Source organism: Zonotrichia leucophrys, chromosome 3 (genome assembly GCF_028769735.1).
Source record: "Zonotrichia leucophrys gambelii isolate GWCS_2022_RI chromosome 3, RI_Zleu_2.0, whole genome shotgun sequence".
Lineage (NCBI taxonomy): Eukaryota > Metazoa > Chordata > Aves > Passeriformes > Passerellidae > Zonotrichia > Zonotrichia leucophrys.
The window spans coordinates 61,751,341-61,894,330 of NC_088172.1; the positions used below are offsets into that span (position 1 = coordinate 61,751,341).

A 142,990-nucleotide genomic window follows, 5' to 3' on the forward strand; every position below is an offset into this window, starting at 1 on the left:
CTCCACACGGCTTCTGAGGGCGCTAATGAGATGAGGGTTTATTGGGGGTCCCACCCCGGGAGCAGCGCGGTTTCTGAGGGAGAAGGGAGGGAGGGGGAGAGAGGGAGAATTAAGGCTGAGAGAGAAAGAGCCTGGTCTCCCCCGCACAGCTTAACAGGGAGATTCAAAGTGGGCGCGGAATAACACCTGGGCCAATGGGATTACAGATACATGATACTGCAGGGGAGGATCACAGGCTTGGAATAAACCTTACACTTTCGAGGGGTGAGACAGAGCATACCGTTTAAATAAAATGTAACACCACAATCTCTTCTCTGTGAAGAGATGTTTGGTAGATCCCCACTCCCAGCCCAGGCCGTTGCCTCGCTGGGCTCAGCACAAAGCCAGCAGCAGCCGTGGCACACTGAGGTGTCTGCATCTCTCCATTGCTGCTGCCTTCCCACCCTGACTGCTGCCCGGCAGGCTGGGCCTGCCCCACACCTGGGAGATGCCTCCATGGGACACTGCCCTGCGAGGCACCTGCCTGGAAGGGTGACACCATCCTCCATGGCCACAACAGCTGCTTTCCTCACGGACACCAGCCACACGCCGGCATGGCCGCTCCTGGAGATGGCACATACTCAGCTGAATCATGGAATCATTTGGGTTGGAAAAGACTTCTAAGATCATTGTGTCCAATCACTATCCCAGCACTGCCAAGCCTACTAGGAAACCGTGTCCCTAAATCCCACATCTGTGAGTCTTCTAACTGCCATCACTTCCCTTCAGTTCCAATGCCTGACCACCCTCATGGTGAAACAATGTTTCTTATATCCAATCTAAAGCAGCAAACCTCGAGGCCATTTCCTCTAGTCCTGTCTCTTGTTTCTTGGAGCAGAGGCCAACTCCCACCTGGATACCGTCTAGGACAACGTCCCCCTGAGCCTCCTTTTCTCCAGGCTAAGCACCTCCAGCTCCCTCAGCTGCTCCTCACAGGACTTGTGCACCAGACCCTTCACCAGCTCTGTAACCATTCTCTGGATTCGCTCCAGCGCCTCCTGCACTGCAGGGCACAGAGCTGGACACAGGCTCTGATCCTTTCCCTGCTCCTTCTGGCCGCGCTATTCCTGACACAGGCCAGGGTGCCACGGCCCGCAGGACACGGGGCTGCCTCGCGTCCCGCAGCTCTCGCCCTGCGGCTCCGGCCCCTTTCCGGCCGGGCCGCTCGCCGGGCGCTGCCGGGGCCAGGGGCGGGGCACAGCCGAGGCCGGGCCGGGCCCGTCCCTCGCCGCCGGGGCGGGAACTTCCCGAGCCTCGGGAGCAGCCGCTTCCGGGTGAGCGGCGCACGCAGCCCACGTGGGCCCGGCGGGAGCGGCGGGAGCCAGGTCGGTGCCGGGGACCGGGGCCGGGATCGGGACAGGGACACGGACACGGACACGTGTCACCGCCGGGCTCTGCCCCCTTCCTCCCCGCGCCACACGTGCGCGCCCGAGCGGCAGCGGGGCTGGGAGAGGCGGCTGGTTGCATGCGGCTGCTCCATCGGCGGGCCTGCTGTGGTTTTCTCCCCCCAGTTTTCTCCGGAGGTTCCTTTCCCCGAAACTCGGAGCCATGACGTCCCTGGCGGAGCAGCTGAAGCGGCTGGCGCTTCCCCAGACCGATCCCAGCCTCCTGGACCGCAGCGAGGTGGCATCGCTGCTCTTCACCTGCAAGGAAGCCGCGACCATTGACAGGGACACGTTCTTTGCCATCGGTGAGTTTGGCTGCTTAGATGGCACTGGTTTTAAAAACACTCCAAAAAACAGATGGAGGAAGATGAATAGGAGAGGCAAACCCGTATTCAAAAAAGGCCAAAAGAATAGTTGAAGAAGCTGCTGGCTGGTCAGCATCACTCCAGTCCTTGGGAAAACCAGTTCCTCTACGAGCACGTTTCTGGGCAATTGAGGGTAAGGTCATGGGGAAGAGTCAGGGATCACCAAGATGCTCAAGGACTGGCGAATTTGCCCAATAAGGGAAAGTTGATGAGAGGAATATCTCTGGTCTCAGTCAGTCTGGAGAAGAGAAGGCTTTGGATGTGTCTCATAGGAGCCTGCCATTGCCTTTGAGGATATTCCCAGAAGATGCACCAGGCATGCATGGCTGGAGGACAGGAGACAGTGGGAATAAGTTGGAAAAATAGGAGTTAAAACTGGATAGAAGGAAAAGCTTTTTCATTGTGAGGACAGTCAAGCATTTAACAGGATTGTCTGGGGAGATTGTGGTTGGGAAAAGAAAAAAAGTGACTTTTTTGAAAACTTTGACAGAATAATGCCCTGAGCTACCTAGTCCAATTTTGGAGACCCTTTTAACCCTGCTTTGAGCAGAGCCTGGGACTGGAAATCTCCCAATGTGCCTTCTGACATGAGTCCTGTGTTTCATGAAAACATGTTGATGCCTTGCTCTTGGGTAACGTTATGGTCACAAATAATGTGAAGTGGCAGTAGCCTTTGCAGTGTTGGCACACTTCAAATTCCTTATGCTCTATCTCTTTCCATATCTATATACATTTTTATCCAGGCATGTGATACTGTTGAATAAGAAAGCTGTTTTCTAAAACCAGGCAGATGGGTATCATGTTTCCATTTTAAGTAACAGGATTGTAGATATATATCGTTGATGCAGCACCATGTGTTTTTTTTGGTTTCTTAAATAGTTACTCTAGAACTGCTTGGCTGAGTTTGAGGATGGAGTTTTTATGGTCTCTTATCCAATATTGCACCTCTGATCCAGTATTTGATCATTCCACTGTTAGAAAAAAATAAAATCTATACATTGGGTTTGAGTTTCCTGCATTCCAGCTTGCATCTGTTGTTCTCCCATCCTTCCCCTGTGCATCTCTGAGAAGAGTGGCTCCATCTCCTTGATAACCCACACCATATCCTGTTAAGTAGCTGCAGACAGAGGAAGATTTCCTTTTGACTCTCTCTTCTCCAGGCTGAGCTGTTCCTCCTTTTCCTTTTATGTTGTTTTCCAGCCCCTAGACCATCTCAGCATTCCTCTGCTGAACTCACATCTAGAAATGTTTTTCTTCTACTGATGATCTCAAAATTGCACACAGGGCTCCAGCTGCAGCTCACAAATGGAAGGGGCAGTTCCCTCAGCCTGCTGGCCATGCTCTCAGGGACAGCACAATGCAGGATGCTGCTGGCCTTCACTGCTGCAGGAGCTCTCTGCTGATAGTTGCTAATGTTGCTTTTCTTGGCCAGTTGAGAAATAGTTCCAAGTATATCAAAGGTTTTGGTCTTAGGCCTCTTTGGTTTGCTTGGTAAGGATGACATGTACCAGTATAGCAAAAAAGTTGGGTGTGCCAGTGAGGAAGTAAGTGGGTAGGACTGGAGAACAAAAACTATTGTGTTAAAATTTCCTCCCATTTTTAAATTTTTTTTCCCCCCACAGGGTGCACTGGCTTAGAAGAGCTGATGGGCATTGATCCTTCATTTGAAGAGTTCCAGTCCAGTTTGTTTAGTTCCACAGCCAAAGGCCTTGAACGCAGTGTTCAGACTAAAGCAGTAAATCAGCAGCTGGATAAGAATATTTCATTGTTCCTCATTCACCTGTCCCCCTACTTCATGCTTAAGCCAGCCCAGAAGTGCCTTGAATGGCTGATTCAGAGGTAATCCACTGAATATCCTACATGTCAATAGATAAGGCTAGAGATGCAAGATTTATTTCTCCCCAGTGAGAAAAATTTTGAATAATTTTACTTCAGCTTTCTGAAAATAGGATAGAATGTTAATAATTTGCATTTAGACTTAGTCCTTATGGGGCCAGATGCTCTTCTTTGCTAATTAGATTTTTGTCTTTTGATAAATTTCTGTGATTATTTTGATCTGTCATGATATTCTGTATAAAAGCAATTTCACCAAAGTTGCCCAGCCCTAGGCATCTTACAGAGCACACAGAGAGGCACTTCTACATTGTGCATTTAGAAGCGGGCTTTGTAAAATAGCAAAGTTTCAATATTAACATGAGTCATGAACCTTAACTATTCTTATTTCAAGGTTTTGTAAGAAGGTGTGAAGAAAAAAACAATGAAGTATTTTGTGATGTTTTATTTATTTATATAAATTAATCTATCCAAATGCAGAAAGTGCAGTACTTCTTATTATGAAAGAGTGTGTGGTTTTCCTGAAACATACTTCTCTGAGTCACATTTGTTCTATGCATTTTTATTCTATGCATTTCTATGTATTTTGTTCTATGCATTTCTATGTATATTGTACTGAGAGATTCATACTAGATTTTTGTAACATCTGATTTACTATATAAGCCGGTGCTGAAGAAATTAAGATAATTTTTAGTTGTACAGGGACCTAAAATTGTTGATAGTGAGAGGAAAAAATATGCTAGCACTGTTTTTTTTCTTGTAGCACATGCAGGCCACCTTGAGTTTCTGGACTGTAGGTGGACCATAGATCTGAGTCAGTGTGAAAACCATGTCAGGTCTTGCTTAAAAACAATTAAACAAGGTATTCTGAGAAGAATGTCTATTTTCCTCTTTGCTTCCAGATATTTTTAAACTACACATGTATGTTCTTTTCCTTAGATTTCACATTCATCTCTACAATCAAGACAGTTTGATTGGTTGTGTTCTGCCATATCATGAGACTAATCTATTTGTGAGAGTTATTCAACTTTTAGATATAAAAAGCCCAACTCATAAGTGGCATTGGATGGATCCAATACGGGTAAAGTACTTAACAGATGCAAGATAGAGGGACCTTGAGGGACTTTATTTAATAATATCTTGACCCTTCTACTCTGCTTATGAATATGGTCCACCAATTTATGTGGTTAGTTGTAGAACTGTACTGAAAGGTTTAATTACAGGAATGGAGCCCTGGTTGCTGTTTCTGCTATCTTTCTTTAAAGGTGAAGTTGATATTAAAAAGCTTTGACTGTAATTACTCTTTTTTTTTTGCTAAGTTAAAACATGCTTTTGAGGTGTAAGTATTTGCTACTGCTAGGAAGATACATAAATTGCTAAAATTTAGGTTTATTTGCATGTAGGTTAAATGTAATTCTCTTCATCACCCGTCTTAATGTAGACACAAAACATTCTAACAGTGTGTGGCAATCCATTACTTATTTCAGTTTTAATGATGTTAACTGATCAGTAGGATTAATTCAGAGATTATTGTAATTTTGACTTTCTGTGCTTCACTTTACTCTGAGTGTTCTAACATTACTTTTTTCCTCTGTGTAAAGAAACCTGGAGTCCCTCTGGCAAGGGGTACTGTCATTACACACTGCTACAAAGACCTGGATTTCATGGATTTCATCTGCAGGCTGGTGGCAAGATCTGTGAAGGTTGTTCATTTATTCTAGAGCATTGTTTGTTGTCACTTTGTCTTCCCCATGTTTTTATAGTAATGTGCTATTTCTGAGTATTTTGAATTCATTCATCAGTATGAGAATTTCTTTTGTTATAATTTGTGAAGATGACAGTCTGTCAGAAGTTCTGTAGGGAAGTGACTGAGAACCAATAAGCCATGACAAAGCAATTTGGCCATACTGTATTATTTACTGTGTTGCCTCTGGGTACTTAATTGTCCTAATTTCTTCCATAAACTCATTCCTGCCATTAATCTTTAACTGTGCTCTGAATTTCCATGTCTCTTCTGGGGGTTTTCATAGGTCTTTTAAATACACATCTTCAAATATTAATGAGAATTTGAAATTGAGAATGTTAGAAGGTGGGCAATTTTTTTTTGTTTTTTCAGTAAATGTCAAGTAGAGGGCTAGTTCTGTAGTCTCAGAAGGGTAAGATGTATCACAGATCCAGTTATTTAGAGGATTGGGATGCATCTGCTGTCAAACTAAGCAAAGCAGACACAGTAACAGAGTATTCACAGGTGTAGAAGGAGGTGTTAAACATAACACAGTTGAGCTTCTTGGCTGTCCAGCTCTGAGTCTTGAGCAGTGCACCAGGATCACAGGTGATTTTGGCTGCCTTACTCTGATTAATCACACTGGCACCCATTTCCATCTGCCCTGTCTGTGAGGAGGAGCAGGAACCTCTGGTGAGGGTTGCTGCTGTGAGGGGAGATGACTTCAGTTGTGCCAGCAGGAGCTGCTGGAGCTTGCAGGCTGGAGTTCTAAGATTTTGGTGGTTTGAGGGAAGCCACATGTGCATTTCCACTTGCCCTGATGTCTGAACAGCTGATTTTTTTTTTGTGATCCAGGTCTTTTCAGAGTGTCCTGGCAACTCAGCTCAACTGAGAGTTCTCCTTGTGTTTTATGCTTCCACCATTGTGTCAGCTCTTGGAGCTGCAGAGAAGATAACAGACACTATGGTCTCTCTGCTGCTTCCTTATGTCCAAAAGGTGGGTGAAGCTCTGTATCCCTCCTGTGTGATGAAGTGCACTGTGTTCTGCAGATGCACATAACCTCACACAAATAACCTCCAAGAGGGACATCCTGTGTGATACATACTGTACCACTCAGCCTGATTTGAAACCTCAGGCAGGTGAGGGTCCATGGGAAATAATGTTTTTTCACACCTCAGATGAGCACTTTAAGAACGGTTTTCTACTCTGCATGAGGAATGGAGCTGTGAGAAATGGATACACAGATTGAAGAGTGTCTTTGCTTTGAAATTTATTACACTAAACCATGAGGGAATTGTGTCAGGGTAAATAGCCTGCTCTAATATCCTTTTTTGTCCATGGTTGTTGCTTTGTCAACAAACAAAGCAGTAGTTAATAAATATGTCTTCTTTGTCTGTGGATCCTGCACAGCTTTTTCTTCTTGGAAGTTGAGTTTATAGATACCTTAAACATTAACACGTGGAAAAGAACATAGTTGGATTCCATGGATGTTAGAATAAAAATTATTTTTATGTTAATGTACTCTTTTGTGTTATTCTGTGTTAAAAATTCGCCTTTGTCTCTTTTTCTAGGGCTTGAAATCCTCTGTACAGGATTACAGAGCTGCAACATACATGATAATCTGCCAGATGACAGTAAAAGTGACAGTGGAGACTTCCTTGGTGCATTCCTTGATGGTGCAGATAAGCAAGACACTATTTAAAATGCCCTCATTAATCAGGGACGGGCTGGCTTGCTTGAACCTACTTCTGCAAACTCAGAAAGGAGATAAACTTGGGAAAAAGTAAGTCTACGTGAATCAGATTTTCCCACTTTCTAAAATTCCAAACTGCGCTTTGATAATTTGCAATTTTTATATCCTCAGCATTAAAGAGATACCTCCCTGTCAGAAGTTTTGGTAGTTGATATTTCAGAGGGCTTGTAAGTTCCTTTGGCTTACTTTGAAAATTTGTATGCTCACTGCAGCAGAGAAGTGTCAGGGGTGTGAGCTGGTCATCTCTTGGTGCTTCTCTTAGTGAGAGACTGATGCCAGTGTGCAAAACTGAACCCTGTCAAGTAAGAGGTTTTCTGGAAAGTACAAAGAAGTTCTGCCCCTTCAATGGAAGGGCTTTGAGTTGGTGTAGTTTAACACCTGAAGGATAAGTGTTTCTCTACCACCCCTTGTTTGGTCTCACTTCAGTTGAGGTGTTCTCCTGGAGGCTTGTGTGGTGGATTCCCATCCATCTGTCTGCCCTGCTCTGGCACAGTTGGCTTCTGCTGGTAACATGCATTTGAACATAGTCCCACGTGCTACAAGGAATCTGCTTGCTGGCAGAGAGGAGTATTCTAATAGGAAAAATCTTCTGAGAGATATATAGAGTGATTACTTGCCAGATGCTTAAACACTGTCATGGGTTGTTTGTCAAAAGAGCAGGTATGGGGTTGATGTGTTATGCAGCATCCAGCCAGGTGAGTGTAAAAGGAGACAAGGTGAAGCTCTGTGTGAGCCAAAAGGGAAATGGCTTCTCCTCAGAGGATCTGTCATTGCACAATTACTTCTCATCCATTTAGCTGCTTCTGGGGAATAGATATGCTCCTTGCAGTGTGAGGATGTCTCTTCCTGTAATTCATACAAGTGGTTTTCCTTTTGCTACCAGCTTTGCAAAAAACATAGGTAGGTTCACTGTGCCATTGCAGCAGCTGTGCTCAGCATGGCTGGCAGTACCCTCTTTTCTTCTTGGATATTACATTTGCCAGTAAACATCTGGCATTAAGTGGAGCCCTTTGAATTTTTTCAGTGTTTGTTTACAATGGGGCTGTTACCTGATGCTGAAAATTGAATCCTCGTGAAATCTGTATAGTTTTGAAAGTGTTTGTAACCCAGATCAGCATACACACTTTTCTTTTTTCTCCCTTTTAATTGTGCAGGCCATTTAATTATCTGTGCAAAAGCCCAGAACTGGTAACATTTTTGCATGGCCTGTCAGCAGGCTATGATATCTCTCCTCTCCTCCACTACCTGTTGCCTCACCTTGTTCACACCATCATGAAAAGTGATACAGGTAAGTTAGCCCAGGTTCTTTGTAAAACTTGGATCAGCCTTAGGATGGATAACTGTGGTAGATGTCACAGCTGTGTAATTGCTTCTTCCATTGAAACTCTGCCAGTACCTGTGAAGACATGATTGAGCTTTTGTGTGTTTGTTGGGTTTTTTTCTATTTTCTTTTTTTTGTTGTTTTCTTCTTAGAGATGTATTGCAGTACTGTGAAATCTTGGGTAGATTGCATGTACTCCATATGTGGTTAATTAGGGACAACTGTGTTTACCCAGTGATTAAATGTGCCTGGGAACAGTCTGGGGCAGCAAGGCTGGCTGGCTTGTAGCCTGTGTCTGTGCTAGAGAGTCTGTTTGCACTGTGGCTTTGTAATGCTGAATCATGACTGGGGAAGCTGTTTTGTTCAAAAGGTCCAGATTCACACCAAGGAGTGCTCTAGGGTAGTTGCTGGCTTTGAGCAGCAGATCTGGAATATGCCAAAGCATCCTTGAGTTTATTGGCAGCAATCCAGGCTTTGGCATTTTAATGACATTGGTGTAAAGCATTGCTAATGGATCACAGAGAGTTAGTGCTGGATCACTGTGCTAGAGCACTGTGGTCTTCCAAGTTGTGTGCTTGGTTCAGCAGAGGATGATGCTGCAGAAGCTGTTTGCTTTATCAGTATGAGGAGACTGTTCTCTAACTATTGTTCATCTTCTATGATTGTTCTTAGAGGAGCAAGAAGAATCCGAGGAGACAGAAAATGACATTTATATCAAGCATCTTCAAGCTATTCTTGAGAGTATACCACTGGAAAAGGATTTAGATTCCCTGTTGGCTACGTGAGTTGACTTCAGTTCTTTTTCCTATGCAGTAGTGCAGTCACTTCTGGTTTAATAATAAATAATTCCTGACAATGGCATTAGCATTATATCAGCATTATATTATATGTTTTTATGAGTTCATAAGTTAAATCCAGATGTGGATTTTGAAATTTAAACATTCAGTAACCCAGAAGAGTCATTCATTTAGCATTTGTGGGAATAGTTGTGGGACAGAGGGAAACTTGAAGCCAGCAGCAAATCTGTACTTGCAGTAAATAGTGTATATTAATCCTAATCTGTTAAGAACTGTGCTTTATAACAGTAATGAAAAGATACTGTGCAAAACATGGTGGCTTTTCCTTTTGTTTGTAATTTTAGCAAGTTTCTTGAAGAGTTTATCTCCTGTGGCACAGAGGTTGAATCTAATCCCACCAAAATGGCTGCACTCAATCAAAAGATCCTTCCTCTCATCAGACTTCTCGAGAGAAAGTAAGTTCCATTTTTCTGTAACATACCCACAGTCTGTAGAGTGGTGATATCAGCTATGATCTTGGATTATTGGGTGTAGTAAGTACTTGTACTACTACAAGTAGTCTTGCTGAAATAGATACAAAAGGAATAACTGACTCCTAATCTCTGTCCAAATTTTGTTTTACTGATTGTCCTTACATATTTTGTTATCACTGTAATACCTGGACACAGACCTACTGGCTTTGTACAGCTCTTTACTTTGCAGCATGACCTTCTCTGCTCATTATGTCTCCTAGTGGTCTGCAAATCATTCCGTTTCCTTGGTTTTCCCTGTATTTCTCCTGTAAATACATGGTTTTTTATAATCCTCTGCAGAACATATTGATGGTTTTGCCTTTTGGCAGGTATCCTAAAGCCTTAGACTCTGTGTTGGAGAAGCACCTGGAAGATTGTGCAAATGAGGCTGACCAAAATCTTTTTCATCAATTTATTTCTCTTTCATTAAGCTGTGGCAAGTACGAGGTAGGTAGGATTATGAACCTAGCTCTTAAATGGTTATACTGTCAGAAGGCTGATTTTTAACATAGTTCTGCTCTCTGTTACTCCTTATGAACAAACTATCTACCATTCCTACAAAAAAAAAGAAAAAGACAAAACAACAACAAGAAAAAAAACCAACCCAATACCAAAGTAAAGGATCCTAACTTCATTAAATATTTAGGGGGAGGGAGCTTGGTCAAAATTGAGGTTAAACAAAAGCTATCAGGTCTTTTAAGGTTTTTTTCATAAGGACTCATAAGAGTGAGATTTTTTTCCCTGGTTAGAATTTATACATTTCCACCTGCTCCAATTGCTACCAGTAATTTTTTTCCTTAGACACGTGGCCACTACATACACTGTAGAGGTCAATAGTGACAACACAGTGGTGCCCAGCAAGGCCTCGAGGATGTTGTCAGTGGCAGAGTCTGTTTTGGGAAAGCTGAGAAACAACTTCATCACTGTTGAGAGAAGATGGCTTGGTCCTTTTCCTTGCACTGATTTTATGAATGTTTGCAGTCAGTAACAGGGAAGAACAGAGTGACCACAGAGTTCTTCCTGTGCCATTTCTGAAGAGCAATTGAAACTCAGCCTAACACAGAATAATCATTGCTACAACAGATCTGGCTAAGGAATTTATTAGAAAAGCTGGTTAGTATTATGGCTGTTGTTTGCAATGATTGAAGGACTGAAAGCAAACATGACAAACTACAGAAAGAAGCGCTTCCTGTATTTTTGTACTGATGTAACAAAGGCAGAGTAACAAGTGGATTAACAGAAACACAAGGCATGCAGAACAAAGGCATATGACTCTCTTCCAGCTTTTAAGGTTCCTGAGATAAGTGCACGCAATTGGACTAGCAGGGATGCCTTTTTAGCAGTTTCTGTCTGTGCTGTGTCACACTGACATTCACTAGAGCTTTCTCAGAATCCTTAGATAAGCGTAATGCTTTTCTAGGACATAATGGTGTCTGGCTTACTGTACTTCTCAAGCTATCTTGCAAAAACTTTTTGCAACAGTGAAGAAATTTCATAATTTAAAACAGTTATACGATATCATTGTACTGTAGTTTAACTTTCTAGTTCTTGATTTTGCCGGTTTTCTTCTGATACAAAAAATTGCCATAAGAATGTCTCCCATTATCTTTATGTATATTTAAAATATTTTTAACATGCACCGGGGTCACTGTGAAATCTATATTTCAGTTTCTGGAAGTCTGTGAAACCTCCCTTCTGCTTAGTTTGAATCATCCTCAGCCTGCTGTGCGGGTCCTGGCTCTTCAGCATTTGAAAGATGTTATTGAAACTTCAAAGGTTTGTGTCTGAACCTCTCCCTTACAGAACTGATTTAACATGGAATGTCTTCAAAAAGCTGTTTGCCAAACTTAGCAGTTGAAGCTGAGTGGTATGTGAGACTGCGCCTACGTCATCCTTTCTGCTTTTCATGGTGTTTTCAGTAGGCTTCTGTCACCATTTCCCCCTATTCTGGAGTCTGGATATAGTTCTTGTTGATTAAGCTGCTCACATTCTCCTAAAATCCAAGTTAGTTAATATTTCTGGTTTTCTTTCTTTTGTTATTGAAAGTTAGTCTACCTGTGAGGTTTAATTTAGATGATATTACCACTTCTCTTACACTAGAATTCAGATATTAAAAGCCTGTGAAGTGTTCGACAGACAAATGATTTATTTTCTTTATTGACTCTGTTTCCTTTATTTTTTCAGGAAGGCTTTGATCAGGCATTTTTACAAGAAGCAATTTTTGGACGGCTCAAGGATGACAACAGAGATGTTGTGATGGCTGCTCTCAGTTCTTTGGAGGTAAGTGTGTGTCTTTTGGCATGCGAGATTTTACCTGGTCTCCAATGTGTGTGTGTCTGGAATGTATTCTGTGTAGTTGTCCTTGTGTTCCTGTTGCATGACTTCTATCCTTTAACAGGATGAAGCAGCACAAATACAGGAGGCTTGTGTTGTTTGCCATCTCACAAATTCCCCCCAGATCTCTGCTCCCTGATCCTTACCAAGGGATAGGCAGTTAAAGTGAATTTATCTGTTTTGTTTTTCTTTTTTTAAAAATGTAGCTACTGAAGCATACTTAAATCTTTGATTATTATTTGAGGCATGCTTCCTGCTTATTCTGTATGTTTTTCTATAAAAAGGCAAGGCACACTATCTGTCTTTTGGATGGAAAGTGGTGCAGTCACAAGACTTTGCTCCAGTGAGAGGTGCTCAGCTGAGTTTTTCCATATGCGAGTCATTTGGTCAGTTGATAGTGGCAAAGTCCTGAGCTCCAGCTCAGCTTTACTGGATAGGACTCTGGTATGCATTGTACTGATTGTTTCCAGCTAGAGTAACAGTCTCTCTTCATGGCTTCTGCTAGTAGTAGTGGAGAATATTATTAGTAGTAGTGGAATTGGTCTTGTGTGTTCATTCATTCTTGATCACCAGTAAATAGGAATAGAAGCACGTGAGGGCTCCTTTAAACTTTAGTGTCTTTTGTTAACGTGCCTGACATTTTTGTGATCCAGATACAATGTAAAGTAAAAGCAATTCTTATTTAATTGTAATATAGTTTGCATGTCATTTATCAATTTTACCAAACATTTCCACATTCAATAAATTCTCCATACTTTAGCTATCAAGAGGGCATACTGGGCAGCCTTATTTCTTCTTTTCACCTGATAGTATTTTCATTTCATGAACATCAGCAGGAATGCAGTTAGTCATATTTGATCTCTGTTCCCACTTGGTATAGCAGATGCATTTTCCATTATGATGTGGTCAACTGTTTTGTATATTGTTGTATTTTCATTCATTTTTCTTGATTATCATTCAGATTTTCATAGAACAAGTCAATCCAGAAGTATTAGTATCAAGTCTTTTGAACATTTTCCAGAAAGCTGATCTTTCAAAGGATGGAAAGTGGTATGTTTGTGCTTTTTTTTTTCAGTCTACATTCTTTCTGTACAAATTAATTTTTTTAAAGAAACTATAAAGAGTACTTTAAAAACTGTGTTTCTCTGCAAATGCTTTTTGTTATGCTATGTCTATGCTCAGTTACAAGAGAGATGTCCAATTATTTTCGTACCATTTCGCATTAATTCCTTATTTGTTGTTACAGCTGTTAAGATACAGAAAATCACCGTGGAAAATAGAGAACAAATCAAAGAAATGTTGCTGATGTGCTTGAGTAATGTATTTTCAACATGTTTTGTTCTCTTTCAGGTACAAGGTTTTGGAGCAAACAGTAAAAATTTTAGTCAAAGAGGAGATTTTAAAAGAGAAGAAAGAACTGCTAGATGCAGCAGTAATGCAGTTGTTACCTTTTATGATAATCACTAATGCAAATTCAAAATCTGCAGACTGGAAAATGGCTGTTTGTTTGTCACAGTCTGGTCTCTGCTCTTTACATCCTTTCCTGAAAGGCTGGCCAGAAGGTAAAGTGTTCCTTGTAACTAATTTGATAGGAGAAAACTTGTGGCAAGTTAGGACCTCCTCCTTATTGAACCTAAACACATATTGAAGGATGCAGGCTGTCATCAGGCTATCATGCTGTAACTGAATGGATTTTGAAAAAAAACTCTTTGAAAAGAGGTAGAAATTGTTTAGTATGTTTGTGACTAATTCTAAATATTACTGAGCCACCAGTATGTTGATATGTGAATTTTATACCTAGATTATTGATTTTTTTTTTCCCCCTTGGAGTAGCTCTTGAAGAGGCAATTAAATCTACTGAGTCTGCAGAGTTGGTTGGAGTGGCCAATAAGAAAATGATTGGTCTGCTTTCTCGAAATTTGACATCAGAGGACCCTTCCTTACTATTGCAAATGGTAAGCGTACCATGTCAGCCTAACCTTAGAGAAGCTTTACTTTTCAGGTGGTGACTGATTACTTTTCAGGTAATTAAACAAATGTGATATTGAAGAACTTTGCATGGCTGCTCTAGGCACTAGTGTGCTATCATCAAGCTGCTAGGCAAATACATGTATATATAAAAATTGTATCTATTTATGTCTGTATGTATTTATATACAATTTACATATATATATATATAAAATACCAAACCATAATACTATCCATGTAAAACCAATTTCTTCCTTAACTTAAGGAACTGATTACCTTTTTTGACAAATGATTAGTGTAACTAAATTTGAGGAATTTTTACTTTAGTGAAAAAAAAATTTTTGAGAGTAAGCAGGTATACCTGTGGGTAGTTCATAGAAACTGATGTTTATGCATTGCAAGGTTTCAAAGAGTACAATTACAGCAGACAGTCACTTTTTACCTATGATAGAAACTAAACAGTATTACACCATTTTTCATTTACATGTTCAGTTTAGTCATAGGGAACTCCCACTGTTTTACTGATTTTTGTTGTCCTCCACTCTTTTTTTCTAAGGTTGATGACCTGATACTTGTTGCTGAAACGGAATCTGACAGTGTGAGACAGAAAGTAACTACTCATATAATTGGTGCAGTGCTTGTTCAGCGCTGCTGCAATGCACGGAGAAAGGAAAATTATCTTCCAGTGGCTATCAGAGTCCTCCGCTTCTTGGATAAAAAAATTAAGAATCTCAGAAGTTGTGAACCTGCAGAGGTAAGATGTAAACTGTCTGGAGAGGGCATTTTCTTTGTGCTGAAAACAGTAGTAAGAAGGTTTTAAAATTGTTTTTACTGAAGACCAAGTTCAGAAACTTGAAGTGAAAAATCTCACCTTCATTTCTTCTCAGAGCAAGAACACACACTTGGCAATAGTGCCATTAAGAATTACTCTAATATTTTATGTGTGTTTCCATTGGAGTTTTCTTGGCCTATTTTGTTGAGAAACAGCTCTAGGGTTTTTTTCTGTGTGTAAGAAACCCATGTGAGCAGGTTGTGTTTCTGTGTGTACATCCCCTCATATACACACATAGTGGCACATGGTAATTATTTATTCTGACCTCAGGTTATTCCATTAATGATTTTTTTGTATATGCAAGTATCTGAAACATGGATTGTTTTTCTGGAACAGAGCTAGATGAAAGTGTTAAACTGACTGTCAAAAATGTTGCAATTCCCAATCCCTTTGAAGAGATATTTTAGAGAGACTGTTATTTTACTCTTCTGTTACTTCATTTATGTACACTGTAATTATGGTAGAAAGAGCTAGCATAGGTTTTAAAACTGCAGATGCAAGTTTCAATGTAAAATCAGATATGTAATTCACTCCATAAGGATACCTCTTTGGAGGTTGGAAATGAAATGTTACTGAATTTTAATGCTAAATTTCTGGTTTCTTTTGCATGGAATTGTGACAGAATACATTAAAATCGATTTTCATTCGCAGGAAACTCCCCTAAGCTGGTCTGTTGAAACAGTAGAGGACACTTTGGTGCCTGAGGACTTGTTAATTGCATATATAGAAAAGCTCAAAAGTGATGAGACTGCTCATGCAGAGGAGTCAGCAATAGTTCTGTTCTTATTGAAAAACTTCATTAAAGGCCTAAAAATTCCCATGTCCTTTGTAAAAGGTAGGTGTTAAGATTTTGCCTGTTACTTACACCATTGAAAAAGGAAAGTTGTTTTTTTTTCCCCTTCAGAAGGTGTTGGAATCATGGAAATGTTGCTTCCCTAACTTTCTCCTTTGCTAGTGACATCTGTAAAGATTGCTTACTTGTGAACATGAAATCAACCAAATGTATTGTCCTCTTTTAACTAGAGATGTCTGTTTTCTCCTGGTTTCTGAGGGTGTTCCTATGCACCTGCTGTGTCTTAATTATAACCTGTATTTTTTAGAGATATACTGGTGGAATCCTGAATCTCTGAAGCAAGATAGCCGAGACTACCTGCACATCATTTTGGGGCTGTTTGACCTGCTTGTCAGTGGAGCTAGTGAGGGAAGAGATGCTCTTCAGTACAGAGCATTGATGAATCTCTTATTCAAGGTATTATTTTTGCATTTGGTGCTCTGAATGATGAGTCAGAGTCATGAAACTATTTCATGGTTGCATTACTTTTAAGGAAAACTGAGAAAAATGGTCAACAGGTCATGCAACACTGCTTGTGGCATTCAAGTACTGTGAGGAGATGGAAGTGTAAGCTTCAGGTGCGTTACTTGGCCCTAATTAAATGTAATACTGGAAAACTAAAGTTAAAAAACAAAAGATAAATGTACTATTGGAGGCAAAGATGAAAACAACACTGATTCGCAGGACAAGATCAAGTGCCTAAAGTTTGAGGAAAAGGTTTTGGTTCTAACTGGTAGCAAGACAAAGGGTTGATTTGTAAAATTTGTTAGTGTTTAAATACAGAAACTAGAAGGAAAACTTCTAGGAGAACTTTTGTGTTTCCTTATTACATCATCTCATGGTTTTTCACATGCATATGTAATTAACATCTGGCCTTGTGCAGCGTTTACTCAATAACTTTTTCTTCCCAAAAGGCACTGTTTCTCTGTTGTTCTGAGACAAAGTTCTCTTTCTGAGACAAAGTACTCCTTTGAAGTGGGTGGGATGGTTTATCAAAGGTTTTCAGTAGCAGTTTGCCAAATAAATTAAACAAGTGCTTTTTTCTTTTTTTTTTCTTTTCCCTTGTGTTAAATTTAAGGAGCATCTAGAAAATTCAAAGCTTCTCTTCAAATTCCTTTCCATTTTATGGAGTTACAATTATAACCTTTCAAATCAACTGAACTATGAAGTCAGTGCAATGCTACAGACTCAGGCTCTGTATATTGGCTATGCACTGCTTGAATCACAAGCAGACCAGAACAAGAAACGACTGCTATCACCATCATCTCCAGGTAGAGTAAAATTCTATCTGTCTGTCTGTTGGTCTGTCTGTCTCTCATCTTAGAACTCAATCACTGTACTTTTTAATTCTGTGCAATTTTACAATATTTTATACCATGAAGGGTATCTCAGGTTATTTATGTTCAGCTTCACTGGGCTGAGACAGTTCTCTTGCTGATTCACTGGTGCAGTTGTAAGTCCAAGCTTGAAGTAATTGAAGCTACTTTTTTTTGATTTTATAAGTGTTAAAGTAGCACAGGGCTGTGCTGAAGGAGTCAGTCACAGGACATTACTGTCTGTGCAGTCTCAGGGTGTGACAGTCAGTAGCAATATATGAGCTCTGAGCTTACACATGAGTATAAGGACTGTGATGAAGTTCAGAGTCATGAGTCTGTGAGACTCGTATTGGTTTTGTGCACCTTAGAGGCTTACAGTGAAAAGAGACAACTTCTTAATTCCCAAGTAATGTTGATGCCTCTTCAGGGACAGCTGCAGTAAAATTTTCACCACTCACTTTACTCTGTTCTTTTCCTCCTTCCCTCATTGTTCTTGCAGTGGTGGTATCTTTGCTAATTAACTTGGCTAGTCCTGTGAGTGAAGTTCGAAGGGCTGCTCTCAACTGCCTCCATTCCTTGGGAGGAATAAAGGAGTCTCTGTTTCATCCTGTCCTTCAGCATTTGGAGCAAAAGACAGAAGAGATTGTATCTGACCCTACATACATAGCACAGGTATTTTTTTAATTAAGGTGTATATTAATACAAGTTTTGTCTGCTGCTGTGAGCTTCTGTCTCACAGAAAAGAAATCAAATTAACCAGGAAAGTTGTTTGTCTTTGTATCCAATAGTGGGCTGACTTATAATTGTTTTAGGAACTATAAAAACATTTAGGTGATTTATTACATGCAGAGGGCTGAGAACCTAAGAGGCATTAACAGTGGTTTATTTCCAGATGAAGAACTCTGCTTATATATAGATGACAGTGTTATGAAAGCATCAAATAATTGTTCTTTAAGGCATTTTTATTGCAAGAAAATAACTTAATTTTTACTTTGCTAATGAACCAGATTATGGGAACTCTATTTGAGGATATTGAGACACAGTCAAAACAGAAACCCCAGAAAAAAGAATTGTTGGCAGCTTTGGAAAACATACTTGATTGTGTACAGAACCGTATTTTCCCATCATATATTGCAAGAAACTTAATGAAAATTCTTCATGAAGTCCATGGTGAAGTAAGTGCTGCCTTTTGAGTTTTTTATGGATTCTGCACTTGAGTGAAATGCTGAAATCACATATAATTTAGAAAAAATGCTGTTAAATAATTCCACAATGTATTAGATTATTAGGTATTAAGTTGACACCTCCAGTAATATGCAGTGAAGCTGCAAAGTATGGTTTAATGAAACATAAAATGTTTGCATGCTCCTTCTGGAATGTAATGGCTGCAGAATTTTGCATTGGAGTTTTTAAAGAAATTTCCTTGATATTACTAAAGAATACTGTTTCAGAAGAGATTGCTGCAGAAGAAATGTCTTACTTTGGTAAGTGAACATTGAGTTTTCTGTACAGAATTGCAAGGTATCAAGTAGTGACTGTGAATTTCTTTTATATATATTAACCTAGTCTTATCTAGCATATTCAGAATTCTCCAAGTGCTGGAAAATATGACTTCAAAGTTCAAAAAATGAATTAAATTTGAATTTTTACGTCCTGTTCAGTTGTATATGTCTTGAAAAGATTATGGACTGCATAGAGGGCGTTAGTTGTTTTGCTTCACATTTGGGTTTTGCGGAAAACAGCAATCATAAATGGGTGGAAAAATTACCTTGTTTCTGTACTTTGAAATTATGAAATACTGTTCTGCAAATGAAAATAGCTAAGGAGCAGATGAGCAGGTACTTGGGGTAATCTCATATTATACCTTATATTTTTCCAATTGAACAGCTGCTGCCTAAAATACTGTGTGCAGTATGGTCCAAGAGAGGGGATGCTGCAGTAAAATGAAGCTGTGCTACTGGGAGGTTGTTAAACTGAGAATGGATAAAACCTCCTGTTATGCATTTTCTCTGTTTGCAGGTGGTTCTCTCTCACCTCTTGCCTGTACTAGAGCGTCTGCTAGAGAAGGTCTCTGATAATGCTGAGGCAATGTTTAAAGATGAAGTCATTCTCCTGCATCTAATCCTTGGAAAGTTTAATGAATATTCAGCCACCCTCCTGAGCAAGAATGACGATAGTCTGGATTTATTTATCAAAAGTCTGCATGCTGCCAAGAAAATATACGAAGAAATTCCACCATTTCAGATCACAGCACTTGGGCAGGTATGGCTTTATGAAATACCTTTTATTTATTTTTATGCTTAAAGCAGCTAGCAGTGTTTGAGATTGGATTTACAAGGGCTCTTTCAGTGGAGAGGAGTCCATAGCTTTTGACCTGTCTTTTTTTTACTACAAGATTTCAGTGTCTCCATACTGCCTTTGAAACATCTAAACAGGCTGCAAAACTTGAACTCTTAAAATTATCAGAAGGAGATATTGCTGCTTGCTCTACTTTTTGCATTTTGACAAGCACAAAATAGCAATACTGTATTTGCTTGCAGATGAGTTCCTGTATCATTATAGATACTGCTGTTCCACAGGTTTTAGGCTTTTGTCAGTCAGGCAAGAGCTTTACTTAATGTTTTTCATCTGAGGAAAAATTGTCAACAAAATACAGTAGGTGAGAAATAGTTTCATTTGAAGGAAGCTACAGATTCAGGCCTGCATTGGCCAGGTGTAGGCATGTCCTTCCTAAAGGCTGGCAACAGCAAGTTTGTTCCCCACACCAATCAGTTGTGTGAAAAATTTCAGAAATCAGTTTGTCTGTTGGATATTTCATGTGCCTGTGATCTACCCCTTTTTGTATATGTCCATTCCTGGATATATACAAGTATGTAGTTAATATGCAGTTTTTTGCAGTACTCCATGATAGGATGTGTCATACAGAATCCAACATATATTAATTCAACACTTTGCAATTTTGTTACCCTCTTAAAGTAAACCTCTCTGCATCTTTTTTTTTTCCCTTTTGTAGATTACTAAGCCATTCTTTGCAGCTGTTTCAGATGGGATGGTGCAACAGAAGCTACTAAAAGTATTGTTTGACTTACTCTTAGACTGTAAGAACCCACTTTGTGCCCAGACAATCAGCAGTGTGTTTAAAGGGGTAAGTGGCAACCTCCAGAAATATGTTTAAACCCATTGCAGTGTGATTTTGTGTCACCTACATTCAGTAACACTTGTTGTTTATATCATTTATAGTGGGAAAGGAATGGGAAGCTTCTTGTCAAAGAATAGTGTTAATAGCATGAAAATTTTGTTAAGTGACTGCTTTTAAAAGGTGTTTCTTTAATAGCCACCTATCAGTCACTTACTACACTAAGTGAATGAATGCAGCAGAAGTCACTTCTTTTCTGCTGCACTGATTTTCATTTTCTGGGAATATGACAGGAATACGTGGATTATATACTTATGTGCATGAAAGAGATGTGTTTTTAAAAAAGGCAGAGCACTGATATGTTATGTGACAAATTTTCATTGGTGCTTGCATTGTTATTGTTTTGTTTCAGATTACAGTGTGTGCTGAGCAGATTGTCAAAGAACTGGAGCCTCCTGAGAAAACCAAAAATCTGGCCACTGTTCAACAGACTAGAAGGCAGAAAATGCAGCAACAGAGGTAAAGTAACTAGAAACCCACAAGTATTATCCATGCAGTCTGAAAACACCAAATGTATTTTCTTAATACTTTGTATAGTTTGCACTGAAAACACAAGCAAGCATTTCTTCTTTTCACAGTAAAATAAATCCAAGCTACTTTTGGCATGGAGAAACCAACTCGTGTCACTGTTTGAGAGCTTATGGAAATACAATCAAAATGTATTTAAAAATCCAGTATATTTAATTTTGACAGTTGCTGTTATAGAATCATGGCACAGTTGCACAAGATTGATTTTTGTTAATGGTAAGGTTAGTTTAAAATATAGATGCATGGACAAATTACATACACTTGGCTGAAACCTAACAGATGTTCATCAAAATATTCATTAGTTGACTCAAAAATAGTGGTTTGTTTCCAGTAAGGTGGTAATATAATCACTAATTTTTAAATCTTTGTCCTATTTCTTCTCTCCATTCTCATGAGGAACTGTTTTGTTCACTGTACTTACTGTCTTTAAACATTCTTTCAGCCCTATTGAAACAGGGTACTGAGTTAATTTTCCTGATTTGACCTGGAATAGCTTTTCTAATTTTCCTTCACTTAACCATTTTGAATAATTATCACCTATTAGATGGACCCATCTGTAAACTGTACCTGTCACAGTTTACAAACAGACATACTCATACATTCTCCCCCATTGCCTGCATAGTCAGTGTGTTAACCACTAGTATTTCCAGAGAAGGAAGTTTCCTGGATGGCAAGCAGATCATCATTTGGACAGTTACCTGGCAACAGATTTTTTTTTTGTTTTCCACCCCACTTCCAGAATTGTTTCCAATAAACACTTGTTTTTTCAAGTTCAGTCCGAAATTTTTTTGCTGTTTGTTTAAAATGTGTTGCTGCTTCAGTCAGAAGCCCACACACTGCCACCCCTCCAGGGAGCAGCAGTAAAGGATGTACAATACTATGTGAAAGAAGAATTGTCTTTTTTTTACTTGGGGGTGTCTGTGTGTTTCCTGAAGCACTGTAGCATTTGTTTTGACAATCCATGCTTGTTTGTCCTGTCTTTTTAGAAGGCCTCAAGGTGCAGAATTGGCACCAGCAACAAAGCACTCTAGCTGGCAGAGGGTGATGCTTATTCTGGAGTTACTGCAGCATAAGAAGAAGCTTCGGCATCCGCAGGCATTGGTGCCTGCACTTTTCAACCTTCTGAGCAGGTAAAACAGAGCCTGGACCCCTCTCTGCTGCAGCAGACACCCCAAACATGGAGATATGGGCTACTGGGTCTGTGCTTTTTGCCATGTTTTGTAGCTTAGCTTGCCTTTTTTCAACTGAACTTCTTTTAGGCCAGTCAGGAGGAGGAGGGGAATGGGAAGTTATGATTTTTTTCCCTTTTGAAACAGTAAGATTTTTACCTAATGCATAGCTTCTCTTCTGTGAAAACTGTATTGGGCAGAGGGCTTGGGATTGCCAAGAAGGATGAAACCTATGCTAAAACTGGGATAATTGGCAGGACTCTTGTCTTCAGCAGAGTTTTATAATTCTCTAAGCTTTGAAATTCCTCCCAATACATTGTGGAACAGTCTTAGTCCAGTGTAACCTAAGGAAATAATTGTTTTTCCTGCCAGCCCTATATCCAGGCACTTAGGGTAAATTTATATAGATTGGGTGTTTGTCTTTCTTTCCTTATGACTTGCTTGTACATAGACTAACAATTATAGTCCAGGCGTTACTTAAGTTTTTGGCAGTGCTTTGATATGTGTCTTTTATTAGACCAGTTGATGCATTTAAAGACAAAAAACCAGAAATTTTTGGCGAAGAAACTTTGCCAAAACTTTTGGCAAAGACTTTTTGGAAGCCTCCGTGTAGAATTTATGTGGAATTAAAATTGCAGTTTCTTATTTGTGTCTTAATGTGCAGTTTGGTTACTTATTTTTGCATCTCTTTTTTTCCGTTAATGTATAGGTGTCTGGAACGGGCGGCATCAAAAGAAGAAAATATGGAATATACAAAGCAGCTGATCCTCAGCTGCCTGCTGAACATCTGTCAGAAATTGTCATCAGATGGTAGCAAGGTCCCAGCAGGTAAAAATCACCAGACTCATCTCTTGGTAATTCTCTCACAGCTCAGCATTAAAACAATGGTCTCAACTTGGGTTTCTTCCTCAGTCTATGTTGTTTGGTTGAGGAGAGAGGGATTTCTCTGTGAGGGTAAAAAAGTTTACCTTCCTAATCGTTTTTGTAGATGCACTAGGTATGGTTTGCACACTAAAAACAATGCTTGAGTGTACTGTTTGCTCCTACATGGCTGGCCACTGATGTATTAATAAGTGAGTATTTTTACCTGCAGATATCCTGGACAAAGAAAAATTCAGTGTGGAGCTGATAGTTCAGTGCATCAGGTATTCTAAAATGCCCCAGACACACCACCATTGTCTGCTGCTCCTTAGTGCTGTTGCTGGAATATTTCCTGTAAGTAACACCTGGAATTTATGCGTTGGCTCTTGTCGTTGGTTTCCAAATATTGGGTAGAGTGAAGAACATACAGATCTGTTCTGTGGGGAAAAACTTCCTGAAAAGGAGCCAGAGGCAAAATGGACAGGGTCCCTGCTCTTTAAGGGCTTTCTATTCCATTTTAGTTAAAAACAAACATCTGTCTTGATGCTTTGGTCGCCGGCCATTTGTGGCTCGCAGTGGAGTGCAGTAGAAATGGAAGCAGTTTTCTGACACCAGCCCTGCCTGACCTTTCCACTCTGGTCAGAGTTCTCATGTCTTGTTTCTTCTTTCTCCTGCTTTTTTATATAAAAAGGGAAAATACCTGGTCTGTTAGCACATGCATTCTTACAAGTTCCTATCTTGTACAACACTGAAAAATGAAATTGTAGTTGATAATAGAACTGGGTTGTTTTGATTTTAATTGACCAAGAAACAGGCCTTTTCTTCTATGGACTGAAATTTGACTGTACACTGTTCTAAGATTCTTTTGCTTTGAAACTCTAAACCAGCAAAATGTACCCAGGTGTATCAAACTCAGCTTGCATCTTTATATTCACTTCAGTATATTCTCCACATGTTTGGAAAGGTAGCATGTTTTCCTAAAGATAAAACTGTGATATTGTTGATAAATTTTTGGGGGATTTTGTAGTTTTATTGTTTGGGGGTATTTTTTCCATCTTATTGCCATCACCTGCTAGAGAGTCAGGTATTTGTTTTACATTAATATTGGCTCTTAAAAAATTGTCAAGGTCAGAATAGAAGGAAACATTTTGTATTCATTTAATCTCACTTTTAAAATATAAAACACTTCTTCCAATCACTAAAACTAAATGAAAAATATGCCCATAATTTATTGCTCTAAGTCCTGGCAAAATGTAGGAAACTAACTTTTGAGCTAGATGACACCTCTAATTCAGCCTTTTTAAAATTGGTTAGTATGATTACAGTCTAGGCCCCAAAAAGCCAAAAATTGAAATTAGTTTGGTTAGTTTACACTGTATGATTGTGGATATTGCAGATGTTTTACAGATACAAAAAAAAGTGGGTGGGAAAATCACTGGAATCTGCCACAACCACATTTTGTGCTTCTGCAGATTTCCTCATAGCTGGTTTTACTTGTCTTCACCTGGCACTGAAGGATACAAGGTGTTTTATCACACTAAATTCTCAATTTCCACTCTCTAATTAGTTGCTTGGATGTGTGTCTTGGTTTCTAAATAATGTTTAGAAATCTACCAATCACACAGTAAGTAGCATTAAGGGACAATATGCATTTAAAACTTATTTAAGGAGATTTTGAAAGATAATAATGATTCTCTTTTGATTTTTGGGGTTTTTTTAATAGGAATCTAGTGTCATTTGTAGGAATGAGAAATGCCTCAAGGTACAATATGCACAGCAGCATGAACTAATTTCATCTCTTCTTTTCCAGGATAAAGTTCTTCACAACATCATGCCCATTTTTACATTCATGGGAGCAAATGTCCTGCGTCTGGATGATACCTACACTTTCCAAGTCATTAACAAGACAGTGCAGATGATTATTCCTGCTCTTATACAGGTACATTTGTCTTCTTAATGGAAAGATTATTAATTAAGTAACTTTATTTAGAATATTGGTGGTAGAATAAGTTGTCACCTACTCTAGGATTATTTTTATAGACATTAAATTGTATGTAATATAATGTAATTCAGACTTCTGTGTCTCTGACCAAGTTCATCAGACTGCTGCTTCTTTTCAGTCTTGAGTTTCTGCACTTTATAAATGGTTTAGCCAAAATTACCACAACTGTACGTTGAGAGGTCCTGAAACATACTTTAAGTTCAAGCTTTTTGTCATAAAAATAACAGGCAAGTTCAGTAGAGGAACCATTGGAAGGAAGAATCTGGTTATTAGTTCTATAATATGTCATGGTCATAGGAATAGTAGATGTGGTTTGAAAGAAGTGGAAGTGCTTTTATTCTTCCTGCTGGTGTTTGTGGGGCCTTTCTTGATTTTGCCTGGACCTCTTAGATAAATGGCTATCAATCAAAACAAAAACAGATCCTTGTTTTTCAAATCAACAGTTTCTTCAGTCAGATTTCTCTTGCACCAAAGAAATCTTGATTCTGGATCATAATTAGATTTAAACATGAAACATGATGTATAATGTTATGTAAAAGTGAATTGAGAAAAAAAAATGTTTTCGATAATGGGCTGAGGATTTCCCAGACTACATTTAATTGTATGTGTACACATTTTTCATCCTTATATATCCTCATCAGTTATAGTTCTCTGTTATATAAAAAGAGAGAGAAATTGATTTCTTTAATTTTTTTCTTTAAAACCTTTCCTAGCAGCCTGCACAAGTTTCTGTGACAAATTATTTGTGGCACACGATTATTACATGTGGGAAGAGACTTCTGTTACTTGAGGCCATGTAGCCCATGTATATTATTTTTCCTAGGCCCTTGAATCTAAGACCCTAACTCAAAGTTTTCTGAAGGATGTGGCTTTGCTTTCTCTTGATAATGTCTTGTTTGTTTCAGCTGATGTCAAGTAGTTTTTCTCTTTTTTGTTCTTTTTTTTCTCCCTTTTTTAAATTTTATTTGAAGCATCTTCCTTTAACACTGCAAAAGAACCGTATGATTACAAACTTTTCTTGGGAGCACTTAGATTTTCCTTGAGATTATGCATTTGGCAGTGCTGCTATCTGGCACTTAGTGCCCTCTCTTATTTTCTGAAGTTGCAAGAAAGGCCTTGTACCCTGCTGCAGTAACGTGTGTGAACTGCTGTGTTTGTGGCCAGGCTGAAGACAGTGACTTGTCGGAGTCCTCGGGAAGCGTGGAGGAGGTGGTGATCAAGGTCATTCGCGTGTTTGTGGATGCCCTGCCCCACGTGCCGGAGCACCGGCGCCTGCCCATCCTGTCCCAGCTGATCACTACGGTGGGAGGAGACAAATTCCTCTGGGTTCTCCTGGTGCTGCTCTTCGAGCAGTACGTGACCAAAACTGTGACAGCGACACCAAGCACAGACAAGGTTAGCAGGCTGAGGGGTCAGCTTTTTCCCTGAGAGCCTGATCTCTTTTCATCACAGTCTTGCCTTTAGGGAGTTCCTAATAAGCCCCAGGTCATGCTGGAAAAGGTAGTGAGCTCTGGATTTGTGCTACAGCAGAACCTGATGGTGGGGTTGGCTGTGACTTGTACTGCACATTCAATAGCGCTGTGTCCTGGGGCCTGAACAATAGATCAGATCATATTGTGTAGCAATCCTTGATCTGAAGAGCTGATAATCTAATTATGTAGTGCTTCAGTAGTAATGAAGTTGGATTTTTTCCCTTCAGTTGTGTTTGTGGAACATGATACTGGTCTTTCTCTACAGACTAAGATGAAAACCCTAATAAGTTTTTGTGTAGACAGGCCCTGAGATTAGGTGAAAGCATAGTTTATGGGGGAAACAGAAAGAATTATTAAAGGAACATTGGAGAAGATAGTCTTTGCTGCAGCAGTTTAATCTCTCTCTTTACCCTCTGGAGCTTTGTTGTCTCCAAGGGCTTGCTGCTTTTACCACTGGTGTTAATCCTGGAAGTGTCCAGCTCAGCATGGCATTTTCACAAGCTCACTGAGGCATTTTCGAGTATTTTTATTAGTATTGATAGAAATATCCTTTCTTAATCCTTGAAATATTTATTTTTTTTTTCTGAACCATTAACAGGATGCTGTTCTGGAAGCAGACACTGAATTTTGGATTTCCATCTGCTGCGAATTTAATGTATGTTCTCAGTTCCAGAGCGTGATGAAGATAATCCAGTATCTGACAGAGCTGCCAGAGAATAAAGAAGGTAACCACAAAGCAGAGACAGCAAATGCATGTAAATCGTCCTAATATAGGAGACAATGGGTAGTGGTTTTAAACTGAAAAGGGATAGCTTCAGACTAGATATAAGGAAGAAGCTTTTTACTCTGAGAGTGGTGAAGCACTGGAACAAGTGTCTCAGGGAGGTGGGGGGTGCCCCATCCTCGTCAGCGTTCAGCGCCAGGCTGGATGGGACTTTGATCAACTGTAATTTTACTTTGTTTCTGTGATCAGAAATGAAATAGCTTCAATTTTTGGATGCAAATTTGTTTTGTCAATGTCTTCAACAGATGATCCTGGGACAAAGAAGTTAACGTGTAAGACAAAGCCAAAAAATCAGGAGGGGCAGCTCTTTAATGTGGAATCTCACTCCGACAAACAACTCCGGCATTTCAAATTCTTGTCAGTCTCCTTCATGTCACAGCTTCTGTCTTCTCAGAGTTTTGTGAAAAAGGTAATAATGGCAGTTTGCTTCTAGACTGATCACAGTAAGTGATTGTGCCATATTGTAATAGCTGAGGTGTAATTTACTTTTTAGTATGACTTTATGTTCAAAGTGGGGGCACTGTACAGTGTATCGTGCTGACACCTTTATTGGCACAGTTTTGAAACCTCTCAGTAATGTTATTTTTAATAAGGCTTTTCCAGACAGTCTCCATTTATGTGACTGATGCATAGGTAACCAAGTGAAATTCTGACTCCAATGTATTCCCACTGGCTTTATGGAGCTTGGGATTTCACTCACAGCCTAACTCCAAATTCAGTGTGGGATTCATGGTGTTAATTGTAAAGACAAAATGTTGTGAATTTCAGGCTCTGACTCTAGCAGGTAGACCCAGTTTTTCAGCTGAAAATTGTCCACCAGCATGAGCTGCATTTGCTAATGTGACTGCATTGCCCAAGGTTCTCAAATTTCCTTCTAGAATGATGGCTTAAATACAGATGTAGGTACTCATAATTACCATGTTAGTGGACATTTGATTCAGAAAAACCAAATTAGTGTATTCTGGCATTTTAGTTTAATGAGGGGAGGAAAGTTTCATATTTTCATTCTTGCTTTTTAAACCAGATAGTTGAATATGAAGAACCAGAAGAGCTGCAGGAGTTGGAACAGAGGTATGCTTTAAATATGCCCTACTCCTATTTTTAGCTTTTAGTGCAACCCAGGAATATCTTTAGGTGTAGTGCCATTAGAATATCTTTTACTCTAATGATACTTTTTAAATGTCCTCTGCAACAAGCAGTATTTATTATGTGCACGTTACTTGTTTTTGTTTTATTTTTTTTCTTTTAATGGAATGTGAAACTTTTTATTTCTGAAAGATTGCTCTACCCAATGTCCACTCTTTTTTTGTATTTTTGATAGAGGTTATTTACATGCTTTGCCATAATTGTCAGGCTATTCATGTCTGAATCACCAAAGGAATTTGAGATTTTTAGCAAAATATATTGGTTCATTGGTTAAAAAAAAAAAAAGATCATTGTTCACAGGTGCCTCTGTATTGGTGTAATCAAAGGTCACACTTTGATTTTACAGCCATTGTGCTGTAAAAGGCAGTGATAGGGAGATTGAGGGTTTCTTTTGCAGAGGCCTAGCTTGTATGTTTGTTCCAAGAGAAAAAGGGTGTAAGATTTATTTAAATGCTGTGTTCCATGAATGCTCACTTTTAAATTTTTCTGTTTCATTTCCTTGTATTTTTGCTGCCTTGTAAGATTTTATGCTTTCCAGTAATAACAATAGACTTCTTTAGTCTCGTTGTAACTTGCTGAAAGTTACTTCCTTTCTGTCTAGGCTGTTGGAAGAAGTTCTTCAGTACATAAACACTGTGGCATCTTCAGTGGAAGGAAATGTGGACAAGCCAACAGCCAAATTCTGGAGGGTTCTGCTTAGCAAGTGCTATGATATGCTGGATAAAGTAAGTCTCACTAGCCCCCATGGTTAGCACTGGGACATTGCTGCTTTTGCTTGTTGATATGATTATAAACTTTGTAGGGTTTCCTGTTGCATTAGTACTATATTTCATTGGATGGTCTGCAGCCTGCTACATCAATGTTTAAACTCAGCTAACAACCTGAATAACAACAGCTAACAGCTTCTTAGGACAAGCAGAACAAAAATCAGGAATGCTTGTTTCCTTTAGTTTAATGTTCTACTGGCTATAAGCAGTCCCTTCACTATGTCTGGTGGAGAAAAATGGCTCTTGGCAGCATTTCTCACTGTTAACTCATAAAATTATTTAGCTAATGCTGTTGCATATTTCTACATGCAATTAAATCCTTACACTTTTCCTCTTACTATTTTTTCTGATTAGAAATGTATTTGTAGAATTTGAGTGGCTATCTTGTTGGAATTTTTTTTACCTGTAAAGCATATTCCAGTTTTCATGATGTACATGGAGAGGGCATTCGCAGAATTATTTTGGGTAAAGAGGGATAGAGCTCACAAGGGTGGACAAAAGGACTTGCTGAGGAAATCTCAGAGCTAGTGGATAATGGCTGCTTAGCAGCCAGTGAACACAACAAAGCTGGAACCTGCTTTGTTGTTTTGCATGCCTCAGATACAGCATTGCTGGCTTGTCCCATCTTCTTTGTTCTTGAAACCCATGAGGGAAGTTGAAGAGAGTCTTATCAGGAGGCTGCCATGTCACAGTGCATGCAAAAGCTTTTCTGGTACTGTTTTGTTTGTTGCCTTGTAGGTCAATGCCTTACTGCCAACAGAAACCTTCATCCCTGTGATTGGGGGGCTGATGATGAATCAGCTGCCGTCGGTGAGACGCAAGGCCATGGACCTCCTGAACAACAAGGTGCAGCAGCGCACCAAGTGGCACAAGAGCCAGGTGAGGCAAAGGGCTTAAACCCAGTTCCTTTAGCAGAAGTACCCAGAGAGAGATTCATGTGCAAGTGCCTGACCCCCTGTAAAGATGGCACATGCCAGTGCCAAGCCTGGCAAGGGCTCTTGAGCAGTGACACGAAGGCTACCTGCCCACAGCTAGCTTGCAGGTCCTGAGCTTCTCACTGAATGTCTGATGTGTGTGTTCTCCTGTCCTCTCAGATCCTGCAGCTCTTAGAGCTGGTTCCTGAGCTCATTGCCATTGTCAAGTGCAGAAGAAAGGAGGAAGAGGAGGAGCAGGCCATCAACAGGCAGACTGCTTTGTTCAGCCTCAAGCTGCTCTGCAAAGGTTTTGGCACAGAAAATCCAGCGCCATTTGTGCCTGTTCTGAAAACAGCCATTGATCTCATTTCTTCAGAGAAGGAAGAAAAAAATGTGATGGGAAGTGCTTTGCTGTGTATAGCTGAGGTCACCTGTACACTGAAAGCCCAAGCAATACCTCAGCTTCCAAGGTACTCTTGGGTTCTTCTTAACAGCACCAGCTGCAGCAGGAGTTAGTTACACCAAAATGCATTACTGAAGGAATGCTGATGAAAGCAGTCTGCCCCTGTGTGTGTTTTGTGCAGACAAGATTAAAAATATTTCTCGTGCTTGAAGGTGCTTTGTGGTCATAGAACTAAGAAACTAGTGGGAAAAATTGCAAGACTTTTATAATGCACAGTAGAGTTCCTTATGGAGTCTGCTGCTAGAGAGGCAACCTCTATGGCTTTAGAAAAATCAGACCATAGTTGGTATTTTTTCTGTAGAAGAAATTGCATTTAAAAACTGTTGAAAACCCTTCATGCTACATTATTTTATTCTCCCTATCCAAGAAGAATCCAAGTATCTAACTTGTTCCTTGTAAAACTGTTTCATTTCTTTACAAATACAAGTCTCTTATTGTCATTAAATCTTTAAACTAAAGACAGGGCTTTGAGTAACCTGATAGAGTGAAAAGTGTTGATCTAGATGATCTTTAAAGATTTCATCTGACCAGACCATTCTGTGACTCTAAATTTAATATCCTTCATTAGCTTCAAAATAAAATATGACAGTGAGCCTAGAATACTGAGCTTTCTTGAATACACATGTAAAAATTCTTCTGAAAATTGTCCCTGCAGGCTTAACAGATGGATTTATTGGATTGGAAACATACCTCCAAATGGTCAGTTATTTCACATTTCTCTCTTTATGTGTGGTTATTCACAGGCTGATGCCGGCACTCTTGAAGACTTTAAAAAGTAAGAAGGAGCTGGTATCCAATGAGATTTACCTGCTGAGTGCCATCACTGCTCTGCTAAAGGTTGCAGAAACACTGCCACACTTCCTTAGTCCTTACCTTTTGGAGTGCTTGTTGCAGGTGAGCTCTGTGACTCCTACAGGTTTGTAAGGGGGGGACAGGACTTGCCCAGATCCCAGAAGAATTACTTTTTTAGTATCCAGTAATCCCAGAGATTACTTTCTTATCTCTGAAACTGAAGTAGGAGTGTGTGCCAATTTTGTGAAAGCTCATAACCACTCTTCTACTCACCTTCTTTTGCAGGTAACTCAGATACAGAACCTAAAAGCATCTCCTTCTCCTCCCTCAGGTTATATTTTTCCTCTTTGTAAAGGGAGGTGAATCACAAAGAATCATTCTGTAATATTCAGTCTCCTCATATGTGTATCTGACACTCTTGTGGGAGTCATTCTAACCCTCTGCTGCTGACATGGGCATTTTTCAGTGTGTGTCCTCTGAAGACAGTGAGGCTTTGTACACAGACCTTAGCATAAGGTGTTCCAAGTGGTGCGAACAGCAAAATTCCTGTCTGACATTTGAAGCAGACAACTACTATAAAATAAAATCTTAAGTTGCTGAGTAGGCCTAACTTTTGTTGGGATTCCTCACAGGTTGTCCGCTTGGAAAAGATTGTGGCCGAGTTCGGTCCCACTTCCCAGATCAGTGTCCGTGTAGCAGCACTGAAATCCATCCTAGCGACGAGGCTGGCTCCCCGCATACTGCTGCCTGCGGTCACCAAGTGTTACAGTGAAGTGCTGCATACCCGCAAGGTAAGGGCTTTCTTCATCCCCCAGTACTGTCAGAAAGATGGAGAAGAAACAGAGCCAAAATTTGGTTCAGCTGTGTCCCCTCCTGGCACTGTGGCCACCACCATCCTCCTCGCTGTGGCTGAAGAGTGAGAAACAAAGGAAGTCTCACAAGCACTGTCCAGCAATAGCTAAAACACCGCTGTGTAATCAGCGTTGCTTTGGTCACAGATCTAAAGCACAGCACCATGTGAGCTGCTGTGAAGAGAACCAACTCCATCCCAGCCAAATCTGCCATAGTCGTTATATTATTATCTCTGGAATTTTTTGTACTGCTGCAGTGATTCAGGAAAGGTAGATCTGGAAGAGATCCACCACTTCAATGTCCTTTGCATGTTAGATGATGAATGCTTTGGAGATCATCCCATTCATAAAGGACTTCATTTATGTGCTAGGAACATGAGTGAGTGAGAAGTTTCTCCAGTATGGCAGAAGGTAGACAAAAGGCTTTTTGGGAATCATACTAACTTAAGCCCTCAAAAGTACAGGGGAAAAGCTTATTTATTTTATCAACGGTATTTCAGTGAGTAAATGCATGAAGTACGTAAATCCAATTCCCTAGTTATGTTTTTCAATTACTGTCAATATCACAGTTGCCTTTGCATTGCTCTGCTTTTGTTTTGGCAGAACTGCCTGAGTCCCCTTATGAACATTTTGAAGGAGCACATTACTGGTATGGAGAAGGAGCACCTGATCTCCCATCAGCCTGAACTGACGGCATTTTTCATGAAAGTCTTGGACTTCCGAACAGAGCATGCCGAGGTAGCTCAATTGGGAGGATGAGCAGCAGCTGCACCTCTCTACATGCCAATTGCATCACTTGCTTAAGAAAAGATTCCATTGTACACGTGCTCTGAAATTCTGGGTATCAGATATTCTGTTCCACATTGGTTTTATGGTGGAAAACCTGGTAGTTAAGTATTTAGTCTGAAATAGACAAAATTAAAATGTGCTTTGAAAGCTCAAATTCTTACATTTCAAACTTAGAATTATGTTTTCTGATTTTTCTAGGATGATTTAGAGGAAGTTGGTAAGATAGAGGCTTACATTATTGACTGTCTAATCAGTATGGTTATGAAACTTTCCGAAGCTTCTTTCAGGCCCCTCTTCTTCAAGGTAAGAAGTCTAAATGTAATTCATCTGCATCAGCATGTTTGTGTTTTCCAGTGCACAGACACAGGAAACAGCTAATCTGCCTTTCACTTTCAGCTCTTTGATTGGTCCAAAACAGAGGCTGCCCTAAGAGACAGGCTGCTGACATTCCACCGCATAGCAGACTGCATTGCAGACAAGCTCAAGGGGCTCTTCACCCTCTTTGCTGGTCACTTAGTGAAGCCGTTTGCTGAGACACTGAACCAGGTCAACATTTCTAAAACTGGTAAGTTGTCAATTACTGGCTACAGAGAGGCTTAGTCTTGATTGCTGAGAGGCTAATTTTAATTGCAGAAATTTTAGTCTTACGGGATTTATTTCACAGCACACATAATTCATTTCTCTCTTTTTTCTTCCTGTGGTAAATGAGAAATCTTTCTCTGATGGAACCAAAGGACGTTTTTCATCCATAGGCATGGGGCTGCTATTACAATGTTGTGACCAAATGAAAATTTTCTGTCAGACCCAGTGAGCTTCCCTGAGTATGAAATTGTATAGAAAGAGGGTTTCTCTTTTTCCTTTTTCATTCATTGACTTCTCTTATATGCTGCCTGGTGTATCTAGACTCCTCTGCTTTCTTGGGCAAAAATAGATGTTATTATTTTCTGTGGGAAATTTTGCCCATCCCAGTTGTGACCTGAAGAAATTCTCCATATCCACAGATATGGCCAAGCACTTCTGTAGCCAGTGGCTATTCTCTTTTATTTCCATCAGTAGCAGACTTGCTGGGGCAGTAGCTCAAAGCCAGATAATGTATCACATCCACTTGATTGTTCTGAGTGATGAGTGCATAATTGCTATGTAGTACATCCCATAGCTACATTGACAGACTAGCAATGTTTCTGTCCTGCAGTTTTGTGGGAAGTTTTGTGTTTTCATTCTGTTGGTGATATTTTTTTTCTTCTCCTTGGCTCATGTGTAGATGAAGCTTTCTTTGACTCAGACAATAACACAGAAAAGAGCTGTCTACTGTTGCAGTTCACCATGGACTGTCTGCACAAGCTCTTCCTGTTTGACACGCAGAAGTTCCTGAGTAAAGAAAGAGCAGAAACCTTGATGCAGCCTCTGGTCGATCAGGTATTGACAAATCCACAGAAACAATTCATAGCTGTTTTTTTTTTCCATAGTTAACAAAAGAAATCAGATATCAGTCCTCTCCCTTAATAAAAAAGGGCGCATTAGTTCATCATTTTTGGGCCATAGACAGAATTGATTTCTTTGCCTAAGGCTCTGAATTACTGACTTTTCGTATCCTTTTTTTAATTTCTTCATTCTGTAAGGTTTATGCATGTTTACTGAGCTCTTGCAGATCAGTGCACTCCCACTGATGAGCTCTGACTTAATTCTTGAGTACCTGAAAGCCAAAGCTAGAAGTGTTTTTGGCTGGTTTATCTGAGCCTGGATCTGTTTTATTTCCACAGCTAGAAAATGTGCTTGGAGGAGATGAGAAGTTCCAGGAAAGAGTGACAGCACACCTGATACCCTGCATAGCTCAGTTTTCAGTGGCAATGGCAGATGATTCTCTTTGGAAACCACTGAACTACCAGATCCTGCTGAAGACAAGGCACAGTTCTCCTAAGGTTGGGAGCCATCAGAATTTGAATTGGTTTTGTTTGTCGTGCTAGAAAATGGGAACAGTGCTCCCAAAATCAGAAGTCAGAATTAACCAAGTCATTGCTGAAATAGTAGCCTAAACTAAAATACTGGTGCTGTACAACAGTATTCCCAAGTTGTAGGGATGGGTGCAACATGCTCTTCTGCTCTAGCTGTAAGCAGTTAATATTCCATGTCTTTCATGCTGTGGGGTTTGGGCTTTTTTTAAGATTTGGTATCTGTTGGAATAAGAGGTATTTGTTTGTGTACAAAGATAGGGGCACTTTAGAGGAGTAACAGGAAGACATATCAGCTTTCAGACCTGTTCATAGTGTTTTGTCAAGACTCTCCTATTGACAGGTTACAGATATCAAGGGAGTGTACTTGGTTTTTCACAGTGCTGAGCTAAGCCCTGATAGAGTGGAAGTGGCATTGTGACAGGAAGTTAAAGTCCATTATATCAAATAACTTCCAACATTACCTGCTTCTTACAACCTCTTTTGTATTTGTTGTTATGTTAACCCAGATGTTAGTATTTAAATTAGCTTAAAACTAGTTCCCTTCAGTAATGAGAGATTATAACCTTACAATGAATGGAAGGAAGGTTAGGGCAGGGGAAAACAGGGAACTATACTGTAATGTTTGTTTCCTTATGTAATTGTTTTGGTTTAGGTCCGATTTGCTGCCCTGCTTGCTTTGATAGAAGTTGCACAAAAACTGAAGGAGAACTACCTGGTCCTGCTACCAGAATCTATTCCATTCTTAGCTGAGCTTATGGAAGGTAATGTTCTAAAGTGGCATTAGTGACTCATTTCAGATTCAGACAGGCTCACTGTTGTAACTGCTATAAATCTTATGAATTTGTATATGGTAGCTTATACTGTGCAAAATGCAAACCAAAATGGATTATGTTAAACATTCATGAAGTTCAGTTAAATTATGGTGGCTTCTTCAGTGTTGTAGCCTTTGCACATCTCCCCATGTGCAAGTTTGAGATCACTGTTAGTAGTAGAAAGAGTTGCCTAGTTCAGTGACAAAATATTTCTGAGTAATAATTTCATATATGGTGTTTGAGGATGGTTCTAACCTTGATGGTGAAGCCTTCCTTGGGTAGCCTTGTAATCACTGCTCTACTTAATTCCTGCTCAAATTCTTTTTCTAGATGAATGTGAAGAAGTTGAACAACAATGTCAGAAGACAATTCAACAGCTGGAAGTCATTTTGGGAGAACCACTCCAAAGCTACTTCTAATTTTATGCCCTTAATTTTCAAATGTTGTCTGAATTGTGTAAGCTTTACACATTCAGGTGTTACAGGCAAACTGTCATAACAGTTTTTATCAGAGACAAGATTTTAACTTTTTAATAAAATATTTTAAGAATCTGGCTTTATAATTTCTGGATGGACTGGGAACTTTCCTTATGACTTCCTTAACTGCTCTATACTTAACAATGGGAAACTGGTGCAGGCTATGAACAAATCCTGAATGACAACATGCGAGACTTACTGAATTCCATTGTGCTCAGGGCATACAGTTACTGTCCCAGTGGAGGGGCTGTCACGCTCCAATCATGGTCCTCACTAGACCAATGCACTGCAGTCCTGAAAATCTGGTTTTCTCTATCAGCTGTAGGGAAGTAAAACGTATACCCACTGAAGATACTGAAAAATAACTTCCAAGAAGCCATGATTCATGTGGAAACTAAATCTGTTTTACAGTCTTTAAAGACTGCTACTGATTAGCTGAAGTTCAAGAATAAATTGCTTGCTATGATAATGGATTTACCCAAAAAATTACTATTTGTTTTGCACCATGAGGTGCTGGTTCATTAGACTGGTACTAAGAAAGGCACTCAGACTCTGTAAAATAGGGTTTAAAATGTAACAGGGTAGAACTGACATCATACAGAGGATAATGTTACATCCCTTTGGGTGCTGGGAATGCGCCTCTGTCCCTGGTGCAGCATGACATGTAGGTCCCATATGGGGAAAGATTACCACATCAAGCTCTTACAGGATTTTCTTAAAACTTCATTGTGTGTGCTGTCAAAAAGGACATTCCCATGAGAACATCTGCTGAACTCTCAGCTAAAGGCAAGGACACACGAGTGGTGTTACTGCCATAGGGAGCTGCCTACCAGCTCCCCTGTTGCAGTGAGTTTATCCTGCAGCCAAGGGGTCTGTACAGCACAGCACAGAACCACACTGTCCTGAGGGCCACCCCAGCTCAGCCACAGCCCAGCCCCAGTGCCTGCTCAGGCCAACTGCTCTGCATTGCTCATTCCTTGATGTAGAAATGGTTCTCCAGTCAGGGTCACTTTGCCAACTTAGGGATACTGGTAAGACAATAACAAAACAAAACAAGATAATAGACCAAAAAGGGATCATAGCTACTTAGCTACACTTGGAGAAAAGCAGAGTTCACATATGTTTTAATTGATGCTTTTTATACATTAAATTTGCTCATTTAAAGTCTTTTAGTATACATCTTATTCTTGAAATTGCTTTGTTATTAACAGTCTTAAGACAGACAGGGACATCTTCTGGGCATGTATTGACAACCAATAGTAACTTATTTTTAAAAAGGATATAAAAGAACTGGCATTTGTATGGAAAACTGAATAGAAACAGTTTATTTCAAATAGATAGTATTTTAATACAAGACTGAAAAAGGATTCCTTCTCTGGTCCACTGCTGAGTAGTCAAGTGCCATCTCAGCTGAAACTACCTGGACTACCTGGATTCAGACATATCCTAAAAATGTAACCCACAAACATCTACTTCAGACTCCAAGGATTCTTAACCCAGTTAGGAGCCACTTCAGATCAAACAAGCTTTGCAAAGTTCATGTCGAACTGAAACCAGCTAAATCCCTTTCTGGTGTTTTACTTTGGAAAACTAAAAGCTAGAAATCTTGGGCCCTTGTAAGCAGGAGGTGACATAGCCATAGCACAGATGTCAGAGAAGGTGCTATTGCAGCAGCAGGCTAAGAGGTAAGGTCAAACTTCTTGCCTTTTGCCAGAAGTAAGGGGTCAAGTAAGGGTTTGCTTAGTCCAGCCTCACTGTAAAGGTTATTGGTCTAACATAAATTAAAACATACAAAATTATAATCCGTAGTTCTGTATTAAATAAATTATAAACATCCCTTTTGAGGTGGATAACTATCTTTGGATTCTATTTCAGTCTCATTTCTACTTCACAATATTGAATGTATGGTGTTGAGGAATGCTAAATGGTAGTAAAATGTAACATACAGAGTGCAATTGTTGGACACAGTATAATGCAGCATTTTCATATTGCTAGGTTCAGTAACGCAGGAGATTTATCTGAGCAAACACTAACAGCTTGCCAGGAAACTGAAGACTAGAGAAGGATTTAAATTTGCATTTAGCATTTCTGGTACTTGCCTAACTCAGAGAGGCAAATGCAAAGCCTAGATAGGTTAAAGGCAGGCTCAGCATGAGTCAGCACCTGTTTGTACTTGACAAGGAGGCACTGTCATCAGAAGAGGTTAAATTATTTCAGTACTGATTGAAAAAACCTAGCAGCTCTTTACATCCCACAAGTGAACATCTCCTATGACTTCCACCATGTTGATCTTTTCAAGTTGTTTAAAACGATGCTTGTACTCCAGAATGTGAACACCATTAACAGCAACTTTGAACTGGTTGGCATCACAGAAAATAATCAGCTGGAAAGCAAGAAGAGAAACAGTTCAGATTTAAGCTCAGGTAAGATGTGAAAAACAATCTGATGACCTAGCATAGACTTGGGCTAGACACGTTTCTGTTAAAAAGAATGTTTCATGCAAAAGCAACATTTAAAAACAAAAACAGGGCATCAATAAAATTCACAGAATCACGGAATAACTTAAATTGCAAAGGACTCATAAGGATCATCAAATCCAACTCAATTTGATTTAAATTTACTCTTAGCACAGGTTGAATTTTTGCAACTACTTAAAAAGAAAACTGTCACTAAATAAAGACAAATCTCTGCTCTCTATGGTCCCATTTAATTTGAAGTATTTTCAAGACATGAAAAGCAAGAATAGCAGTTTTATTTAAATCTGTATTAGTAATAGGACATTTAAGCATCAATGTTAATCCATTTGGCAGATTTTTTCAGTTTGATGCTCTTTCACTTAATCTTACCTCAAAATACATCTCTGGACTGAAAGGAAAGTTAGCAACTTCATTTTCTTCTTCTCCCCAGCTGTCATCAAGGTAGGAATTTCTTACAAAAACTTTCTTTTTCATTCGGGGATTCAGATGTAAAGCAATGTCCTTTGAGTCACTTGGTCTCAGATTGACTGCAAAGCTGTAAGATATTTTTTAAAGTTTACTGCACCAAGGGTTTACAGACATGACAACAGCAGTCAGTGTCATTTACCAAGTCCTCAACCAATATTCAGGCAGTTTGGGATCCAGGGCTGTGATTCACCTGAAGATCCAAGCAGGCAGCCAGCCAGCATGCACTCATCTCCTTTGCAGAGAAACCTTTGCTGGAGGCAGCAAATGTGGGACATGACCCTGCTAGATCACTTTATCATTCACAGCTTTCTGTACATGTCTCAGCAAGAAGCTGTTGAGCCAAGAGCAGCTCCCATACTGCACTAGGAAGCAGCATTCTCACAGGAACACACAGAGCTGCCTGCTTCCCCACCTCTCACTCAGGCAATGGAGTGTGGGAGCTTCTCTTTACCTGAAGATATCATATCCTTTCTGCCAACAAACTGGTTGGAATCTAAGGAAAAGTTTAAGGATTCTCTCCCTACATTTAAGACTGCTGGGATGCTGTGCATACAAAACATTATTTTGTAGGCAGCAAAGCTCTGCCCAGGCTGAGTGAATAATCTGCCATCTCAGACATGCCCATCAAACAGGGTTCCTAAAGGGGAGCTCTGGAGAAGGGTGATCAGAGAGAACAGCTATTCAAATACAAATGAATGCTCCAACTTGTGGCAAAAACCTTACCACATTTAAAGAAAAAAAATATTTCCTCCCCACCCAAATTAGCTCCAGCTGTCAGACTGCTGCCTTCTTTTGAGACTTATTCAGCCCAGATAGGAAATATTGCAACACTTCCAAGCTGTGAAGTTCTTTTTCACCAAGAATAAGAAACATCTAAAGCTGTGTGAACTGAGCGAAAGACACTGAATAACTTATAAACTCAGTATAAATATATAGGTTTAAAACCACAAACATAAAAAGAAAACAACCTGCATGCTTTAACAGCCAAAAGCCTCTTCATGCTTACATGCATCTGAGCACATTCAGCCCTTGAAAAGTGCTAATAAACTTTTCAAGCTAAAGAAGGGAAAGAAATGCTACTCTGTAAGTATTAATTATCCTATTCAATCTGAAATCCATCCAAACTTTGTGGATAAGGACTCCAGACCTTGGATTCCAGTATGAACTCTGAATGCTGTTCAACTGCAGGTAAGAAACATGCCCTGAGGAAGCGGGAGTGCAATACACATACAAAATGTGAAAACATGCTTCCCATCATTTTCATTTTTCATTAATTGCTTCATTTTTAGGCATGTTTTAGCAAAGCCAAAACTACCCCTCAAGGGCATGCTGAAGCACAGACACTTGCTCACCTCCATTTTGACTGTGTTATGCTCCCCTACGCCCTGAGCTTTATTTCATGTTTGGAAAACATGTTCTTTGCAACTCTTCATTCCTAGTTTGCTATCAAAATTATTGCTCATACTCCCCTATCAGCTTTCATGGAATCACAGAATGCCCTGGGTTGGGAGGGACCTTAAACCTCATCTCATTTCAACCCCCTGCCATGAGCAGGGACACTTTCACCAGACTTGGTTGCTCAGGGCTCCATTCAACCTGACCTTGAACACTGCCAGACATTGGACATCCACAATTTATCTGGAAACCCTGTTCCAATGTCTCACTATCCTCACAGTAATGAATTTCTTCCTCATTTCTAACCTAAACCTAGTCTCAGTTGGAAGCCATTCCCCCTTTTCTGTCACTACATGCTCTTCTAAAGTCTCTCTCCAGATTTCTTATAGGCACCCCTCATGTACCGGAAAGCCACAATTAGGTCTCCTTGAAGCACTTTTTTTCCCAGGCTGAACAATCCCAATTCTCTTAGCCTTTCCTTTCTGGAGAGGTGCTCCATCCTTCTTAATCACTCACTTAATCACTTTTCATCACTCAGTTGTTGTCAATTAGGCACCTTCATGCTTATCCCAAGGAGGTTTGTCAGAGAAATATTGTAACATGCACATCCAAGCAGACCTGCAACTCGCCTCACTTATGTTTCACCTATTTCTGACACATCCTTACTCTTAGATCTCTTTAGAATAAAAGCTGTCTCTGTACAGTACATCTGCTCACACTTCCTGAACAGTGGAAAGCCCTGAACAAACACACAGATTTGTGAATGACACAGATTTAGTAGGTAAGACACTCAGGTTTTACCTTCACTTTTCACAACGGAGCTGCTCATTCAAGTCCTCTCTAAAGCGGTAATCCTGCTGGTTCCTGAGGAAACTGCACTGTAGTTTCAGGTGATTCCAGATGCTAAGTTGCAAGTGAGTAAGGATATACAAAGGCAATGGAAAGGCCTACTCATTCTCAAGAGCACCTCAGTCAAATAACAGAAAAAAGCCCATCAGTAACACATACCTCTTTGGGTTTTTTTTCACTTCTCCTTTAATGGCAATTGTGCATCCTGGACGAAGTGCAGTATCAAGCTTCTCAAAATAAGGAACACCCTGGAAGTACACCCCCAGTAAAAATCTTGACTGTGACTTAATTTTTTTTAAACAAGCTGAGCTTTACTATGGCATGATGAAATTCTGGCCTACAATTGCAAATTTGCACTTACAGCTAAAGTTATTCCTACAGTATATTGTAGGATCCTAATAGTACAGTGGAAAACTTACACTGAGACAAATACATCAATGTACTGGGTTTTAATTTATACTACTACCTTGGGTTCAAAACAAACAAACTAATTAATGGTGGAAGGAGGGGAGGAAGGGGAAAGAAAAAAAAAAGAAAAAAGTAAGCATGAAACTCCCTGTAATAGTTTCAATTCGTATCACATAATTACTCAAACATACACCTGACTTCTCATCCCTGAAAGTATCAGTTTTGCTTTAAAGAAAAAGACTCATGTTAAGGTGTGTTGCTGTCCCATGGTCACATAAGTACTAGAAGGAGAGTCACTAAGTGTTCTGTCCTCCTGGCAGCAGTTCAAAATGATAGTGCAAGTATTTTATTTGTCTTTACTTTTCATTATGTTAGCAGTTATTTTCACCAGGGAAAAGAAGGGAATGGAGAAGCACTTCACTTTTATGTTTTTGCTGAAGTCCACCACTTGCAAATTACAATATTGTGTGTTACTTGGTTTAGAAAAAAAGACTGGAGAAGGCAGGATGTCAAGTGACAAAGCATCTAAAATTATGGCACTCACTGCAACTTCACTTTCTCCACAAATTCTATGTGTATATATTCCTGACTTCACCCCTTTTCAGTTTGAGTGCGGTCCTTGCTCCAGTGGGGATACAGTCCACCTGCACAGGTTTTTGCAAAAAGATGAGCCCTTGCTCCATCTATACTCCATGTTAGCTGGGTACAAGTTCCACCCCTGAGGTGCAACACTTGCATCCAGCTGCTGAAAGTGCACACAGAGATCTGTCAGCAAGAGGAAGATGTGGCAGACAGGTTCCACACACATTAACATAATATGACTGCAGAATACTTCTGCTTTGCAGGTATTCCCTAAGGCAGAGAAAACAAAGTATGCCTATTTGAAAAAAAAAGTGACTTGGTCCTTTAAAACTTCAGATACTTCACTTTTAATTTGTTTATGGTTGTGGATACTGCATTTATCTTTTGGGTTTTCTAAATGATTTAACAATAGTCTCATTTGTAGTAGCAGCAGAGGATTACCCTCTACAAAATCTCAGCGATGATCTTTCTCCAGCTGACTGTCAATTCCTTTCTTCTTGTCTTTTGTGCATGTCTTTTCATAAATAACTGAAGTATTTTTGATTTTATTCTACATTTGCCACAAATCTACAGGAAACACTTACCAATTGTGAACCACTTGGCATTTCCCCCTACAAGAGAAGAAAAGAATATTATCTAGCTTATCAGACAATGGGGAGATTCATTCAACCTTTTACAGACATACGTACATTTTCTGTGCTTATCTTTGTTACTCCTAGAGACGATGGCTGAGAGCCTTGTAAAGGCTGCAGAAAGACAGATATTTAGGTGTCACTGCTCACATCATATAACTTTAGCATAAAGTTGGTTTAGAACAATATAAGGATCATCATGCTTTGAACAGTGAACTGTTAAGATGGAAATCTAGGGCAAGGTTAATGAAAAAGATAGCCAAACCCCTACAAACTATAGAAAAGTTCTGATGATTTCTGAAGATCACCTCATTACAATTTGAATCTTTATTTAACAGTCAGAGCACTGTCTAACCCTCAGGATCACAGAGTACCCACAGACTTTTCCTCATAGTGGGGCAAGTCCATACAGCAGGGTTCTTGGGATTCTAAGCAGCCCTGTACATCACCGTCCCTTCTCACGGGAAGGACAGATGTGCAACACGGCCATGGCAGAGACAGGTCCAGCTTGGCCCTAGCAGATTGTGTCTTCAGGTTGTTTATTTCAGTACAAGCTTACAACTTCCTCCTCAGAAAAGTGTATTAGAAGCAAAGACTAAAAGGAAAGAATTGCCTTTCTCCATTCCTATCTTCCACAAAGCATACAGCATCAGCAGATTAAACTAAGTGTATGTTTTGTGCTTGGGTCAGAAACCAACCTACAGCACCTGCTTGCCCTCAAGCTCTTCTTGGAGTCATCCTCCAAGATTAGGATGCAGACAGCTTTTGCAGAAATATTATTCTGACAATGTGCCCAAAGCCAAGTGATGGGACCCATGAAGGCCTGTTTACCGTCTTTGCAAATGATCTTTAAACACAGCAGACCTATGTTTAAAGCTTAGACTTGATTATGCTCAGCTTTGCCTTCTACCAAAACAATTATTAGCCTGCTGACCTGAGTCAGACCTGGTATGTGGCAGCAAGAGTCAAAAGCTTCACTCACAATGTAGTGAAGATTGTGCTGAAGAGACCCACAGTATCTCACAGGAGTAGGCAGGCTACCTTAGTGAATGGTAGCAAAGGGAAAAGACATTCACCTCCTCAATCTCCCTGGAATTCATCACCCTCATTTTCTGTTCTAAAAATTTAACTCTTTCAGAACAAAAGTATCTTCTCCCCAGGGAAAAACTCCATGTTAGTTAACTATCAGCAGCAGAGGTGGCAGCTGAGAGGGGGCACAGCACAGCCTTCACTTCAAATTCACTGCAGTTTGGTCCACTACAAAGTCTGAGAAAGAATACTTCTTCTCATCCCCATAAATGTACACTTCTGACTTCAGTCAACAAATCAGTCAGTTAAGCAGGAAAAACAGGGTTATGTGCACAAGGAGCTCCAGCTGTGGCCAACCCTGGCATTTCAAAGCCAAGCAACAAGTTACAGCATGGCAACACTCGTCCCTCAGAAGCACTGACTGCTCAAGAGCCCATTCTGAAGCCCCTGCAATATGTGGGAAGTCTAATCCACTCGTAGACTAAGTATCCAATCAATTCTTATACCATTTGTCCTGTTAACTTTGTAAGCTGTAAACTTTTGTCACATTCTTGCCCCTAACTGCAATACTGAAACAGGAAGACACAAATCCTCATGAGAGTCACATGCTGAAATGTGGGGAAACCAAAATCTCCTTACTAACGTTGGACTGTAGCTGCTTCTCCTTCCTTTTCACCATAAATCCCACTTGGCAGCTTAGCAGGACAGAGGAAATGAATCAAACAAGTCAGCTATCTATACAACTTACCTTAAAAACAAACTGAACGGCTTTGATCTGCACTTTGCCATATATTCCAAGAGTATCTATTTTTTCAAGGCTAATTCTGTGCTTGTAGAGCAGCAAGTGCTTTTTGTTTACAGCCACCTAAAGAGATGGGAAGCCAAACAGAAAAACTATATCAAATATACATTACATCAGCCATGTATCAAACTGCATGCACACATCTCTGGTTTACACTGGTTTGGTACAGAAACAATTTGGTACAAAACACTCCTAGGAATGTCCTAGAAATATCAGATCAACTAAGTTCAATTCATCCATGATTCAGTCTCTCTTTCCATCACTATGAGGGAGATTCATTTACCTACACTAAAATTTGCACTTCACACCTTTGTTTCTAAACCTAATCATTCACCAATGTGGTATTATCAATACAATAGAATATATTATTGCAGTCTAACAGAGCAAGACAAATACACCTCACATGTCACCTCCAAGAGGACTGTCCTATACTTGCCACAGAACAGGTTTATCCCAAGATTAGCCCTCTGCACATACAGAGGGAAGGGTGGAGTAGCCATTAGATATGGCAGAGAGTTCCTTGCCTACTCATCCAATTTGGAAGGAAGCAATACAAAATTAAAGGTCTGATTTAATTAGCACCTCTTTAAAGCAAAGCTCTAAACTTTTCTGTAGTTAGACTATACCTAGGTAACAGAGACACCTAGACCTCCAATATTTATTTCAATTATACAAGATACCTCTACTTTATTGGCCAGAAAATGGCTGCAGATAAAGAATCAATCCAGACTCACCTGGAACTTATCCTTTAAAATCATGATGACAATCTCAAACGACTTTCCTTTACCAAAGGGCATCTCATAAGTGATCTCCTCCCAGCCCCACTTCTCCCTCTCCAGTGTGTTGCAAACAATGCAGCCAGACCTTTTGAAGCGGGGGTTGAAATGGAATGCCACATCAGCTCGAGGCTTTATGCTGCTGCCACACTGTAAATCCACCTGGAACCTAATCACAAAAATAAGACAAATCACATTCAGCTCAGTCTCTCAAGAACTCACCTAAAGGTTCAGTACATTGTGTTTTACTGTGGAGCCTCAGAACAGGCAGACCCAATGAATGTCATTGGATAAGAAACAATATGTGAGGTTCTCCCATGATCTACTTGCAGTGAATATAAATGTTTAAATTTATTTAATGGTCATCATTCATATCATGTAAACTCTTCATTTACTGTGTTCAACAGCTTACCTCCCATTACCTTCAACAGAACATATCAAATGAACCTTGGATAAGGTCAGGGAACAGAACTCCCTTCCTGGGCACAAGCACTAGTCCATACCTCCCCATCCCAGTTTAACTTAATTCCTACACACAACACATTTAGTCACCAATTTTGTTAGTGTCAGATTACCCTTTAAACCTGCATTCAATCTAATGTTACCAAAAGGATTTAGATCAAACCTTTGTGTGCCATCCTAAGAAGAATCCCTGGAAACATTTCACCCTTTACATTCTTGCTCACATGGTGACACTGCAAAATATGACAACATAGCCTCTACCTGTCTGCATCATCAGGAACAGTCCCATGTATCACAATCTGCTCTCCAGGAACAAGGCCACCATGTATTGTCCCAACATATGGAATGATCTAGAAGAGGGAAGAACAAAAAAAGCAGAAAAAAATATTCCAATACCGTTTTGTGATGGAGGCAAGAAACCCCAAAATAGTTTAAAAGTTAGTATTCTAATTCTTAGTTATATGATGCTCTACAGCATTAGAAGAAACACAACTAGCTTTTAATATAAAAGAATACACAACAGGAAGGGAAAACCTGGCATATTTTCCCCTATGAAAACCAAGATTTTCAGATAAAACTAAAATTTCCATCCTCCATTCTTAGCTCTCAAATGAAGAGTCATAATATTTTATTGCCTCACTATTCATGGAGCATGAAGAGGATTCACTTCAAATTATGTCATTTCCAAGGGCTGACTATTATCAGTCCCTTGCTGGTACCAGAAGGCAATTTCCACAGCTCCTCTGACCCCAGACTACAGGGCTGCCTTTTTGCTTGTTCTTGCTCCATTAGGGAAAACAATGACAGGAAGAGACTATGCCACAGAGTGTTTGCTTAGTAAAACCTACACAAACACAACAAAATACCTCATGCTAATGAGCTAAGAACTGCAAAGTGCACTAAAACAGCCCTGTCCAGGAGCCTCGGATTTTATGGTGCCTACATATGCAGTGTGGCTCAAAGCCTCACTATCTCTTCTTATCAATAGCTGGAGAAGGTAACTCATGGCTGTTACACTGAACAGAAATGGCAGCACAGTGACAGTTGTTCAGCCACAGGGAGGGATGAGGCATTTAGGATAAAAGCCCCAAACACCCCGGCACAGCTCACTGTGACATGCTCACAGAAGCCCTACCCTGCCCATCCAGCATTTCAGGAAGGGATGGGAAGCACCTTAACATTAAACTGTGGGAGTTCCCAGGTGCCTGGCCCAAGAGCAAAGCAGCAAGTCTGCATCTCATCACATGTGTGATGCACTCCAGATTGAAAAAGGAGGTAAATGGTAGAAAATGTTACATTTGCTCTGGTTAACCAAAAGAAAAATTTGCCAAGGTTGGTTTTGGTAGTTTATAAGATACTCCTGAAATGAAACATCAGTTGCAAACAAGAGTTCCAGTAATTTAACAACAAAAATAACAAACACATTGGAATTTCTACTCTTGAATGGAATATTGGACCATAAAACAATGAGTTGAGATTTTTATTTTTAAAATATCTAGATAACTGCATGAAACAGGCAGATATGATAAGGATATTTGTTTGCTGACACATATTTTTGCTAATCTGTGAGGACAAAGGAAGGACAACAGAAATTGTCTAAATCCAATGTTGATCATTTCTGCCAGTAGATACACATCCTTTTCGGCCCGTTCTTCACTTTCCTTCTCAGCTACCCACCCACTGCACAAAACCTAATTCAGAGTCATCTTCTGCATCAAGAAAAAAAAATAGGACTTGCTTCTTAAGCAAATTGGCAGGTTGTTTTAAGTCTCATCATGTCTATTTGCTTTAGCAGGTGCAGTAGAGGAGGACCAAAATGTGAAATTAAGTGTTAAAAGTGAAAGAAAAGTGACATCTCTTTGTTTACTAGTAGTGGCTTGGTTCCCTAAAATACAAGTTGCACACCAGAAGGTAACTTTTATTTAAACAATAATAATCAAAAATTAAAAGTGTATCTTGATTGTTCTCATTTTTCCACTCTGCTCCTGAGGGGCAGTAGCTCTACTGCAATAAAGTAGTAAGTTACTGGTTCATTCTCCAAAGTCAACCAAAGAAGCACACACAGGTCAGGGATACTGGTACTTGACCACTTTAGTGAAGCAAAGTTCTGTACTCCTGAAATGGAACTGTAGCAAAAGCACTTCTTTATATCCGGAAGGATCCATTTATTTAAAAGAAAAGGTGACCCATGAACTCTTCAGAAGCTCAGATGTGGGACCAACAAGACCATAACAGAACATTTTCTGGGTGCAATACTACAGACTTAATGGGACTTTGTCATCACAGAATGCGCCTGTAATTCCCTCATGTCTCCAGATGCTGTTCTACTACTTTTTCCTCATTTATTAAGAATAGTTCTTGTCACATGACATGATCCACCATCATCCTGCCTTTCTTATAGATCTCCAAAACTCTGCTCTTAAGCCAACTGGTCAATGTCAACTGAGTTTGAGAAGTCTCAAAGATTATATTCTTCCTAAAAGAAAATGCCACTTTTCATAAAACAAGAGGAGAATTATGGTCTTATAGAGGAAAGGACTGCAACAACATGTCCCAGCTGGTGGGGCAGCTATCTGATATACAGCATGCTGGATGTCAGACAGCTGCCCCACCAGATGGGACATGAAAGCATTTCTTGTCAGATGGGTGCAGTAAAGGGCATAAGGGAGCAAAGCCGACTTTCTGCATGCTTGAGAACAGTACAGTAATGAAAAAGTACATCTCAGCCTCTGAGACTCAAACCTGTAAGAAAGTTATGAAGTTTTGCTGCTAGTGGAACAATGTACTGAAACAATGGCATTTTCACAGCCTGCCCTGCTGCAGAAGGGCTGAGGTTGGAAGACACCTCTGGTCCCGCTAACAAAATGCCTTGCTCAAAGCAAGGTCAGACAGAGCAGGTTACTCATTGCCTTCTCTGGAGGCTGCCCCAAAGTCATTGGCACAATCCTTCCCAACTCTGCCTCCATATTCCAATCCCAAATACTCATTCCTTTTCTCACAATAGACTCTTGACCCCTAAGCTCTAGTTGAATTCTCCTGCTAGGTCTTTTCACCCATCATACTGGTCAGTCCCCTTGTAGCCACCCAATTTTGCTGGACTCAGTCTCTCTCTGGCACTACTCATTTGTCCTAAACATCTCCTGATCCTTCTCTTCACACCTCCTCTCCCACCAAGATCTCCATCTACCAACTTTCACCCTCCCTCTCCTTTTGCACTTCAGTCCTTCCACCTTCTAGTTCATCATAAGCTTTCCTTCCTCCATCCAGCTGGGCTCTTGTGAAGGAGGTTGAAATTACTCCCCCCTCATCCTTAACTCTATTCACTCTGCAAGCAGTGACCACACCCTGGGAATAAACAATCAGATTCACTGAGGGCTCAACAGTGTGACAAAAGCTGCAACAGACAAGGAAGTGTGCAGGTCTGTGCTACTGCACATTCCCCATAAATACTGCACACATTTTAGTGTTTTAAAGGGGTCTAGCAGAGAAGGGTAAAAATACTATTTCCTGCAGATTTAAGTGAACAACCTTTTTTAAGACACAACAGAAAACACAGCTTCAGGTCACCCCTTCAGGGTAAGCCAAAGTCAGGCTGCTGTCACAGACCATGAGAATGACAGAACTTTTCAGAGAAAGTTTTCAGACTCTGAGCAAGGCAAACAAAATTCTGTCAAATCCATTCTTTGCAACTGCTGAATCATGTCAGCTCAAGTCTTCCACAGAAAATAGGATTTATTATGAATTAAAATATGAACTGTGAAAAATTATTCCAAGTTTAGTTGTTCAGACTGGAGTTACAGGGACCACAAAAAAAACATTTCATGACAGCTGCCAAGCACCACCTGTGTTTACAAAGAATTAAGAGAGAAAACACCTTATCATACTTTCACTTTCCAGCATATTCTGCAAAAATGCCAGATATCTATGTAAACTGTACATGAAACAGGATTATCATCCAAGGCTAACAGAACATCTGTCCTCTTTTGGAAGTCCTGTCCATTTGTTTACAGCACAATTTCTAAACACCATCAGCACTTTGTGACATTCTCCCTCACAAACCTGAGAGATGCAGAGCTCTCAGCAGCATCCCTCACTGTGCACATCAGTACTGCTGAGATAAAACAGCAAAGTCCCCTCTCCCAGGGGACACATTGTTGAAATGACAGAGGAGTTACCGGGTTGCTGATTGTCTCCTGCGATGTACCCAAGGTCAGTTCACCTATTTCTTTCTGTGGTGTATCCAAGGTCAGTTTACTCATTTCCTCCTGTGGTGCACCTAAGGATGTCATCTTCCCTCCTGCAGCTGAAGTTTGTCAGTTCTGTGTGGCCACTGCTGGAGCGTACGTGAAGAACTCGCTGATCAGGCAACACCAAAGGAGTGATCCCTTGGAAAAAAAAACCAAAAACTTTAATTAAAGAGAAAAAAGGTGACACAACATGAAGTGAAACCCTCAGTACCTCCAAGGTAAAGAGCCAAGAATGATGCAAACATCTTTCCAGTAAATCTGCTGGAGTTTTGAAATATGAAATTAAAAGGCTTGCATAGAGCACTGAGATGCCCCACTGGTAAACAGTGTCAGCAGCAGTGTGCTATTCCCAGATTTCCCATGGCAGACAAGCCTTAGCAGGTGACCTTGCCTTTTCCACCTTTATCTTACATAAAGTTAAGAAATAATAGGCAAAAACAAAAGACACAGAAGGTCTTTTATATTTCTTCCTCCAACACCTACACTCCCAGAACTCCCCAAGTAATAACAGGAGTTTGTAAAATTACAATTAAATGCACAACATTAATAAGAAATAAAGTTTGTGAGTATACTCAGCTACACTGCAACTTCTTCAGCAAACCCTTTAACAAAGTGTCCAAAATTCAGGGGCCAATTGAAACTACTAAGTATTCTTTCTGCCATATTCTGGAGAAAAGTAGCATGTAAGCTATGTGGTGATGACAAGCAGACAGGAAGAAGTCAAACGTGAGGGCTCTAGCCATATTATCATGGACAACAGCAAGCAATGTTATAAAGAAGGAAAAAAACCCAAACAAACAAACAAAAAAAACCCCCAAAAAATAAAACCACAGAAAAAAATTCCAAAACAACACAAAACCAAAACTCCAAGGTCTGTGGCTTGTTCCACAGGATTAATCTTCTGGAATAATTAAACAATAGAGTGGTCCATTTTGCAACATCTGACTTAACTTGCTGGAGATTTGGACCAGATAGATATTACCTCACCCACTTAACACCAGTATCTAGAATACAGTTCAGGGAATATAAGGTACTTTAATTAAACACTGCACAACTACTTTGCCCTTTGACCTTCTCAACGGATACTACCATAAATTCACTTTTACCTGTGCAGGCCAATTTTATCAATTTCATTTTTAAAAGAAGAAAATAAAAGACCAAATCAAACAATAATTTTGCCTTTATGGATGGTTGTACGGTCCAACAGCAGACCCCACGAAAATGAAACGTACAGCCCAGCAGCCTGCTATGTGAACTTCCTGTGCCTGCAACAGCAATCCAGATCCTGCCAGGAGAGGATCCTGGCACAGGATCTTGGCAGCGCAGGTGGCACCATGACAAAGTGATGAGTTGGGGGTTTTCTTGTTTGCCTATAACTTTTTTATTGACAAGGTCGCAATAACGAAGGAAAGCAGTAATTCAGGCTCTGTTTGTCAAAAGCAGGACATGCAACTGCAAAAGCTCTCCTGTATCCTCCTGCCAGAGCAACCTCTACCAGGGTACGTGCTACACCAAAGCTGCAACGCGGCACACTGAGGCTTCCTGGCTGTCCTGCTATCTCACACATTCCGAGGGGCTGGAAAGATCTCCCACACACAAACGGGAAACCACAGAGACCAAAAAATAATAATAATAAGCAGCTATTATGCTTCTCACTGTGACACAGAGAAAATGTGTCCTGTTATCTCACACAGTCGTATCTCCCACAGACAAAAACGAAACCAGAGCCAAAAAAAAAAAGAAAAAAAAGCAGTTATTATGCTTCTCACTGTGACACGGAGAAAATGTGTCCTTCACGAGTTACCTTCACGACGGTAACTCCGGCCAGCCCTTACAATTAAAGCGAGATTTTGTAGGAGTACGAACAAGGCTGCTGCAAAGAGAATTACCGAGATGCTTTCTGGATATCTGCAAGCAATTAAAGTACAAAACACTGGCGGTGCCCCCTCGTCCCCCGCTATAAACCCAAGACTCCCGAACACTGGAAGGACACAGGACCAAGCAAATCACTTCAGCTTTACAGCGAACCGAGGCAGTCCCGGCTTCCCACAGCCCCTCTCCCCTACCCGCACAGGGGCGGGCAGGGGGAACGCCCCCGCGTTCTCCGCTCCGTCTCTTACCTCAGGACACACCGCTCCCATCAGCAGCGCCCGCTCACCCGCGGGACGCGCCCGCCCGGCGCCGCCGCCATCGCCGCCGCTCCCGGCCCCGCGCCCGCCCTGGCCCTCACCGCCGTGACGTCACCGCAGCGCGTGCCCGGCGCGGCCTGCTGGCCCCGGCGCGCGCAGGCGCCCCCCCCCGCGGGGCCGGGCTTGAACCTTGTACAGGGCATTGCACTCCCTTCCCTGCGGGCCGCGCTCTTCCCGTGTGTGCTGTGCTTCCTCTGCACCGGCCGTGCTACAGCGCAAACCCATCTCCTCACGAGGCACATCTCACACTGAGTTGTTAGGGCCTTTCCAACCCTCAGGAGACCAAGTCCCAGCCCCCTGCGAAGGCAGGGTTACCTCGAGCAGGTGACACAAGAATGCGGCCAGATGGGTTTTGAAGGTCTCCAGACAGGGAGGCTGCACGGCCTCCCCGGGCAGCCTGTTGTTCCCAGTGCTCTGCCACCCTCTCTCTACGTAAAGAAGTTCTCCCTTATATTCCTGGGGTTTAGTTTATGGCCATGGCATCCTCACCTGGATGTCACTGGGCATCACTGAAAACAGTTTGGCACCATCCTCTTGGACTAACCTTTGAGATACTTCTATGCATTAATGAGATTCCCCTCTCAGCCTTCCCTTCTCCAGTCTAAGCAGGCCCAGCTCTCACAGTCTCTCCTCATAAGAGATACTCCAGCCACCAAATCATCTTTATGGCTTCTGCTGGACCCTCTCCAGGAGCTCCTTGTCTTGTACTGGGGAGCCCAGAACTGGACACAGCACTCCAGATGTGGCCTCTGTAGGGTGGAGTAGAGGAGCAGGATCACCTCCCTCAGCCTGCTGGCCACACGCTTCCCAAGGCACCCCAGGACACCACTGGCCCTCTTGGCTGCAAGTGCACTGCTGGCTCATGGTCAGCTTTCAACCACCAACACTCCCAGGTCCTTTGTTGTAGTGTGTTCTGTTAGTTTATTTAATTACTCCCCTATTTTCTGTATCACTCCCCCATTTTCTGTAATGGTTCTGCCCTCACCAGTTCTTCCCACCATGGTATTGTCTGTCATTTGGTTACCTTGGTTACTCCCGCCACAGTTTATGTCAATCCTCTCTGTTATATAATTTCCCCTCCCCTGTGTTTCCTTATATGTGAATTTGTTCTCCTCCCTGGGCCCAGTCAATCACTCCCCACTCCTCCTAGTTTGCCAGAATCTTCTGTGCTTAGGGAGACTTGATTGGCTGTGGCTCCGGGGCCCCTCCTTTACATTGTTTCTATTGGGTTTTCTCTCATGCCCGTTATCCTAAGTCCACTCCCCTACCTTCCCCTATTGGTCCTTTGTAAACCCCTCCCTGAGATCCCTCCTCCTCTTTATAACCCTGTTGCACCCTTTGTTTGAGGTAACTCTTTGGGAGACGCATTAGATTCAACATCTGGGTGTTTGTCACTCCCTGGTTGACAATAAATCCGACAAGTCCCCAGTGAGGTCCGGACTCTTTACTCTCATCGGCCAGCAGCGATTCTGTCCGCTGTGAGCACAGCCCGAAGCCTTCTGACGCTGAGGGGTGCTCACACATTTGCAGTGGGGTGTTGGCCGCCCTTCTGCCAGCTGGACACCTGACTTTAAGGCCACACCCCGCTGCAGTCCTTCCCTGCCAAGCTGCTCTCTAGTAGGTCAGCCCTCAGCCTGTGCTGGTACTTGGGATTATTCTTCCCAGGTGCAGGACCCTGCACTGGCCCTTGTTGAACCTCATTAGGCTTCTCTGTGCTCAACTCTCCAGGCTCTCCAGTGGCCCACGATTACTGTGATCATTTCTGTGACCATCTTCATGTCACCAGACCCAAACACAGTTTCAAAGCTCGCACTGGGTCATTGGCTGCCACAGAACCTTTGGGTTTCTGAAAACCTGGAAATCTTATACCCAACCCAATCTTTAAAACCACCACCCCGAGGCTGCACTTCCATCCTCCTGTTCCCTTGCAGGCCCCACTAAGAGGGATTTTGGCAGTATTGGTAAGGTAAGCAGGAAGGCCAATGAAGTCCCTTGCAGTTTTACAGCTCCTGATGTGTAGCAACAGTCTGCTCAGAGAAGCACTACTTCAGGTTCCTCCTGTTAATATGCTGGATGGGCAAAAGATGAGCACAAAAATAAAGAGTGCAACATAAAAGGCTCACAAGCTTAAATCATCATCTCCTATTCAATTAAAGACATTCAGTATTCCTCTACCTTGCAAAAAGCAGTGTATGTGGCTATAGAGAATTTAGAATGGCATTCAGCCACTTGTCACAAAGACCACTAGAGTATCTTAGCTAGATAATATCCAGTCTTTTATTCCACAATTAACCAACACAAAAGCCCCATCTCAAATCATCCATCTACTTGCTAGAGATCTGCTGATAGCTGTAGGACTGCTGCTTTAATGGGTACCTCAGCTTAGCTATATAAAATTGGAAGGATTCATTCACAGAAAGGTATGATAACACTTCTTTTGAAAATTGCAGAAATGAGGTACTCAGATAAAAGAACAGCAGAGCAGATTGCCTGGGGAAAGGTACCTTAGAATCATGCATGGTTATGAGAGAGGACTGACAACTATTGTCTGTAGTCAGGTGCTAGCAAAAAGCCTGCTATTCAACTGTTCTACATAATTCCACAGCACTACTTAAAAAGAGAACAAATAAAAGGTCCTGAGCCCGAACTACCACTTAGTTTTTCTTTGAAGCTATTTTTCCAGGCTCTCTAGTTGAAAGAGTAAAACACTTTAATAAAACCAGACTGACATAAGTACATGAAATACACTCAATTGTCAGTATTAAACTGCAACCTCAAAGTAGGTTTGAAAGTTCAGGTCAAACAAAGAAAATATGCTGAAAGGTTGGAATAAAAAAATATGATGCTGAAAGGAAGAGCAATAGGTGGAAATGTTTCTAGAACCACAGAAAATAAAGTTTTACTACTTTACTACTTCTTGCTCAGGGCTCTTCTACTTTTGGGAAGAAACAAACCAGAGGAAATACAGTGATTTGAATTATGCACCAGTTCCTTACAGGAGCAGAACAGCTGCTTGATTCATGTGATTTTAGGCTGAGTCATAGGCAGTTTATGAAATTTGCAGGGAAGCCCCTGTTTCAGCTCCCAAACCTGATGCAGCATTGACAATGAGTCAGTTGGGTTACAGCTTCAGCAGCTCTGTGCTACAGTGCTGTTCCTTTGTTCATAGACTGTCAGTCTTCTGCTGATTTCTTGTGACTGCTATTTTTAGCACCATTTACTAATGGCAGTCCTGGCAGCAAATAACAAAATCTTCCTTATTTCCACAGTCCAAATCCTAATTGAGGCTTTTTCTTCTAAATTTGATGTGCACTCAGCCATTGCTGGGACTGTGTGTAATCCTGTCAGCAGAGATTTCTCATGTTCTGGCAGAATTTTGCTTGCTGGAAAAACAGAAATGCTTTGTCAAAACAGATGCAGCCAATTTCAGCTGAAGTAAATGCAGTAGCTATTCCTGGCCATAAGGCCTTTAACTGAGGACCCTGTTACCCCTAAGAAATTTTACCTGCCTCTTCGGTCCTTGATTCCAAGCCTGTAACCTGTGTCTCTCAGGATAGCAAGCCACGGTCCAAAGTCAAGGTGAAAACATAGATAGTCACACTTACCTACTTGGCCTGGCATTTTATGCACAGTTCCAATTATAAAATTTCCATCAATAATGGAATTCCCTAGACTTGACACAAATAAACAGTAGTCTCCATTAAGAAACCTGCCCATGGAAGTTACTCTTGACTAATTTTTTTTTATATTGTTGTATATAATAACTAATTTTCCCTAGTTTGTACAGTACTACAGGCCACAGGTGTAAAGCTTCTAGCACATTGGACTGTTCAGCAGACATTTTGTGCTTAAGGACTTCACATGATCTCAAAAGTCTGACATTGCTGTGTCTTCTGTAGTTTTAGTGGAGCTGTTTGTGCATTACAGCATTTTCTGATGGAAATTATTCCCCTAGCTTCTTTGAAAAGCTTTAGACTCAAGGAGGACATAAGTCACCACTTCTTGGCACACCAACATTAAAATTTCAGTTGACAGCCCAGCTGGCTCATTGTTTACTTATCTATGAGTTAATCAGTGGCCTTCCATAACTCTCCCTTGACATGTCACTCTTTAGCTTCAGTGGTCATTCAGATTTTCCAGCTTTCAGTTTAAAGTTGCAAATCACAGGAAACAAAAAGCAATGGTTTTTTAAATGGGCTTACAGATTCAAAAGCTTAAAATGCTACAGCTGCCTCAGGAACTACCAAGTATTCTTTTTGTTGCAGTGCCTGCTTTTTAAAGCAAAACACTGAAGAGAAGCATAAGAGCAAACAAGATACAGAATAGATATGAGGGGCAAAGGACAAAGAAGACACCAAGAAGTCACTATCACTAGACCTTTTGAAAGCCAATTATAGGCCATATAACCCTTAAAACATACTCACCCCTTCTTTCTTAAATCAGTAACATGACACTCCAGGTTTCTTGAAGTAGTCAGGATCACTCCTTTGTTTGTATTGCAATAGCTAGGAGAGCAAACCTGTGTCTGTGCCTGCCCTGTCTGCAGACCTGGCACACCCTCACCCCCAGGCACCTGCGCCACAGTCTGCACACAGTGATTCAGTCCCTGCCTACCTAGGGACATAAAAACCGGGAAATATCACACATCTGTGCCAAAGGAAAGACTGTGTGATATTCTCCAAACTGGGGACTGCAACCAAACCCAAGATCCCTAGAACTTCTCCTTCACACCATCATCATCCTCCTTGCAGTTGCTCCTGGATCTCCCTGGTGTGTCCCTGCAGTTACAGAGGAGCTCACCTGCCCTCAGCTCTGCTGCATTTTCAAGGGAGGCGTGCGAGGGCTGTAGTATCACCTCTCACCACGAGATGGTAGGTGTTTCCTGATGGTTAGAGAGGATCAGGCTTTTAAAAGACTATCTTTTTGAGATAGTGAACTTCTCTGCTTCAGAGAAAGCAGAGGCCAAAGTAAATAAGAACCAAAAAAACCACCCACTGGTTGCAGGATTGTGAATGAAGTAAGGGAAGCTCACATATATCGGGTGCAAAGACAAAAATAAATCCTCAGCTTCGACTCAAGATATTTTTACTACTGTAAGGATTTGCATGCCCCTTTCTTATCATAGCTCTTGCCATTAAAGAACTTTTTAGCTATATAATTTTTTTTTTATGTCATCAACAACATAAAACTTCGGGGTTTGGGGGTTTTTTTGAGTCAAAAAACATTCCCAAATTAAATATTGGGTAATTTTGAAACAAACTTATAATAAAAAAAGAGTAATTTCACATTCATGTGTAAAGTTGTGTATCCATTCCTTGCTGTATATAGATATACAGAACACATTTATTATGCAAGTTACTTGCGCTGATCTTTCTCATTTAAGAATCTTGGGCAACTCTCATTACCACAATAACAAATACACATTTCCTCAAATGACCTGCCTTCGAAATCAAGAATCACTGTCTTACAAAGGCAGAATACAGAGATCAAGCTAGTAAGTATGCCCAGCTGTTAATTGCCCCTCTGCCCCTAACAGAGGGTACAGCAACCCTTTCCCAAGGCTGTCTGCTTCTCTTTCCCATCAGTTTCTGCCAGATTCTTGCCTCATTGGGGTCAGTTAAGCTTGTTGTAGGACGGAGTTAGTCCCAGTCCTTGGCCAAAATACAGGCAAATACTACTGACTGCACCTCTCAAAGTAAGTTCTTTTAGTGCTGCTGATATTCAGCCTGTTCAACCAGTAGATCCATACCTTCCCTATCTGCTTAAGGATGACCGACCAGAGCCATGGAATCAGGACTAGCTGAACTCAGGGACTTTTCTGAACTCAGAAAAGCACTTTTCTGTCAGAAAAAAAAAAAAAACCAAAAAAACCAGGCAACAAGCTCACATCCTCATTTAATGGTGCTCTGCCCTTCTGTCCAAAACAGAGCCAAAACTTAAAATTTACATGATATATTGAAAGTAGTTATGAATAACTAATTGCTTTGCCTTCATGGACAGAAGAACATGATCTGCTGCAAAAACTACACAAGTAGGCTGCTCTTTAAGTTATTATAAATGCCATGCACTTTCTTTGACTTTGTTTAAACAGTTCTTCTGTCTGACAAATAATTTCCAGCTATGTCTGGCCACAAGTCAAGAGTGCTACCCTAGCTTAAAGAACCAGAAGGCAGAATTTACATTTCTTTCCTCTTGCTAACAGCTTGACCTAGAACTGTGGGAGGCCTTTTGAGACAGTGAAAAATACAGTCTGTTGCACAAAGCACTGCCCAGGCCAAGCTGCAGCTCTCCATTTTTCAGTACTGCTTCAGGAATAACCTTTGGTTTACAGTTTCTGTGCAAGTTATTTTGAAGCAAGCATCTGGGACCATGCTGACTATGCCTATCCTTTATGGTAGGTTCCAAAGAAGACTCCCAAACCCATCCTGCACTCCTCTCCATAGATCCAAGGGAAGTGCATGCAGAGAGTAAGACAACTGGACACTGCCAGTGTTTTGCTGGGAATACCCATAGATGTCCTCACAGGAAAACTAGGTTCTCCTGGAGCACAGCACCACAACTTTGTTATTGAAGAACGGTAATTAAGCTCATTTTATCTTAGATAAGCTTGCAGGAATGAAATAATACAGTGGTTTGGCCAGCTTCATAGAAACCAAAATGGGTGGCAAAGGCCACCGATCATCCTGCAGGCACAGAGACAGCAGGCAAAAAACTTGAAATCCCTGAAGGGAGAGCAGGTCTTACACAGGAACAGGAGAAGGATATAATGGAAAAAAACTGATAGCCTAGTAGAGCCTTTTTAGTGTCCAGTATCAGATTGGTTATTAATTCAGGAAAAGTTCACCCCATATAGGTTTCTTACCTCTCTTAGTAACTCAGCTTTCTAGAAGTTTCTAGATAAATATATTGTTCATCTTATCAAAATTAACTCATTTTTCATACAGAAAAGATTTTTAAAATATATCTTCCTTTCTTCAAAGCAGCATGTGTTGCAAACATAAGTGATTTAAGGCATCATGAATTTCATCGACAAGGTATTTTTTACACAGAACAACTAATTGATAGTTCAGTAATCCCAAGGTGACTGCTGAGAAGGAAAACAGCTGTTTTCCTAGCTGTAATAAAAACAAATACAATAAAGTCAAACATTGACAACTATATTTCTTCTACAAATAATACACATTATAACAGAAGACATAAGAATAAATTGAACACTCAAAACCAATATCTTGTAAACAGATATAAAACTAGAAAAAGTGTGTACATCTCAATTTATGCCATACAAGGAGGAAAAAAAAAGTATTTCAAGTATAACTATGAGTAATCCAGTGTGTGGTGAAGTTTAAGGCTAACATTTTCAACCTTCAGAGCTGAATTTATACTGAATCTACCTATGAACTCTCAGAAGCAGCTTTATTTCCATCCAACATGAACTCTTGCATCTGATATTGACTTTTGAAGAGCTTCAAGAAATCAAACTCATCTTCACAAGACAGTTTCCTCAAAATTTTACAGGTTTTACCCAGAAATCAGGAAAGTAGGTATATTTCAGTTGAACACCTTGATTCAGGAATGCTACTGCATCATTTCATATTCCCAGTCTGATTCTTAGATGAAGATTCCAGCTCCTAGCTGGTCTGGATCTACCAAGGCACAGCATATTATAATACCACACAGATATACCTGTGGTGTGTTATGGGAGGGAAAAGCTGTGTGCATACATGCCAGCACTCATCACTCAGAATAAGAACTTAACACATGTAGGAAAGACATTCTGTGCTGTCCTTGTGAGCTAGCAAGGGCCACCTGAAGATAAGGAGAAGCCCCATATCTCTCCTGAAGGAAGACCAAGGTTGTTCCCATGGAGACAAGATGAAGGAGAGAAAGTTAAGAGATATGGGCTCTGGCTGGCTCACAGAGTGATGTGGCTCCCTGATCACCTACTGGGAACTTTGTTTCTCTCTTATCACCAGTGGGCACTGAATGTGTATGTTGGATGGGTGTAAACATCTTGAAGAAGTATAAAAGCAACGTTGCTGTAATAAATCTCTCTTGCACCCTTTTGATGGAGTCGTGTATTTTTGTACTGTGTCGTGCTCTATAATAACAAACACACAGAACATATGAACTTAAATCCTGCATGCAGTCAGCCCAAGGTATGGGAATTATGTTGGACAAGCTGCATTATGAGCTATTTGCACATCAGCAGTGGATGCCTGCGCAGGACCTGAAAGCAGCAGGCAGCCCAGCCACAGCAATAGTTTCCAAAGCTGAGTCTAGAGCATCTAACTCAAGACACATTATTTGCAAAAGTTATGAGCTGGCAGACACCTGTTGGGAAACACCCACTCTTAGAAGAGAACCATTAAGCCCTTAAACTCCAGCCCCAAGAAGACAGAGCAGTAAAATTTTCTCCTTAAAATACAGTTAGAAAACTAGAGTTCTAAAGAGTAGCAGCTTTTTTTTGAGGAATGGTTAAAAAAGTTCATCACAAATTCCAGTCTTTTCTAAAAAAAATTAAAAATTCAAACCTCAAATTTGGGTCGATTTCTTTACCCTGAAACAAGACTTTCAGCTTCTTGAAGTCACTAAAATAAAGCTAATTTTATGTCAGTCCAGAACAAGTGCCTGACTTGAAAATGTTAGTCTTTACTTCTAGCTCCTCTGTAACCATATCACTCAGTGTCTATAGTAAAGTATTACTAGAGGTCCATTTTCAGACTCTTACAGTAAGAAACTCAGCATACAGCATTAGACTTCCCTCAGCTTTGCTACTAATTCTTTCTACTCAAGAAAAGTAAACAGTGTATCAACCTGCATCCCATTCTAGTTTTGCCCCACATCTTCACCAGTGCTTGGGTATATACACCTATGTACATACTACATGTCTGAGATGTCAGAAGAATTGTAGGAAAAAGGCCAATTCTGAAACATTTAAAATGTAAACAGTGTAATTCAGACAATCAGACGCCTTTAAAAAAAAAAATCAGTCTAAACCACTGTAAGTGCTTTAATAGCTATCCACCTGGGCTGTAGGTGAATTCAGCTGTTCATTTTCCATTAGAGTGGTTCTAATCAATATATAGTGCTAGTTTCACACAAGACTGCAACTGCCTTGGTGTGGGACAGAAAGTAGGCCAACCCACAGAACTGTAAAGAAAACCACAGCCTGTGAAAAGGTAAGTTAGAGTCAATACTAACAATACCCTGTGGTGCTATCATCTCACTGCAAAGTGAGAAGGATTTGATACCTGCACTCACAGTGGACACTGCCTTTAAACCTTTGGAAAGTAGTTTTAAGCACAGAGCCTTTTAATTGGGTTTTTTTGCCCCTAAAGGTTATGGGTTGAAAAGTCTCTCTGAATTGCATGATTTCTCTTAGAGTAAATATATACCCTATGATGTAGTAGCATGTAATTATTTTGTTTAACAGCTGTTATTGTTTAATGTCTACTCTTGTTCATAAGAGACTTAATTTTTTCAACTGTGATGTTGAATATTCAGTTAATTGCAACATTCAGATCCAAACTGCTAACTGGAACACTGAGGTGTTCCTGTGTCAAAAACAGTGTCACAAAGCTTAAAAAACAACTAAAAAGGAGGAAAAAACAAGATTCCACCTCATCTTCTACTAGGTAGAACATACAAAATTGTGGAAGGGCTACCAGTAAGGCCAAGAAAATTGCCTTCTAACTGTGGCTTTCCCCAAAAACAACAGCACACAACTGATATGGTTCAGAAGTGCTGCAGTAAAACAAGCAGTCTGGCTTTTTCATTTCTTTTCTATTTAGGAAGGCTGTGAAGAGCAGCAAAGAAACTGAAGGTATTAGCAGACTCAAGAACTCAACCTGGATGATTCCATCCACTTTTGGAAGGTTGTCTTTGCAACCCTGAGGGCATAAAGCTTACACAGTATACAAACCCTCAGTACAGGCTTTCTCTCTCTTGCAAGGGAAACTTCCAATGTATCAGTGGTACACGTACAGAATAACAACTTTGACCTAGAAATCATTCTGGTAAGTTCTGTTCCCTCTCTTGGGCCATTCCTCCTCCACCCATTTCAGCAGCACTTTCACAACATCAATTCTCTTATAAAATTTACAGAGATCAATCAGCTGCTCCACAGTCCGGTCACTATTCCGTAGCAAGAATTCCAAGGTGGGACTTTGGGGCTTTTGTTCAAGGAAACACAATTCATCATAAGTCATCCCCCACTTGCTTGCTAAATTTCTCCAGTTTTTCACTGTTGGATGGCAGGGATCCAGCTTTAGCCTCACTGTGTACAACAAGTCCTCATCATTGAGCATGTCACTGATGGTTGGCGCACGGAATAAGCACAAGGAGCAGGTGACATTTTCCTTGCAGGTTTTCTTGAGATCTGCAGTGAAAATAATTACATGGGAAGAAATTAGGATCTATTGCTGTGGTATCACCAGCAACAAAAAGCTAAAAGCATATAGGGTTGAGGAGTATTATATTTCTTTGAACTGCTTCTGAAAAAGTCAGAATAGCGATATGCAATGCCTCTTCTCATGAAGAGCTCATTAAATTACTTTCTAAAACTTCTCTCTTCACTACACGGTAATCAAGTGTGGCTTTAATCAAAAAGACAGTAATTTTTAAAGACAGTACATCACTTGGAAAAGTTATTTATACTTGTACAGAAAAGACACAGGATTCAATGCAGTGTATGAGCTAGGATAGTTCCCTTTTTTTGTTCTGGAACAAAGTCTCTTCCTTGAATCGACCATAATACCCACTTACATCACCAACAGGATTATGTGTGCATTCTGTGCATCTTGTGTACCTGTGTTGTGGAATGAAGGAAAAGGCTTTGCATTTCTGAGGTGCTACCTTAAAAACAACATGAAAACCAGAAGAATCTCTGCTGAAAGATCCAAATACAACTAACATCTAGTACTTTAACACAATGAAAAAGTAGATATGTTCCTTTGCTTTTTAAGGGCTCTTGCAATAAAAACAGTCCTTGTTTTGCCAACAAAACCTATTTTAAAGGAACATCAGAAAAGAAATAAAGTGCATACTCCTCCATGTGCGAGAAAAAGAAAAATACCAAGTTGGTGGAAAAAGGTGGTGATGTGTTCTAAAATCTGCATCAAATACTGAAAATTGCCATTTAGCTATCTCCTACACACCATAGTCAGCATCTCCCCCAAAACTGGGAACAATGTGGTGCTATCAGACTATAGTATACATTAATACCCTTTAAACCACATAGAAACCAGATTGAGTCATACCTCTAGTCAAACTCTAATACCAAGACCTTGAACACTGCAACACTTCAGGACATGGTCTGAGCATTTTGGCTGCAGATATGACCTTAACTCTCCCTGCTCCTTTTTGAAAGGAGGGAGAATCTGGTATCTTCAAATAGTATATAATGGACACAGCCTAGAAGCTTTTCATAAAGTTTCTGTGTTCCAACCTCAGTGCACAGCTTGAAATAGGGGAGTAGCTAGTCCTCTTTCAGATGAAACTGAAAAAGGAGCTGATAGTAATCAAAAAAATTATTAAAAACAACAGAAAACAGTGACACACAATTTACAAGTGCTGTATCAGAGGCCTGAACTGTATCTCTGGCAAAGGAAAAATCTGGTAGTTAGTGCCACCTACTCATAAGGACAACAGCATCTGTTCAGGCTGTTTGTTTGTGGGATTTTGTGGCTCTTTTTTAACATCAATTACTTATTTTCAGTAATTATTGTCAGATTGTGTGAAAATTCCAGAATGTAATGTCTGCATGCATGTTCTATTTATTTTTAAAGAAAGAACAGGCCATTGTTAGTTTGTAACACTGCTCATCAGATTGTTTTTTAGCAGGCCAAGGACAACTTCTGAAGTTTTCAACAAGTTGGGACATGCAGGAAGAACACTGCTGCAGACACAACTTCACACAAAGGCACAGATTCCCTGTTAAAGGGAAACATGTCCTGGTGACATCTTAGCTCACAGGTGTTCCACAGGCCTTGCAGCTGTTCTCTACAGGAATACGTATGTTAACTCTTCTGTTCTTCTTGTGCACCCTACACTTGCTGAAGTGAGACAAAACTTTCTTGCTTCATTCATGCCAACCTTTACTTATACAAACAAGGCAAAATGAATATAATCCAATCAAATTTCTGGCTGAGCTCACAGGGCAGGAGAGCACCCTATCTGAATTTCACCTTATTTACTCTGTCAGGGTTGCCAGGGTAAGTTTTTCCTCCAATAGAAACAGGGAAGAAGGGGTAAAGAAAACATCTCTGTAAAAGGACAGAGATATATATTACTATATACTATATAGTATATACTATTACTATATACTATATTTGTATATAGTAAACAAAACTAAACCAACCTGTTTCTTGTGCTATACCATCTGGAAGACTATCAAAAGCATCATAAAGAATCCTGCTTTTCTAAGGTGCTCCTGTGCTAGACACTGATAAGTACTACCCAACTAACTGCATGATCCTAATGCTACCTGATAGGACAAGCTACCTTACCAATAGGAAACTCTCAGTTTCTTAGTGTTAGACTAAGAGAACTGTAACTCATACACCCCCTCCCTGTGACAGTGTCACAAGGGTTGCAGGATGAAGAGAGAGATAAGAATGTTGACCTCATGTTCAGAAGGCTTGATTTATTATTTTATGATATATATTACATTATGATATACTAAAAAGGGATAGAGAGAAAGTTTTCAGAAGGCTAGCTAAGTTAAGAACAGAAAAGGAAATGAATAACAAAGGGCTGTGTCTCAGCAGAAAGCAAGAACAGCTCTGCCGCGAGTGGTCAGTAAATCTAAACATCCACAGAAGACCGATCCCAGATCTACCTGTTGCATTCCACAGCAGCAGATAACTCTTGTTTATACTTTGTTGCTGAAGCTACAGCTTCTCAGAAGGGAGAAAAATCTCCAGAAAAGATTTTTCACAAAAGATGTCTGTGACACCCTCCCCAGCAGAACTCACACAAATGATGGGATAAGCACTCACAACCCACTGCCAGCTTCTGCTCTCTCCTGACAGCTATTTACACATCGCTTCCAAAAGAAGAGGTAATAAATGTATTTGGAAAGCCCAAGTTGCATATTTTGTATGGTTGGCATTATTGATCACCATCCTCTTAGAACAAAGAGGAAGCTGTAAATGACACTGGTAAGGAAATGACCTCCATAAACACTAATTATCCAGGCAGTTATTTGTTATGACAAACAGCAGGTTTTAAAACAGCACTTTCAAATAAACCTAGGAATAAAATATGGAGAACAATAAAGTTGACATATTACCTGAAAGCGATTCATCAGTGTGGCTCTGTGTGTCTTTGTCTTCTGGCTACAAAGCAGAAAACAAATATAAAGTAAAAATAAAACAATGTAATTGAACACCAGAATAAGTATTTGACTAATTTACAACTGGCAGGAGATTACTTAGAAGAATCCCAAGCTACTTGTAAAAATCAGACAGGGAATATACATATAGTTTTGAGGAATTGCTAACAATCTGGAGTCTTTTCAGGCAGCATTTCCATGCTTTGGTTCATAAAAAACTGACCTGTGGGTTGTATGCACTGAACAACAGCATTTTTATTAATGATATGCTATAGCATTGCATCTTTTGACTAACGCTCTATTAAACACCCAAAAGTTATTTAACAATCCATATGTTTTGATTTAAAAGATCTTTAAAATGTTTTGCAATGTAAAAACCAAGAATTTTGTAACAAGCAGCAGTAAGGGATTGTTTTGTTGATCTAGGCCAAGGGGAGGATTTTTTTTTTTACAAACTTCTTCAGGTACATAGGAAGCTTTTATAGACAACAGGTAGAGGTGAATATTTTTGCAGATCACATCTAACCCTCCCCCTATTTGGTGTTAACATTCCCTCAATGATGTTTTGTCTGCTAATTAAGCATAATGAAATTACTTAGCAGCCTGAGACTGTAACACACATTGCAGCATTTAAATCCTACTAGTTAGCAACCTCTAAAAACTGGAAGGACAGCCCCTTGATTGTAGAACTGTGGGGAAACTGCAGCTGCCCTTACTTTAACTATGCAGGTGTGGAGCCAGGTGAAATAGCTTTCTTCTGTTGAGGATTTAAAGATGAAAGTAGAAGGGGATTTTCCCCTTAGATAGCTGCAATGAAGTACTGTTGATCTTTTTGTATTGTGTCATTCTTCTGAAACAGCAGGCTTCTTAATTTTGCAGGTTGTGCATACAAACAAAAGTCAATATATGGGTAACAACATAGCGTAATAAGATACTCTAGTCCAACCTGCTACACCTTCTTTACTAAGAAATCCACTAAAAATAGAATACAGGCAATTTCAGTTGCTGTGGTGAACTTGCATGCATTCATTATCTAATTATAAAGAAGGTGAACTCTCTCCAAAATATTTACTGACTTTGTTAAGAAAGGAAAAATTTGCATAGTGTTTTCAGTATTTCTTTACTCCCTGAAAACTGCAAGACCACACATGCAACATCAAAACATGTGCTGTCTGCTCAAGAGAGATCTAACACTGCACATGCCAATTGCAACTGAACAAGCCCTGCCATTATCTTCCCATAGTTTACTTTTCTACCACGACAGCTTTATCTGGACAACGCTTTTTAAACACAAAGTTGGCCTTCATGGCAACATGTGAGCACACAAACTTAAAAAAATTAAATCTGCAGTTCCTGATTATAGTAATTGTCTCCACTTCAACAAATGCCTTCAAAAGGCAGAATGTCATTACTGAGCCTCAAGGAGCAAATTCCCAGAAGAGTAACTCATTGGGGAGAATGAGGAACTTCCCAGGACAGCTCAGCATTCCTAAAGATCTACTTCAAAAGAAACAAATAAGCAAATAAAAAAAAATCCTAAATAAAACAAAAAAATCCACACAAAAAAGCAGATACTGTTCACTTAACTGCTGTACTGAACCTCATTTCTCAGACTTTACCAATTCATTGAAGTTCAAACCTTACTGTGAAAGGCAGTGCCTAAGTGCCCTTATGTCACTATACATGCCTTATGAGGTATAAAAAAATAAGAGTAGGTAGTACTGCAAAAAGTACAAAGAAAAGCAGCAATACTTACCTGTGTCACACATGTTTTCAAAATTCATATTTTTACTGATCAGTCATTATCCAATTTATCAAGTCACATGCACTCAAGTTTATTCAAGACCATTTTCTTGTAATGTAATTGCAATAAGACAACGTAGTGTTACTGCCAGGGAAATGAAGGCATTAAGCATTTTTGCCCACAGTGAAGATCCAATCATCCTCTACAGGTCTAATCAAAGCCATAAACTTATGTGCAGTCTGCAGGTAAGCAGAAAGTTTTCCAGCTCTGTGGAACCATTACCACCCTAATACACTGAATTATCTTTATAGTGATTCTTAGTTGCCAACAAATGCTCTTGATGATGGGAAGGAACGGTTACCTCCATCATCTGTGAAATGCATACCAAACCCATGTTTGTTTCTGATGGAATTCAGCTGGGACTCTGGCATTAGGAACTCCTTTTAATTCTTCATCTTGCTGGAAAATGCTCATTCATTTCTCTTCTCCAAGTTTTCTGCTCAACCCAAAGAGAATCAATTTGAAATTCAGCAAAAACATTCACTTGAAATATGATAACCATGGGGCATGGGAGTCACTCAGCATTGCCCTTCCAATGGCAACGAAAGATGTCACAAAAAGTGGACAATGTTTCAACTATGGGAAGAGCAGTATCCCAAAATCAAAGCAAAAACCATCTAATGCCTCCCTAAAGACAAAATCTAGGTTTCCTTACTTCTTCTTTGTCTGGCTGTATTTTCACCCGAATATTTTCATCAGAGGGACAGCATGCATGACAAAGCTTTAACACTTTGCTGGCTCTTCTTCAGAACATCTATACATTGTTCAAAACCTATTTAAACTAAAAAGTACATGTTAATCATAAAATAATCTTTTTTTTTTTTTGCTCTTCTCCACAAAAGCTCCCTTCATTGAACTCTTGAAAAGAAAGCAAATTTCAGTTCTGTTCTACAGAATAATATTGTGCTCTCCAGATACAGTGTGAAAATATACTTATTTGTTAACATACTTACTGAATTAGCAGCAGTAACTTAGTTCACATTCAAGTATCATTTTTCTTACCTGTTGTATGAGGCCAGAATCTGACGTAAGGGTCTTGATGTTCACAGAAGCAATTTCCAAAGTAACTTGATCTGTTAGGTATTCCTCATCTAAGGCAAAGAGTGTGAAACACTGGTCTTCCACTCACAAATTTAAATAGTAAGTAATTTATGTTATCAAACAAATTCTAGCATAGTTGTCTAACATAAAAAATTTAACTCCATATCATGATCAAATGCTGGGAATTGCTAGATTAAAAGCCCAAAATGTTAAGTCAGCAGAGTCTAGCAGTCATGCAGAGCATGACTGTGAGAAGAAATATAATCCTTGCAGAGATTAGATATTAGAGTAGCAGTTGTTTTCTAAACAAACATCACACTATTTTTAAAGCAAGAGTCATGATGTTCTTTCAGAAAGCTGACTACAGAATATAACTGCACCAACACAACAAAGTAGGCTGAAGATGTCACATGTCACTCTAATTTTTGTTTTGCTTTCCTCATCACACTTAAAATGAGAGTTAAAATAAGTACTCCATAAATATTTATCTTTTATTCTGCCCCTTTGTGAACTGGACTCATCCTAGTGATTCCTACTACACAGGAATTTGCTGAAGCGCTGAAATAATCCATTTCAAAGTGTGTTTATCAACAGCCCTGGGAGTCCACCGAAAGGCAAAGCATTCCCTAGTACAGCACAAATTCAACCAACTTTTCAAGCATCACTTCAGCCCTCAAAATAGGTTACAAAGGACACATAAACCCTTTGTGGACCTTGTGCACTCTGCATTATTAGTAAGGTCCTCTTCATCAAACTATTTGCATGATTCTCCTGAGTCAGGTGCTGACCAAGCATCAACACAAGCTTAAAAAGGGTTATAGTCTACATGTTTTTACACCCAAGAACACTGCATGGGGGTGACTACATTTGTAGCACTGGTATGTTTCCATTTGTTGTTTGTTTAGTGGCAAGATCTCATTGAATCCTATAAGAATCATCACATAACAGAAAGAAGCAATATTTTCTTACTCACTCAAGAAACTGATCTGAATCAAATAATTCATCTTTACATTTGCAAGAAAAAGAAAACCAAAAATCACTATTCTCCTCTTTTTCTGGTTTTATAAGACAGATGGAAGATATTTCATCCCCAGTGATGTCAATGTTTGGTAGAGGATCACTATTCTTTATCACTGTAGGTCCAGAGGTAACAACCACCAACAAAAACAAAACCCAAAAAACCTCAAAACAAAACCACCAAAATCCCAAAACCAAACAAAATAAAAACAAAGAAGAAAAAAACCCCAACCAAAATAAAGTCTGTCTGAAAATGCAAAGCATGAGCATCAAACCTGTGAAAGTAATGTGTGAAATTGTGAAATTTATTCTATATTTGAGTGGAAATAGAGTTATTGCCAAATCATGATAAACACTAAGGTGACCTCTGCAAGATAAGAAGTTCCCTCAGCACCATTTTATCTCATAATCAGTAAAGGGTGCCAAGAACTTTAAGTTATGGCTCCAAAACAGCCCATTAATTAATTGACCAATGAAAGATACAGACATCATCAATATACTATCAGTTCAAACATTGATTCTGAGACAAACATAATTGTTTCTTATACAGAATCAGACCAGCACATCTGTTACAATTTTCAGTTGACTGACTCATACTTCTAAGTTCAGTTTTTTAATAGAAATAACTATGAAATACCATTCTCAGAGAAATTATGAATTTACAGAAATGAAGAGAATCCTAAGAGGTATTTGTATCACATTCAAAGGGGAAATGTTAAGCTCTATTACTAATTACATCTTCTTACACTTAGTAAGAGGAAGCAAAAATTATAATTATAAACCAAGTGCACTTCCTTATTACAGAAAGTGCTGACCTTTCTACTTATGTCTTAGCTTTCTTTTTTAAATCAGGTGCATTTAATTTTGGACTTTAAACAGCCCTGGCAAATTTGAAATTTATTAATTTATCTAATTAATTTTGAGGAAGATCTAATGTCACAGGTGAAATAAAAAGCAGAACATGGAAAAGAATGTGCTAGTGTAATTGCTTTGGTGCAAATAAAGAATTTTGAAGGACCAAACCACCTGCCTGCAAAGAAACAGAAACTAGTTTATGACTTCATCCCACACGATCCTTCCCTGCTGAGCAGCACTTCTGAGGAGCACTCATTTCCTCTGCCTGGCTTTGTCAAGCCCCAGAATAATGCCCAGCTTTTCTTTAACCCCAGTGGTGTACTGCTCCCACTCCTCAGCACGAGTTTCCATTGTGACAATCCTGGTTTCCTGTGGCTGTCCCACTGCAGACCTGCTGTGCAACACAGGATGGAGAACACACTGCCTGCAGAGTGCTCCTCAAGCAAGCCCCTGCCAGGGCATTTTCTGGACAAAAGTCAATGGCCAAGCCTGGGATGACAACAAAAAAATCCACCCCACACATCAAGGAAACATAAGGAGGATATTCAGTCTGTGTAATCCATGTATTTTTCTTCAGAACCTGCACTCCCTCACTCCTTTTTCAGCAAGGAGAGGCAGGAACTTGTACAGAGTAGATCTAATAGTAGGCTCCCCAGCAGATGGTATTACACCAGCTGAAGGTAAAAGATGGCATGAAGAGTTGACAGGTTATAAGGCTGGGAATGCAGTCAGAGGCAAAAGACCTACAAGGTATTTCTTGATTTTATTTCTAACAGCATGAAGGCACTGGTAGTCCCTTCAAAGTCACCATCCAACATCAAAATGTCTCTATTATCTGTGGTCTGAACCTTGTCTTTCAATGACACCACTGTATTTTCCTTTCAGATCAAGAACCCAGGTCTTCTGATGATATTTTTAGAGTGACTTTAAGATCAAAACTAAACTTGGGAAGGAAATTTCAAGTTAGATAAACACACCAAATTGACCACAAAAATAAAGAGGGCATTACATTTAAAGCACAAATATGTAGAAAAAGCATGAGTATTTTAATCTGATGGTAAAATGCACTGGTTTTATTGCAGAGAGCAACAGATCAATGATATCTGAATTGAGAGAATTCACAATACTTACCTTTAGGTACTCCTGTGTCTTGGACAGGATATTTTTCTGTCTGTCACAAAAAGGCAAGAAACACAGATGTTTTGAGTGCAATTGTTCTGGGGAAAGAGTAGTTATATACTCTTTCTTTATGACTTTTGTAAGCGCACAATCATAGTTGTATCCCTCAAGTTGCTACTAGTTGATCTGTTCACCATCAGATACAGCAACACTCTTCTGTGGAAACTGAGATGTTACTAACGCTGCTGGTTAGCACTTGAAGAAGTAATAGAGATTGCTGCTTTGCTACAGTATCTTTAAAGCTACTTTTAGTGGAAAAGAGTTTAAGAAAAAAATTTTGTACTGAAGTAGCAAGATAATCTTGAAAAGGTAATGCATGTCAGAAAGAACAGATGACTTCAAACTCTCTTTTAGCAGATTAAGCTTTTAATAAAATGTTACTGCATTGAAAGAAAAAGAAATATTTTCCCCTTCTGCTTTAAACTTACCTGATTAAGAGGGAATAGGAAGCAGTTATTACTGAGTTTAAGGAGACAACTACTAATTCCAGGGCATGACATAACTTATCATTATATCTGACATTTACCTCCTTCCCTATGGCTCTTGCCCTTACATGACAGTAGGTCTGGCTTTTACAGAAAGCCACATTTTAAAAAGTTTTCACAGAAATTCATATTACTCCCACCTGGGCAGGAGCCTGGGATGTTTGGGATCCCGACACAAGCGATGCTGGTGTGCCAGTGAGCACCAGAGGGCGCCGTTTGGTCCCTCCCGAGGCTCAGCCGGGCCTGCCTAAGGCACTGCTCTTGGATCCCACATTTCCATTATTAGAATCAGCTACAGGAAGTAGTAACAGCTTCGCAGTGCTAAAATTTTAAGCCCTAGGTGGATTATCTTATCCGTTCAAACTATGAGACAGAAGAAAGTCAGCACTAATTTTTCTCAGTTGCTGGGACTTTTTTAAATTGAAGAGATGTCACAGCCAGAGCCTGTGGAGGTTATCCCATGGGCAGCTTCACTGATAATACCATCCAGTTCAGCTGATATACATGTTTGTATTTTTATTTACACTTTGACTGCACAGGTTAATTCATTAAGGCTTTTTGTGCAGTCAAATCTTGTATATACAATGTGAGTTAGCATCCTCGAATGTTTTCTCTCACTGTGGCATCACATAACCATACAGAGTTATAATGATTTCAACTGCACTAGACTAGAAACACATACCATTGTTAAGGAAAGAGTGCTTGGATCTGTATCCTCCACTGGCTCTTTAGCTGCATGATCTGCTGGAAAAAAGAAAACTTTATCACTGCATAGTCATTATAGTATTTCTGCCAATTCACATTTTGCTTCTTTGTCTGACCAAGGTAAAACACAACTATACAGCCATTACATGCATTATGTCACATTTCCACAAGAAAACATGACAAACTGGAAAATGTCAGAACTACTAGCACAGACATTAGAAATTACATGTAATAAAGGACACCCAACTCTAACCTAACAAAAGATAGACTTCAACTAAAATCTCAAACTATATTTAGTGAAAAAAATCACAAAACATGTCAGCAATAAATACCAAAATTCAGTAAGTTTTCTAGAAGCTAAGTTCTGTTCTCCTACTGACAGTATTGAAATTTTTTCTTCAGAGAAACAATTCAAACAGGAAACAAACATACCCACTACAACAAAAATTAATACTAGATTGAACAACAGATTACAACACAATTGAAAACACTCATTTAAAAATATTTGAGCAAAATATAATCTGTATACAACAGAACAGTAAAAATCTACTATATTAATATCAAGAGAATCAAAGCATGAATCTTCAAAGTACCTGCAGGCAAATCATGAAATGTTAACCCCTCTGCATCAATACCTAAATTGACAAATACTAGCGGGATACTGACCAAAAGTGCACAGAAAATCTGAAATAAATCTCATACAGAAGACAGGATTCACAAAATTACTCCTATAACTTAACATCATCCTGCCATATTTTTCAGAAATCTCTTCTGTTGATACGAATAAATGTTTTCAAAAATTGAGAAACATTTTAAATTATGTGGTAAGATCTTCATTCTTGTCACTCTTACTCTAATAGTCACTTACTCCAAGTACACATTAAGATTTCAGCAGCAACAAGTAAGACATGACTAATCAGTATTTGGTGATTACCTTCTTTGGAATATGAAAACCAGTAGATTTAGAACAGAGTCTCAGAAATTAAGTACAAAGCACACATTATAAACACTGAGCCCCAAAACAGAACAGAAGTTACACAGACACTACTCTAAAGAGCTCTAATTTAACACAGTTGCTTATTTGGGGACCCATTCCTATCAATCCACTCAATACAACAGAATGAGCTGAAGCAATAACTAATGCAAGACAGCACAATAAACTGAAAATAAAAAAAGGAGGCAGCAGTAGGACAGAGTTCTCCCTCCTGCTTCTGTGAGGCAGCCCCACCATCAGCAGTTCCTGGGTGTCCCTGAAATTCCATGTCAAGCCTTTCTCAGTGCTACAGCCCCCAGGAAATCCACAGGCATTGTCCAAGCAGGTGGCACATGATCAGAGGGATAGATGACAAGGGCTGAGCACAGTCTTTGCACACTGAATGTAAATATTCAAAGGCACAAAAAAGGCAGAGGCCTATGAAAATGCCAATGAGCATTGTTCACACTGCAAATTAGGAAGCCATATGCAGAAGAGGAAAACAGACAAACTATCTAAAACCCATGTTCTTGTCATACGTCTTTTTTGGTATATGATAAATCCCTGCTCCACAAACATGGAATTAACAAAATATTCTGGATAAAGCCTGCCTTGATAGCAACAGGCAGCACAAACTCTCAAATGCAGAGAAGTTGAGAGTCGCTGGGACATGGGAAAATACAATAAGCTGGCATAAGACATTGCTTGAGGGTAGGGCCAAAAACAGAGGCTCCTAGTGGGAATTGAAGTGGAAAGTTGCAGAGGAGCTGGGCAAATAGAAGCGCACCCAGTAAAGGAAAGCTGAAAAAGGAGGCAGCACTGGGAGCCAAAGAAAGGCTCTAGGGAAACAGGCCAGCCCAGGTATCCCTAGTCTCACTGTTTTTCTACTCAACGCCAGTGGCAAAGCATGCACCTTATTGTTGGTTTATTCTGGAGGCCTTTCAGCTCCTCCTTACAGATTCTTAGATGAATTTAAAAAGAAAAAAAAATAAAAACCAGCCAAACCAACAAAACAACCCCCAGAACTTTCTTTTTCCTATGTAAGAGGAGCCTTGAGGCAGGTGAAGGCAGATCCCATAGAATGTCCAAGCCTTGGTGAACCTCACTGGCTACTGCAGCTATATAAGGGCGCTGTCCCCATCTTCTCTACATCTCCATGACCACCAAGGTACATTTTGACACTGGTAACTCACTTTCCACAACCCAGCGGGAAGCACTGAAAAAACTGGAAAAGCTCAAAGAGTACAGGCATCTGAAACAAGGACTTGATAGACCCAAGGGTATCTGTAGAAGAGGTGATGGGGTACAAGGGTGGTACCTGTCACTCCTGCTTTCTAGGTCTCACACATAAACACAGTCATGAGAATCTGCATCTTTCTTGTTTAGCATCGATCCTGAAAAGTATTTTTAAATTGTATTTAATTTCCTATAGCTCAATTGCTTCCCCTTATTTAATAGTTTTTTATGAAGAATAGTAACTTCCATTGTTGTATTTAGGCTGCAGACTACTACCAAGTCCCCAGGTTTTTTATAAGTGGCATGTATGTGTATGAATATTTGCACCTAAGATTAAAGACTCCACCTATTGGGCTGCAGATGATTCACCTGGGTCTTCACCAGACAGATAATCTGAAAACCACAGACCTAGTGTATTATTGTGAATAAGGCAATTTGAATGTCCTTTCTCTCTTTCCCACATGCATCTGCCCCAGCATTCCACGGCTCATGTCACAGAGCTGGACACAGGTGCACAAAGCAGCAGAGAGGAAAGTTCTGTGTTTATCTCAGATGTAAACCATCCACAGTTTTTGCATGCTGAAAGGCCAACAGGAACTGAAGGTATCACCTGACTGACTGTCTGATTTCATGGTTACTTTGACAGACAGCTTCATAACAACATTACCTAGGGTCCCTCACAAAATCACTACCACCATACTCACCCCAACAGGATACAGACACTGGACCACACTTACTTCCCCACCCTTCTGCAGGGAGCCATAATTGAGTTGACTCAGATGGACATAAATCAGCATGCGCACATTGACTCGGACAGACACAAATCAGGTTCAGCGGTTGCTCCTGAGGTTCATTTCTGCACCTGCATGCCACTCAGCAGCTGCCACAGCTCTGCCAGGGCCCACCCAGTATGACCAGTCTGCAAGAGGAGCAGCAGACTTGCACCAATGCCCACCTTTTCATTCTGCCCAATACCTCTGCTATAATTGGGATGCAATACTCTGCACTTACCAGTGCAAACAGTTTTTCTGCTTTTCACCCTTGCATTGGAAGGAAGTTTGAAAGCGAGTTTTAGAGACCTCAGGATTTTGACCTTTAAGCAGGAGGGGGTTCACAAAGCACCAAGGAGCAGAGGCAGTATTCCCTCTGTTACAGTTTTACTCTGCAACACAGCCTTGACACCATACTAAGTGAAGCCCCTGAAATCAGCTGTAGTTACATAGTTCAACCAGGCACATTTCCACACCAAGGCTGGGCATACACATTAATAGTTTAACTTAGCACAACTTAAACAAGGCATCACTCTAATACTAATGTTGCTCATAAAGATGAGCTCTTTAACTAAACCCAAATAAAAAATGTTGCTTTGACTAGGGGCACATGAATTTAGATTTGAATAGGCAAGTTATACTAGAATATTCAGTACCCTGAAAAGCCCAAGTCCGTCAGCACTTGTGCATTTTTGTTTACTGTCAATTACTCAAAACTTTGTCCCTGTCTGAGCAGACAGCTCATGGAAAAGTCTGTGATGCTGGCACACCACAGGTGAGGTGTTAAAACTCATTTGCACCATTACTATGTAAGTTAATGCACGTGGACTTCGTAACCACTCGAGCTCTGGGCTCCTAAGAAAACGCCTTTAAAAAGGTACTTTGAAAATGCTGTTAACTAGCGCAACCTAACTTACACGCTAAACACTGGAGCAGGCTTGACAAGACAAGTTACACTAAATCACATCAGCGGAGCACATGATAAATTATTACCGTACTTAACTGGCGTGTGCGGAGGGGGAAGGGAGCAACTTAAGAACTCTTTTCAGCCCGGCCGGGTGTACGCTCCTCACCTGGCTCCCAGGAGCCGCGGCCCCGCCTGCGCCCGGCCCGGGATGGGCGCCGCGGGCCGCCCCCTGCGCATCGCCCGTCCCGCACCCCCGCGGGCCCCGGCAGCGGCCGCCGCCCCTCGGGGCATCCCCGCCCGCCCGCTCGGCTCCCCGCGGCCTCACCTGGGGGCAGCGGGTCCTGCGGAGCGGCCATGGGGCGCGGCGCTCCCGCGGCGAGGAACGCGACGTGCCCGGAACCGCCGCCCCGCCGCGCCGCCCCCTTCCTGCGCCGCCCCGCCGCAGGTAGGGCGCTCCGGCAGCGACGGGGCCTGGCGGGTCGGTCCCACCCGTGGCCGTCCCGGGCCGCGGTAGGAAGCGCGTCTGCCGGGAGCCCGCATTTCCCAGCGGGAAATACCGCGGATACGTCGGGTTAAATCCTCCCTCACTCAGGTGCTGCCCTGAGCGAAAACGCCGTGTTTCACTGAGACCACAGACACGGAGTGCACGTACCGCTCGTCAAGTAGTGCTAGTTCGGATTTAAGAGTGAGCCGCTTCAGCGGTATAAAATCAATGCTCGCTGTCCTGCTCTTGCGGACATTTACGAGCCTAAATCACCGCCTTCCGACAGAAAAAGGCGGTCTCCATTAGGGCTGAAGGTGCGTTTGCAGGTGGCTCATCGTGTACAGAGTTTACAAAAGTACTGCAGAGCAACAATCATAAACCGCGCTGGTTTCTCACAGATATTTAAAGTTTGTCCTCTCATGCTACAGGCACATCTAATACCATGAGGAAGTCAAATCTTTGTATGTAATTGCTTTGGAACGCCACTGTCATCTCTGGCAAATTCTCTCATTTATGGTTCCGATGTAAAGTAATACAGGCTTCTTAAATGGGGTCTGTGCATGAAATCAAGCTCTAAATAAGAGATATTATGTATTGCTACAATAGAAACAAAAAAAGCCGGCACAGCTGAATCTGCCATTAGAAAGATCAGTTTTGTGAACCACCTGGCTCATTTATTAAAGAGGTAAATTTACAGATAGATTCTGTTCTGTTACGCTGAGAGAGCTCCAGTTCAGCCAACTGGCTTACACTGGCACAACTATAAGTAGCCTTTGGTCCATTAAACATTAAAATTGAGTGCTTTTCCATGGATTATTTTTCATCTCTTGTGCATGTTCCAAATAATAATTTTTTTGAAGTGATAAAGATGAAATTGCTGTTATTTCCACAATTTAAATTGATGACAGTAGCTGTCATCCTGTTGTCATGAACAAGTATTTCTCACTGCAGAGTGGAAAGGGCAGGGTGGGGATGTGGAATGCACCACCACACCTGGTTTTTTTTTTAGCTTAACATCAGTAATATTGATATTTTTCAATTATTTTCTTACTAAATTTCATCTGAGATAAATGGAAGCTCCACCACTGGGTCATACACACAATCATATGTATATCTCTATATATCTTAATCTCCAAGGTACAGCTAACAGATCACTAAGGTTTCTGCAATTCATGGTGTGCAGAAAACAAAGATTTTTTTTTGTTTTGTTTTTAGGTCTATCATTGAAGTCCAACTGTTCAAGGGGTCAGTTGCCTCTCCTTCCTTCCACATTCATATTAAAACTCATTCTCAAAGAATAAGGGCTTTCTTCAAAGAGGTAACACCAACTCAAATTAAAACTAAAACTGCTGATTCTGTGTGTTTCCCTAGATTTCCTTAGCAGCACAAGGGTTTTGGTGATGGCTAATTAGGCTGAGAGCACAAGTGTATTCTTATCTACACAGATCTGCACAAACACTATACTAATTATTGGAGTCTATTTTATAACTGTGAGGAATGACACAGCCACAGTAGAGCTAACAATGTTCTAAAGTCAGACCTGTCAAATTTCTCATTCAATCAAATTAATGCCATGTCTATCCTGAGGACCTCCATGTATTTATTGCCTCTGTGTGCTGTTCAAAAACTACTGGACACAGTGACTGCAAAAACTTTTGGAAAATATATTTATAACCTACATAAAAATGTATCCATTGATTTCCTTCAAAATATCCCTAGAGTACTATTGTTGCACAGATGGCTGTAAACAACAGAAGGCTACAAAACACTGGTGCTGTGGGCTAAGTCAGGTTTTACAATCAACATGGCATTTACTCTTCCCATAACTCACAACCTGATATCTTCCTATATGAGGATGAAAAAATTATTTCAGTAAACAATAACAAATTTTGTTTTAGTGGAACAACACTTGTGCCAGCAGCCAAAACTGGTTAATATTGCTAAAAATTGTGTATTTTAAGAATGTAAATATTGATACCTATAAATTAGATTGGCTTTTCAATTTGAAGCAGATTTGTTTTTAATTATTTACAGAAAGCTCTTTAAAATAATGAAATTTAATAATAGAAATGAATAGTCTAGAATATATTAGTGCTTTAAAACTTAGGCTAGTAATAATTGTTTAACAGTTTTTCCATAGTACTGAAGGAGGAGACTGCAATTACTTACAAGTATCTCTAGAGTACTGATAACAGTACATATTAAATTGGCTGTTGCATGCCTGTTCGTGTATCATTCTTTAATGAGTGTTATTGAAATATTTGTTACTTAGCCAACTGACCAGTGCAGAAAGCCAGCAGTTATTTTGGCAAAACTAAACACAACCATATCATAAAAGGCAAGTCCAGAATGAGATAACTTTAAGCAATGGCATTCCATAGAATGCTGGATTAATTTTCTCATCAAATTTCTAAACCTAAGTACTACCTGTACCTTATCTTGATATAAACCTATAAGCTACTAAATTCAACATAGCTAATTATAATGGGAAGAGTTCAGATTTTTGTAAGTTTCCCCTCAGATGCAGAATTAGTAATTTCAAATAGTTTTCACAAATCAAGTCTGTGCAAATCTCTTCTCGCTCCTTTCCTCTTGGCCCCATCAAAAAACCCAGCCATATTTGATGACAGAGGCATTTCTCAAAGATCTGCAGACGATCTGGTAAGATAGACACTGGAGAATTTATTGTTTGAAATAGCAATTAACACAGTCTCAAGGGGCTTCCCACCTCCTGAGCACTAGAGTGCAGACAAAACCAGGGACAATATATTCCTCTCCAGAAAAATATAACACATACATCCCACAAACAAAAAGAAAAATAAAACCACACACACTACTCCCCCACCAAAAAAACCAAATCACCAATAATAAAATTTTAAAAGCCATCAAAATATTTTTTCCAGTTGATCTTCTGTAGCCTTTCCACTTGGAGAGTTTTTGTTCCAGATCACAAATGCAACTATAACACAGGGGATCAGTGGTATTCCCCATGCCTCCACACAGGTTGCCCATAATCATGGTAACTGTGGACCTGCCAAAATCACATGACAACCTTGTTTATTCTCTCTCATCTGTTTGCTTTTTACACTTCAAATATCTTCACTTAAGGAAGTCCACATTGAGTAAAATACCTCTATGTCAACATAAACTCTTCACCCCTCCTGTATTTCAGGAGATTTGGGAAGAAATCTCCCTGCATTTTCTCTCCCAGTATCTTCTAGACAGTTTTTAATTGTCAACAGCTTCAGACTGCTGCTAGAAAAGTTCTGGAACATTCTGAGACTGCTTTGGAGAAGGGATAATTAACCAGCAGCTAAAAAGTCAAAACTGCTTTCTTTGTCAATAATGATATTGGTCTTCTCTTTTAAAGTTCTTTTACAGGAACATCACGATTTTGACATTTCATTGACAGTAACAGCACTATATGGAGAAAACATAAAAAATGACACATACCTAGACGATCTTATGTAACCCTGTGGGAAATTTGTTTGCCTGACAGGACTGCATGATATGGGAATGTTCCCACCGCTCCAGGAGCTGTGCAGTGTCCAAGTCAAACACGCACCACAGAACCAGTGAAACCTTGCTTTCCCTAGATTGACATGTTGAAACTGAGCCTAACACGATTGATTTCAGGCTGCAGCTTATGCCTCTGCAGGGACATTAGCCCAGTCCCCCTGCTTGTTGGGCTGCTTGTTTCCATAAATGTACAATTTAGATGAGATCTATACCTCATGGTCAGATTTGCTGACAGATAAGCATGCACACTGAAAGAGCAAGTGCACAAATCTTAGGTGTTTTTTTAAAAAAGATTATGCATTTTCAACATACTCACTATACCCAGAAGCTTGACAGAGCTAGTTTACTCATTCCTATGTTGGCACTCCTTTAAAAAAGTATAGGTACTACAGGAATGACAATAAAACTCTATAGATTACTTCTACCCTTCACTCAGATTGTGCTGTTATAGACCACACAAAGCACTTTGTTAACATCTACCTGTAACGCACACACACATGAAACATGGAAATGAGAAAACAAGTCTACAGCTAAGAGTTGTAGTTAGTTTTTCACCACCTACAAAAACTTCCTAAAAATGCACTTCCTCCCTGTAGTTTGCTACTCTTTATTTTTTACTGCATTCTATCACTCTTGCTTTTTTTCCTCATAGTCACTGTGAAAATGTTGCTGTATTTTCTTATTAAAACATTACCTTGTTTACCACTATACTGAATTTGACATTGTTTTGCCATTCACAGGCCATGCTCCTGAGATAATCCTAGACATCCATAGGTCCTTTTCAAAAGATATTTGCTCCCATTGCTGCAGACATGAGCATGGGTTGTGGTTTTAAGGCAGACATCAGTAGGTGGGGAACAAGATGTCAGTGAGGCATGACTTGCAAGGAAACATTACTTGTATCAGACCTATTGAGAGTAGGACAGAACAGGGTGTACAAGGTCTTCACAGTAGAAGGCCTGACAGACCACAGAAATCATGCCCTTGGTGACTTTGTGTACTTGTGTCAGGTGGTTTACTGAAAGTTCTCACCCGCAGCTGTGCCTTGCTGTATCATTTAAATCTAGACTACCACAAGATGTTCCACTGCTCAACAGGCACTGCCCTCCCACTGCTGCTGTTTGCCAGACTTAAACAGAGGTTTGTGACATATTGATTCCTCTGGTTAACTCTCCTAAGTTTAGGAAGGACGCATTCAGAAGTTAATTTGGAAAAATCAATAAAGGCAAAAAATAAATAAAGAAAAATAAATAAAGGCAAATGTTTCAAGGGCAAAAAGTTTCAAAATAAAAATCCACGTTGTCATCTTATTGCAGGGGTTCCATACTGTTGTCTCCTATTGCAAAAGTTTCATGCCTTCTTGGTGTTTTCTCATGGGCAGCTCTTCAGAACACTGACTCTTCTTCACAAAGCAGCCAACTGACTCCATTTCCTTTCTCACCCAGCCACCCCACTCTTTTATAGCACTCTTCTTCTCACTGGTTACAGTGGCCTGTTGAAGTCAGGCCTGTTCCTAATCTCTGCCCAGCTGCAACTCCTTAGGGGTAAGATTACTTTCTACATTATCTTTATTTTCTTACATTCTATCCCCCTACAAATCCACATTTCAGATTACTGAAATCTAGCTCACGAACTTGAAAAAGCAGCTGGGATTTATCAAGTTTCTCCTAATGGGAAATGTGAAGCCACACGTTTTTATCATGCATGTTCACTTAAATCAGTCCATAATAATCTCTAAGATCCATTTTTGGATTCCACAGTTGATGCTTATAGATCATTATTTCTGTCTACAGCCAGAGTCCATAAGCTCAATTCTGGCAAATAAGAGCTGGCTAAAGAGCACCACTGGAGGTAATACAGTAAAACTTGCAGGACTTGATCAGTTTCAGGCCAGAGGCAAGTTTGGTAATTGCAGATTTGCTGCATCCACTAACAGACTGTCTCTCTCTTGTGCACCCAGATCTGTGCCTATGCTAGAGAACATCACAGAGACATGAAGAGGAGGTGATTCTGATGTTCTTTACTTAATTCTTATTAATAAAGAATAATGGTTTTAGTTCCTGTGTTCAAGGCTTTCTTTGCTTGCACATGCAAAGAAAACATTAGTGCTTGTAAACGAAACTGCCAACATGTGTAACAGCAGTGCATATTATGAAATCACAGATGTTTGTTCCTATGACAACCACCCTGAAAAATTAAATATATAGGCCAGACTCTTCATGACCCCAGTAACCTGTAAACTGTGATTATCCTTCTCTCCAGTAAGAGCTTGTCCTCAGCCCTTGCTAAAATGTTATAGCGTTGTGACAAATTTCTTTAAAAGAAAGAGGCTTAGTAGACACAGCTTTGTAATATGCTGTTGGGTTTTGATTGCAATTGTAACACTGCTGCTTCTGCAAATCTTTCCTGAAACTGATTTCACACAGAAATCCCATATTAGGATTTTTATGTTTGGGGTTTTTTAGACATTTTTATACCACTAGCAAAGTAGGATTCATAGATTTAAATCTACACTAAAACATAAATAAGATTGAAAATACCCTAGAATTTAGAAACGTGCATTAAGCTACCTTCAGCTCCGCTGTCTTAGACAATACTTACACAAAAAAAATCCTATAAAAGAAATTTTTTTTTACTGCCTCTTAAAATGATACATTATATATTTTTACAGCCAATTCCTTATCCTTCAAATATGGCAGTAAAAAGCTGAACCACGACTGACTTCTGGTACAAGCATTTCAGTGGTGATGAAATAAAGTACCCCCTGTAACTAACATAAAGTGTTCTGAACTGAAAACTCAGTGAACACTATGACTTTAAAACATGATCATTTACTTCTAACTTTTAGTCCTTTATGTGGCCCAAGTGTGTGACAGTGCTTGATTCTTCCAAGGTTTTAGGGCTTTTCTAAATACTCGTGATGGAAAACTTTTTTCCAGAATCAAAGGTACAAAATGTAAACAGATACAATGAATTCACCTTAATCTGCTGAACAGAAACAGTTTCTTTGTGAGAAGTACAAACCACTTGTGATAAAGTATGGAGTACTGATACTGAGAGCAAACTATGGCAATGTAAACATTAACGTTAGCTGCTCTGCTAATTTCTTCTCAAGTATCTAGCTAATGTATTGCTCCACTGGTGCTGAAAGTAGGACTAGGTTCTCATTTAGTCGTGTGTTCCCAAATTACAGTTGTACTGCCCGTACCCCAGAGAGGAAAGAAAGGACCACTTACATCATCTCTCTGGAACCAGACTAACTACTGCCTACTTCATCTTATGGTCTCTGTCATTCCTAGACAGCATCCCTTTGAGACATTTTCAGCAATGCAAAAATCTGTGACACACTGGCCCCTTAAGGACCAATGTAATGGAAAATTTGAATTATTTGAATTAATTTGTATGTAAATAACAAAAGTCAGTCTAAAAACTTTTAAGTCCTCTAACATAGTTACCCTAGACTTATAGCTTGTCTCCATACTCCAGTAAAGGGGTATTCTCCAAATGAAAGGGTGTAAGAAGAACCTGAGTTAGCATCTGAATTGAAAATAAAATCCTAATTTCAGCAACCCTGCACATTAAACCAGTGCAACACTCAAGTTTTTTGCAGAAATATGACTTTTTGCAATTCTGGAAATGAATTACAGATAAGCATTTAACTGTTGGGACCAAATGATTGATTCTGAGCTGCCCCAACAGTGGGGCAGGGGGTCCTGGGGCCCTGCCCAACTCATCCGTGTAGCACTGGTCCCAGTCTGCTGGCTTATACTGGAGTGCACTGGGATATAGTGGGCTAAACCGGTTTGTACAGGTCTGGACTGGGTTGGACCAGGCTTAGACTGGGCTTACAGAGAGGTATGCTGGGACATACTTGGTTTGTTCAGTCTAGAGAAGAGGAGAGTGAGGGGAGACCTCATTGTGGTCTTCAGCATCCTCACAAAGGGAAGCAGAGGGACAAATACCGCTCTCTTCACTCTCACGACTAGCAAAAGGACTCAAGGAAATGGCCTGAGGCTGAGTCAGGGGAGGTTTAGGTTGGATGTCAGGACGAGATTCCTCACCCAGAGAGTGCTTGGGCACTGGAACAGGCTCCCCAGGGAAGTGGTCACAGGCCCAAGCCTGGCAGAGTTCCAGAAGTGCTTGGACAACACTCTTAGGCACGTGGCGCCACTCTTGGGAATGGTGCTGTGCAGCGCTGGGAGCTGGACTTGATGATCCTTGTGGATCCCTTCCAGCTCAGGGGATTCCGTGATACTGGGTTAGCCTGGTTGATAGTGGCCTGGACTGGGTTATACTGGGATGGACAGCCATGTAGTGACCTGGGCTGAGTTCAGGCTGGGACCTGCTGGGCCCGGCTGGTTCATGCGGGTCCGGCCGGGTCCCACAGCCCCGCTCCGCCGCCGCCCCTCCTCACGCGGCCCTCCCGCCGCCGCGCGCACGCGCCCAGCCAGCCCCTCGCGCGCCGCCGCCACTTGTTTTGGAGGCGCGCGTGGTCCTCTCCGATTGGGCGCCGCTGCCCCGCCCCGCCCCGGCCCGGCCCCGGGACCGCCAGGCGAACTACATCTCCCGGCGTGCCGCGCGCCGGCGGCCCGGGAGCGGCGGGCGCTGGAGTGGGGTGGCGGCGGCGGTGCCGCGGCTTCGCGAGAGGATCCCGGGCGCGCGCGGCGGTGCCGTGGACAGGTCGCGGTGAGCGCGGCGCCCCCGCCCGACGGGTGCCGCCGTCCGCAGGAGCGGCCGCGCCGGGAGGAGACGCTGCCGCCGCCGACCCGCGGCGCGTCCCTCTCCTTCCTGTGCCGGCGGCGGCGGGGCGAGGGCTGCCCCCTCCTCCGTCAGTCGCGGCAGCGGCGGCAGCAGCATGAGCGGCGGCAGTGGCGGGCGGAACGCGGCGGCGAGGGCACGGCCGGCGGCGCGGCTGCTGGCGGTGCTCGGCTGCGTGCTGACAGCGGAGGCCCAGGTGGGAACCGGCGGCTGGCGGGACGGTGCGGCGGGGTGGCACGGCAGGGAGCGTGGCCGGGCAGGGATGCCCGCCGGCTGTGGGCAGGGCTGCGGAGCCCTCCCGGCGCGGCAGCAGGGCACAGGCGGGAGGCGAGGTCACTTCGGGGAGTCATAGGGGAGAGGGCAGCTCTGGGCCGTGTCATGGGTCGGCTCCCCGCGGAGAAGTCGGGGAATGTCTTATTGGAGTGTGCAGCCCACGTCCTTCCCCTTCCACACCCTGCCGCTGGCACTTGCCGGGATCCAGCCCGGGGCCGGTGCCGCCGGGAGAAGTTGGTTGGCCTGGGAACCAGAGGTAGCATCAGTCCGTGGGATACGTCGGGGAGCTCCGGACTGGATCATGCCCGTGGCTTCAGGCAGAAAGTTCGGTGCCCTGATGAAGTCTGTGAGAAGCCATATGTTCCAATGGTGATGCCAATGCCCGGGATTGGCTTGTGCTTAGGTCGCGTCTGTTTGCCCACATTACCGGCAAGGATGAGAACACGCAGTCCTTCCTTCTGTAAGCTGCGTTCCCAGCTTTAGGAGGACGTGTGTCTGTAGTAAGGACCTCCCTGTTCATCCAGTGTGACTGTGACTGATGTGATCGCTGGTGTCAAGTAGGAGAGGCTTTCAGCTGGGCCAGAGATGTTGGAGAGAGTTTATTGAGGAATACACCGTCCACATGGAGCAAACCTTGTCCTCTGGATTATTATTTCTCTTATATTTTCTAAATTTCTGTGTTGCATAATATGCTGTACTGTAAGTGGCCACCAAAGGTGGTGATGACAGTAGCATAGATAGCTTTTATTGCAGCTTTTTTTTTTGTTGGAAGTTGAGGTTTTCTTTGATTGACATTATTTTAGTAACTATTTTAGCATAACTAAATGCTAATTGAAATGGAGTTCTTAAAGAAGCACTTAATAAAGTGGCATGGGGATTTTTGTGATGCTTGGCAGAGAGATTGGTTGTTGCTGTTTCATAAAATTGTTAGCACATTGAGTTCAGAGTTTGGCTTGTGCAGGGAACGACAAGCTAACCAATAGTTCTTGGAGTCATGTTACCTGAGGCTGTTCTCTCATTCTGCAGCCATGGCAAAGGGAAATGTCTGAGGAACAAAACAAGGTGTCCCAGGTGGTCTTCTAAGTGTCAAAGCAATTAAAGTACAACAGCCTGATAACACTAATAAGGTTGTTTATATGAATAGATTGCTTATTATTTTATGCATTTATCCAGCTTTTTTTCCTTAATATTAAAGTGCTGACTGTGTTTTACTTTCTAGATTTTATAAGGAGAAGTTGATGCAGGTTGGACATTGACCTTTTCTTCTGAAAGGTTGATTTATCTTGGAGAAGATAAGTTAAAAGTTTCACTTCTCCAGTATAGCTCTGATACCTGTTCAAGAACTAAACTAGGTTTGAGAACACCTGGAAGTACTTTGATAAGCATATTGGAAAGGTAGAAGAAGTAGCAGCTGCACCATTTCAGATGACTTCTTGAACACAGATGATAGTAGGCTAATGCTTTTAGAGTTTATTTAGAGCTCAAAGAAATTAACAGATGAAAGAAACTATGATAGTTGTCCATTGTAATAAAAGTGTGTTAACTTAGAGTACAGTTTGACTTTATATTTGTAGACTAAGTTAACTAGTGTAGTTCAATTTAAAAAAGGCAAAGTACCAATGGTGTGAATAACAAAGTAGGTCTTCCAATACTAGTTTTAACTGTGTAGTACATTGTTCTTATTTTGGTATCTCCAATTTGAAAAAACAAATTAATTGGAAGATCCAGATGCTGACAAAAATGAAACTATTTTCTGCATGTTCTTGGAGTGTTGCACTGTGAGTCAGAGCACTGAAGCCTGCACTTAGACTAATTAAAAAAATCTCTGACTGGGGTACTTGAAACCAGTGTTGCTGTTGCATCACTGTGCTGTGAACTGACTCCACTGCTGTGCAGTATTAGTGTTTCATGCATACTGTTAAAGTATTTTATAATTTGTGGTTTGGTGCAGGTAGAACTTAGTTTAATTTTAGAGCATGCTTTCCAAGGAAACATTGATTTTGCTATTTTATGTATACAGGGAGCTAACTGTTCCAGTTCTGAAAAAGTTGTGAGGAAAAAAAATGGAAAAGTTAGTTTGCCTGCTCTAGTACTCTGAATTAATTTTTCTCTTCATAATTTCCTAGATCAGTTGTTTTTGAGGATTCATTTCTGAAGCTTCATTGATCTAGGTAAACTATACTGCATTTTCAAAGTTGTTCTTAGAATTGAGGTCTTAGTTAAATAAAATGGCTGCAGCTTTTTATTCTTCCATGAAGATTAGACACTGAATGTAACTATTGCATTTACCTGGGACATTTTTCCCCTGGAAAGGCATTTTCCATTTTGCATAGATGGTAAAATTATTTTTGTAAGCAGTGGATAGTCTTACGGGCCGGTCATCAAAATAGTTTCCTACTCTTTATCTTCTCAGTGCAAAAAAACTTCCGTGTATTAGCCTCTTTATACAGTTGAGTAATATTTGAGTAAAATGTTCAGAGTTATCTCTTTGCCTTTTATATTATAATGAAATGTTAGGCTGTTTGCTTTGTGGTATAGTGTTACCTGTGAGGGCTGTGCCTTTACAGATTTCTGCCTGTGTGTGATCAATAAGAAAATTTCAAGTTTTAAATGAAATTATTACAGACTAAAGTGCATGGGAGTTTTCTCTCTGTAAGCATCATTAATAACAAGCTTTTTCTTCTGACTTTGAAGTTGGCAGTTGTGTGGACTGTGAAAAAACTGTAATTACACACGGGCTCTTTGACAGTTGTTTGCCCAGGTTTGATTAACAAGGCAAGCATAACAGCAGGAAAAAAAAAATTGTTTTAAGTATCTTACCTTAAATTAGCTTTACTTCATTGCCATATCTGCTCTACAGAATTGTGACAGCCTATTTAGTGCCTCAGGAAAAGTAGGATCTACATAAGGTGAATTTTCCACTTAAGTGCTTTATTGCCATATCCTCACTTCTTTATTCTCACAGAGAGTTGGGGGAAATCCATTTTCCAGGCCTCCTTTATGCTTTATAAAGGAGCATAAGCCTACAATTCGTTTTCTAGTGGCTCTTTTACATCAAGCTTGGTTATATAAGGGTATCTGTTCTGTAAAGTACAGGAGTGATTTATCATGCATAAAACAGATTAGATGATTTCATAATCTCATCTGTGTGAAATCTGTGGAAGAAAAGAAAGGCATAAAATATTTTTTGTCTCCTTTTCCACACAACATTTCAATAGTTAGAAGTTCTTCTCATCCCATGCAAGATATAAGATGTGTGGGCATTTCTATTTTAAATAATTTGTAGGCCATAATGGATGTCAATGAAGAACAGAAGCAGTAAGCACCAGTATTTGGTTCCATTCCCTTTTAAACATGTCTGAAGCCTTCAGACATGTCTGTAGTAATTTAAGAAGCTATGCCTAAGAGAATTTGTTTAGATTTATTTAAATTTATTATATAACTGTGCATAGAATCACAGTTTCAGTATTTCCACCTTTCAATAAAACACCACCAGGGTCTCAGTGAGAGGGTTTCCATAGCCTAGTCTGTGGTGTTAGTTGGAGCTGCCCTCTCTGCTACATGCACAGTCCTGCCTTCCCTTTCTGTGCTGGCAGTAGAACTTCTGCACTTGCAGCGTGTGCTGCTTCTCCTAGAGGTGCTCCTCACCTAGTGCAGTGACAGTACAGGTTGCTGTCCTGGCACAAGTAGAGGGATGAGGCCTGGAAAAGTCATAGTCAGAATGATAGATTCACAGCATTGAAATATAGATCCCTGTGCCTGGTTTTTCTTGTATTTCTTGTATTTTCTTGAATTTATCTGTGAAATCGCAAACTTCTTGGGCACAGAAGAACCTACACTCCTTTTCCCCATGCCTCTAAGGAAACTAGATGGAGTGTTTTCACACTTTGAGAAGAAATATGAAAATAAGATGACAGTGTGTGATTGTTGGGTTTTTTTAGGCAATTTGACTTGTGAGCATTTGGTAGGAGAACAGTTGATATGGAACTTTGCTAATATACCATGTATTTGTAATTTGGAAATTCTTGTTGCTCATTCTTCAAAAAGTTCTATATGCTGAAAGTGTCAACAAATTTCAGGGGTGAAATTAATCTTGCTAACATTGATTTAGCAATGCATTTGGAGGTGGGCTTAAGCTCAAAGTGCTACAGTTTTACTTTATGCGGTGTGTTGCAGAGTATTTTGTGATGAGAAATATTTGCTATGGAACTGCATTTCACTAGTATTTCTTTCAATTACCATCTTTTTCTCTTTAAAAGATTTTTCTGCAGTTAATATTCTATTTCTATATTAAAATAAATGTTTATGCATTTTTTCAATAGCTCACAGGAGTCCTAGATGACTGTTTATGTGACATAGAAAGCATCGATGACTTCAATACATTCAAGATCTTTCCCAAAATACAGAAACTGCAAGAACGTGATTACTTCAGATATTACAAGGTACACTTAGAATGGTATTTTTCTGAATAATTTAAATAAAATGCAGAAAATATAGGCAGGATTGCATATCAAATCAACTTACCAGTGTTAAGCTGCCTATTAGAAGCCCACAACTTTTTAATTTGGTTGAAGCAGTTTTTTAGTCCCTGACAGTTATGTTGGTAATAAGTCTTGTTTGCTATGTTCATCCTGGAGTCAGTGACAGTAAATTATGACTGCTTCCATTCAATTGATAAGTGGTAATTTTAAAGATAGTGTCTTTGCAAAAGGCACTGGAAAAGGATCATATTTTAGGAATTTTATGACAGCACGAAGTGCTTATCTTCTAAGAAATGTGTGTAATTTGAAATGGAAATATTGGCATGATTTACTTTGCTAATAAGTTACTGTCTTATTTCTGATTTTAGTGTTTGTTATTCTTTTGAAAAATAGGTAAAACTGTTCCTTTTTCAAATAGTATGTAATATCACTTTTTATTACTTGAAGCATTTTTTGTCTGTGTTACTATCTGATGTGCAAATGAAGATTTGAAGCCTGATACGTCTGTTTTCAGATAGGCTTAACCTGAAAGTGAAGTTGCATTTTGACTGAGCTAATCAGGTGGCTGCCTGCCCCTGGAAAAGGGAGCTCACACTCCTCTAGGGCAGCATCCTGCCCCTTTGCTACTTTTACCTCTCAGAAGAATACATATCTTTAACCTGGTAGATATTTAGTTAGGGTATTTCCATTTGGTAGGGGGTTTTGTTGGTAAGGTTTTGTTGATTTTGTTGGGTTTTTTCGTTGGTTTTGGGGTTTTTTTCTCCTCAGGATGTAAGAAGTCACCTAGCCAATCTGGAGTCAGACTAATATTAAACTCAGGCAAGATGGGGTTATGAGTGAGCAGAAGGAGAAGAAAGCACTAGACTCTAACTTTTCTACCTTGAGCAAGCAGTGGAATGTACATTCAACTGCACCTTGAATCTCCTGCTACATGATATAGTTCTAAATTCACTTTTCAGGAGAAACAGGATATGTGCAACTTCAGTACTAATATATCACATAGTAGTGGTAATGAGATTCTCCGGAGGTAACAGAAAGATAGAAAACAAAGTATATGAAGATGAGGAGAAACAGGTATATGAGACTTCATAAAACAGTAACTTCATCTTGCAAATGTAGAGCTAATGTTCACTTCAACAGCAGTTCTGCAGATCATGCTCTAGAGCTGTGTTGCAGTCCTGCCTCATGTTTTATACTGATCTTCGTAACAGATGAGCGGTTCCAGGGGCCTGTGTGCAGCTCACCCAGCACCACACTTCACTCAGTACTTCAGTGGTGGCAGGGAAGAATTTGTGTTGAACAAACAAACTGAGTCAGTCAGTCAGAACATTCTTCACCCTTTCCTGTTCCAATAAGCAACGGCTCATTTGATCTCCCTGTGCAGAATGATGGAAGTGCTTTTAAGCACATAAATGGATGTGGAAATGGTGAAGGTAGGTGTTGTGGTTTAGGAATGGTACTCCCTACCAAACAACGCACCACTCACTCTCCATGATGGAGATGAGAATTGGAGGCATAAAAGGTAAAGATGATGGGTTGAGATAAGAACAGTTTTCTGGAAACAGCAGTGAGATAAGGAAATGAACAGTTATAGCAACAGTACTAATGAGAGAGGGGATAAGAAAAGAAGTGATTCACACAGAAGTGAAAACAATAATAGACAATATCAGACAACTCCCTCTGTCACATTTTCTCCACTGGAAAGAACCCCTTCTCCCTGGAAGAAAGAAGTTTTCCCTGCCCCTGGCAATGATGTGTGGTGGTATAGAATAACTCAAACCATTATACTGAATGGATGAGGTAGTTTTTATTTAAAGGCCAGAAAAAACTTCATGAAGTCTTGCAGAAATTATGCTAGGTGGTTTCTAAATAGTAGAACACTTCCCAATGAAAAAAATAAACATTCGTGTCTCTAATTTTATACATCAAAACACAGCAACTGTGGAAGCCTCATGATCACGAATGTCTTTTAATTTGTGAAAGGACTGAATAATACTGTGAGTGATAACAATGAAACCTAATACCTCATACCTGAAGATGATTGGATGTTCTATGTAGACAGTACATGATTGGTTTGATAAAAGTACAAGTGCTATACAACCTCAGTTTGTGTGTGTACTGGTTTTCAGTGCTCTTCAGTCATTCTTGGACTAGTACATCTACATTCCCATGTGTTCTTTCTGAATTAATCTGCAGTTTAGGCGGCAGATTATTTTTTTTTTTTATTTACAGCATTCCTCTGTGCAAAAACAGTGACTGCCTAGTTACTTATATCTTCCTCAGTGTGTAAGCATTTTTTTTATTGTGAGAGTTTGCTTTGAAGAAGGCTGTAATTTAACTATTTTTGCTGATCTTTTTTGATAGAAATTGGTGGGAGGTGAAAGTTTTGTATGATGGGCCTTACTGTGAAGGTGATGTAAATGTAGTACTATTTAATGCTTTATTTGAAAAGAAATGAGTGAAGAAGTACAAAAAATAATTTTGCTTTTTTTTTCTATGAATAGTGTTTGTGTGTTGAGTAGAGGAAATGGGGGAAGGCAACCTAAAATTTCTGCTTTTATTATATCTGAGCTTGCAAGGTTTGAGCTGTAATGAGAAGATATTTGTCATCACTTCTAAGAAGTCATACCATCTGCTAAATGTCTTGTCGGGGTTTTTTTGACTGAGGATTATCTTTAACATTTAAAAATAATAATATGTTTTTAGTTCGATTTTGAAATCCAAAATCTTATTTAAATTAGTAAATTTCACTTTCACTTATTAAAATTAGTAAATTTCAATTTAATAGCTAGAGATTTAATTTCTGCTTTAATATATTATGTGTTTGTGTTCATTTGCTGGAGACCATTGTCATTAACAGTTTTACTGCACAAAGCTTCATCTTATGCAGTTAGAGAGACTAATTAAAAGAATTTAAAGGATTTTCTGATACTGAGATCTTTTTTCTACAGTTGCCTTATGTCAGTGTGGATTGTAAACTTCTGGTTTTGTATATTTAGGTCAACCTGAAGAGACCATGCCCATTTTGGGCTGATGATGGCCATTGCTCTATCAAAGATTGTCATGTAGAGCCTTGTCCTGAGGTATGGATTGAATAATATGTAATAGAAAAAGGGGTTTTGGCTAAAAATTTGTTAATTTGCAGTGGCTCGTACTATAGTACTAGCTAATGATACAAGCACTGCTAGCAATACTTTTTAGTGAGAACTTAAATTTAAGTAAAAGTGACCAATTTATTTTCTATTCCAAAAGTATAAATACAACCAAAATATTTTAAGGTCTTAGTCATTTTATGGAGAAAGTGGAGAGCTTCAAGAGTAAATCTCTTCTAAGCTCTAGCACTGTTTTGCATATAGCATGTTGATAAGGTAAAGGAGCAAGATAATTTTTCAAAAAATAAGCTTGCTTTGACCTCTATAGGCATGATACCTAATTTGTAGATTTTAATCAAGTATTTCTATGAGCAATGTAAAAGCTGTGATTTATTTTTTGTTTCTAGAGCAAAATACCTGTCGGAATTAAGGCTGGGAGCTCTAATAAAGTAAGTACTCCTTAATTTTTAAAGTTAACTTTTAAAGTTCTTTCTGATTTTTTTTTAATCTTAAATTTAGAACAGCTATGTGACTTTTTAGTATAAACCTTCAGTGTTCTCACACTGATGAAGAAGTTAAGTGATCATTTCCTGTATGTGGCTTAACCTTTCTGCCTTTATGTAGAGTAGTGTTTCTGACGTAGCTGGTGCTGTTGTGTCATTTTGAGCCTGTCATTGCTGGAGAGCTGCTGCAGACTGAATCAATGAATGGCAAGGGACAGCAGTGCATGGCCACAGAATGCCTGATGCAGAATTGTTGCTTCATTTCTGAGTACAGGTCACCTTTTAAAAAGCTACAGGCTAAGATGCACAGAGGCAGTAGCAGCGCAATCTTTATTAACAATCATAAGTAATCACAACACTTATTTTCAAGAGGTCATTAGTCCAGAGATGATTTGGTCATTATTCTAAAGACGGTTTTGGCCAAAGTGGCCAGTGCAAACTGGAGCAGTCAGTCTGTGCTGTTGGCTTTTGCTTGCATCTCTCCAAGCCATCCTTTCTAGATCACCAAGTAATCTTAGCGAAACTAAAAAGTTAAGAGGCTATATATGCATAGGAAAAGAGGTCAGAGCAGAAGGACTACCCACAAATCCCACACATCTGAAACAGGGTGCCCAAGAATGAGGATTTTAGCAGTTGATGGGTTAATGGTGTCCAAATGAGAGATCTTCCCATTGAGTGCCTTGACTGTATTGTAAGCACTTATCTCTCGATTAACTATCATATCTCCATCGTCCCCAGTGCTTTCTACCTCACAGGGCAGGCTGGGTGTAGTTCACCAGATCATAAAGGACTTATGAACAGGAGTGTTGGCATTGGGTTTAGATCTCAAGCCAAGAAAGGTTATCAGAGATAACTGAGATGAATACTTCATTGAGAATTGATGACTTGTGTGCTGCTGTCTGGAAAAGGGCAGGCAGATCTGTCCAAGCTTTAGCTCAAGAGGAAGAAGTCTTGTTTCTTTTACACATACATTGTTAACTCACTTTGAAGTAAAGACTGCCTCTTCATTTAAAGGTTCCTGGTAATCAGTGAAGAAAAATCTTTCTCACTGACATAACCTAAATGTCAGTTGTTTGCCATTCCAGCACAAGCAGCAGTTGTTTTTCTGAAAAGCTGACACTATCTCTGGGCAGGAGATCTTATGTTTTAGCTGAATAATGTGTTGCCAGTTCTCTTTTTCATTGACTCTTTTATCTTCCAAGCATGGTTGCAGAGAAAATGACTCCAGAAAGGGTTCTTTCTGAATTTGAGCTTCCTCATTGGTTAATCTTGAGAGCCATAAATAAGGTGTTAAATAGTAACCAAAGAGCATGTTGTTCTTTGGATACTTCACATGAGCATACCAAATTTGATTTAGGAAGTGAAAAAATTGATGCCTTTTGCTTTCACCACAATAAAGAAGGTTGGATAGATTCTTTGGGAAGCTGTCATTTGCTGTATGTTTGCTACAGTGGTTTCCTTTGAGCTGCCTTGCAGGTTGTTGAAACCAGCTACAGTACTGAAAGTTAGACAATTCTGTTCCTTTAATCTGCAGTAGAAGACATTAATATGTGCTGCTTTTCTGGATGGAATTTGTCATCAGAATGGGCATGAATCTTACCTACACCATTTTCTTACTTCTTATGGTTCAGTTAAGTGATCTTTTGTAGAGCCAATTAAAAATTTACTATCTTATTAGTATCTCTTTTAAGGAAATATCAAATTCATTTCAGTATGAATGTTTTGTTTCAAGGACTGTGCAAGTACTGTGCTATTAGGCTGTGCTAATTTCCCATTTGGGGAAGTCTTACACCTTATGGCTTATATGTAAAGTACAGGATTTAAAAAAAGGGTGGGTTTTTTCCCTGAGAACACATGCATGTCCAGTTTCTGTCTTTCATCCTGTTAGTATCGGTCTTGGAAAGCTGAAAATGACCAAAGGCATCTTTTTAATAATGATGCAATCTCTTGAATAGATACACTCACAGTAGAATCCTGTGGAGAGGTTTTCTGTTTCTTCTGTCCAGTTTTCCATTGCCTTTCTCTCCTAGTGTAAAGGAGCTTGTAAACTTCTAGCTTTATTTGGGTTTTTGTGGGGGATTTTTTTTGTTTGCTGAGCAATGAAGACAACAGTTCTTTTGAATGCTCATCTAGCTGCAAAGACCAAGGTTACACTTGTAAAGCTTCCCCACAGGAGTGCAGTTGGCAATAGAGGATGTCTTTTTAATTCTTGACACCACCATAAGCCTTTTGAAATAGTGCTGTAGAGGCACACAGTAATTTCCTTTTCTATAGTTCTGTTGCATTTGAGTGGTGGATGCATATTTTGTGGCTAGACATTAAAGCTGTATAAATCTTTAAAGCAAAGGATAGGATACAGTAACTCCAGGTTACAACATTCAGCTTTGTAATTTACTTCCTGCCCTTCTTTTCTGTTTTTTTTTTTTTTTTTTTCCAGTAACTGGCCTTAGGAGATCCTGGTTGGCAAGAACAGATATTTTGTCCTGATCTTGTCAGGGGTCACAGAGCACTGATCCAGCAACTGTTGCTGTTAAACACTGGTGAATAGGAAAGCCTGGAAACATGTTTTGAGACCTGAATGTTCATTTTGTTAGAAACTTTTAATTTAGGATTCTAATCTTGGCAGTAACCTTTTTTCACTTCAGGGTAGGGATTGGTTTGCAACTCTAGACATGCAGAATATTTGCTTCAGCATCTCCATATGTTATTTCATCAGCAGTATCTCTTTCAGTCTAGGTTAAGGCCATTCGTTGTTCCCATTTTTCCTTTTAACATCCATACAATGCTGAAGAATGCCTGCCAAATGCAAGAAAATTGAGTGAGAAATTCTTTCTGGAGTAAGCATATATGGGCAAGGCCCCTAACAAGATTTAAATTACTTGTTTTTTCTAATCTCCTTTGTGTCTTAGGTCTTCTGCTGTTTTTTCCTCGTGTTGGTCCAGGCAAATGCATTTTTAAATAGCAAATAATTCTGCTTACTCATCTGAACAATTTTAATAAAATTTCTTTTTTTTTTAGTCATACATATTATGGTGGTAGTTTGCCTCTGGTATCTTGACCACAAAGCTGTCCACAGAAAAAAATTACTCTTTCTTTTAAAATTTATAATTTATTTGTTTTAATAATTGACCTAAGGTTTAGTCTGGAAAAAATACACATACCCCCCCACCAATCCTAAAACCCCCAAAAGGAGGAAATTGAGTTTATCTTTTAAGATAGCATTGTTACTACCTTTTATGTTCCTAAAAGTAGAAGAACTTTCTGAGCTTTATGCTGGCAGACCTAAATTCCCTGCTTACATAACCATATTATTATAGAATAGTGGAATATAATCTTTAATTCTGCAAATGTTTTCCTTAGACGTGTTCCAAAAGTAAGTATTTCAGTGGGTTACTTTTAAAAAACTTCTTCAGAATCAAAGTTCAGCTTATATATTTCCATTTTGTCTTTAAAATAAGCAAAATTTGAGTTCAGCTGAAAAAGCTCGTCTTCCAGACCCATGCACATCTGAAGTGGGCTGATGAATTGGATTAAAGGAAACATGAAGGGAAAATGGCCAAAAGTAATAAATATGCCCACTAAAATGAAATCAAACTTGGCATATGATTATACTTGCAAAAAAAAGATGGTAAATAAGTATCTAAAACACTCCATGTAGGGGGTTTCATAACAAAAGAACTCAATTTAATCAAAAGGCAAAACAAAATTGACATCTTTAGCTGAATTCCCTGTAGCAGTTAAATTCAGAGTGAAATCAGCCTAATGAATTTAAGTGAAAAAAGAAAAACAAAGTAAGAAATGTTCCAGAACCATAACGGCTTCTAGAATTAGAGGATTTTCCCTAATACTAGGGAACTCACTGCTAAACTTAGAAAGACCTTTCACAACACCTGTTCTTGAGGATTTCAGTAATTCATTTGCATATTAAATATAACTTTTTTTACAGTATTCAAAAGCAGCAAATAATTCCAAAGAATTGGAAGACTGTGAGCAAGCTAACAAGCTGGGAGCGGTTAACAGTACCTTAAGGTATGCTGTGATTTACATCAACACTACAAAAATAGTAAGAAAGGAACATTTTTTTTTCTCTGTCTGATGTGGTGGTTTTTGTTCTTCATTCCTCCCATTAGAAAGTAAATGGGAAATGATGCAAGAACATCTGAAGGTAAAGGTGTTAAATGAAAAGTAGACTTTTTTTTGTTGTGTAAAGTATGCTTTGATATTACTTGAAAGAGGTATCTTACAGCATCAAGAGTCAGAAGAAACTTGCAAATAAAACCACCTTTTCTCTATTCTTTTTTCTCAGCAACTGTGCTGGATAAAGGGGTTTCGTCCTGCTTTGTCCCACTGTTGCACTGATGTGCCTATTTGTGATCATTCAGTGACCCAGATCAGGGAGTTGAGTTACTTTTGTTGTTGGTAAAGTTATTTTTAACTTGGATCAATTTTGTGATCTTGCTTATTGCATGACACTGTCAAGGTTGGATGGGAGGAATTCTTCAGGATGGTGCTACCCCTAGGCACAGAAGTCTGTGGAACAGCATCTAGAAAGCATAGAACTCTACTGGATTCCTCACTTTTGAAAAGCAGAAATAGAAAAATCAAGTTTTCACTGTTAATGGAGGGATGTGGTGTCTTTGCCCACAAATTTCAGCAGTTCTACCTGGTGAAAATTTTGAAACTCTTTCTTGTGCCATGAAAAAATGACAGTTTCTGCCAGGTGTGTGGTGTTTTAGGGGAAGTAAGAAATTATTAATTCTATTCCATTTCTTTAAGGCAAAAGAATGTGACACTGTAAATGGAGAGCTAGAGAAAATGCCTTTATGGAAGTAGGATAGATAATTAAAGTTGGAAGAGAGCAGGTAATGGATCCTGCAAGTGGAGGACGAGTTTGTGCTTTGCAGGAAAACCTCCATGTTCTCTATCTAGCATTGATTATCCTCTTGGTTTTGAGTTGGTTTCCTTTATAAGTTATATTTCTTGTGGTTATCAAATCTTGTCTCTTGGTAATTAGCAGAGAATTTCCTCACCTAATGCCAAGTATGTCTCCTATTGTGATTTGGCAGAAGGTTAGAAGTTTATCTTGTACAATTGCCTCTGTTTGTAGTGTTGAGCTGGTGCTAATTTGATCAAAGAGAATAGGTTGGTTTTGTTATTTCAAGGCACTTCCCTGCACCCCAGAGCAGAGTTCCCAATCTTAACTTTGCTTACATTTTGCTGTCAGTAGTGTGGCATCAGCAGTTCTGTGCTGCACAGTCACAGAAGGAAGGTTTTGGCACTGTTTGTGTTTCATAGTGTGGGAGCTTCAAACTATTTGTCTCTCTAGTACAGTGTACCTTTGAAAATGCTAGAGTGAGTGGAATGCCATTATTATTAAAATGGCTTAGGACAAATCATATTCATAGAGTACTTTAGCTTAGAAGAGGCATTTAGACATCTAGTCTCCCAGTAAAAAGTAAGACACTAACAATTGTACCTTTCATTGAAAGCACAGGTTATGAAAATAGGGTGATTCCTTCCTCTCCCACTCTCAAAGTGACAGCTGCTAAAGTAGTACTTTGAAATGTGTTAAAAATGTACTATGAACATATTTTACCAAGCTCTTACTGAAGAAGAGAAGTCACTGCAGTTTGTTCAAATAATGGTGAAATCTTTGTCTCAACATCAAATTGACTTTTGAAAGTATTGCAGTTGATGCCTGCTTGAATCTCATTGCAGTTAACAAGGAGTAGCTCCATATATTCTCAAGTTTCAGATATAATGACTCAGAATCCACTTCCAAGCTATATGTAGGTGATATTTCTTTCAGAAGCTCTTATTGACATTGTTTATTAAAAATTTAAGATCAATTTTTTTTTTCCCCTCAGTAACCAAAGTAAGGAGGCTTTCATTGACTGGGCAAGATACGACGACTCACAGGATCATTTTTGTGAACTTGATGGTAAAATGTTGAAGCTTTTTCATAGTATTTGTTTTATTTGCTGTCTCATAAAAATGCAAAAGATCATATTTTCTGTACAAATAGCCATTTTTAAGAAGTTTTAATTTTGTTCCAAGTGACAGAAAGGTGATAGCATCATATCATACACACAAAGTGCAAATTTTTGCAATTTTGCAAGGAGTGTTTGGTAACCTACACTATGCACATTTACTGTTACCTCCTTTTAGTATATTGAACAGGAGATATTTATGTAAATAAAAAAGATGGTAAATGGGAGAGGGCTAACACTTCTTTAAAAAGTTTCTCACAAAAAAAATTCCATCTAGCACAAATATAAGACAACTGGCTTGCAGCTGGTTGTTTCTTACTACTGTATTGTTTTGTTGCTATTTTACTATGATTGGATTGAGTTTGTTCCTCTTCCAGCCTTGCTATTTCCAAATGATTTCTGCATCCTCATTTGAAAGGACTTTCTTATTGCTAAAACATTAGGATAATAGATTGTGTCTTTCCTCTCCTTCACTTGTGTGAGTCTTTTTATTTGCTTGTAACAATCAAAGTTCAGAGGAGTGTTTTTCAGATAAGTGTGGGAATTGCTGTCTTCAGGGATTGACTACTGAAGTCCTTTTTAATAAATACCTTAGTGAGCTTCCTATGCAAGGAATCTTTAGGGCATAATGCTAGATGTTTTCATCTACCTTTAGGCTTGTGTTTGGTATCATCTGAGAGAGTAGCAGCTGCAGTGGACTTAGCAGTGGACTTCTCTTTCAGTACTTCTGCTGTGTCTGGTCTGAGCACTTTCTATATGAGCTGTTTCTGTAACAGCTGATGAGCATTACTGTAGATCTGAACTGTTGTGTGGAATTGTCTGCTCTTGTCTCTCCTGTCTTCAAGTTGTCTGCATGCATGTTTTGGTAGTACTGAGCTGTGAAAGGTATAGTTGAGGAGCATTTCTTTTAGAAATAATACTAACTTAAGTAGTTCCTGATTCTACCTCCATCTCTCCTTATATCATGCCATGCTGGAGGAGGCTGTCCCCAGCTGTGTTCTTCCAGTATGTTTTTTTTTTTTTTTTTTTGCACTGGCTCTGGTGCATCTTTCTGCATGGTAAGCTGATTAGGCTTACCTAAATAGCGGGAAAGTAAGTTGCCATCTCCCTGCCACCTCCCACGCTGTTGTGATGAACTGGCATGTCGGGTGAGTTTGTCATCTGGGGCAGGGAGAGTGAGAGAGAGTAACTACTGGGAGTCATGGGGAGGAAGCAGAAACCCTTGCTCTCTTCTCCTCTCTTCCTGTTGGGCTTAATCATAAACTAGATAAGAGAATTGATCTAGCTGAAAAAGCTTACTAACCTGGGTCACCTTTCCATCTTTCTGTTGCATGGCTCAGCGGAGAACATAAACTCAGTATGTGGATAACAAGAAGAAAAATGGATCCTGAAGTGATCAGGGAGTGTAGGAACTGCTTAGGTTAGCCACACTGTCAAATAAATAAGTAAAGCTGTAATTTGACTTTCTCTCATTTGGCACTCATTGTTGTCTGTCTTGTATCAGTGTCCTTTCTTTGTTTTTGCTGCTGCTGCTGAAGCAATGCTTAACTGCTCATGCAGAATCATCTCTTTTTTTAGAGCAGTTTCGCTCTCTGTTTCTGTGGGGTTTTTTGATATCTGAGGAAGTACTACGTGGCACTTCTTGGCCTATTCCTATGAATAAGTCTCTGGACTTTCGGCTTGTATTCTATGTGGGGTTTATTTAAGCAGGAGTTGATCCTGACCTAGAATTTCAAAGAGTGGTGAATTCCTCCTGCTTTTTACTTGTAAGAAATTGTTGTAGCTTGAAACAATTTCTGTTTCTACAATGCTTTTAAGCAGAGGGAGTCTTGTTTCACAATTTTCTGTGGATAAATTACCTGAAGTTTGTGGTGAACTTCTGAGATGAGGGTATAGCTTGTTGAAAGGCTGCTTAAGTAACATGCTTCCTGTTGTAACTAAGAGATATGTTCTGCAATATGCTGAAAGTTTTGTACAGTTAAGCAATGTGATTCAGACTTTTCTGCCAGTATACGAGGGTGTTTGGAGGAAAAATGGATTTAGCTAATAAATTTACGGTATGTAGCAGCTTCAAGATGTACTACTTTGAGCTTGTCTCTATTGAGAACCTACTGTATGCAGTTATATCCATTTCATAAAAACAACACCCCCAAGCAAATACTGCCAGATAAACCCTAAATTTGGAGGCCATTTAAAACAAAACACTGTTTATGTCTTTAGCCTAGGGTAAGGAAATATAGTGCATGTCAAGTGTTTATGGTAGATTTAAAGAAGCAACATAGATGATCATCAGACATTATAGAAATTAGAGACACACAGGAGACTTTGGAATATATTATGTGCTTTTGAGCTTTGTATTTAGTGTGTATATTGCTGCGTTTTTACATACATGGCACTTAAAATCCAGCTGGAAGACAGAATAGTATTATATGAGACCTCTTGTTTATATTTAGTTCTGTGAGACTTTTTAAATCTTTTTCAATTGATCACTTAGCATATGTAACAAAATATTTCCTATTTAGATGAGAGATCTCCAGATGCACAGTATGTGGATTTGCTGCTCAATCCAGAACGTTACACTGGATACAAGGGGCCTTCTGCTTGGAGAGTATGGAACAGCATTTATGAAGAAAACTGCTTCAAGTAATTGGGAGGGAGAGGAAGCCTGTTTTTTTATACTTGTACCTCAGTTTAGCTAAAAACTGATCTTTGTGTTTTCTAACTTATTTTTTAGGCCTCGATCTGTCTATCGTCCTTTAAATCCACTGGCGCCTAGTAGGGGTGGGTCCTGCCTGTTTTATTTTCCAATGCACTTTTTTTAACATAGTGATTGTTGCAGTACAAGGAATACAGATAACAATCTTCAGTCTGTAGGTGTGCTTTCTGCTTTTTAAATTTCTTCTGTAGAGATAGCTGTCCATTTTTAATATTTAGACTAAAGCATGTGATACTTTATTACATAGATGCCTAATCTTATCCCTATTAATAGGCTCATTAATGTCAGGTGAGGTGATATGAAAACTAAATTGTAAGTCTCAAACTGTTTGCAGAGTGTCACACTAGTTTTCCATTCAAAATGGACTTTTGTATTCTTGTTTCTTTTTTCAAAAAGCATTTAGTTTAGTCACTTCAGTTCATGCTTACTCTGGTGTAATATGGTTGTACATTTCTCATCCATAGTGTGCAATGTATTGCAAGTGTACAAATAATTGCATTATTTGAAGGACTGGACACTTAGGGAGAATCAGTTATGTGCAAAATTGTTTAAAAAAAGTATTCTAATAACTTGGGATTTGTTTTCAAATTTAAGTTGAAAGCTATATCCTGGTCTTTCAAATGAACCAGCTTTCCTCTCTGTGTGTGTTATTTCCCTTAAAAATTAACTGTTAGCCAATAGATTCAGTTAAAAAATCACCATCCACCAGAAAATCAAGATACCTCAGTATTTATAATTAGTAAAAGCTGATTCACACAAATAAAAAGCTTTGTGAGAATTATTTAATGCAGAGATCAGAATTTCATGAAGGAGCACTGCACTGATTGTTGGCCAATGCAATCTAAAGACTATGGCTTCTTAACTATTTTTCTGAAGCTAAAGTGCAGCTTTTAAGAGTATGTGAATCAGCTGCTGCTAAGATTTGAATTTCTTAGTGACTTTCATTATTATAATGTGTCAAGTCTTGTGTGGTCTTGAGGAGTAAGAATGGAGTGAAGGAAAGTAGCCTATTTTTTATAAATAAGATTTCTTGCACTTTTTGAGCGTTTGTATTAAAGTCTGTGTTTCATTACTGCTTTGCTGTGGAAATTATCTTTTTAATGCTTATGCCTTTTTTTTTTTTTTTCCCTCTAAGGAGGAGATGATGGTAAGTCATCTTATTTTCCTTGACCTGCAGAAATGAAGTAAGCTTTAGAGAGTTTTGGATTTTGGATTTATTCACTTTAGAGTTATCAAATTAGTGCAGGAAAGTTATGTTTCTGTTATTGAGTAAGAGAGCAGGAAAGGTATTTTTTAATGCAGGTTATTGATCAGAAACTGTTTTTAATTGACTCATACTGTCTTTTGGAGTAAGGGAAGGAGTGGAGAAGAGCAAAACACAATTCTCTTCTTGGTTCTTATTCTTGTAACAGAATATGTGTTGTAATAATGTTATTAGTTCTTCCAGAACCCCATTGATACTGATGTCAGATCCCTTAAAAGAAGAGGGACAATTTCTTGTGTATTTTCTTGAATGCCCTTGAAATTGGGAATACTGAGAGAGAGTGGGGACAAAGTATTTGATCTGCCTACAGTGAGGGAGACTTAAAGATTTTTCAGCCAACTGAAAGCTATTGGGCAAAAGATCTAAGTCTGAAGGAAAGCTTTAGGCAGATTAAAGTGAAGGCTGTCAGAATTGCACTCTGCCATCATGTCTTTCGCCAGCAGTGCAAATTATCAAACTTGTGCTTCCATACACTGCTGAATGCCCTGACCAGTAGCTTAGGCATGCTTGTTCATGTATTTCTCCTATTCTGTCCCAAACAGATTTAAACCAACCTCCAAGTTAGCTGCTTCTCATTTTAATAGCTAAATTATTTAACTTCATGGTAAATTAGATGGCAGCTGATGTTGTATGCATAGTAATAGAAAGATGCTGTAATGTTGAAAATGAATATTCTTCATTTAATCATGTACTTTGTATTTACAGGAGAATCTTTCTACACATGGCTAGAAGGTAAAGGCTCCTGGATGAGTTAATGTAGTGTTGTATTCATTAGAAGGAACACTGTAGCACTTTTCAAATCTCAAATGTTTTTCATAGTGTAGGCTTTTTCGTAAATTGTGCAGAGCTTTCAAGTGTTGTTCAAATACCTCTTACCTTGAGGGTCTTTAAAGGTCTTCTCATTTACTTAGACAGCATATTCCTTAAACATTTAAGTGTTTTATTTTTCATAAAGAGGGAATTCACTTCATTGCCAGTTACTTTGAATTTTCTGGCTATTTCAGGCATTTAAGCAGAGGCATTATTAGTAGTAATATTGGTAAGCACCATTATTTAGAAACAGCTTTAAAGAACATTAAAGATTTTGGTGGCTCTGTTCCCAGTTTATAATCCAAGTCTGTGTGTTCAGAAGGCAAAGCAGTTTTCTTTTTATTCATGTTGAAATGGAAATTATTATTACAGTAGCAATCTGTAGCAATCAAAATCCCATTTTGGAGGTATGCAGAAAATTGAGTCAAATGTACTTACTTTTTAAATTAGTTCATTCTGCCTTTCCTAAGCCATTACTTGTCTGGTGGTATTGTAGGAAAGCATATAAATTTGCATGCCTTTAAAATGTAATGTCTAAGTGAGGACACATGTCAGCCTCACAGGTAGCCTTCACCATCAGCTCTTCCTGCTTCCATCTGTGGAGACTGGAGTGGCAGGAAAGTTGCCCAAACATGTTTTTGAGAGGAACAATCTCTTAAATTTCAAGTGTAGTCTCTAACTTTGGTTCTAATTGGAATTATATGTAATTTCTGCATATAAATTATATTCTGACATCTCAATGCCACTGTATTTCCATTTATGCTGTAGAAGTCTGTGTTCATCAAGTCATATTTTCCAAGGTTTTGTCCTGTGCATTAAACTCTTCAGTGACTTTGCAGTACAGCTATAAGGAGGTATTTTTGCTGTTTTTCAGTGCTGTAAGGTTTTCTGGGCCTTTTGGTGTTTTTCTTTAGATCCGCTCCTCTAATTCAGTGGTAGCTTTAATTGTAATTAAGATGGGTCACAGTAGATTTCTGATTTCCAGACCATAAAAATTCAACATCAATTCAAATTTATTGTTCAAACAGTGTAGGCATCTTATTTTTGTGTAACAATTTATCTGTCCCAGAACAGATCCTTATTTGACTGTGTTTACTAGAACGCAAAAATAGCAAACAAGAAATTAATAGTATTACTTATATAAAAAATAGGAGGAAAGCTTTTCCTATCATGGCTATAAGGGCTTATTAACAATACTCAAATGCTGTAATTGTAATTCTTGAAAGTCAACAATGCAGATTTGCAACATTAAAATGTCAGGGTATGTGTCATGTCATTTTAATGAATTTTTTCCATTATTTAGTTTGGTATCTGTCATTTTTCCTGGACAGGTCTGTGCCTTGAGAAAAGAGTGTTTTATAAACTCATTTCTGGACTCCATGCTAGCATCAACTTGCATCTGTGTGCAAATTATCTTCTTGAAGGTATGTCTAGGTAAAACTGCTGAATGGAATTCTACAATATCTGTAGTATGTATCTTGTTTTTTTTGAAAATTGTTGGGGTATGCTTAGTTGATTTTATGTTCTAAATGTCTCTTTTACTACCCCTGCCCCCCCTTTTTCTTCCTCTGCATAGAAACGTGGGGGAAGCCCCGCTGGGGCCCAAACGTGAAGGAGTTCACTCGCCGCTTTGACCCTGCTGAGACGAAAGGAGAAGGCCCAAGGAGGCTGAAGAACTTGTATTTCCTGTACCTGATAGAGCTGCGCGCCCTGTCCAAGGTCGCTCCGTACTTTGAGCGTGCCGTTGTCGACCTTTACACCGGCAACGGCCACGAGGATGCCGAGTCTAAAGCTCTCCTGCTGGATATCTTCAGGGACACCAAGTAAGGCATGAGGGGGTTTTAGCAGCAGTTTGAAATTTTTAGTTATATTTGGAAGTGAGAATAGGTGACTCCTTGGTAGGATAGGACAGGAAGGAGAGTGGAATGAAGAAATAAAATTTAAGTAATGAGAGGGATTAAAGGGGAATTTGTACATTTGATAGGACAGATTAATAGTTTTGAGGTTTGAATATACCAATCTTTAAAACCAAACAAAAAGCACTCAAAAAACCCCAAACAACTCAACACCCTAAGCTACTTCCTGTGTGTTGCTTTTTCTGATTCTTCAGTATAAGATGCACATGATTTATTTTGAAAAGGGAAGTAGTACATACAGTCTTCTAATGGTCCACTGAGTAATTCAGCTTTTATCACAGACTTAACCTGTGGTAGTTTGGCCATCCCCTCTTCCTTCTATTTATTCCATAATGTTCTTAAGTTCAGTTTCTTTGCGCTCCTTTTTGCTACTTTTTGTGATTGGTAACGTGTTGTGTGGTTTCATTGCTGTCCCTTATCGTGGTCTTGCTTGGTAATTGAGATGTCGCCAGGCAATGATCAGCTGAAAGGCAAACATTAGGCCAGTTTCAGTATTAATTTGAACAAACTCCGAATAACAGATTTCAAGTTGTAGTGATTGCACAGTAAAACCAATACCATTGAGTATTTTTTTAAGACCTAATCTGCAAGGACTAGGAACTCTGAAAAATATCTTACGCTGATGGCATCAGCTGCTTACCAAGCTTAATTGAGCACTGTAGTTTATGCTAGATTTGTTTTGATTGCATTTTTTCTTTATTAGGTCCTTCCACATGCACTTTGATGAAAAGTCCATGTTTGCTGGAGATAAAAAAGGAGCCAAATCACTCAAGGTAAAGCTACTTTTCTGAATGACATCCAAAATACCTATTTTGGAGTGAGGCTGCGTTACTTTGGAAAGCCCTTCTGCCTACCACAAACACTGCTGAGAGTAAGATTTTATCCCTGCCTTTTCTAGAGCTGTATATGAGGCCTTTTAATCAACTTAAAGGTGCTGTCCTGATCCAAGAAGACTGAAATCTCTGGCTTTGTGCCTTGAGTCTGGCATCTGGACTGTGGTGGGGCACATGAGTATTACCAGTAAATGCAGTGGTGCTTATTTTCAAGTAAAGTAACTGTTTTATAATTATCTGGGTAAAAAGAACCCACCCATTCATGTTTGCTTTACAAAATGATGACTTATATAATAGAACACAATATACAGTATAGTCTCATAACTATGATGTTTAACATTAGAAAACATAGTTCCTAGACATGGGAACCTAATGGGAATGCTATACCTACCATCAGCTTCTGGTGTTAATATGCCACTGGTGTAAATTGCAATTCCATAGTTGGTAATGAAGTTCTGTTTTAATATTTATTAACACTTACTTATTTCAGTAGTGGTTTGGAATGTCATCAGCATTACAAAAAATGCTATTAGAAAAGTGGCAGTGTTTTATCAGCCCAGCTAGTGTTTTTTGGACCTTAAAAAAATGAGATCAGCTTGGTTAGTTCTGCACTGTTCTTGGTCCTGCTCTGTCTGAAGTTGCACAGCAACAATCTACCCATATTTTTGAAAATATCCTTTGTGAATTCTAACTTGTTTGTCAAAAAGATGGTTTGTTCAAAAAGGATTTGAATAATGGAAAAAAAAATTGGTCAGGGACACAGATACAGTGCTTATATCTCAGAAAATTTGGAGAAAGTTAGTAGGAAATCAGTGTATAGAATGCAGGCATTACCCTGCATATTCTGTATTTTTGGGGGATTTTTTTAAGAATTAACTGTTAGAAGTGGCTTGGAAACCAGATTCTGGATTTTCATGGATCTTTATTATGGCCTGACTACATAAAACAATGGTTTTGTTCAGTTTTGGTTAGAGACTTGATATTCTAATGGTACTAGATTTCTAATGGTACTACATTCATTAATGTTCTGTTTCTGCAAAGCTAACATGTACATTAGCTTAAGCTTTTTTATTTTGTTTTTAACTGATAGGAAGAATTTAGATTGCATTTCAAGAACATCTCCCGCATAATGGACTGTGTTGGATGTGACAAGTGCAGGCTGTGGGGCAAGCTGCAGGTACAGTTTATTTTGTGTAGGTCTGTGTGTTCTGGCAGGGGCAGGTCCCAAGGTAATAATCTATTTCATTCTGGCAGGACACCTCTTACCTTAGCATTCAGGCTTTCTGCACGTGCTTGGTCCTTGGTATCCTTACCTATATATTAAAAATCTATATATGTTTAGCTTACTGTTAAGCATTTTAATTTTTTTTCAAATTGTTTATTTTGTTTAGTCAACAGCTGTGTAGTTTACTAAAAGGTGGAGTTTGTGCTCTAAAAGAGTTACTTTTAAAGCAGATGCTTCATGGTGAGATATTACTAACAGTTAATATCTTACCTGTATTCAGTGATCAGAGGAGCCTTGTAGAATCACTTATGGGAAACCTTCCTTTAAACACAGCACTTACTTGTTAGGGAATCCAGTGTGATATTTAACTCCACAAATTGAGGTGTAAGAAAAAGCAGTAATACAGATTTTCACAGTTTATGCAGAGGGCATCAAATGAATGCAAAGTTGCCCAGTAAAGCTGAAAGTTGAAAGCCAGATTCATTTTCTTGGCTCCTACTGTTTTTATTTTACCGACAACAGTATTTTAAACCTCAAGACTAATTTTAAGTCTGGACTGAGAAAAGTTATTTTGGAGTGCCTGTTGTACTGTACCACTGTATTACATTAAACTTATCAGAGTGCAATTTTCAAAGAGTTTGCAGCATCAAAAATTTGTTGGTCTCTGCTGAATTTCTGGAGTTCTGCTTATCCTGTCTTAGTTAATACTTCTGATCTATTGTTGTTGTTCCTCCTCACTAAGAACTAAAGAAGGCCAAATTTCCTGACCCATAAAATTCTCTTGCAGCCAGCTTCAACTGCTTCTTGACAAAGCCAGTGGTTGCTTATGTAGCCCAACTAAAAGTGAAAATAAGAAAAGCTACTTCTGTTCTATTCTTGTATGGAAAAGAGGGGTTGAAATTGAAGCTGCACTGTTTGCCAGTAGAATTGAAGGTGGAAAAAGTACATGTGTTGTGATACCTCATAAAAAACTTAGTTTGGCTTCAAAGGGAAAGGGGAGATGTGCTCCTGCAGGAGTTGGGGCATTTATAAGTGAGGGACAGGAAGGAACTGGAAGTTGTGTAATGGACATCTTTTCATATGCATAACCAAGAAGAAAAGAGATGAGAAAAGAAGAGATGAAGAAGACAAGGATGAAGAGCAAGTATACTTGAGGAAACAAATGCAAACCTGGTACACAATTGCTGTCATGCAATTGTATTAGTGCCCTGGTTTTTGTACAATTATTTGGCTTGAGGGTCAGTATATAAGAATTGGTACTAAAATTTACCTAGATTACTGTGTTTTCATTTTTTTATGGTTTTATGAGTAATTGAAGGAATGATTTTACTGATGTTAAAACATTGGACTTTTCTTATAGACTCAAGGCTTAGGAACTGCTCTGAAGATCTTGTTTTCTGAGAAAGAAATACAGAGCCTTCCTGAGAACAGCCCATCAAAAGGTTTTCAGCTCACACGACAAGAAATAGTTGCTCTTGTAAATGCCTTTGGAAGGTAAAATATTATAATTTTAATAGTAGAAAAATATAAAACTTCAGTGCCATTACTCAGTTTCTGTGGAAAGAATGTATTGTACACATAGCTGTAGGTTTTGAAAGGCTGAATTACTACCAGTAACATTGATAAACTTAATGCCTTCAAACTGAGTGTTAGCCTTAGTCTTCATTCTATGTTTGGATCTAATTCATCCTGTCTCAAGTCTCATAAATCTACCTTCTGCAAGATGAAACTTAAGTCTCTTACATTTAAAAAAAATTGATCAAATTTATCTCCTTCAAATGATGAAACATTTTAACAGCTTTAAAAGAAGTTTACATAGAGCATGCTTTGCTCATTATGTTAGTTCTTCAGATCTTGAATACAACAATCTGTTCCTGTTTAAACAATCTATTTAAACAATCTGATAAAAGGTGTAATAAAATTTATTACCTGTGGTTAGGGATTTTTAGAAGTTTAATGAAGCTGGGATGATTAAACATATATAAACTTTAATCCCTGTCATATGTTATGTTATTGTAAAATGGAGAGTCAATAGACCTTTTGAGAAGAGAATTGTGTCTGAGGAAAAATCTAAAGGAAAATGAATGTGATAATTTGTACTTCTCTTTTGCTGAATTGGTAACACTTTGATGGTTTTTATTTTACAGGCTTTCCACAAGTATAAAAGAGTTGCAGAATTTTAAAGTTTTATTACAACAAACTAGGTAATGAAGGTCTTTGCACAGCCCAATAGTGAAGATCATTTACATGACTGCATTGAGCAGAAGGAACTGATCCTTACAGGACTCACATGAACTGATAAAAAGTAAAATCAAATCCCAACTTGAATATTTATGTTTAAACTAGGAATGGTTATTAATTAGAAAATATATTTATGAATGGAATATATAGTTTTTAAATGTGTAAATTATGCTGATCTGTTTATTTTGTAAGTTTTCTGCTCACAGTTCTGTTGTACTGAAACTTCATACATTTTCTTATTTCCTTGTCTTTCTGAGACAGCTGTTTTATATGAAAACAAATGTACCTCCACCCTGACTTGGCCTGTCTGGAAAGGGGGGGATCACTTCTTGTGTGTCCCCATTTACTGAACTTCAGTGTATTCTGAGGAATTGGTATGTTAGTTCTGACTGTCAAAAGTAAGTGGGGGGGAACCTCCAAACAAACAAAGAAAAAAATAACAACAAAAAAAACTAACCACAAAAAGGAAATAAGGCTCTTGCTGAGTTTTAGCTTCTTACTGTAATAATGAAACTTACTTAAAAATAGCAAATTTACTGAGCAGAAATTTTTTCATGCTGGGCTTCTTTGCATCATGATGACACCAATTTTTTTACCTTTGTCTTGTGCTTTTCAGCACCCTTTTTTTTTTAATTATTACTTTGTCTCTGATGCAGCAGAGTTGAAAGTGACTTTTCTGTAGCCCCTTGCTGCAGCCTTTTTACCTGCATTTACTTGGAGGTAGAGGTCAAGACAGGGGAAATGGTTAGTGGGGTGCTGCTAGCTGAAAAACCTCAGTCAATCAAATTTCTGTTTACTCCATATTATTTTTCTAAATTGTAATCACAAGTTCAGTTTCCAAAATTTGTCTTTTTAGTGTCTTAAATGTTGAAATAGCACACTTGGTCTTTGAGCCATGGAAATAAATTTGCTCTTTATGAGTTATGTTTGAGTGCTATGTTAAAAGGTCAGTGTAAAAATAACTTGCTTTTGTAGTCACTTTTAAAAATGATGCTTTTTAAAATTCATAATCATACTGACATTTAATGCCACATACTCTATCTATGCAAACCCATACTGTATCTTCTTTATAAGGATATTCACCATAAAAAAACGGGTATGTTAATAACGTTACTTTCATAAAATAAGAAATTACTCATGTATCATTGTCCACAAATGTCAGTGATAACTTACCAGTGTCAAACCAGAATTCAGAAACAGCATTACCATTAGTAGCAACCAAATATTGGTTTAAATTTTAAATGAAGTAATAATTTATTTTAAACCAGCATGTTTAAAAATGAAGTTAGGTGTTATGAATGTAGGAAGTGCTGGTGCAGTGTAGATACATCTCTTGTTTTTAAAAACAAGTCTTCACAAAATTAAGTGCTCTTAAACATTTTTCACCCTATTAGATACTGAGTGACCTATTTATATAATTGATTGTAATTGTATTGGCTTCCATACTGTGTTCCTTTACAGCTGAAATTTTCTGAAGGCTGGAATACACTCTGTCCTTTGTTTCCAGACTAGCCTCAAATTTCTACCTGACTGGAAATGAAATAGACTATTCTGCTGACACTTGGCTTTTATGAAAATGCTGTTGCTTAAGAAAGTTAACCCCTTTGTGTCAAACTAGGATATGCTAAATGAAATTTAAAGAAATAGAAAGGGAAATTAAAAAAAAAAAAAAAAAAAAAATCCAAACCACCCTTACGAAGTTTTGGTGAGAGTTGCACAAATTGGCAGTGAACTGGTATCCCAGTGGAAGTTTGTTTAATTCTATAGGTAATTTGACATGGTGTTAGGAGAAGCTGATGCCAGTTTGGGGATGTTATGTTTTTTCCTAGTAGCCTCTCTGGCCTGTGGGCACCTGTGTCTGAGCAAGTCATCACAGGCTTTTGTTTTCTAGTTAGGTAGAGGAGCAGGAGGTTTCTAGGTGGATTCATCTGGCCTCCTCCAACCTCTGTATTTGCACCCTCAGAGTTTATTTTTCTCTATTAAATTGAAGTGGGAATCTAGGTAAGTAGCTCAGATGTGAACAGCTGTGTTTGGTAGATGAGTTACACAGAATATCCAAATCTTCTGAGTAATTGTATATATCGAAAGAGTGTAATTTTTAATTGGCTGTTAATTCTTTGCCTTTTGGATAGACCTGCAAGGGCTAGAACTGTAGGCTCACTTGTGTGAGGAGTGCCCTATAACTGGGATTTATCTGTATTGTTATATATTATAGTGCCTAAAGCTTTAGGCAGGATTTTCTAGTTAAAATAAAAAACAAAACTGTATGACTGCATTGCCCCAGGAAGGACCTAAGTCTCAGAAACATTTCTTCCTTTTTTCCCCTTGCTGTGTGGGGAAAGTGAATTGCTTCCAGCCTCCTCCTGGGGATGCAACTTGCTATTTTTTTGCTTTTTCCACCTGTGCCTGGCTAAAATCAACAGACACTGAAGCAGAATCATGCACTTGCTCATGGGACAGGTGAGAGATTCAGGCATGCAGATCCTGGACACCTGGTCCTTGCAGCCCTCGTTGGCACAAGGCAAATACTGTAGGGTAAGGACATAAAGAGATGTGAAGCTTTTCTTCTTTCCCTTTGTGTCATGGGAACACAGGAATGCAACTGAACAGCAAATTGTGTAAGTTCTGTTGCACCTGAAGGTACATATCTCTTGATGATCAAATATGGAAGGCATTTCACTTCACTGTCATTGTAGAGATAGGACATAAGATTTTTCCTGTAACAAATCTAGTTGAAACAATTTTCCTGCCACCATCTTTTTTTACTGTATTTGATGTACATTCTGTGACTATGCTGCCTATGAAGTTTTGCTGTGTGAGTTGGATGACTTAGTTCTTTATATGTTAAATTAAATTTTAAAAATTTACAGCTCTTTTTTTATACTAAAGAATAAGGTTAGTTACACCGTCCATGATCTGTAAACTATTTTAAATTCCAGCTCTCTGTTAGAGATCAGCTTGTCAACACTGTCTGCCATTCATTTCAGAGTAGTAGTACATTTTCTTGTACAAATGACACAATGATTGTAATCCCAGAGGTAGTGAGAAGACAAAGACAAAAATATTTAGTTGTTCCCAAGTCATGGAGACTTGTGTGAAATGGTGAAAAAAGACTTGGTGCAAACTACATAGGTAAAAAGTAGGGCACTGTTGCTGAATAACTTGTTCTTCAGTGCCTGAGAAGGTAGGTCAGAATATAAATTTTAAACAATGAAATATAGAGACTTGTGTAAGCTGGAATAATAAGTGTTTTCCTAGTTTTCAGCTGATGATCTGTGCTGTCATTGTATGTGCATGAAATACACTGTGCCACATTTTGAGTTGTGTTTGATGGTTGGGTTGCCTTTATCTGACCTTGCTTTGTGCTTTTCTGGGAAATGACCTGTAATATGTTGTAAATAATCTTGATGCTCATGTTTATAAAGTAGCAATCAGCAATTCATCACTTTACAATTTCTCCATATAGCTATCCTATTAAAATGTAATATTTATTAAAATCAGAATCAATGTTGGAACTGCTTATTGAGATCTAAACACTTCTGAATCTTTGCTATGTTTGAATCTACAAAATGCAAATTAAAGTATTTTCTGCTATACCTTCTTTTTGTGGATGTAATTTTTTGGTGTTTCATTTGAAAATATATTTTTTGCTTTTCATTTACCTTTCAATGACACTTGGTAGCTATTACATAAATTTTTTGTAATAGTCATGTAAGATTAAAATTATGAGCAGATTTTCACTCTCACTTAAATTTCATTCAAAAGATGAAGGTAACCTGTGTATTTCTTGCTGCTGACATTGCATTGTGGTGTGTGTGCACATCAGGAATCCATTGTAGAATTACGATATGTTTCTGTACGGATAGTGCCAAATGTAGCCCATGCTTAAGTCCGATTGTTTTAAGATACAAAAAGGCTTATTTAGAAATTAAGTCTGTTCTGTCCCTTTCTCAGAATATCTTACAAAGTCAATTTTGTGAATTATTTTTGGTTTGTTCATCCAATGGGGGTCTTCATGTTGAAATTATTTCCCTAAAAGGAAAATAAGTGTCTTTTTTCCTTCCATGTATGTATTTTTAACAAATTATCTTACTGAAAATTTGGTAGAGGTATTTCATCCCCAGCTTAGGTAAGTGCCTGTTACAAGGGCGATGATAAATTAAAGATCTTACCTCTCACATTGTTGTTCAAATCTCCTGTGTTTTAGAATATTTAGTTCATTACTATGGTTGGTTACAGTCACTTGCCATTCCACTTTTTTTGTGTGCATACTGGGCATAGGGCTGAAGTTTGTTCCAAGTGCAGAATTCTCTTACATTTTTACTGTGCAGCTGTAACTGCTGTGAACAAAACAAAGTTCCTGCAGGCATGTCTTGCACTGGGTCTTCAGGTAGTTTTGTACAAACATGATTGTAGAACTCCAAAGGGTTTAATAAAATTTCAGTTCTTCTCCCAACCCTGGGTTACTTCTTTTAATCTGACTGATGATACTTTAATAGGCTTTTTTCTTCCATGAATATATGTGAAGAATGCAATGTAAGTTTTGGAGGGCAAATACTTTACTTCTGCTGGAGGCAAGGCTCATGCTTTGGCTTTCCTACAAAGACCCCAAAACCCAAAGATGCTGTGGAAGTCTTGATGTGGGAGTATGGCACTGCTCTGCCTTTGGCTTTCAGGCAGATCTGATCAGATCTACTCCCCATCCCTTCTTTTTTTACCCTGTGTATTCTCTGTGAAATGTGTACAAGAATTCTCACCTATTGTACTTCTTGAAATCAAGCATGAGGAAAACATGAGCCCTGTCCACCATTTGGGCATGCTTTAGTACACCTCAAAATGGAATACTTTTATAGAAGTAAAGATTACTGGAAGTAGTATATTTTTCTCCTGGGAAAATGTGGATTGAGTTACAGTATTTGTTCCACATAGATAAGGAGAAAGAGATGCTGGGGATGCAGAGTTCTTCACTGCTGAGAACTGGGCATAATACGAAAACCTGAAGTAGAGTCAGGGTTCCTGTTTGCCTTAGATTAGTAATAATTACTTTTAGGCTTACTGTCTGCAACTTTACATCCTGGAACCTTATTTATCCAGAGCTCACTATATTTATCCCTGAAGATGAAAGGCTGAAGCACAACTTTTCTGCTTGCTTGTTATGCAGAAAGGCACTTTGGAGGTTCTACTGCTTTATGTACTCCTGGCTCTTGTTCTATTCCCACACTGCAATTCCCAGGTTCTTAATAAATAAACAAGCCTGTTTATTTATACTGTTCTATGTATCCCTCCCTGGTGGGGTATTGGACTGACTCTTCCATGTAATGTATATAGATCTGATTGATGGACATGACAGCACAGCTTTACCTTTTCAAGCATACAAATTTTCAGCTTGTTTTGCAGTTCAGTGCTCCAGCTGGAGCAGATGCCCACCTCCACTCTTATGAGACTGTCCCTAAAGCTGCTGAGAAGATACAATTTTCTTACTTTCTTAGAAGAATACAGGGTACAGATAACTTTTAGCCTCCATCTATCACACCACACTGAGTAAGCAGTGACATCCAAAGAGTAAATTGTGCTCTGAGGACATAGCAATAACTTGAAAAGACAGTATTTAATTGGGTTGATATTGTTTTCTTACAGGCTTTTATGTGCACATAAAAATTGCAACTGTCATGCATTTGAAAAATCTATTCATGTGTTTACAGTATATTGATTGTAATCATGTATTTCTAACTATACACAGTGTAAAAATAAAAATACTTAGAAAATAATTATGCCATTTCACTTCATGAAATTTGCTCTTTTAAAATGAGCATAAAAATGATTAAATTATACCTTCTAACAACTCTATTCAAAGCCAAAATACCATGGCTTAGAACAAGGTATTAATTGGAACAGTCTTCAAAGTTTAAATCATTAGCTTATACTTCTCCTTGAACTATGAAAAGCTCATGGCAAGGTTCTTCATTTATGTGTGCATAGGAAAATTTCTAAAAACCAAAAGGTGAAGAAAAGTTGCTAAGCTTTGTTTTTCGGAACGTTGGCTGTAACATTGGAATGTCCTAGAATGCTGCACTTGATTGAAGTTAAATAGGGCTCGGCCGGTCTGTGTCCAGGGCTGGATCTTGTTGGAGGGATCCTATATAAGCCATGAAGCTGTTGTTCTGATGGCTCCAGTCATAGTAGTCTGGAGAGAAACTGGGAAAGAAAATAGAAGAATTAGTGACTGGCAGATTGGTTCTTTAAGCATCTAGTTAGAGAACATGGGGGAAATGCAATTATGTAGAGATAGTTCTCATGCTGAAGTGCAAAAATAAAATAAACCCCCAACCAGGGGTACAGGCAGCTATTAATTTTTCCAATCTGTCAATTATTTTGGCCCAAATGTTCATTATCTATTTCCTGATTCTCTCAGTTCACTGAAGACCCTCCCTTTCTGATTTGCTGTTCCAGAAGGTGTTGGAAAATCCCAGAAATGGTGCTGCTCATCCCTGCCAAGTCCTGGCACTGCAAGGGCCTGTCAGAGATCTAAACCTCCTATGTCTGGCTCCCAGAGCCCAGGACATGGTTTGCAGCTCTGCCATGCTGTCTTTTCTCCCATGAGCAGCATGACATAGTGCATGGGGCTGGTTTGGCTTCCACTGGGAGCTGTGCGTGTGTTACCAGTGTGGCTGGCTCCCTGATGGCTCACTGTGGAACACAGGGTGGTACCAGGCTGGCTCAAAACCACCTCTAGCATCCTCCATGGGCTTAGTTACTATGTGAAAAACTAATTAATGCAGGAATAGGATGACTGATAACTGTAAATAGTGAGCGTGCAACTTTACTGAGCCATGGTCTGGGCTCACAGACACTGACTACACTGTCTCACCTGAATGAGCGACAAGAACTGGATCTGGGTTACATTAATATATTCATATCATAGTGTAGCTACAGCAACAGCAAAGGGAAAACACAACTGAGACTCCTTTCAGGGCAGGATAGAGTCCTGTCAGTGCCTTTCCTTCTCTGAATTGGGTGCTACCATTTTTCATGTGAACTGCTCCTTCCTGGACTGGAATCCTTTCCCAAGCCTCACACCTGTGCAGAGTAGACAGAATTTTTGTGCCAGTTCTGGGTGGTGTGGGATTTCAGCAGTTTGATGGACTTTTCTAAGCCTTCACCATGTAGGAACGCTGATGGTCACCCTCAAAATATTTAGCCATGTTACAGGGCAACCTAAGTTGAAAGGCCTGTGCTGTCCAGCTCTTCCCTGTTCTGCCTGAGCAGGGAGACAGCTGTTTTTCTAGGCAGTCTTGCTTTCACATTTGAATGAGTAAATGGAATTTCTGAAGCCATTCTTGGAAGAAATAGAGGATGAAACAAAGTTCTGACCTGAGTTTTTCAATGAGCTGTACATTGGTACAATTCTTAAATTATGTAATGATTTTCATTCTTGTGTCTTTATGGTGTCTACAGTGCCCTTGGACCCCTAGAGTCACTCAGTTCTGCCTGTCCACTTCAGCTTCCCCTTTTGCTTCCCCTCACCCTGCCGGGATTTACGCAGCAATTGCAGCTAGACAATTGACATCCTTCTTCTGTGGCGTGTCAGAGTTCCTGCTCCTCCAGTTTCTGTTTTGGGCAGCAAGAAGTTCACTCTGTGTCTCACCTGCCCTGTGCCCCCTGTGGTGCAATATTCCAGGCCAGATCATCGTCACTGTCGTATCTGCGGGGATTGTCAAAGAAGTAAGACCTGGGACTGAAGCCGTGGCTTGGGACCATTCCTGCATTGGCCTGAGGGAAGGGAAACCTCAGTCAGTATTTGCAACATCTATCAAATAGCTGTTTATCAATTGCCTGGTGCCTGACTTCCAGAAGAAGTTGCTGCCAACTTACCTCACGGTTTCCAAAATAAAACATGCAGTTTTGCATTTGCTGAAGACAACTGAAATAGTTTTGCATTTACTGTTCATGTCTGCCAGCACAGTGATATTCATCTCAACAGCTTTTTATTTATCCTTATTTCTCAGCTAACACCTGACCTTCTTCTGAAGCCACCAGTCTGCATTCAACCTTTCTGCTGAATTCCTGTCCATCCAGGACACTTCATGCTTTCAGGCAGCTGACTTGAAGTGAGCAATAGGAAGCAGCTGAGGAGCTGAAGGAAAGGTATGAAGCATCTAAAGAGATTTGATTTTTACCTCCCACATTGCTAACACTCTCTTCTGGTGCCTCACCTCCCTTACCACAGGAACTGATCATGTTGAAGCTTGGCATCCTGTTTAGTAAACCCACATGTGAAAAGTCCCTGAGGCCCTCACCAAGCAATTTCAGTATCTAATCTACAGTGAGGGTCAAATGTGCTGTGAGGGTCAAATCCTGAGGTCAGGTGCTTTGACAAAACAGGGAAAGGAGTGTACATATAACACTTTCATTTACAAAGCATTTCCATGTGAATCAGAACAGAAAACATACAAGATGCAAGAAATCAGTTTGATTTCAGAAACAGCACAGAGGGACATCTAAGAACCCTCTGAGCCTCAACCACTGATTCACTGCTCTCATCCCCAGGGAAGAGGGGTTTGCTGTGCCTGTGGATGAGCCAGGATGACATCTTCTCCCTGGCCTTAAAAAGGAGAGCAGTTTGATCTCTCCCTTTATTTTATGCGTTAAATAACTTTGACAAAGATGGAAAGAGGATTAAGTGCATCTCTGTCATGCCCCCATTTTCAACATTTGTATGGTTAAAGGCATGGCAAGGCATAGGGCCACATGCTGCCATATACCTGTGTCAGCACCAGAGCCAACAGACAGCTCATTCCAGGCTATAAGCACTTGTTATTTCAGTGAATTGTTTCATATTCACTGAATTATTTAATATCTGAGTAATGCTGAATGCAGGATGCCTCTATTCAAACTTTTTGTTTCTGAAGTCCCAGATGAACCATTAAAACAAAGAACTATTTCTCAGGATTGTTTATTAAAAAATAAAGAATAATTTTGATTTTTACCTAATCAGACTTGTTGTTATGATTTTTTTAACTAAAGGAGGGTTAGCTTTAATTCTAACCCTGTGCTTTCTAGCCAAGTAGCAGCCTACTGAATGCATTAGCCTAAAATCCTGCGGCCCTTGGTCTCCCTCTTGTGGCAATCTCACACCGAAGTTCAGCTTTCTTTTGCTACAATCTCTTCATTTTTTTGTTCAGTTATACTTATTTCTGGTCTTCCAATAAATATTTGTCCTATGTGAAAAAAAAAAATCTATGTATGACCTAACCCATGTGACAAATATTGTTTACACTAAAAAAGGTATCCATAAAAGAAGGGATACTGATTGCAGCATACAATTGCAGATACTGAGGCAGTATCACTGATTGCCTCTTCTGAATTGCATCTTTATGGAGATTTAAGGCTTTCTGCATATTACAATGCAAAAATATGTTATACATGTTACTGCCATGCTCTTGTGAGAGAATACTGCCTGGCTCCATTTGAGCTTTTTTAGGATTCCAAGCCTTCATGGGATTAGCTTTTCAAGATAAGTGATTAGATCACTTCCATTATTTTCATTCTCTCTGAATCTCCCCCACACTATCCAAACTTGGCCACCAGGTCTAGTCTTATTAAGCCCATTTTAAATTAAATGAGGTCTTTCTGTGGTCACTTTTTAGAAGAGCAGGACCTCTGGCCTATACTTAAAAACATTTCTTCTCTTTGCAGTTGTCCTGGTTAACTCCTAAGCAGGAGTGAGTCTGAGATGGCTTTGTCATAGGCACTGGGATCCATGGGGTTTCCTAGTGCAATGTCAGGTATTGCTTCCTTGTTCATCTTGGCTTTATCATTGTCTCTGAAACGTGCACATGAGGATAAAACCCATCACCTTGTCTAGGTTATTCTGTTGTTTCTTTTACTTGTGTATTTACCATTTACATCCCTTTTGAATAATATTAGCTTTGGTTTCATTTGGCCTACAGAAACAGAGACATTACCTCAGTTATCCTAGTGAGGGCTGGTATTGCCTGTGTGCCTGTCAACCACCTCACCTGGAGACATTGCCTACAGCTACAAAAAATGCTTGTCCATCTATTAACTACTTAGATATTAAGGACATTTATGGGGAATTATCCTTACAACTCACACCTTAATTTCTGGTCCTCTGAAAAAGCCAACAAGTCAGCAAGTGCTTATTATGGCCACTGGACTTTGACTTGGAAAAACTTCAACTACTATTTCATAACCTTGTTGAACTGTTAGCACACAAGCATTTTCACTGCTATGTGATGAAAGATGCCAAGTTTGGATAACAAACTCCTTTTCCACTGATTCCAATAAAATGCTGCATTAACTCAAAGACAAGTTGTTCCTAAGCTTAAGAAAGTTCCTGATTTTTTAGATAACCTGCCTGAGAACCTGGCCTTTCTTTCTGGATAAACCTGATGAGTTTCTTTCAAGAGGAGTTAGCATAAAGAAGCAGGAAGTTTTGGTTGCTCTTATTCTGCCAAGGACACATTGAAAAAGAGAAGTCAGAACATAAAGAAGCAGAAGATCCCTGAGCAGCTGAGCCCCTCAGGCCTGCCTGGACATTACACTAGCAAACACACTAACAAATTCCACTTACTAGGTCTTTTGTAGGGTTTCGGACACGGAAGAAATACACAACCAAGGAAGTAGGCAGGAGCTCCCAGACGAAAAGGATCACTCCAAACACTATGTAACCTGCATCTCCCAGCTGACATTTCAGATCTGCCTGTTGAAAAGTAAAAGAGTAAAGTGTTTAAAAATAAAGATGGCAGCTCATTTGAAGGCACGGGAGGCAATGCCAGAAATTTCATTCTGTAGAGCCAGATCAACCTGGCTAATGATTAAAGGCATAGTAAAAAAATCAATATGCTATCTTGGGTACATGATTTCCCTTTCCTCCTCCTGCTATCTTTCCTTCAGAAATATCAGTTTAATGCAGGAGTCTTCCCAGCTTAAAAGCCTGGCAAGCAATCACTTGATGAAGTGATCAAATTCAGGTGATGAGAAACTAGTTTTCCAATCTGTTTCCTGCTGGAAATAATTGTAAAGGAACAGTCAATGGTCAAGGGCATTGCTTTTAAAAATGAAAGGCTTGGGTCTGTTCAAATTGGTGCACATTCTCAGGCTGAATTACTGCTGGCACTGCAGCATTAGCTGTGATCTTCTCTCTAGACCTCCAGCACTGCCCATAGCTACAGAGGGCAAATCTTGTCCTTTCATGTGTTTTGTAAAGAAGAGAAAAGGGTGCTTCTGACTGGTGACCTGAGCAATACTACAGTACATTTATTGGGCTGTAATTTTAAAAGTGTCTTTTGAGTCTGGTACCAAATTGTGTACCCACTCCTTCATTCCAGGCTCTTTACATATAGTTCAAATAACTTACCCCAAAACCCATGCAACCCTAATGTCACAAGCCAGAATAGATGTTCAAAAAATGTAGTAGTAACTCAAGGGCTGAAAAGCATTCCCATGAGCTCCCAGTGAACAACCTCTGCCTCCAGAGGGCAAACAGGACCAAGTTAAGTCTGGCCATACCAGCCCCTGTTACTCCAGACTATAGGAGTGAGAGAACAAGTTGTCTGTCCCCTGCAAAGGGTCAGCAGGACCAGCAGCAACTCCTCAGGGCTTAACAAGAGGGAAATTGTTTGCTTCAGGAGAAAGTCAGAGCCCAACGCCCTTCTGCTTAAACCTCTGTGCTCTAATTCCACGGGCAACACCTGCAGTCCTCTTCTCTGCACTGCAGCAGGGTTCATTAAAGCTCCCTTGACAGACCCTACTCAACTTACTCATAACAAGGTCCTCAGGGCAATCCTATCCTACTCTTTACCTACTTCTTAATTAGAGTTTTACCTATTGCTCAACAGAAATTTGTTAATGGCCGCAGGTTTGCTTGGCCACCTGGGCAATACAAGGTCCTTGCATGGCTGGGAACACTGCTCTGGCTCTGCAGGTGCTTGCTGCTTGCAGGGGAGACAAGGGATATAATCCAAACCCTGGCCCAGAGCTGGAAAAATACTGGGACCTAAATACACTCTTCAAAGCAAAGAAAGGAGCTAGACGCTGAAATTTATTAGAGTTCAGCAAAGAATCCCCTGCTATTTCCTTTAGAGTTTTTATTACTGTTAGTTTGCAGTGTAAATTGTCACTTGCAATTGAAGCTTGGGAAGAGTCATAGCCTTATCCTCAAACAACAGAAATTATCATGCTAATTCCAGAATTTAAGTAAATAACCCCACAGCTCTGGATGGCAGTGGGAGGTGTTATGATGTCTTAGAACTGAGCATTTCAGTGGAATCAAGTACTGTTTTTCTGATTCTCTAAGTACATTACAGTCTTTACAGTGGAAAAAATACATGTTTTAAGAAAAGGTGCTCTTTCTTTTGACAACAAACTCAATGTAAACAAAAGATTGATTTTTAAATTTATTTGTCTTGTGGTTACTTTTTTATTTTAGGACAGAACTGGAATTTTTATCCTTATGCCAAAATGATCAGATATTTGTATTTCTGGAGCAAAACAATCTTAGTGCCTTGAATAAAAGAAATAAAATAGGGTTTGAGTATATTTATTCCTCTTGTGATAGCATTTAGGAAGTCAATCATCAGCTAGAGAATTAGGTTTTCACATTAGCAAATATTTTCATACTTGCCTGATCTGACACGTTATACCAATCGTAATCAAAAGAGTTGACTTTCTTGGTTTGGGAAAACGATAAGATGAACAAGTTGTAGCAGGCTCGTGAGGTATAAAGTAGTATAACAGTCACTCCTATGCTTGTCACCTGACAGACAGATGAGCCCTGGAAGAGATTTAAGCACAGGTTATTATTCATAAAGGAAGCTGAGAATAACTTTGCTTTGCATGGACTTCGAGAGTTGTCATGCTAGTCTGTCTCATGCAATCGACTTTTTGTCTTTCCTTCTTTGGCTAATATATCCTATTTTATGTATACTCCTGCATTTTATCAGCACAGTGGTTTCCAGGCAACTGTAGCAGTTCCAGCCCTTAGCAAGATGGGCTGTGACTAATTTTTACATTTTATTGAACAAGTGCTATTTTCAGAGCAGTGAAAACACAAAAGACCCACACTTGGCATGAGGTGGAGCAACAGAATTCAGCCTTCAGCTCTGCACTAGCTACAGAGCATCCTGTATCAGATGCTGGCTAGCATGATGCAACCTTGCATCTTTTTACAACTGCTTGCTTTGCACCAATTTCACAAGTACAGAGCAGGTCATAACAGTCAGCACTTAAACACAGCACAGACAGGAACAGAACATCCTGCCTCAGCTAATGTCAACACAGAGGAGACAAAGTGGCAGCACAGCCTCTGAGCTGAGTGACCATGGCAGGGCAGTCAGAGTGGCAGCTTGAGCACAAGGAGAGGAATGAGACTGCAGGGTCAATTGGAACAGTTCCTAAGCCCTAGAGAGAATTCTGGACAAAGCAGGGGAAAGACCTCGATCCAGTGGGAGGATTAAGTGCCTGACTTGCCACTATGTCAAGTGGACAGGGTCACTGAGAGGGGCTGAGACATCAGCACAGGAGTTGCAGCAGGAAGGAAACATGGAAGGAAGGAATCCAGGAGCCATGACTGCAGGGACCTGTGTGTGTCTGATCAGAGAGGCAGGCAGATGTACAAAAATGGGACTGGCTTTGAAAGAAACTCCAAGTAAATTCTTTGTTGATGGCTGTGGAATAGTGCTTTGCACAGCTAAAGGAGGAGAGATGGGAAAATGTGCTGTGTCCATTTAGAGGTAAGTTGCCTTGCAGTCATTTCCTTCTCTAGCCCTGCCCTCTCCCTCTCCTGGCAGAGACTCACACCAGGAGGATGATTTCCTTTCATCTGTGTGAGAGAGAAGCTGCTTTTCCCTGCCACAGGACCTTTTAAATCAGTGCAGGAGACTGGAAAGTCTGCATCTTATTCTCTCTGCCCACACACTGCTTCCAGGTTTGCAGCTGAGGGTCAGAGGTTCAAAGCACTGTGGTTGGCAGAGCAGACACAGCAGAAGGACTAAAGAAGTATCAGGGGAAGTCATCAAGCCACCATGTCCTGAATTCCTGGACTTCAGGAGACTACCAGGGCTGCAGTGCTGCTCACCCACGCTGTTGAGTATTAGCCCTGCAGCTTTATTGACCCAGCTCCTCAGCCTGCCCTCCCCAGTGAGCATAAGTTAAGAAAAGCTCAGGGAGTATTTGAAAAAGTCTGTGGAAAACAAGCTTGCCTGTCTTCCCAGTAAAATAGCATTGGTTCAGTGAACAGCCAGGCTCTGAAAATACCCACTGCAGTCATTGTCACTGAATTCCAGCTGATAACAGCCTGCAAACACCACCGTTCACCAGGCCATAACCTGCAGCCATGTCAGGAGTGAGCCAAGAGACTGCAGCTACTCAGGAACTGAAGCCAGATCCATAGCAGGCAGGGGTGAAAGCTGTGGCAATACCAGCAAGCAGGAAATGCTTTAAAGAGGAAATGTTTGCTAGGCACTTCTCTGTTCTCCTTCGATACTAACAAGTCAGTGGTGCTGTCATGGAAACCGAGGGAGAGAGAGCAGAGAGAAGCTGCTGACTGGCACATACCATAGCCCAGCTCGGTGGCATTTACAGATTGCAGATAGCAGAAGCAAAGAGCAGAACGGGGCTGGTATTTTCCCGTATAGATTTCCTTACATAGCTGTCATTCTTTAACAGTTAATAGTTAAATGTGTAGAGATTTAACAAACTACCATCCCAAATACAAAAATGCAGATAAAAGTGTCCTGGTTTTGCTTCCATTCACTTCAAATACTTTAAATAAACTTAGTGGGTCGGTGAAGGGAGAAGGAAGCAGTGAAAGTAAATCCAGAGGAATAATTTTTCTGTCACAGACCCCTGCAGAAAAGAAGGGAAGCCCCAAGCTGGTAGTGTGTCCCCGCAGAGAACCAGCCCAAGTCAGCACCTAAGGACAGGGCTGAGGACCTCCTTGGTGCTGGCACAGCCCTGGCACAGAGCACCACGACGGTTCCCATGCCAGGCCATGGAGATGAATGTGTTTTCACATGTGGTGGGAAGATATACACCAGCAAATGGGAAATGCAAATAAAAGGCTGCCAGTACTGATGCCTTCCTACATGCACCACAGAGACTGCATTATCTCCAACAGTATTCTGTCATATCACTGCAGGGAATGGATTTTTCTTCTCTGGATAGCTTTTTGGCCTAACAGTAGCAGATAAACCCAGGATGTTTTAGTCACAGCTAGTTTCAGTCATCTGTATCCCTAAATTATGTGCAGTCAAACCCTGCTGGAAGTCCTCAGAGGAACTCCCATCTCAGGTCAGCAGAGAGGAGCAAATCAGTCTTAAACTCCCATTTCCACATTCAAACTTTCATCAGCTGATGTGTTCTGTCCTTTCCTGTCTGCAGTAATGTTAGAGATCCTTAGGGCTTTGTGAAATAGTTTGGAGTAAGGAAAGTTGGGTTTCCCACAGAAGTAGAAAACACAACAAAACCAAAACCAAACCAAAACAAACCCAAAGCCTCCTTTAGGTTAACACTGCTTTGTTACAGAGATTTATGCCTCTCTGATTTGCAGCACAAGAAAAACTTTTCTTACTAATAAAAATAATCCATTGCCAGTGCCCTTTGGTCAGCAAATGACAGGCTTGAAAGAAACAAAACTGAGCTGTGTTTTTAAATCTTCTATTCAGTCCTGAACTTTTAGTTGTTGTGCAGCATGGCCGGATTTGATTAAACAGGAAATGTACTAATTTCATCAGATTAGGTAAATGTAGAGAGGAATTCTGTGGTAAGGTTTTCTTAATAGCAGTTGAACCTTAGATTTTTAAAGGCTTTGTTGTGGTAACAGCAATATGTTATTGGTTAAACTGATAATTCAAGATTTAACGGTCTTCTGCAAGTGCAAGGACTTTTGAAAGCCCTGTTTCATTATTTATAGATAGAAAACATCATCACTGATTTTATAATAAACACTGCATGTGCTTATTATATGTGATCTCACCCAGCTCCTTGACCACTCAATGTGTCCAAAGATATAAACTTACCAATATTTCTTTAAAGCACATTCTGTAGAATAATAGGAGACACCTTTTAACCCTTTAGCCAGCTGGCTAAGTTACAATGTATTGTCTTTTAAAACACATCCTCATTATCTTTAAGAATATATACAAGAATATGCAAGTATATAAAGGGAGATTCATATTTCTCTGTCTGGCTTATCTTCAGCATGCTGCTACCTTAAACAGTTAACTTAGTCAATGATTTGACAAGCTGAAGGATTCTGAAGTACAGGCCACTTCTATGTTGCAGTACTGAAATGAAGTGGTCTTCAGACAAGGGACCCAGAGAAAGCATTGTCTGCTTGAAAAGAGCTGTGAGAAATGCCAGCCAAAATGTTATGCAAAATCTGTCTCAAAACCACTTATTTTGGATCACTGGTTTTAACCAAAAGCTCCCTTGCTAACATTTAATATTTAATTCATGTACTGAGCACGATGGCCAGCCAAGCGCAGGCTGTGAAATTTAAGGCCTCCAGCTCTCAGGCTTTGTGGCTTTGCCTTGCACTGCCCTTGTATCTCAGAAGGTACTTGAAAAGAACTGAAAATGTACCTTACCTTGGACTCCAAGTAAATGTTGGCTAAAGACATCTTGGAGATCTTATACAGGCAGATGGAGAGTGAAACAGCGCACAGCACAAACAATGTGTCATTAATTGCCACCCGGACAGAGACAATGATTTTTCTCTCTGAATTCTGTGTCCTCACCAATACTGCACATGTTAAATTCACCAATAGGAAGAGGAGACTTATGAAAAGAGAAGCCAGGTAGAGGGGCAACCTGGGAGAGTGAGAAGAAAACAGTTTTAGCAACATTGTTCAGCAAGTGTCAATCATGAGCTGGAAGTTGCACTTTGGGAAATGAAATCTGCCTCTGTTGGGCTGCCACAGCTGACAGAGTAACCAGCTGCCTAAGCCAAAATCAAAGTGCTCCAGATTGCTGGAGAGATTAACCTAGCCCATTTCAAACCTGTTTTTACAGTTACACAACAAGCTGTAAGTAAAGCAACTAATATCAAGCAGCAAAACACAGAGGACTGCTGCAGAAATTGAACAGCACAGTTCTCAAAAACTACTTAAAAATACATGCACCTTCTTAGACCGTGCGCTTCACACACAGCACAAACGCTCTGCCTAATCATTCCCAGAAAATCCTCTGCCTGGAATGGACTGGCTTTGACCCTGGTTTTACTATACCACCACTGCCATGTAAAGCATCACTGACTGTTAATGTTTCTCATCAGATATCAAACTAGGGAAGTGTCCAACAGCAGGAAAAATCTCCAGGTTACTGGTTCCCTAGCTTCCATCTCTGTCTCTTTTTCTAAACAATTTGGTCATGGTCAACCTCTTGAAAGAAACATCAAGAAATTTAACTATGCATATTGATTCTGGGTTGGCATCTTGCCATCTAGGCCAGGAAAAATGTGTGTTTACACCACCACAGAAGCAGACCTGGAACTGAAATGTGACAGACAGAAGCCCAGGAGTTGGACTGTTTTTATCCATCTGGTTCTTTTCCAACCTACCCAGCACTGATATTTAGAATATAAGCATACCCTGTAACCAAGGTATTACACGGTATGTAATTTTTTGATTTATTACTGGTTGTAATTCCTCCTTATGCCTACACAAACCTGTAGGGCTTTCCATTAGGAAAAAAAAAAAAAAAAGAGCATGCTTCCATTTAAAGCATTTGCTTACTTCATATCATTGCTGACCAAGGAAACTACTGATAAGATGCATAATCTGCAAGTCACTGAACAAGAGGTTTTGGCCCCAGCTTTTCATGCCTGTTGGGAACTTTGAATTTGGCATACAACAAACATACAGACTGTCCCTGAGGAATCCGGTTCCAATTGTTTAACAATACTTTACCCAATGGGGATCTTTTTCGTTCACACATTCATGTTCTTTTGGGTTAGCATCAATGCAGTTACAAAGCTGAAGCATAGCTGGCTTCCTTTCAGAGGGCAGGAAAGGAGGAGATACACCTTTGAGGTATTTTAACTGTGTTACAGGGAGAACTGAAAGCCTAAAAGCTTGTGAATCAAAGCCTTTCTTTCCAGCTATATCTGGCAGTGAGTAAGGATGCTGTTTTTTCCTTGCCAGGCACGGAAATTCCCTCTCAGCAGGAAGACTGTGCTCATTCTTAACTTCCCAGGGCAGGGCTCTGTTTTTAGGATAAGCAGCTGGAGGTAGTTCCTTTAAACCTCATAGTCTAATGCAGGAAGAACTGCACTCCTGAAGCTCCCCTCTCACACGGTTTCCTCTGTAAAGGTGGTACATTTACAGCTTTTATTAGTAGCTCAGAAGTCCTTAAATAGTGGTCACATGTCTTCCTTTCCTTCCCCTCCCAAAGTCCCATCTCTAGTTGCCTTGTGGGGGCTTGTGAGGAAGGGCACACTCTTATATCTGCCTTGCTTGTGGGACAGCAAGTACATGCCCTCCTCTTGCTCACCTTAGCCAGAAGGACCTTCTGCTGCAGCACAGCCTGCATGCTGGCATGCAGCATCAAGCTGGCTTGCAACCAGCAAGGCTGAGAGGCTTCCAGGCCAGGCTCCTCCTCTGCAGACTTCAGCAAAAAAAACCCCAAACTAAAAGACAGCAACAAAAAAATGCCGGTGCTTTCACACTCCCATGCCCACACACTCCCATATGTGCCAGGGTGAGCTGTCGTGGCCACTCAGCTGCGCAGCTCCTCACAGGAGGATCTTCCAGCCCCCTTCTAAACATGATGTGGCTGGGGAAATGGCTGCCTGATTTGCAATGCAATAGAAGCATTGTTGCTGAATTTATGGAAAAACACTGATAGAGATGCAGACTGTCTCTCTAGGGGAAGGGTTTTAGGGTCTCAGCAGATTAAAGGCAGAAAGTATCTTTACAATTCAACTACAAGAGCACCTACAAGGCATGAAGAAGCACATGGAGTTTTATAGAAAACAGAAAAGCAGGGCAGGAGAGGTGTTTCCAGATTGCATCAGTGAAAGCGCAAGTGAAAGTTCAAAGGCGTATTGTGCCTAATCCCCACTTTGGGACCGGTCTTTAAAGGAGCCTTGTGTAATCTGCTTTGGCTGGGAAGACACATGCCAGGCTGTTCTGTTCCTTCTGTGTCACACTGAATGCACCCCTAAGTTTTTCTTTGAGCTGAAAACAAAACCTCAGATCAATGCAGTGAGATTTGCCTCGTTTAACAAGAAAATCTGTTTGAATTTACTGTATTTTGTATGCAGTGTTTGAGGCTTGTGTGTAACAAGACATGCACACACAGCACAGTAAGCCTCATCCAAAAACCTAGTGACAGTAAGACATGCCCAAGTCCAGGGAGACAGGCAGAAGGACTGTTTAAACATGAAATTGGACAACTTCACCTTGAGCCCTTTTACTAATATTATAAAGGCTGTTCTGAATAAAGCTTGCTTAAGATTCTGGATCCCCAATAGGATTTATAGCTTTTTTTTTTTTTTTTGCATCTGAAATTATTCCGATTTCTGAGACCTGTGTCAGTACCTCTCAGTTGCCCCATTTATGTTGCCATCATCTGTTGCAAAAATGGCAATACCAGGCAATAGGGTCTCACACTTAATAAAGAAAATGGAGGGAAAAAATGAAAAAGTGAACATTCAGTAATGAAGAAAAATCGGATTCAGTAAGTGCAGATTCCAGACCTGTCTGTAGGCCTTTCATCTTTCCATCATTTATCTCTCCCTCAGGATGTAAGCAACCTGATCTAATGAAAGATGTCCCTGCCCATGGGACATGGGTTGGACTAGATAATCTTTAAAAGTCCTTTCCAGCACAAGCCACTATGTAAGTCTGTGTTCTTCCACTAGCTTGTTACAATTAAGTCGTCTGTGGTTGTGCACATATTACATAATTTCAATTGCCCTGTGTAAGATAGGAAATTAGGTCAGCTTTATTAATATAGCTCTCTTAGACAAACTAACCACACTCATGCTGCAATTGAGATGTTAAAATACATCTGAAATCCCCTACCAACAGAGCTGAACAAGAAAGAAAAAACTAGGCCAGATCCAAGTGATTTGTATTAGAAATCCAGTGGGGAAGAGTCAGGGTGGACATGGAGCTCTCATGAGGAGGGTAGGCTGTGCATGAGTAATTCTAGCCACAGTACATTTGTATTTAGGAACAAAATGCTCCAAAAGCTACATGCAGGTTGCTAATGCAGTCACTTCACAGGCATTGACTAAATATCATGAGCTCCTGTGCTTCAAGAAAGACACTTTCAAGCAGCGTTCAGGAATAACAGCCTTGCCACAAGCATTAGTAAGAGATGAGGTTCAAAGTTTCCAGCTCTCACCTCTAAAGCCATGCAGGAACCTGTCCACAGCCAGCCCTCCACCACCCTGAGCTGGCTCTGTGCACAGTGACCTCTCTGTCTCTCTTGCCCGTGTGCCCATCAGGGGCAGCCTCGTCTGCCTTGGGGGACCTGCCTGGGGTGTGCTCTGCCTGTCTGCCTGCCCATACTCCTGGGTTTTCTTCTCACAGGAACCAGAGTGCAAAAGGGGGGTACTGTTGCGGTGTGTTGTAATGTCCTGTTTTAGATTTCCAGGTCACCTCCCAGGTGTGGCAATACCCATTCCCCTTCCCCCTCGCCCCTTGCTGAGTGAGTCCTGTCAATCAGGCCTAACATTCCAACAAGGAGTCGTGTGGTTGGTCAAAGGATGCCCCTCAGGCCTGGGGGTCATTGGCCTGTCTAGGCTCCCCTCGCCCCTTGAGACCCCGCCCCCCCCACCGGGTTGGTGGCTCACCTGTCCCTCCCCTCCCCACCCCCTGAGCTTAAAAGGTGAGTCCAGCCATGTGCTCGCCATTCTGTTGGAGGTCTTCCCAAGACTCAGACTTCTGTAACCATGGAATAAACCACTGCATATAACCCTCTGGCAGAATCCCTCCTTTTTCTCTTCACCTTAAGCCTCTTCCTAAGGTAAACGGAGTCCCTAACAAGCCTGGACTTGTTTAGTGCCCAGCTGAAACCATCAGCAAGCCAAAGGTGTCTCTGGGGTGATACACCACAGATGCCGCCTTTGGCTCAGCAGCGAGGGTCACACTGGCTCAGGCACAATCTAACTGGTAATATTGGGATTCATATTCCAATAGGGTACAAAGCTGCAGTTCAGCCTGGAGTCCACATTCCTGAGCCAGCCATCACACTCTGCATTTCCCATGCCCTCCCCAGCCCACCTCAAGCCTGCTCTCACTGTACTGCCCTTATCCCAAACATAGTTCCCAAAACACTTGGTACAGATGATTGCCTCACGAGCTGTATGAAAAACCAGTAGGATAACAAATTTCTAGAGAAGGACAGTGGTAATATTTGCCCTGTTCATACACTACTATGTTCTCCTAACAGTCAGCAAGTGACAATTCAAATTGCAGTTTAAATTATTCTGTTTTCCTATCCTGAATTCATATTGTAAATCCTTTCTTTAGAATGGAGACAACCACTCTCTCTCTCCTCCTTCTAAACAGCATTGCCCAATTGAGGCTTTTAAGCATTGGCACAACAAACATTAATTTATTGAGCTCTTCCTAAGCTTTCTGGACATTACTGCCCTTTGGGGCTCTTTCAAATACATCCTGACAGCTTCTCCTTCACAACAAGATGCCAAATGAATCTCTCCACCTAAATGTAAATCTACCATAACCTCAGCTCTGTGGAGTCAGAGGAGGTTATCTATAAACTCCCAAACACATCATGAAATTGAACCCATTCTCCCTAGCACAATTTGTCCATCATCTTCCCAAAATTTTAAGACTTATATTACATTGACCTCACAGGTTAAAACATACCCACTCCCACTCATTCCTGTCAAAAAAACCAAAACATCACTACGCTTCTTCAGCACTGGACCTGAATTTACCTGTTCTTAATACAAATGTTAAGAACCGATAAGCAAATCCCCAGGGTGGGTGTTTTCCACTTGCATTTGAAATATTTGCTTTGGAAATATGTGACTGTCTAAAAATGATCCCTGTGTTGAGAAAGGACACAGTCCCCTAAAGGTCATAGGAAGAAGGTGGCTTCAGAACCATCATCATCAAACATTGGTATACAAATATGAAGAGCTGAAATATGAGCATCACAAATTAGAAACTATGTTTCTCAAACAGTACGGGTCTTCCCACACTGAATGTTTGCAAAGTTCTTACCTGTATTTCAGTAGCTCTGGGGAATATTTTGACTTAGCTTTGAAAATTACCTGCAAAACAAAAAAATATTGCATCAAACATACTATACATGTCAGCAAAGAAAGACAGTGTGAGTCACAGCAATTCTGTCTCTCAGGCCACAAGATATGCCATGGCAGGCTTCATTACGTAACAGATTTGCATGGGTTGCTTGCCCATGGCAGGCAAGCTCTAAGCAAAGTACTAGACCCACTCAGCAGCTGATCAGATGCACTTGTACACAAACTGCCTACACTATTATTTTCCCTTACTCTGGTTTAGGAATAAGGTCCTTTACACCAGTATTAACAAAAGGATCAATGCCAGCATAACCATACAGGGAAACTATTGTAGGCTCTTACATGACCTGACAGTAGATGTCTCTCACACAGACCAGCTCACACCAGGCCAAATGTTCCCATGAAGAGCCTATCATAGTAACCTGGCCTGAAATTAGATAGATACTTTGACATTCATGTTGCATTGCCAAAAAGATACCATTAAGAGCCAAACTCATTATTTTACTCTGAGGTATTATTTGGCTTCTGCTGACTGTCTCTTCTCTGTACAACAATATATGCTTTTACAGAGGGATAGCCCAGCAGCTGGCTTGCTGTACCAGAAAAGATAAAATACTGACAAAGTTCTCTGTAATGTAGCTAGGAGCCATCAGTCATAGTTGTTTAACCATCATCAGAAATTATACAAAAATATATTACTATGTTTTGCATCTTATTTATTAAAATATCACTTGAAAGTACCACTGCTTTTTTATAAGCTAACATGGTTTCCAAACAAAAACTTAGTTTACAAATGCTCCAAAACAAAAACTTAGTTTTCATTTAAACCAACAGCAAAGCACACTGGTTACAAGTATTATAAAAACCTCATGACGTATGACTTATTCTGGGTAGTTTCCCAATCATTTTCTCCTCAAGTTCTGCTATCTTATCCATTTACCTTGGTTTTGCATGCCCTTTAGTTATGTTTGCATAATATTTGCTATGATTATTATGCTTTCCCAAGGAAACAGGACCTAAATGATCACAATGTGACTGTAGACATGTGTCTGCCTGTCAGTCTCTTTATCTGGCCTCTACTAATCTTAAAATACTTCAGAAAACTGATGGGAAAATGCTTGAAGTATCCTTTATCATCCTTCTAAAAATCAATGATCTAAAGGAAAAAAGGAACTCTATAAATGTATCTAATATATGTCCTCTGTGAGGAGAAGCCTACATAATGATTCTACACATCACCTAATAGGAGAGAGTCTGCATAGCAAAATATTGTAAAAAATTCTCCAGTTATGGGAACAATTGAGAGTCAATCATGAGACACAGATCTGGAGAAAATCAGGCTCAACTTGTTCCAGATCTCCTGGAACAACTTGTCATTTAATTCCTATTCACCATAAACAGCTGCCTTGACATGGAAATTATTTTTGTGATGCTTCAGCTTGCTTAGCACTAGCTGAAGCAGCAGAGAACACTGAGTTTTTCAGCAAACTGAGAATAAAATTGAAAACTTGGGAGAAAAAAGTCTGTAAAAATATTCTGCAACCATTGATACTGTTTTCAAATAGATAACATCTCTGATAGTATCCCTTAATGAGGAGTTTTGTGATTCATTCTCCAAATTCCTGGATCACAAAATCTCACAGGAGTTCAGGAAGAAGTTTTAGGTTGTTTTATTTACTTGCTTTTGAAAGGAAAGGTACAAGGGGCTTGCAAATGTTCTGCACTTCTGCTGTGCATAAAGAGTAGCTGTCACTTTCAGAGAAGGGATGAGGTTCAAAATACTTCTCAGATACATTTTGTACAAGATTTATTGCCTACCCTGCTTATTCTGGAAGGGAGGGAGGAAGCAGATTCCTGATCTCAATGAAACTAAACGAGTAATCCTTGTCTCTAGGGTCATTCCACAATCCTCACCTATTGTGAGTATCACTTATACACATTCTGCCACTAATTCTGACACCTTTCAGGAGTTGCACTGAACACAAGGAGTTCAGAGCCTCTGCAAAGAACTTCACATGACAAGCAATTTCCAGTGGGCAATGAGTTGTTCTGGTTTCACAAAAACCTAGCAAATATCAAGTTCCTAAATACCATCTCCAATGGTTCCCCAAAAATTTTCTACTCATCCCTCTTAAGTCACAAGGTACTGTCACATAAACCAATCCAAAACCACTGCCCAACAAAATCTCCATGGATAACCTGGGTAAAACCAAATGTGATGCTCCTGCTGCAGATCCAATGGGATCCCAAGATTCAAGATCACCAAAGCAGCTGCTACTGTGGTTCTGCATTTCGTGAGCCTGTCCTAGGTGATACATGTTCTGAAATTTTCAGAGCAAAATGACCATTAAGAAAGGAAAAAAACCCCTAACAAACAAACAAACAAACAAACAAAACCAAAAAGAAACAACCAAAAAAAAACCCAAACCAAAACTAAAGAAAAAAACAACCCACCAAACCGAAAGGATGCTATAAGAATGAAAGCTACACTTTAAGGCATGGAGAATTCTTACCAATTCACTGCTAGGCAGGAGCACAGGCAGCCAGATTCTGCCACTTTTGCCTAAAAACTGATGGGGCTTTAGCTCATGAGTAGCCCTGCTGTAAGCAATGGGATTGTCACAGAATAAAGGGTTGTTCAGTGGGAGTAAGGATGTCAGGAGCTGATCTCAATATACCTCACATGTGTGGGTGCAGCTTTTTGCTTTTAGCATTTAGCTCAAGAGCCTGGTTGCTCAACGGCCCCTCCTCGCAGCAGTGTTGAGAAAACTTCCAGTCAATATCTGAGTCATCTAAGTAAGTCTTCCAGCAAACCAGAGCAAACCAGACTATTCCTAAGAATAGACTAAACAGCAAACAGAGAGCAGGCTGTTTTAAAAAGATCTTTCAGAGTGGCCCAAGATGAACATGGAAAACGCAGTGAAAGTCCTTGCTAATTTTCTTATGTCTAAAGGGTTACTTTTTAGACGTAAAAGTATTTCCCCTTCTGCTTGTTCTTTGAAGGAGAAATATCCTGTTTTGACTCTCTGTTTCTGCCAAAGGGTTGGAAACCTCAAATGAGATTCTCACACTCCCTCCTCCACTCCCCTGAGGTATATGTCTGGCATATAAAACTGCAGCAGTTCAAAAGGACTCCAAAAATCTCTCCATACAGCCAGAGAAAATTCCCATTGCACGAACTGATGTAAACAGCTGACCTTAGAGACATGTTACCAGGCCCCAGGAGTGGGGATGGCATGGGATCCATCAGCAGCTTGGCTGCAGACAGCCCTGGAGAGCAGCTGGGCAGCAGAGCAGGCAGACAGGGCCAGGCTGTTGTAGCTGATGGGGGTTCCAGCTAATCAGGAGCCACTTTGGCTCTATAGGTGTCAGTGAAACAGCTGTCAAAGCCAAGACAGATATTCCCAAAGCAAAAGAAAAATAAAATCTCCCTGGAGCAATTTTCGTGTCCACGCTCTGATTCAGCTGAACTGATGTGATGACTGGCACAAATCTCCCCTGTGCTAGCTGATTAATTCACTTTTACAGGAGCTACAGCTCAGCTCACCAAAAAGCCTCAGATATGTGGTAACTGCTTGCGTATGTCTCAAGCTGGCCCCCGGCACAGGAACGAAGTTCAGCTTTATTTACCACTTCTCACGTCAAAAACCCTATAAGAACAATAGCATGCATTTTCCCTTCCCAGTTCCTTTCATCACAGTCCCTCTCTTCCTCTGTCACACTCCATGCAAACTTCCCTTTGAAACCTGAAAATAATGCCACAATCTCATCATCAGCACATATACCTTTCTTCAGCTGTGCATCTTTCAGTCCCAGGCCCACCTTCCCCTTCCTCTCCTTCTTCCACGTTCATTCTTTTATTTGGATCAGATTTCCCAAAACAGGCAGGTTTTCCCTCTGCTCTCTAAATTCTACACAGCTTGTAAGGCCTACAGACATGGGCAATGTGACTCTCTACCATCCTCAGTCTTCCACAAATTGGTAAAAATAGTCCTAAAAGGACAGGGATGATTGTGGGGGCTGACAGCCACAGTAAACTTCCAAGAGCAGCTTTCCTATCAAATTATTTTCTAAGTCAAATGACCTCATCCTTCATGTCAGATGCTGACAGCCAGCCAATCTGCAATTGCAATTTGTCTTCTGTAGGTACAATAGTAAGGGCAACATTTTACAGCAAACATATTTGCTGATGCTTTACCATATGTAGTTAGACTCCTGTGTAGTTCTATATACATCTAAATATTGTTATAAATTAATAATAAGCTTTATAATATATGATTTATTAATTTCTGCTAAAAAGAATTATCCAAAATAAAAAGCCCTCTCTGTTCTCTGACTGGTGAGAACTTTTGAAATGCTATCCTCAGTAATTAGAGAATGAGGAATTTTCTTAATTCTCCTCCCAGAGCTACCATTTACTCTGGTTCCACTGAAATCCATGAAAACTTTCTGAAAGCCTTGTGCTGTTTTTACCTCACCCTGCCAGGCATGGCCAGCTCCCCTCAGAACTGTCTTACTCTGTTCAACTTCTCTTCATTTGAAAGTCCCTGATTTTATCAGCACTGCCTGGGAGGCAGGGTAAGTTTCTCAATCCAGATGCCAAAGAAAAGGGAAGATGGTTAGGGAGGAGGAAGGAGAGGTAAAATCTGCCTACCAGCCTTCTCCACCCATACTGTCTCACAGCTCTTTAGCTCAGCACTACTTTCCCTTCCTCCTGGAGAAGTTCCCAACCTGATGACAAAACCTAGAGCCCACCCAACTGTTTTCTGTGCCTGGCCACAAGGGAGGCCTGGGATTTTGAGGGAAATTTATAGCTCACGGTCTTTGGCCCTGACCTTGTTCTTTGAGCCTGTAACCCTCCATCCTAGCCTCTCTCCTGCTTCATTTGTTTTCTGTTCCCCAGGGAAATGCAAAGCCTGAGCAAACAGGACAAAGTGAAGCAAGTCCTTCTCTGCCCACCCCTCACATGCACCAGAAAAGGCAACTTATTTTTTTTCCCAGAGCCTCTTTAGTCTTTTACTCACAGCACTAACTGTAAAGCCTGAGGACTCATTTCAGTGTCCCCTTGTCAGGGACAGGGAAGATTTGAGGACATAAATAAAGGAGTATCCAAGTCCTGAAATCCTCACATTTTTCATTAGCCTGGGATGCCTCACTGTAGGATCCTCCACTTCTTTCCATTTAAAGTGGAAAATACGTTATTTATCAGAAAATAAAACATTTGAAGCTGCATGTGTGAGGCAAATATATCTATGAGATTTTTGGTCTGGAGGTGGAAATACACCTTGGCTCCCTATGTGGTGGATCAGGATCAGGATCAGGGGCTGTCTTGGTACAGTGCTGTTACTTGCTGGCGTTGTCCTACTGTTTTACAAAAGTGCCACTGGATCTCATCTTCATTTGAGATTTATTGTAATGATTTCCAAGTAGGCAGAGGGCCTCCCCTCCTGAGAGCGTAGATCACACTATTATTTTTCTTTAGAAGGAAATCAATACAGACGCAGGATTAATAAATTCTAATACGTTTACTTATTCCATTAAAAATCATATTCATTTTCTCCAGTATGGAATCTCTGAGAGTAACCCATATTCTATAAGCCTTATCTGCAGCACCCTTTCTACATGCCCTAAGTAGGGCATTACAACTCTATCAAAGGACTCTGAACTTGGCTCTCAACCCAAAGATCCCGTTTTGAGTCAAAACTATTTTGATTCTAACTTCTCTTTTGTTCATAGTTCCCCTCCTTTAGCAACCTGCTCCAACACACTAGAGATTCTTCTGCTGCAGTTGCTGATGCTCAAGTCTGGGGACAAAACTCTGCTGTGCTGATGTCATCAGGGTTCAATTGTCCTGCTACACATGAAACATATCTGAAATTCCCTATGGCTTTGGGATATCTATTAAAAAAGAGAATAGTTGTGGCTAACTTTCCATCAAGTTCAAAGGTGCTTGTTATTTGAAAAATTCCCTCTAGCACTTGCCAAATGAGTTTTTGTTTGGCCAGGAGGATTTGCAATATTTTTTAACCACTTTTTTTCCTCTCACATCTACATTTATGAGTTTTCCTAGCAGTGCTACATTTAGGAATGGTAGGTGCTCTACAGCAGATAATAAAAACCTACAAATTCCACAGATCCCATGGGATCTCTTCCAGTGCTCTGTACCTATACTATACACAGATCACTTCTTTCCCTCTAGCTAAGCACCAGTGAAATAGCAGGGGTTTCATGCAATGAGACACAGCTGCAGACCCTTCTTGCCTGTCTTCTAGAGAATAAAAGGATAAAAGCTGTTTCTAAACAGGTCTGTGAAGTTTTAAGCCATTACTGAAAACAAAATTTTCTCTCTCCACCCCTTTCACACTAGTTCTTGCTTGTCTACTGTGGAAAGCTAGATGTACATTATATACAAGATGCTGAATTTCAAGCCAAACCACCTTTTAATGGTTAGAAGTAAAGAATTAATAACAGTGAATTAAAAATACATGCACTTATTTTGTCATGCATTCGTAGAATGGCTGTGCTTGTATTTCTTAAACCTTTGTTTCAGCTGGGGAGATATTTGAGATTAAATTTCACTGACTGCAACTAGCTCTAGAGCAAACAACAATACTATTCTTAAGTCTGTCTACAGTGGCCCAAGGTATTTGAAGATTATGACGCACATCACAAACTCTGAAAGTCCCTTGCAAATACTGTTTCAAAAGCCTCACAGCAGCTCTTCAAGCCAGGTAACTATTCCACTCTTTCTCAGAGGGGCTCAGAGGAAGATCAGGAGAACTCAGAATGACAAAGCAGGAATTCTGTCTCAAAGGCAGAACCAACAGCCTTAGCTTTTTTTCTGTTTCCAGCCACTGACTTGTACTTCCTGCACGCTATCAGACAACAATGCTAAAAATAAGTGAAAAGGACAAATGTCTGCATTCTGTGTGCTGCCTTTTCAGATCTTCCTCAGACAAAAGGAATGCTACCTGCAGCACTTAGCCTCCTGAGTGCTGACACTACTACTCAGACTGCTGTGTCCCCCTGTGCTCGCATCAGCCCAGGCTTCTCTTGGCCAAGAGCCAGGATGCTGCACTCTGCCTCCAGGCTTCCATAGCAGCCCCACATGTGTGTCTGAGGGAAGAGTCTGACCCCAGGCTGTGACTGAGCCCCAGCACTGTGATGGGCTGGACTGTGTGCTGATGGACATTTGACCCTGCAAAGCTGCACAGTTATCAAATGACCCTCACCATAGCTATGGGATAAAGCATAGGTAACCATATGCCTGAGCTGGATTTGAGTACTATGCAGATGAAAGGTTCCTGTAATCCCTTAATATATCTCAAGTACCAGGGAGTGGAGCAGGATGAGTTAGCAGACATTTCAGACACTGAATCCATGAAAGCAAACCTAAGCACAAAACTGGGTATGTGGTTCTAAGTATTTAATACCCTCTACAACTCAAGTGATCTTCTTACAGCTGTCACGCTTACCATTGCTGCTTTTCCAGCTCTGGGATAGCAGCCCTTGCGTGCAGCCTGATATCTCCAGTCAGGCTGTTCAGAATTGATAAGGCTGTCATCACTACAGAGCACTGTTAAACACCATGGGGACTACAGAAGCACCAGCCCCAGCAGCTGGTTCCAAGTGGGGCACACAACAACACCCAAAGCATCCAGAGCACTGCCTGTTGTGCTCCAGGGCTGGCTGATGCTCTCCTGACTAACTGCTCCTGCACTGGGAAAGTGGACTTTGATCAGGGCCACATGAGTGCAGCCTTGGTATCCTGCTCCAGGCACTGCAGTGGGAGTGAGGAGGTAAAGAATCCAGTCTCTGCCCTCCTGCAAGTCTCCTGTGAGATCTTAGGCAAGCCCAGCAGCCTTTCTTTGTCTCAGCATGCCAATATCCTGTCCTTCAGCCAAGTGCAAGATCACCATGCTCACCATAAATATTTCCAAGCAATTGTAGCTGCAGCAACCTGGAGCCCTGTGCAGCTTAATTTATCGGACTTCTTAGATGTCCATGGCACAGATACACTCTAAATACCTCTTCCTGAAATGGAGACACTATTTCCTTTACTCCAATATACAGTGGAGTAAACTGAATGTATTAAAGTATACCTTTACATCAGAGAGTCCTTGAAATAGAGGGTGTATCTGTGCACAACACTTAGCAGTTACTGAACAGAGTCAAAGCTGTTTGTAATACAGATCCTAACAGGAATTTAGGCCCACAGTAGGATTCCATCAACAGTTTCGATTGTTATACACATAATAGAAACCTCACTGAGAAACGTCAGCCAGCTTATGAAAAAACTGGGACTGGGGGTTTGTTGCTGGCAAAATCAGACAGTACAATTCTGACTGCACACAGAGATCAAGTCTGGTAAGACAGGAGGTTTTTAAAGTCTAACAACAATAAGAAGGCATAATAATAAAATGACATTTTGGGTGTCCAAATTCCAAGCTCTCCTATACATTTTTTCTCCAATGTCTGAATTATTTTTATAGACAGTAGACGTGTTAATTGATATTCTCACAGTGATCACTTTAGGCTCTGGTTTCATTGTAACACTGATCACTGGCATATAGACCAGAAGTTAAAGTACCCAAATAAACAACTGAAATTTGCTTTTTGCATTGCCAAGGTACATTTGTAAATTATATTTTTCTCATGATGTTCACATAATAAAGCTTTACCATTCAGCTAGATTTAATCAACTAAATATCTGTTGCTTACCTGCGTGAAGTAAAGATTCATCAGGGTCAGGGTGAAAAACTGGAGGCAGACTGGGAAGCAATAAAGAAGCCAGAAGATGAAGGGGCTGAGAGAATTTGCTGTGACAAAGTCTTTGAAGTAAAATGAAAAGAGCACTGTCCTAAGAGAGGCCCAAAACAGGCACAGAAACAGAAAGACAGTTTGGTAACTGAACCTCTTGTGCCTGTAGTGAAGGACCAGCCAGAGCTGGACGTAGATGAACACAAAAAGCAGTGAATAAAAAACAGTATATACAATGGTCAGGCCCAGCTTCACATACGGAGGGACAGCTGGCGTCAGGGTCGGCGGAAGGGTGTCATTTTTCAGTGGGTCCCACTCAGGGGCCTCCATTTGATATCGGGAATCGTCAGAATTATTTAAGTTTGGCTGCCGCTGTTGCCTCCTCCTCCTGCTCCTTTCATCTTCCTACAGCATAGGAATCAAGAAAATGAAAGAAAACAAGCTGCACTTCCTCTTTGGCAGCTCACTGTGGGCTGGTAGCACATGATCACAATTCAGAATGATTCATTAGGACTGCCTTTGTCAGCAATTGGCAGGGAACAGCTCAGAAAGCTGCTCTTTGCTGATGTCTCTGCACAAATCTTTGCCATCCTTAAGAAACAAAGAAATCCACCAACCCCTGAACGGTTTGCTGCTAATTTTTTTCCTAAGGAAAATTATCTGGATTTTAAATTAGTTAAGTAATGTTCTATTTTTTACAAGAAACAAGTACCTGACACTTTCCCAGTGGCAGACACATAATATCTTAGTAGGATTTTTTTTCTTGTTTCCTGTTTAACAAGTACTTCATTTAGCTGCATTTTGTTAGAAATCATTTTAAACACCTCCAAGTACTCCTGAAACTCAAACTGCTGTATTAAGCTGCAACAGCTCAGCTTGCCATTGCAGAAAGCTTTGTGTTTATACTGAGTTACACAATTGGCACAGCAAATCTAATATATTCAGTTTGTTATTTTTCTTATAAGATGCTTCATTAGAATAGGAGAAAAGGTACATCAGGACTTCCAAACCTAGCATATATAGGAACAAAATAAAACCTCCTAGAGATCTAAATTCACCAAAGCATACATGCAGCTACAGGTTCTTTTCTTCTTGGTTGCTTTTGTGCCATCACTCTGGAAACAGCTGACCGGCCACACCTTCTCAAAAGTGTGCAGATATGCCCTTGGGATGAAATCTATAAATTAATAGGTGCTATGGCAGGCTGATGGGTTTGACTCACGGGGGTGAGAACTGAGAACTGAAACTGAGTGGTTTAG

At 40.1% G+C, this 142,990-nt stretch overlaps 5 protein-coding genes across 10 annotated transcripts; 2 read left to right on the plus strand and 3 right to left on the minus strand.

The window, feature by feature from the left end:
* The first annotated feature begins 1,304 nt into the window (after nt 1-1,304).
* HEATR1 (HEAT repeat containing 1) lies at nt 1,305-36,230 on the plus strand. Of its 2 annotated transcripts, XM_064708472.1 has the most exons (45): nt 1,305-1,364; nt 1,551-1,729; nt 3,412-3,628; nt 4,562-4,703; nt 5,224-5,325; nt 6,201-6,341; nt 6,917-7,128; nt 8,253-8,386; nt 9,092-9,200; nt 9,561-9,671; nt 10,058-10,175; nt 11,397-11,504; nt 11,913-12,008; nt 13,024-13,112; nt 13,413-13,624; nt 13,896-14,017; nt 14,587-14,784; nt 15,514-15,697; nt 15,963-16,111; nt 16,773-16,965; nt 17,510-17,682; nt 18,018-18,185; nt 19,030-19,272; nt 20,024-20,155; nt 20,559-20,665; nt 21,721-21,864; nt 22,613-22,731; nt 22,997-23,118; nt 24,575-24,703; nt 25,931-26,161; nt 26,837-26,963; nt 27,268-27,431; nt 28,047-28,093; nt 28,770-28,893; nt 29,674-29,814; nt 30,030-30,319; nt 31,056-31,206; nt 31,737-31,895; nt 32,559-32,693; nt 32,943-33,047; nt 33,141-33,309; nt 34,006-34,160; nt 34,505-34,663; nt 35,349-35,457; nt 35,839-36,230. In XM_064708472.1, exons 2-45 carry the CDS (start codon nt 1,588-1,590, stop codon nt 35,925-35,927), a joined length of 6,471 nt encoding a protein of 2,156 aa, XP_064564542.1. In that variant the 5' UTR covers nt 1,305-1,364; nt 1,551-1,587; the 3' UTR covers nt 35,928-36,230. The 2 variants fall into 2 exon arrangements, with proteins under 2 accessions (XP_064564542.1, XP_064564543.1); XM_064708473.1 differs by lacking the exon at nt 1,305-1,364 and having other exon boundaries at nt 1,396-1,729.
* An 861-nt stretch (nt 36,231-37,091) lies between these two features.
* Nucleotides 37,092-52,343, minus strand: LGALS8 (galectin 8). 2 transcript variants are annotated; one of them, XM_064708474.1, is made up of 10 exons: nt 52,232-52,343; nt 50,040-50,249; nt 46,126-46,214; nt 45,361-45,571; nt 44,573-44,689; nt 42,853-42,909; nt 42,748-42,774; nt 41,333-41,421; nt 38,831-38,996; nt 38,072-38,367 (listed from the first exon to the last, which is right to left on the minus strand). In XM_064708474.1, the coding sequence occupies exons 2-10, from the start codon at nt 50,151-50,153 to the stop codon at nt 38,218-38,220; spliced, it is 1,020 nt and encodes a 339-aa protein (XP_064564544.1). In that variant the 5' UTR covers nt 50,154-50,249; nt 52,232-52,343; the 3' UTR covers nt 38,072-38,217. The 2 variants fall into 2 exon arrangements, with proteins under 2 accessions (XP_064564545.1, XP_064564544.1); XM_064708475.1 differs by lacking the exon at nt 42,853-42,909 and having other exon boundaries at nt 37,092-38,367.
* A 7,098-nt stretch (nt 52,344-59,441) lies between these two features.
* On the minus strand, nt 59,442-77,373 carry EDARADD (EDAR associated via death domain). 4 transcript variants are annotated; one of them, XM_064708480.1, is made up of 6 exons: nt 77,258-77,373; nt 72,697-72,755; nt 71,482-71,521; nt 68,440-68,528; nt 65,592-65,637; nt 59,442-62,678 (listed from the first exon to the last, which is right to left on the minus strand). In XM_064708480.1, exons 2-6 carry the CDS (start codon nt 72,697-72,699, stop codon nt 62,302-62,304), a joined length of 555 nt encoding a protein of 184 aa, XP_064564550.1. In that variant the 5' UTR covers nt 72,700-72,755; nt 77,258-77,373; the 3' UTR covers nt 59,442-62,301. The 4 variants fall into 4 exon arrangements, with proteins under 4 accessions (XP_064564550.1, XP_064564547.1, XP_064564546.1 ...); XM_064708477.1 differs by lacking the exon at nt 77,258-77,373 and adding an exon at nt 76,931-77,005; XM_064708476.1 differs by lacking the exon at nt 77,258-77,373 and adding an exon at nt 76,931-76,999 and having other exon boundaries at nt 72,697-72,758.
* A 7,865-nt stretch (nt 77,374-85,238) lies between these two features.
* On the plus strand, nt 85,239-114,306 carry ERO1B (endoplasmic reticulum oxidoreductase 1 beta). Its single transcript, XM_064708481.1, has 16 exons — nt 85,239-85,562; nt 89,962-90,081; nt 93,120-93,203; nt 93,620-93,661; nt 97,662-97,744; nt 99,583-99,656; nt 102,228-102,348; nt 102,440-102,486; nt 103,557-103,568; nt 104,391-104,417; nt 105,827-105,919; nt 106,072-106,318; nt 107,115-107,184; nt 108,335-108,421; nt 109,830-109,963; nt 110,617-114,306. Exons 1-16 carry the CDS (start codon nt 85,464-85,466, stop codon nt 110,675-110,677), a joined length of 1,401 nt encoding a protein of 466 aa, XP_064564551.1. The 5' UTR covers nt 85,239-85,463; the 3' UTR covers nt 110,678-114,306.
* A 1,992-nt stretch (nt 114,307-116,298) lies between these two features.
* On the minus strand, nt 116,299-142,285 carry GPR137B (G protein-coupled receptor 137B). The gene is made up of 7 exons (XM_064708482.1): nt 141,693-142,285; nt 132,934-132,983; nt 127,321-127,543; nt 123,353-123,506; nt 121,305-121,429; nt 118,356-118,480; nt 116,299-116,905 (listed from the first exon to the last, which is right to left on the minus strand). The coding sequence occupies exons 1-7, from the start codon at nt 142,059-142,061 to the stop codon at nt 116,794-116,796; spliced, it is 1,158 nt and encodes a 385-aa protein (XP_064564552.1). The 5' UTR covers nt 142,062-142,285; the 3' UTR covers nt 116,299-116,793.
* Nucleotides 142,286-142,990: the final 705 nt, after the last annotated feature.

Bases quoted from the DNA above. Each gene is read 5' to 3' on its own strand.
- ERO1B (XM_064708481.1), top strand. From the start codon at position 85,464: ATGAGCGGCGGCAGTGGCGGGCGGAACGCGGCGGCGAGGGCACGGCCG. The intron at 107,185-108,334 runs GTAAAGCTACTT...TTTAACTGATAG, and splicing joins AAGGAGCCAAATCACTCAAG to GAAGAATTTAGATTGCATTT. The intron at 109,964-110,616 runs GTAAAATATTAT...TTTATTTTACAG, and splicing joins CTTGTAAATGCCTTTGGAAG to GCTTTCCACAAGTATAAAAG.
- EDARADD (XM_064708476.1), bottom strand. From the start codon at position 76,961: ATGGCCGCTCCGCAGGACCCGCTGCCCCCAG. The intron at 71,522-72,696 runs GTATGTGTTTCT...TTTTTGTGACAG, and splicing joins GCACTCTTTCCTTAACAATG to ACAGAAAAATATCCTGTCCA. The intron at 65,638-68,439 runs GTAAGAAAAATG...TCTGCTTTGTAG, and splicing joins ATTCTGGCCTCATACAACAG to CCAGAAGACAAAGACACACA.
- LGALS8 (XM_064708474.1), bottom strand. From the start codon at position 50,153: ATGACATCCTTAGGTGCACCACAGGAGGAAATGAGTAAACTGACCTTG. The intron at 46,215-50,039 runs GTAACTCCTCTG...TCCCTCTTCTAG, and splicing joins AGGAGACAATCAGCAACCCG to ATCATTCCATATGTTGGGAC. The intron at 42,910-44,572 runs GTAAGTTGTATA...GTCTTTCTGCAG, and splicing joins CCGTTCAGTTTGTTTTTAAG to CCTTTACAAGGCTCTCAGCC.
- GPR137B (XM_064708482.1), bottom strand. From the start codon at position 142,061: ATGGAGGCCCCTGAGTGGGACCCACTGAAAAATGACACCCTTCCGCCG. The intron at 127,544-132,933 runs GTAAGAACTTTG...TCACTCTCCCAG, and splicing joins CCAGAGCTACTGAAATACAG to GTTGCCCCTCTACCTGGCTT. The intron at 121,430-123,352 runs GTATGAAAATAT...TTCAACAGGCAG, and splicing joins TAACGTGTCAGATCAGGCAA to ATCTGAAATGTCAGCTGGGA.
- HEATR1 (XM_064708472.1), top strand. From the start codon at position 1,588: ATGACGTCCCTGGCGGAGCAGCTGAAGCGGCTGGCGCTTCCCCAGACC. The intron at 11,505-11,912 runs GTTTGTGTCTGA...TTATTTTTTCAG, and splicing joins ATGTTATTGAAACTTCAAAG to GAAGGCTTTGATCAGGCATT. The intron at 31,207-31,736 runs GTGAGCTCTGTG...GATTCCTCACAG, and splicing joins TTTTGGAGTGCTTGTTGCAG to GTTGTCCGCTTGGAAAAGAT.